Source organism: Gordionus sp. m RMFG-2023, chromosome 1 (assembly GCF_954871325.1).
Source record: "Gordionus sp. m RMFG-2023 chromosome 1, tfGorSpeb1-WG-v2, whole genome shotgun sequence".
NCBI classification, from domain to species: Eukaryota; Metazoa; Nematomorpha; class Gordioida; order Chordodea; family Parachordodidae; genus Gordionus; species Gordionus sp. m RMFG-2023.
The window spans coordinates 10,632,018-10,765,505 of record NC_088775.1 but is presented as its reverse complement, the minus strand read 5'-3'; the positions used below and the strand labels follow the sequence as shown (position 1 = coordinate 10,765,505).

Below are 133,488 nucleotides of genomic sequence, written 5' to 3'. Positions count from 1 at the left end.
TAAAATATTAATTTTTTTGTTCTCTATACTTGTTTCATCACTTTTGAAGGTACATTTTAGCATTTAGAGTGACTGAACTAATTTTTAACGGTCTCATAAAATGTATTAATAATGGAAGTAAAAAAGAAAATCATTTATTATAAAAAACATTAAGGAAAAAAATATAAACAAATTCTTTGATATAATATGAATAACATTAAGTAAAGAAAATTTCTTGCAATTTTTTTTCTTTTTACAAAATAGGTTTTTTTGTTATTTCTTTGATATAAAATTCTCCCTCCGTAAATTCTTTGTCTAAGAATATATTTTTACAGCTGCAGCAAGAGCATCCACAAACTTTATGAGTGTCGATTAAATCTTTAGGGAAATCATAGTCATTATCCTCCGTTATATTCTATATTATTTATATAAATAAATATATATAAATCAACTTTATTTATAATTCTAATTTTATTAAGGATTCCATGAACTGGGTTCGCTATTCGACGATACAATCGAAATATGGTTTATTATTCGTAAGAATACGTAATTTGATTCCTATTTTTGTAGAGTGTAGGTATAGTTAGGTTATGGCTAAATATGGGCTATTCAGCTAAATCTACAATCACGTGTCAGAGAAAATTCGTTAATTGAGCTGCTATATTTTTAAGAAAAACCCCGAGGCTAAAGTGATAGTTTTCATCTAAACAGGCCTATTTTTTTAGCCAACTAAAAATTCGGCTAAAATATAGTAATTACCCAACTATAGGTGTATAAATTCAGCAATAAAAATATCGAATAAATTTGTCATTAACGTGCAATAAAACAGTTAAGTAAAAATCTATATATAAAAAATTAATAATATTATGAATATAAGAAATAAACTTTTTTAAAAAAAGGACCTAATAGTATGCACTAGGTTTGAATTAAATTATTTACTCAACCTTCATACACATTTTTCAATATAAAAGCATATACCGATATAACATCTTTATCCTTTTCCGATTCATTTAATAGCGAGAGAGCTTTTTCCTTTTCTTCGTTCATAATTTCATCATCCAATGCCGTTGTATCTGAAATAGGAAGGAGAGGACCTATAAATGGAGAAAGTGGAATATCCTGCACTGGTTCTGGGGCAGGGGTAACTATTTTATCCTCATCTGTTTCGTACGGAGAAACCTTAACAGTTTTTAAAAAAAGAAGTTTTTCCGGTATAAACAAAAACAAATTTATGTAGCCAATGAATAATATAAACCTCATAATAAAGTTTTGAGCTGTCATAAAAAGAATCTGCGTCTGAATAACTATCCACTAAACTTTCTGATTCGTAGTAGCCTTGAATATATAATAAAATATAAAGCATAATGAAAATGAATGATAAACACCTTAAAGTCCCTATTATAAGTGTTGAATAAATTTAAAATCATTATTGATTTGGATTCGTAAGAGCTATTTGATGGAAAATGCAGATCATGTGATCCATGTATTTTTCCTAAAAATACTTAATCGGAAGATATTTTTTAAAAATTTAACCGATACAGATTTCATGCTAATTTTTATACATATATTTTATTTTTTTTATCACATTTTTTAATTTATTTATTTGTCATCTGCAAGTTTTCAACACAGCTGGTGTTATAGATAGTTTTATTGAACTGCTCGTTTGGAGCCGATTAAAAGAACTGCTAATTTAATATTTTAGTCATAAAAATATCACATTAGCCTCTAGGATTTCGCTAATTGATGTCCAGACTTTTATACCATCTATGACCAAAATCTTAAGTTGCGTAATATTTTCCTGGATGAAATGTTGAATTAGCCGTTTTTAAAAATTTAAGACAAGCCGCTTAACAACATTAGATATAGATAGCCCTCATAGGAGAAACTTATTATCACATAAACTCATGGCTTTTATCTTTATAATGAAAAATATATTATAATTTTACTTTCTTTTACATTTCCTTATATTATTTTTTTAATTGATATTTAATTTGTTTTTACTTTTTAATTAAATAAACATTATTTGTTGTATATAAAATTTAATATGAATTATAGTGTGCTATAGACCTGCCATATCTAAAATTGAGTTCTTGGAGACTTTCATGATTAAAATGATAAAAACAAATTTTAAAAGCGGGATTGCGCGGGACAAACGCAATTACATTTTATTAAATGTTGGTGAATTTATTTTATTAAAAATTTATCAATCATTATTTTAACATTTTTTATTTTTATAAAATCAAAATATAAAAAAATTAATAGAAATTTCTGCATATTTATCGAAAGAATATTAATAATATTCTTATCTTTAGAAATAAATTTTACGAATTCTTCACAATTCATGTGAAAATTTTGCATTATCATAAATTCAGCTTCTAATAAATAAAATGAGAGCGTAGAACAATTTTTCGACATTTATTCATTACACTAAATATTCTCTCCAGCCGTATTTGAATGGGCAATCGAAAATACATAATTACAAAAAACTATCCATTTTTTTGATGAGATAATTCAGATAAATTTTCTTTTTTTACAAATTTTGAAAGTATAACAAACTCTACGAACATATCATCGATATTTATATTTATTTGAAAGTTATCAACAATTCTTTCAAAATAATCGAACTTTAATATATCATTTAATTTCATAACTATATTTATACCTAATATAATTGAAATCATGTCTTTTCTCAATATATTGAATAATTGCTTTTATATATTTTTGAGCTACCTCTTTATATTCTTAAATCTGGTCAATGGAACATTTGATTAACATATATTTTACAATTCGTAAAATCCTTGCTAGTATTGAGCCTATATTATTTTAATCATATCCTCCCTAATTGATAATAAGTTTTTCTACATCATTGGATTCAAGTATTATTTTATCTAAAAGTAACCACATACAGTTAGAATCAAGCCTAAATAGGCCTCTGTTAATTGGTCTATAAAAAATGATTTAAAAACGATTGGTGGATGTTTTAAAGAGAAAGTATGCATTTAAAGGTTCAAAGTGTTTATAAATTTTTTATACTCGAGTGAAAGCCAACTTGCAGAGACATTTTTTATGAGATCTGCCCATTCAATATCATATGCATACATATTTTTTTAAAGTTTCTTCACTTTATTTGTTAATCTATTAAATTTATATCATTATAGCACTCATTGTTATTGATTCATTATCAAATGGTAAAATATTATGCCCTTAGTGCATTATGTATCATAGCTAGAGAAAAAAACGGTTTCCTTCCAAAACTTTTATAATCATTTTTTTTGAATAGTCTTAAAATATTTTTTTGCAATTGCAAGGCTTTTAGTGTTTACAAATGAAATTGTGAAGCAATTTTCGAGTCTGTATATTGATTTGTGGTAGAGCTGCAATCTGCTGATAATTAGCTAAAATGCGTGCCATAGAATGATAAACAAAACTTTATGGAAAAATTGCGCATTTTGCTTTATATATTGAATTATAGTAAGGTTATTAAAAAGCCAGATTCGGGTCAATTTAAAACAACACCTAATTAAAATTTTGACCAATATAACATTATGTAAGCCACAAGATTTTGCAAATAGAAGTTCAATTTCTGTCATCAATAAACTCTTTAGGCTTATATAATATATGGCCAAAATCTTAATAGGGTATTTTTAAAAATCGACCCGAATTGAACTTTTAACAATCCTAGTTATCAGGTTTCAGCCAAGTGTTCCCCTTTTCCCAATCTTTAACATTTTTGCAACTTCGATTAATTTTCTTAGAGATTTGTAGGTTTCTATTTTAGAATAAAAAAAAATTATATTTTTAAAAAAAGAGCAAGTTTTATATTTAAATCAGTCAATCTTAATAAAACTGAGCAATTAAACAATCACATTAACATTTTGGATTTATATAAGTTCTTTAAATTAATTTAAGATTTAAATTATTTCATACATAAATTTAATTTCTTAAAGAATTTTCATATTTATACATAACAATTATATTATTAAAATATGATTTAAATTACATTTATGATAATTACTTATTAGTGCGATTATTGGTTAATGCAATATTAACCTTATATTAAAATATTAAATCTTACCCTTCGCATTCATTACAATTTTTTTTAAATAGGTAATTTTATAATTATTTGAACTTGAAGAGTTTTCATGATCTAAATGTACAATCTTAACATTTTTAAAGTTGTTCATTTCAAGATTTAAGAGGAAAATAAAAAAAACTGATAAAATATGAATGAAATTTACTCTGTTTTTATAGAGATTTTATAAAATTTTAATATGACTATTTAGCGAGAGTTTTTTAATTTTCTTCAATTTACGGGACATTAGGTCGCGTTATTTCATAAATTCATTTGGCGGGACTGCGCAACCTAAAGCGGCAAGTATGGTAGGTCTAGTGCGCTAAAATATAAATTTTTCTTATTTATATTAAGGCTAAAATAGATAATTAAAATTCTGATAATCATTTTAAAAAAAATATGGAAATGTATAATTATTCTCTAAGGAATATAATTTGATAAAATAAAACATTATTTAGTATATATCTTATAAATAAAAACCCCTATACAAATGAAAAGACATATTTTTAGAATTTTAAAGCTTTGAGACTGTAGTAATATTATACTTATTTATATATTAATTGTCTTTTATATATTATCTTTGAGATTATTTGTGGCTAAAATTACTATAATGGAAAATTTTTATATTTAACTTTCTTTTTGTTAAATATTTAAAAAAACATAATATATAAATGATATTATTTTACACCAACATCGTTTTTTGTGCTTTAAAATTATATTATTGGAATTTTATCGTTGTTGTATTTAATAAAGATAATTCTGATCTTAATTCTCAGCTCTGAGCTAACCCTTCAGAGACTTTTTTTGATTTTTAAGAGCCGTAAGTTTATATTATGCTTAAAACGTTTTAAAAAAAATTTATACATAGATTTTTATTATTCCATTATCTTATCTTATATAATATAATGACAAAAGAAATCAATGTAAATATCGGATAAGTATCCGTTTTGCTAGAAAGAAATATCAGACCGTATCGGCGAAAAAATTGTGCTGCAGTCCTAATTATTTATAACGCGCGTTAAAAAAAATTTTTCTAAGTGTACTTTGTTGGAATTGTATTCCAAATATAGACATAACCAGCGCTCAGCTGGAACGGGTTAGCAGTGGGTCGATTCAATTTTCGAGCCGATTGTAAAAAATAAGCGATTATATGCTAATCAAAAAATTTCTATCCCGAACGCATGAACTCAATATATTCATTAAACCCTCGAGTTGCTAAATCAGTAATAAAATATTATTTTTTAAAAATATATATTTAATGTAATACGAGAATTTCTCCATATTATTATTTATATTTGGTATTATTTCACTCAATCATTATTTACAGCTGATTTTATGAAATTCAAACTATAAAATTATAAGCGATTTAGAATTGTAAAAAAATTGGGCAAGTGGATCCAGGCTTGGCTGCATATAGATAAGGAGTATCAAGCTTTTATCAAAAGAATTTGCTAACATTTTTAAAACTTTTTAAGTTATCGCTAGAAAATTAAAACTATTAATTAGACCTAACATTGTCCTAATTTATTCGTTCATAATTATTCCTCTCGAATTTTAGAAAGCCTTAAAAATAGTTCGAGATATCAACCCAACACCCCTGAAAACGGTAATAACCGTTATTATTTATAGAACCCAAATGGTTAAAAAAATTTGTCACCTGAACCAAACTACTAAAATGGTCTGTGAACCTTAAATCTTTTGATATCCTAACTCTTAAATTTTATTAATAATAAATTTTGATTAAAAAGTATCAGTAACTATTTTTCGAGATTTTTGTATATTGCTAATTGAAGCATCAGCTAACCGAGTTAGCGGGAATAGAAATGTTCTAAACCTTAGAAATTATTCTTTTGCTTTTTAGATGGTTTTTTTTAAAGGTTCAAACCTACAATATTATTTTCAAGAAAATAATCTATTCCAAGTAATTAAAAAAAAATATATATAATTCTAAAAAAAACTATTCCATGTTTTTACCATTGTACCGATCGTATTCTGCCCAATAACCTTTTGTAATGTAATCCGAGTAATAAGGTTGAAATTGTCTTTAAAATGAATAATAGAAATATGATATATGTAAAATTTATGCCATTTCCAGACAGAATAATTTTTCAAAGCAATTTTCTAGGCATGTTTTCAGCTAATATTTTCATTTTTTTGCCAATTAAAGGATAATAATTTGTCGAATTAATTTTTTTTGCATAAAAAGATATTTTAAAAAATCCTACCTACTGTCACTCTCAGCACCCTTTGTTCGTTAATAATAAACAAACGAGTTTTATTTTTATTAATGATAAATAGTGGCAATTTCCTTTTTTTTTAGAAATAAATGAAAAATTAGCTGCAAACATGCCTAAAAACTCGCTTTATAAGAAATATTCTGTCTGGAAATGGCTTTGTGTCCAAAACCATATTTTTTTAAAAAAATTAAAAATTTCAAAACCTTAAATTTTAATGAAATCGTTATGATTTTTAGAAATTTATTATTCTACAATTTAATGTTTTGGACATTTTTATTAAATGGCTTCTTAATTTATTTTTTTATTAAAGTTTAAAAAGTTTGTGAATTTAATTTTTGATATTTTGGACACTGCCTTAATTGAATAGGAACAAATTCATTGATGGATATATTGTTTATAAAAGACCTAATTTTTAACCCGTGAATTATCCTTTAAATAAATTCCCTTTCCAAGTTCAGCTCGATATCTGAAATTTTCCCCTAGTATTTTTAGTATCTCCTGGCCTTCATTTTTTAAAAATTATTTTTAGGGGTAGGTCCTGATTTTTTTAAAAATTTTCTTATTTTCTAATAATTTTGCAAAGTATTTTCGAAAAGGGAAATTAAAAATATAAAACAACAAATAAATATGCAGATAATAATTAAAATTGGACACCTAAATAGAAACCGCACCCTGTTCTAGAGCCCAATTTTTAAAACATGTCTAAATGTAAAAAAAAAATTGCAAATGCCAGCATGGCTAAATTTAATTTAAACTTGTTAGGGTCGAATATATATTTAAGTTGCACAAGTTATAGCCCGTCAATACAAATCAACTGGTGGCACGCCATTTTGATTTCCCATATAAATAGTTAGGAAATCTTTCAAATAAATTATATGGAAATCTAAAATGGCGCGATAGCAGCTGATTTGTATTCGAAGACACTTCAAAATGCATTTTTATATGAATGGCCAGTCTATTCTAGGTGAGTAATTTATGTTGTTGCAGGTTAACTCGTTGAAAAATCACGTGATAGAACATTTAAAATATTTTATTATCTCTGATATTTTCTTACTTTTCATTAACTTATAAATGCCTGGTTTCTGATTAAAATGTGTACAGTGTTTATCGTTGTCTTAGTATTATAATGTTCACCTATTTTTTAGTAATTTTCAAAAAGACATTTATTAAAAGAAATGATTTTAATTGAATCTTAAATTAGAGATGAGCACTATAAAATTCAGTTAACTAAAGAATTGATTTATCTTAAAAAATGCATTTGAAAAAAAAATGTAGATATAGAACACTATAATTCTCAGCCGACAATATATTTTTTGAATTGTATAATTATATGCCTATGTTTGTAGCCAATATCTTTATCAGTTCCTTTGTCTATCCTCCGATCAATGAGGTCCTTATATCTTTGGGTAGGTATTTGTTTCAGATCAGCCCCATCTCCTGATTCAATTTTACCATGGCGCGCCAAAAAATCTTTCTTGTCCTTTAACGCTTTTATTAATAACGCTTTATCGTAACATTTAAAAAAAAATATAAAAAATATTTTATATGTATAAATTTGTGCTGTTTTTTTTTAAAAATATGCAAAGCATCATTAAAAAAACTTAGGATGGTTGCATTCAATTCCTTAAAATGCATTTGACATCATCGAATATAAATCAGCATGTGAACACGCCATTTTGGTTTTACGCATATTTTTTAAAAATTATAATTGAAACTCTTGAAATTTTAAAGGAAATTGTTTGTATGTCATACCAAAAATGGCGTCTCATAAGCTAATTTGTACAAGTGTGAAAAAAATTAAATCCCAAAACATTTATTTATTTTTTTAATACACAGCCTCGTCATATTTTGTATGTTATAACGTTTGATGATGAGGACGGCCAAACAGAAAACGCAAGTTATAAGCGCGATTATGAATGCCGATCCGATGAAAGATACCAAGAAGATACCTTATTACGTTTTATAATAAAAATTTTTAATTTTCTTTCAATATTGTTAAAAAAATTATGCCAGTCAATTATTCTATACGACACAGGTTTTGTTAAATGATTCATTTTTTTAAAGGGCTAACTCAATATTTTGGCCAAATAAAATTGCCTAGAGATTTGCTCATAAGAAATATTTGAACATCTTTTAATAAAATCTCAATTGCCTGCGTAATATTTGGCTAAAATCTTAAATTAAATTTGGCTAAATTGAGCCGTTTAACAATACTGTACGACCCAATATACATGGACTTTTCAAAGTGGTTTAAAATTCCTAAATCAAATATTGGTTTTATTATTGGCAGGGATGCAAACCCGGCAAAATTTTTCCCGGGTTCGGTTCGGGTTCGGTTTAAGGTTAAAAAAATAGATGGGTTTGGTTGGGGTTCGGTTTAGGGAAATATTTATGTAATGGGTTTAATTCCGGATATAGCTCGGGTTTGAGAATATTTGAATTGATAAAATAAAATATTCTATATTTAAACTATTTAAAAAACTAGACATAAATTTGGTATAAAAAATAAATTTTTTATTTTATTAATAGGCAAAATATAGTTAAAAATACAAAATATAGTCATGTATAGATTTAAAAAATTTTATTTATAAAATTAACAATATCCAATATAATAATTTTTACTTTGACTTGTTTACTTTCATTTTCCTCTAATTAATAATCTTTGAGAATAAGTTAAAATTTAAAAATAAATGGCGTAAATGAATTTAATTGTTTAAAATTTATTAACAATTCAATAGGAATCTTTGAGAATAAATTTTAAAAAATTTAAAAGGAGTAAATGAATTAAGTTGTTTAAAATTTATTAACTTAATTGGAAATTTAAAAATATTATAAAATGTGAAGTAAATTATTTGTACTTACAATTATACAAATATTTTATATTAATTTAAAAAATACACTGAACCCGGGTTCAAATAAAATTCCCGGGTTCGGTTCGGGGTTATGAAAATTTTATAAACGGGGTTCAGGTTCGGTTCGGGTTCAATTTTTTTTACAAAATCCTGGTTTTCTTCTCCGGGTTCGGGTTTGGTTCCAACCCCTAATTATTGGTAACCAAAAATTTTACGCGATGCGATAATCGAAATATTAAATAAGAAATTAGGAAATTTCAAAATTTATTTATCTCTTTTATAAGTTATATACTTAAAATTTAAAATCGAAGAACATTGTATAATTCGAATAGAAAACTAAATTTAATTCGTTCGCATACGAATTAACAAATCTTGCAATTAATCTAATCCGAATAATAAACTAATCGATTAGTTTTTAAATAAGTAGTGAAAATCGAAACTTTACAAACGTTTATAAAAGATGGAAACGCTTATAAGCTTATAACTTACATTTTTAAAATTTATTTATTCCCAGATATATATAAAAAAATAACAACTTAAATGTCAAAAAAAGGGATATTTAAATCTTTTTAAATAAACAGAGACCTGTTGGCTCGGCCCGGTCTGGCTCGCTACACGGTTTTAATATACTCGGGTTGGGGCCTAAATTTTTTTAAATTAAAATCAAATTTTTTAAATCGTCTTTATTAGATATAAAAATTAAAACTAAATACGAGACGTGCAAATGGTACCACTGCAGGTTTCTGAAATAAACAAAGAAACCTTGATTAGTTATATTAGAATAAATTAATCACTTGTGGTCTTATCATCAGATGAGAACATTGTTACTGTACATTATTAAAAGAATTGTCTTAAAATTGAAAACTGGCTTTCATTTTTTTTTAAAAATATTATATATAACGATTTGAGACCCTTCTAAACTGTTTCTCTACTTTAAAATTCTCGAAATTTAAATCGATAAGGGTGACCATTATAGGCAAATTATATGTTATATATTACTGCCATACTATAGCAATGATTTTTGGTGCCTTCTCCAAAATATCCATCCATGCATCTACAGAAATAACCTCCTATCTTGTTGACGCAATCGCTTTTTATATCGCAATCAAAGGATCGAGGTTCGCTGCATTCATCGAAATCTGAAGAAAAATTTAAAAAAAAAATTAAATCCAGTCTCAAATTTTGTTATAATACAAATATACCCTGGCAGGTTTTGTTGAACCTCTCGTAGCCCTTCAAACACTCGCAAAACCCATTTTTGGCACACACACTATTGGCCAAATTTTGGCAGTCAATTTTGCTAAAGCAAATAATATTTGACTCCATCGAGGAATATCGTTAACAAAAAACTATTAATTCATGATACAACAATCATGTATTATATTATTTTAATTATTATAAATCATATACGAATGGAAATTATGAGTTCTATATCTAACATGACTTTTTAAAATTTGAAATAATTTAATATAATTTAAAAATATTTTTAGTCATTAAACATGTAAATAAATCTCTTAGATATATTATGTGAATGGGATTCTCCCAACAATATGTTAAACTATAATTTAAATAATTTATTGAGCTCGTTATATTTAAATCAATGGCTATACACCAATTCCGCACTAGCAATTTTCATGCCTATCTGGTTTTATATATATTTCTCATCTTGGATATAGAACAAGAGAACTTCCCAAATTAAACTAAGGGATGCCAAGGTTAGTCAGCGCCATTTTTTTCCAAATCACTAAAAGCTCGAAAATAGTTGTATATGGTATCTCCTTTCCTTTTTTCACTAGTCAGAATTGAAACCAGTTTTTGAAATTAAAATGTACACCTAACAAATTATAAATTAATTTATTTAATTATCATGCTTACTTGTTGATATGCTATTATTGGTAATGTTCTTAAATTACTTGTATAAAACATTATTTTTTACGCATAGGTTAATGAATGGTTTCCAGAAAACTCCGGAAAATTGGTCACTCTCTCTTATTTAAGAAAGAAAGAAGAAAAAAAAGAAGAATTTGCACTTCTAAAATTGACCCCTGAGAAAATTAACTATGTAGAAATAGAATATTCTCCCGGAAAATTTGCCCTCAAGGAATTTGAATCCACACCCCCAAATACCCCTCTCTTCCCTCCTTTAAAAAATCTTCATTTTCATATTTTATCAATTTAATGATTAAGAACAATTAAACCAGCAGTGACGAAATATTCATCAATTAACATAAATGTGATTATAAAGAATTATTTTTGACTTGACGAGGTCTTTAAATTTTTAGCCCTAACATAATTTTTTTAGGGTTGGATCAATTAAGATCCAGTATTCTCCTTTTTGATAAACCGATTGCATAATTTTTTTATTAAATTAGTTTGAACATCGTGCTCTTCTATGAACTGCAGTTAACTTCTTTCTTTTTCTTTATATTTAAAAGTTCTAGCAAAATATTTTATTGCTTAGTTAAAATAATTTATATTTTTGTACGAATTTACATTTGAATTTGCTACATGTTGAAATCTTTACTTAATAATAATATCTTTATAAAAAACGTATGAATACCCCTCGAAAATAATTTATAAAATAATTTAATTCGTTTCTCTATATTCCATGTTTTAATTATAATAAAATTTTTTTTCTTGATCGTCAATTTTTGAGGGTTCAATTGTATATGTGCCAATTCTCTTGGATTTCAATTTCCCAAAGAGACAATTTTTCGAGTTGACAATTTCACAGGGGCTTAATTTCCGGACAATTCTTTGATTACTGATAAGAATAAAATATATACGAATTTTTTACTCGTAAAAAGAAAGGTTTGCTGGTTATAAGGTATTCCTGAATTTAAGGATATTTCCATCATAATGCCCCTCCCCCACCCTTACTTTTTATTATAGAAAATAGTTTGTGCTGGTTTGGGCAGCTTTTAGTTCTATTTATAACTAATGTTTTCGAGTAATTCCGATTTAAAAATTTGGTGGGAAAAGATTAAAATATTTATTATTTTAAAAAATATTTTAAACGAAAAGTGACTTTTTCTCAAAATCAATTTGCATTTTTTAGAACAGTCTATCTTAGCCTACGGCTCGAATTTATAAAAAAAAATTTAAAAGAAGAAATCTCCAACTCAAATATTTACTTTGTTCTCAATTTTAATGTTGGGTGCCAAATTTAAATATTCAGAAATGTCTAAATTTTTTAATTTAATTATGGGCAACTATTTTATTCTATTTATAGCAAAATATGATATGAAAAATTAATAACAAAAATTTTCAAATTATTATTCTTTTTTTGTAAAAATAATCGAAGAATAGGAAAAAATATAACATTAAAATGTTTCGGGCCATGGGTCGGACCTCTATTAAATTGATAATCTTACCGACTGTCGGGCCCTGGAAGGCTCTAAGGGAATCATTTCAACGATCTCATATAATTATTCTTAATTTTTGGTATGGAATAACGTAAACTTGACCCCGCCATTTTTATAATTTTATAGAACGAGATTGATTTGTTATCGATTATTGATTTATGCAGTTTTTAGTTCAAATTGTGCTATTAACTTTTTTTTGATTTTTTCCTTCTAATTTAATAAAGTTGGAACAATAAGGTATATAATATTTTTGAATTTTTTTAAACTATGTAGGGAAGATTTATTCCATCTAAAGATGTTTTTAGAATATTTAAATTTGGATTATTATATCAGAAAATTCGTTTAAATTAAAAATTTTATCAAAACAAGAAGTTGACCCCACCATTTTGAATTTTTAAATGTTTATAGTTTTATATGTCTTGGTTTATACAGTTTTCAGTTTTATTTGTGAATACTCGCTTCTAAAAGTATCGTTCTTTTTTAAATCAGTCAAACGTTTTCTAATCCGATATCTGTCCGATTTCTTTTTGCACTTTATTATGTCGGGGAGGAAGGGGTGGGGACATTTAGGACATTTTTGTTTAATTTTCCAAAGGAAAATTTTAAATTCACATAAATATCAAGAGATATTTATATAACATATTGTTTTATAGGCTAATAAAAAATTCGTCTATACACCCCCCCCCCCCAACGTATACAATATATCACTATAAACAAAAGTTTGAAAGAAACAGTAATAAAATTTATAACTTTTAAAAATAACAACTGTAATTCAAACTATTAGGAAAGGAAGAAAGAAAGACAAAGGTCTATAATAAGTGGACCAATAAAATTTATAGAGGGAAACCCCCCCTCCCCTCCCCCCACATTTAGAAATAATCTTGGCTACAATTATTTTGTGACACATCTATATATATTTTAGAAATAATTGATAAAATGTTATAAGTTTTACGACTTTATCATTATTTGAAATCACTGATATTGATACTAGCATGTATGTATTGATTATTGAAACCATTTTTAATATATTTTATTTTTTAAAATAACTTATTCACTATTAGAATTGTCTTTTTTAAATTTAAAAAGGCCGCCAGATAAGGAATAGGGTTGATATATTAAATAATAGGTTAATAACTAGATATTCCTAAAATTGGTGGACAATTCTTCTCATTTTTATTTAACACCTTTAATATTATTCAGTTTGATGGGCATTAAAAAAATCTAGCGTAGCATTTTTCATTTAACAACACAAAGGGTTATAAGAGCTCATAACCGGTAGGCGTGCCCTGGGAAAGGGTGAAGGGTGAGGGTATAAAATTCCCCTCCCCCTTCAGAAATGTTATATTTTGTGAATATCATTTTAGACTAATGAAAAATATCCTCTTTAGCTACCTCCCTACCTCCTCTTCCTCAAAAATATATGCATATATCTCAAACAATTATTTTTGAAAGTAAGAATGTAAAAGTTATTAATTATATAAACTAAAACTATAGAGTATATTTTCATTTAGTCTATTTTTTGTTTTTTGATAACACATTTTGCTAACCAATTTCCTACATTTTAATAATGATAATAAGTTGTTTTTATTAAAATTAACCTCCTATTCTATAAAATATTCTAGCTATCTGGCTAAAGAAACTAGACCGAAGGCAGGGCAAAAGCGGGCAGAAAGCCTTCTAAAAAATCTGTGGGCGAGTCCCATCATAAATTTATTAATTATCTCTTAGAAAAATCCTGGCTAAGCCTCTGTAAGACCTTATAGAACGAAGGATGAAGAAAATCTTTTATTACCAAAAAGTTGGGATTTAGCATAAAACTATTATTTTCATTACGTTCATAAAAAATATGAAAAAGCGACACCATAAGGATAAAGAAAATCAGGAAGAAATCTATTGTATATGTAGATCTAGTGACTCTAGTCGTTTTATGATGTAAATTATATATCTTTTATATTTATTTATCACTAATTTAATTTAAAGCTGTTGTGATAAGTGCAATGAATGGTACCATGGAGACTGTATAAATATAACCCAGAGTGAGGCTAACGAGATTGAACAGTTTTATTGCAGGGCTTGTTTAGGTAAAATAAATTAGCATTTTTGTAATTATATTAATTTAGAAAGCCACCCTACTCTTACTATTATATATAGCAAGAAGAAAATTGAAAAGAAAAAGGATAATGAAAAAGAAAAGAATATTATTGAGGTTTTATAGTTATTTATATATCATCATTTTTAATTGTCATCAGATTGATAAATATCATCTTATATTATTTATATCCTTAACCCTGCATATGCCTAATTTGTCCTAACTGCTAATGCAGGGTTATTTAGTTAAATATAGCTTATATAAATGCTCTATATTTATGAAAAAGAAATATAGAAATCCAAAAACCTTACATAAATGTGGTCAATGCAGAGCATGTCTTTGTTCTACTGATTGTGGGAAATGTGATGTCTGCAAAGTAACAAAAAATTCGAAATATCTTATTATAAGATTTATATATATCTCAGTTATTAAAAGATACTTTTCAAAGATATCTAGGTACACATATATAGTCTAAATATGTATATAGATATACAATTACAAGTGGCATTTTTATTATAATCTTGTGATATGTGCATAAATCCAAAATTAAACAATCGTTAAAACTCAGAGAATTGAATCATACAATATTTTATTATATTTAATATCTTATATATACATAAAATATAATTATAATTTTTAAAAATATTGATTTTTTTTCAACAAAATTTAAATGTTTTATAATTTAAAATGGTATATGTTGATGTGTACTGAATTAAAATTAATTAATTAAAAAGTTGTTTATTTCAGATGAAATTAATTATTAATTTATTACAAAAATTATAGAAGAATTTATAAAATGTTTCTTGTAAAAAATTAAAAAGTACAAATAATACAAGATTTTTTAACTAAAATTTTGATCATTGATATAGATATATAAAATTACAATCATTCACATAAATATATAATACTCATCTATAAATAATATAAAAATAATACTTTATAGGTATGGCTTGAGTATATATATTTTTTTTCATTTTTTTGGCCTGGCCAATATACCCAAGCTGGGCTTAATGCCAGGCCTGCAGACCTCTGGTTTATGTTAATATTTTACAATTCTTGTATATATTTTTTTTATTACTTAATGGTTTATTATTTGTTTATAAATATATAAAACTAAAAACGTTAAAAATGAAAAATGATTAAAAAAATATACTGTGTTTAAAAAAATATATAAGCAAAGCATAATTTTGTTCTTAAAAATGTACCTAATATTATTACTATTAATAAAATTTATATCATCTACTGCACTGTAAACTCTTGTATCTCATATTTTGAAAAATATTCAGGAGAGATTACAAAAATTATGTTAATTGCTATTTATTAGTATCTAGTTGTATGAGTATAAAAAGGAAACTTATAAACTTTCATATAACTCAGAATTATAATCTATTTATTTCTGCTAGTTTTTTTCTCAAAAATATGCTAGTTTTTTTCTCAAAAATATGCTAGTTTTTTTCTCAAAAATATGCTAGTTTTTTTTCCAAGAATATGCTTCCCTAGTCTCAACAAATTTTCTACAGGAGCACTTGATGTAAATATAGAGATAATGAATCATATATATAAATTTTTAACATATCTAAACATTACTCATATTGCTTTTCTCACTTATTTTTGCAAAAATGTAACTAGTCTTATTATAACAACATTGCTATTTATCATATTACTAATTAATTTTTAAAAACACATTTCTCTTGTTATTTAGAATAAGAGCATATGGTATATGATAGCGATATTCCTGAATAACTCATGCAAGGAAACAATTTAAAATATATGTCAGATATAAGGGTTTGCAAAGCAGCTTATATGTGAATTTGGGATGTCTGCATGATTGTCTCGATATATATATGAAAGAAAGAAATATATAAGAGCCCTAAATGACTTCTGATTCCGCTAATCCGATTAAACTCTTAGAAGAAATGGGGTCAGATTCAAAAAGAGAATAATATTACATGTCATAATATTTTGCAGTTCATCATTTTGATAGAACATTGCTTAAAAAAATCTATGAAATTTTTGGAATTTTTTTACACATAAACTCGGATAAGAATGAGCTACGGGGGGGGCACATATGCTATTATATTTGGATCCCAGAAGGATGCCATGACCATTTTGCCTCAAAAGGGGAAAAATTGTCAATTAAGATCATATTTTCTTAAGTAACTCTTGTGTTACTAATCGGTGAAAATGACTTTAAATAAAAATTGGAATATTAGAGTTTCCAAAAATGGTTGTTGAAATTACATCCAAATCCTCTATAATGTGCACAAGAGGATTCATTTTAATTTTACATTATAATAAATCAATTTTCTGAAATCTGTATTTTAAATTTATAAAATTATTTTTATAAAAAAATAAATTGTAACTTTGTTAAACTGATCGATTTAGCCGATTTTAAATTAAGATTGTAGCCAAAATAAAGATTTTGTTAATAAGATATCCAAACCCTATCTGCTATCATTAGCAAAATATCCAGGCTTGCGTAATATTTTTTGGTTAAAATATTAATTAGCCATTTTTAAAAATTGAGCCCTTTAACAATACTAGTTGGTCAATGTTTATTTATTCGAAACTATCTCATTTATTAATAAATAAATATTATTAAATTTATATGACTAAGGTTTGTGTTTTAGATGATGAATATTTAAAAATTAAAAAAAATAATATGATTTATAAATAAATGTAATAGAGTGATAGATTATCGAGCCAGATATTAATTATTATTATAATCTATTGGATATGTAAAATATATTTTTAAAATTCTAATTTATGCTATCTCCTAATTTTTTTTTAAAAAAATAATGTGAAAAGTTTTAAAACTTTAAAAGAAATTTTAAAATTTTAATGAAATCGTATGTTAAATCTTTAAAAAAAATTTAGAAATTATATTTTGGACATGTTTTTATTTTTATATTAACGAAAAAGCTTATCTCTTTTTTTCGATAAATTTTAAAAAGATTATGAATAATTTTTCGATATTTTGGACGCAGTCTTATGAAACAATTTATTCAATAAATGTTTTAAAATTTTTCGTATTTTTTTAAAAAAGGTATTGGAGATAGTCCAAATTAGAATTTAAAAAAAGATATCCCACATATCCAATATAAATTATTATAAGTTTAAAAACTTTGAATGATATTAATTAGAGATTTTCTGTACCTAATTTTTTCATAGCTTCATCTAATACCGTAACTTATAATTAGAAAATATTTTTCTCCTATTATATACTTAGAGTGTAAATTTAATTCAATAAATATATAATTAAGTTTATTAGCTGGGAAGCCTGAACGAGAAAATCGAAATGAAATATTCCTAATCAATTAGTATTCGATTTTTAAAAAACTATTCCTCCCGTCAAAGATGTTTTTCTAAAACGTTTCTTCCTATCGAGACACGCGATTTTTTAGTCATATTTTCTGCTTATAAAAATATACACACCACGAGATGTATTATTATTTCATCTCCATCTGATTAGCATAGTCTTGCAATTTTATTAATTGTTTTTAATTAGTTTTGGGAAAATTTTAAACAAAAGTTATTATCTCAATTAAAATAAAATCAATAACTCAAAACAAAAGTGCCAGGAAATATAAAATATTTTATTACCGGGGGCTCTAATTTTTTAAAAAAATTAATTATTGTTAAAAATCACCTGTAGACGGATCAAATTTAATTAAAATAGTTAATATTAAAATTCAAACTTTATTAATAAATTTCTCAAATATAAATTAATTTAGAAGTTAAATTATATAAAAAAAATAGTGAACTACAATATTCGAATCAATAAAAAAAACCTATTTACATATTAATAAACATAAAATTTTTTAAATTATAATAATTTTACATCAACATAAAAATGTTAATTTACATGTCTACTGCAACTAAAATGATTTTTTTATCAAAATATTAATTTAACAGACAATATCTATTCAAATTTTAATTTTATATAAAAAAACTTTTCATCCATCAAATATTTGCAATTTATACACAAGTTATAATTTCAACTTATAACACTCCTTCCCTTTGAAGGAATGTTCATACGGCCTCGGGCTCGTGGCTGGATTATCTCCCAGATTGTTCCTCAGCATTTCGCAAGTAACAAATTATTGTTCACTGCTTTTGCTGGAAACGTCTTTATGGTCCTCTTGATCCTTGGCATTCGTCTCTTCTGTACGTTCTTTAGTTTACATTCTTACTTCGTTTACAATCTCTTCGTATAATCGGGCTGCTTCTTCTCTCGCCAATTATAACTTATTTTTGGGTTCCCTAGAATCATCTACCTTCTTAATTTTTATCTTCAATATCTTGCCTACTCTTATATATTCGTTAATTTTCGAATCGAATATTAGTTTTTAATGCAAAAAATGAATATGAAATATATGCTACCTCCTGATTTTATATAAACTTTCCCTATTTTTTAAAAAAATTTATTTTGTAATTGTGATTTTTCTATTCGTGCAAAACAAATGGACGAATTGGAAGGAAATACGACATTAATATTATTTAGGACTACATGCTCTGCTTATATATTTTTTTGGCATTTTATGGATCTCGGTTTTGGCTTGTGGGGAGAGCTAACTCATTTTTATTAAAGGAGCTTTAACAACTCGGCTGAGTAATAATATTCTATATCCATTTTTAAATAAAGGATTATATTAATTTATTATTAATTTAGAAGAATACACTAGTTGAAGAATTAATTATTTATAAAAAAAATGTAAACATAGAACATTATAATACTCAGCCGGCGAACTCTAGTAAATATATTTAAAAAACAATTTAAAATTGAATAAAAATTAGCTAATACCTAATTCTTCCAGATGCTAATATCAGCACTATATCCAATGCACCTTTTATTAATATCGGTGCAATCATGTATATATATATATATACTTATTAAACTTATTTTATAAAAAGTTGTTTTCTAGTATCTATATTTTATTACAAATAATTGAAAGGATATGCTAAAAAATGGAGGCCCTAACAAGTTGCGACGCTGTCGGGAAAGACGATGCACAAATATCAAACGAACATCTAAAGAAGTTTTTTTTTATTAATTTTCTGACAATTTAGTTATCATATGTAGAAGTTACCATTTTTTAGGCCCACCCCCATTCCTCACCCGGTTTAAAAATTTTTATTTTAAAAGCCCCATTCGGATTTTTAAAAAGTTTCATAAAGGAAGTCAAAAATATGAGAAACGAATGAATCTTGTAAATTATCCATTATTGTGATTTGTCAACTCGCTTACATAAATTTTTATTTTTAGAACCCAAATATGTATTTTTTTTAAAAAAAATCCATATCATTTACGATTTTGTGTGGACACCATTTTAAATTACCTGTTTATGTTGAAATTGAAATAATAAGGGGGAAATATTTCTAAGATGACCCATCATGCGATGGCGTTTTTAGCATATTTGGTGAGGAGGTCAACATTTTAAATACGATTTTGACAGGGGAGGAGCAATGGTCAAGATAAGGAGGTGTAGTCGTCATTGTAGTGATAGTCACATTTTGGAGGGTCTCAATAATAATATTTTTTTTAAAAAAAATATAAAACATTAAAATGATCATATTTTACAGGATTTACATTCCATTAAAAGAAAATACAAAACGTTCGATTTGCAAAAGTTTTCTCACAACAATCTTTTAAAATCAAGTTACATTTTTTTTATATTTTTCTCTGTGGCATCAAGGGTTTTAAAATAGCTACCCTTAAAATTAAATTACTAGCATCCATTTTTTATATAATTGAGACGGAATGTCCAATCTTTTGATATTTTGCCTTCGGTTCCAGCTCATCTTAATATAGAAAATGATAAAAGTTCGTTTTTCGCATTACTGTGATTTGAGCAAAGCGTTTTTTTTGAGCTCACCTAAATAATTAAGCTTGATGCCGCCACTAGGGTTAAATGATTTCACAAATTTTGGAATTATATATAATCTCTGATATAAATTTTAAGTCTCAAATTCCTCCACCAACTTTCAGACCATCTCTCTTCGAGACAATAAAATCAACGTAACGTCCACGTGTTCCGAAGTTTTAGAAGAGGAAATAATAATCGACCCCGTTCTAGAGAATGCCTCCATCATTCACAACAATAATAATAATCAAACCGCTAATCTGAACAATTCTAGCCTCCGTGCATCAAATTTAATCGAGTCTGAAAATGACAAAAATGACAGTCACGCCTTTAAAACTGTCAGTTCCGAAACATTCTACGAAAGGGACGAACACAATTCCAACAAGTTTCGCCGTTTACTATTTTTTTTATTTCAATAATTGGATGGTTTAAAGAAATAAAGTAATTGTAATGTGTTAGGCAGTAAATCGTCCAAGGTCAGTATCAAATATTATCTAGGAATTTTTTAAAATCCGATCTTTCTTATTTTTAATGTCTTAACATTTTATTTATTTATTATGTTGTGTCTTTAAATTTTGCTCAGGAAGTTTCGAAATGTGAGTATTAGGTATTAATTAAAGCTCTGCCTATCTACAAAAATTTCATTGATCCGATAAAATATTTTTGATATTATACATAACCGATGTTATTATTTAAGCTAATTTTTATATACCTTCTATCTTTGAAATATGCAGAGTTGTTAAAGTATCTAGATATAAAAATTTAGTATCTGTATCTAGATAGATTTTTTAGAAAGGTATCTGTATCTAGATATTTTTTAGAGGTATCTGTATCTGTTTTAGATACTTTTTATGATACATTTTATATACCCCTTTTTTTATTATAAATAAAAATATTTGACTGTAAATTTTATTTTATTTCATATGAGCTTATGAAATAAATAAATATATATATATATATATATATTATATATATATATATTTATTAATACTATAATAAAGAATTATATATACATAAAATATTAAAACTTATATATAAAAAATATATGTAAATATTCATTAATTTAAATATTATGTCCGAGTTTATCAATAAACCATACAAATTTTCAGAGTTGTTAAAAGATACTTTTTAAACGAATCTAGATACAGATACATAGTCTCAAAAGTTATCTAGATACAGATACAGCGTCTAAAAAGTTTTCAAGATACAGATACAATTTTTAAATGTATCTGTATACAGATACATTTTTTATTATGCTCTTATAGGTTTGCATAAACCTAAATTAATATTATATTGTGAAAATTCATGAAATGAGCTAAAAAATTTATTGACGCGATATAACATTTATCAGAATATAACTAAAATAATGATTTTAATATAATATATGGTTAAATAATTATAAATAATTATTAGATTTCAGTAATAAAATATTTTCAAAATTTTGATTATTTAGGCATCCTCGTTTATCTGTAAAGACATTTTTAGCAACACTAAATAATCTTTCCACAGGGGCGCTTGAAGGAATTGTAGTGTTATATTTAATAAATAACAATTTTATATCAGAGTATTCTTTAAAAATGCTAAAATCTCTACATTCATTTTTGAAAAGATTATTTAAAATTTGTTGATTATCAAAATTTAAATCATTATTAGAAATTATATCTGCTGTAGGGTACTGAAAAAAATCTGAAATTAAATTATTTGTTTTTTTTGGCAGGTTATTTGCTTGCAGTCAGTTGATGACTTTGATAATTCACCAGCTAATCTTTGTATCAATTGTTTTTTTTATTAAGATTTTCTTCCATTTGCAACCATGTCCAATCAAGTTTAAAAAAGGGTGGAGCATGGTTGCTATAATATTATCATCTTCAAATAAGGTCACAATAAACCTAGAATTATTAAATATTTTTAATTTATTATATTAATTTACCTATCCTCAATCCCTTTAAGTAAGGCATCTAAGAGTGGTAAACAGAATCTCAGGTTCATTTCTTTAAAATTCTTTAATTTGATAATAAGTTGTGAAATAGTTGCACAGTAATAAGCTGTGTACATATACTTATCTCCCTGCAAAATATCAAGGGAATTAGCTATTGGCTTCATTAGCTAATTTAAAATAATGCTATATATATAAATATTATTTATAACTTACTAAACAATATTCATGAATAAAATCACATTCATTAGGTAAAAACCTAGGTAGTTTTATTCCATCACATATCTTGTCCACTTTGTCAGATTTAGCTTTTATAATTTCTGACATTAATTGTAAGGCATTATAGGTGGAGTTCCATCTTGTTATATTAGGACATATAAAATAACGACCAATATATTCCTTAATAATCTCAGATGAAATAGGAGACTTATTTTGCCTATTCCATATATTTTGGCATTTATGTAGTGTTGTGCTATATATCTAATGAAGAAAATATTACTTATTTAATTAAAATTAGTTTTACCCTCTGTTATTGTTTACACTGCATGGCTCTATTGGCATCCACAGTGGCTATAAGATTCAATGTGTGACTGGCACAACATTGGTGATGAGGTTAACTAAATGATTCTGATAATTCAGAACCTCTGAAGTATTATAAAGATTTGATATAGAAATTGTCACAACTGCTTCATCTTCCAAATCATCAATTGATTGACTTGTAATATTTTCAATTGGCTGGAAAACTCTTTAATAAATTAAGTAATCAATCATATATTATGTTTATATTTATTTATAATAAAATAAACCTAAAACATTTTATAAAATTTTTGGCATTATCTGTAATGGTCTTTGAAATTTTATTTTGAATGCAATAATCCTTAGCTATATCTTGTAAATTTTTTGCTATTTTATCATATGTATGACTACCAGTCATTCTTTTACAAGCCAACACTATATTTTTTCTTTCCAAACTTATTGGATTTATATAGTGAGCGGTTACTCCTATGTATGAACTAAAAATTAAAATTTCTTAATATTGCTGAAATAATTTATTCTTAATTAATTATTATACAAATTTAAATGTTAGCTATACCGGCGATAGGCCCTCCAACAATCTGCTGTTGTGCATATTAATGATGGTTCTATAAGACTTTTAATTATTTCTTTCTTTTCATTTTACCATCTTTCGGAAATTCTACCAACAACTGTCTGTCGGCAAATTATATTTTTGTGTGGAGCCAAAGTGTTGATCATTTTTTTAAAAGAAGGATTTTCAACAATTGAAAATGGCTGCATGCCATCTATAATAAAAGCAATAATTAAATCATCTAAAGTGCCTTGAGTTAAAGTCAAAGGTCTTTTAGCAAAAATATTATTGGAGGATGAGCCTTGTCCAATATTTTCTTTGGTAGTTTTATTTTCCTTCCCCTTTTTTATTTTTGTTAACAAGGTTGGATGTTTTCTCTTAAAATTTAAATTAGAATTTTAAATATATAATATCTATACCCTTATGTGCTTCACGATATTGCACGTTGAAGTCATACTGACGGATATTTTTGTATTTTTAGGTAGACACGGCAAACATTTTACCATCAGAGAATTGTTTTCTTTGTTTTAAGATATTATAATATTCTCTAGGTAGACACGGCAAACATTTTACCATCAGAGAATTGTTTTCTTTGTTTTGAGATATTATTTTAAAATATGCTCTATTAATTGATACAAAAATATCCGTCAGTATGACTTCAACGTGCAATATCGTGAAGCACATAAGGGTATAGATATTATATATTTAAAATTCTAATTTAAATTTTAAGAGAAAACATCCAACCTTGTTAACAAAAATAAAAAAGGGAAAGGAAAATAAAACTACCAAAGAAAATATTGGGCAAGGCTCATTCTCCAATAATATTTTTGCTAAAAGACCTTTGACTTTAACTCAAGGCACTTTAGATGATTTAATTATTGCTTGTATTATAGATGGCATGCAGCCATTTTCAATTGTTGAAAATCCTTCTTTTAAAAAAATGATCAAAACTTTGGCTCCACACAAAAATATAATTTGCCGACAGACAGTTGTTGGTAGAATTTCCCAAAGATGGGAAAATGAAAAGAAAGGAATAATTAAAAGTCTTATAGAACCATCATTAATATGCACAACAGCAGATTGTTGGAGTGCCTATCGCCGGTATAGCTAACATTTAAATTTGTATAATAATTAATTAAGAATAAATTATTTCAGCAATTTTAAGAAATTTTAATTTTTAGTTCATACATAAGAGTAACCGCTCACTATATAAATCCAATAAGTTTGGAAAAAAAAAATATAGCGTTGTCTTGTAAAAGAATGACTGGTAGTCATACATATGATAAAATAGCAAAAAATTTACAAGATATAGCTAAGGATTATTGCATTCAAAATAAAATTTCTAAGACCATTACAGATAATGCCAAAAATTTTATAAAATGTTTTAGGTTTATTTTATAAACATAATATATGATTGATTACTTAATTTATTAAAGAGTTTTCAAGCCAATTGAAAATAATACAAGTGAATCAATTGATGATTTGGAAGATGAAGCAGTTGTGCCAATTTCTATATCAAATCTTTATAATACTGCACAGGATTCTGAATTATCAGAATCATTTAGTTTACCCATCACCAATGTTGTGCCAGTCACACATTGCTTATAGCCACTGTGGATGCCAATAGAGCCATGCAGTGTAAACAATATCAGAGGGTAAAACTAATTTTAATTAAATAAGTAAACAACACTACATAAATGCCAAATATATGGAATAGGCAAAATAAGTCTCCTATTTCATCTGAGATTATTAAGGAATATATTGGTCGCTATTTTATATGTCCTAATATAACTAGATGGAACTCCACCTATAATGCCTGTCAGAAATTATAAAAGCTAAATCTGACAAAGTGGACAAGATATGTGATGGAATAAAACTACCTAGGTTTTTACCTAATGAATGTGATTTTATTCATGAATATTGTTTAGTAAGTTATAAATAATATTTATATATATAGCATTATTTTAAATTAGCTAATGAAGCCAATAGCTAATTCCCTTGATATTTTGCAGGGAGATAAGTATATGTACACAGCTTATTACTGTGCAACTATTTCACAACTTATTATCAAATTAAAGATTTTTAAAGAAATGAACCTGAGATTCTGTTTACCACTCTTAGATGCCTTACTTAAAGGGATTGAGGATAGGTAAATTAATATAATAAATTAAAAATATTTAAAAATTCTAGGTTTATTGTGACCTTATTTGAAGATGATAATATTATAGCAACCATGCTCCACCCTTTTTTTAAACTTGATTGGACATGGTTGCAAATGGAAGAAAATCTTAATAAAAGAAAACAATTGATACAAAGATTAGCTGGTGAATTATCAAAGTCATCAACTGACTGGAAGCAAATAACCTGCAAAAAAAACAAATAATTTAATTTCTGATTTTTTTCAGTACCCTACAGCAGATATAATTTCTAATAATGATTTAAATTTTGATAATCAACAAATTTTAAATAATTTTTTCAAAAATGAATGTAGAGTTTTTAGCATTTTTAAAGAATACCCTGATATAAAATTGTTATTTATTAAATATAACACTACAATTCCTTCAAGCGCCCCTGTGGAAAGACTATTTAGATTGCTAAAAATGTCTTTACAGATAAACGAGGATGCCTAAATGATCAAAATTTTGAAAATATACTGAAATCTAATCATTACTTTAGTTATATTCTGATAAATGTTATATCGCGTCAATAAATTTTTTACCTCATTTCATGAATTTTCACAATATAATATTAATTTAGGTTTATGCAAACCTATAAGAGCATAATAAAAATGTATCTTGATAACTTTCTAGACGCTGTATCTGTATCTAGATAACTTTTGAGACTATGTATCTGTATCTAGATCCATTTAAAAAGTATCTTTTAACAACTCTGAAAATTTGTATGGTTTATTGATAAACTCGGACATAATATTTAAATTAATAAATATTTATATATATATTTTATATAGAGGTTTTAATATTATATGTATATATAATTCTTTATTATAGTATTAATAAATATTAATATATAATATATATTTATTTATTTCATAAGCTCATATGAAATAAATTTTACAAAATATTTTTATTTATAATAAAAAAAGGGGTATATAAAATGTATCTTAAAGGTATCTAAAAACAGATATAATACCTCTAAAAAAATATCTAGATACTGATATAGATATCTTTCTAAAAAATCTATATAGATACAAGTATCTAGATACTTTAACAACTCTGATAATTTGAGCCGATTTTTAAAAACCGCTAACAATATTTTATCCAGAAAAATATTATGCAAGCCTGAAGATTTTGCTCATAGATGGTACAAAGGTTTTCACATTTATTAAGAAAATCTCGAGACATAGTATTTCTCTGGCTAAAATATTGAGTTCGCCATTTTAAAAACTGACTCACATCGAGCCGTTTAGCAACACTACTTGAAATGATATTTTATATATTGTATTTTTTTTTAAAAAAAATGTATTTTTATATTAATATCAAAAATTAAAGTTTTACCACAGATAAAAAAATTAAGCATCTTTCTAAATATCCTTATTTATAAATTACATAACAACGAATTGAAAGTATTTGTGTCTTTTTAAATTTTAGTAAACATACTAACAATTTTAATATTGTTTCTTTAGATACAGATATTCAAAATACTTTTTCAAAAAGGCTGATAAAAAATATTGGCATATAATGCTCAACCCTGAACTGTATAATATTGATACTGAAATGATGCATCCCTCCCAATTTTTCAAATGAGTAATTTAACCATATAAAAGTATTATTGCTCCAAAAAATAAAAGTTTGCCTATCCGATCCCCTTCAGCCGATATCAAAAATTCATCTCGATATTCGAACTCATCGTCTCCATTATCCGATCGAAAGGTTATTGTCAAAAGCCAGTCAAGTCCTGAAGATGATACATCTCAAGATCCAGATTTTGAAAGAGTTGATTTAAAAAAATTTATTTTTAACTTTATTCTAATTAATAAGACAGTGAGTAACAATTATTGCACACTTTAATTAATGATAATAAAAATAAAATATGCCAGAGAAAGGTTCTGAAAGTTATAGTCCGAAGGTTGTTATGTTTTAGATGCCAGCAAGGCATTGAATCAAGATAGTGTTGACCTGACAATGAAAAATTGAGAAATTAAATAATTGTATTCATTAACAGCTAAAATTTAAGGAAATTTAATAGCAGTAAATAAGTCCGTATATTTTTTAGAAGAGGTTTTCTGAAGGCTTAGTTATATATCACTATCATTCGAAGGATCAGAAAATATAATGTACGGAGCTAGCTTTAAATACGTGTATATAAGTACATATTTTTATATCAGTTCTATATATATAAGAATAGCCATCAAATTATTTAACGAATTTGGGATATAAAATTTAGTTGTCACCTTGACCAAGTAATGTTGCTGATATAAATAGTTGAGAATGAATGTTCATTCTTCCAAGTTCTTCCATCCAAACTTCCGAGTATTATATGACTTGAGTTAGATCACCATTAGTTAGTTATTAAGGAGGATTGAATCTTTTTAAAATATTTTTTAAAGAAAACAAGGTTTGTATAATAATCATTACCCTCATTTTAGGCCTTATTCATTCATTCATTAGTCTACTAAGTATTTCCATGAGTCTTAGCATTTAGATTCGAAAAGTGTTTCTTCCCATTATTTGAGCATTGGAAGAGTTTAACCCATCAATGTAGCTTGAGTAAAGCAGTTAAGACCTGCCACGTTTGGGATGACCATGAACATGAGTCGGATTATGGTTATTTGTTCTTTATTATGTGACCAAGAATTCTGAGGATACGCCTTTACTAAGAGACCGTCTATGGGTTCGTTTGCTCACAAAGTATTGATTTGCAATTTGTTATTTCTTTTCCAAGCAGATTGTTTGGTAAGAATGCTCCTGAAATTTTAAAATAATTTGTTAAGTTTAAATGTTGTTAAACGGCGATTTGAGCCCATTTTCAAAAACGGCTAAATCAATATATATCCAAAAAATACTACGCAAGCCTGAAGATTTTGCTCATATATGGCACAAAGGTTTGCACACTATTAGTGAAATTTAGAGGCTTATGAAATATTTATCTGGCTAATATATTGAGTTCGATTTTTTTAAAAATTAGCCCAAATCGAGTCGTTTAACAACACCAGTTAAGATTATAAAAAAATTAGTGCACCAAGATGAAAAGTCGAAAACTAAGTTTTCTATTTGGAATTGTATTCTTGTTTTTTATAGAATAATGATAGTCATTGGAACTATTGTTTATAATATGTTTCTTCCATCTAGCTTATTTCTATGCTCTTTTGTGAGAAGGAAATATCGCCGGTAATAATATTTTCTGTTTCAACTTGATAAATTCTCATTTCTGGTGTCATTTTTTGAAATGTTGTAAAAACTAATTTAATGCACGGACATAATCATTATAAAAGCTCATTGAACTCACTAGCTTCTAAGTATAATAGTTTTTAACAGTAGTAAAAAAACTGTATTTTATGAAATAGTCTTCAAGAAATGTAAAAAATTGGAGTATTATTAACAAAACCAATCATCATTATTCTAAAATTATTTTACGTATTGTAAAAAGGCTTGGAATTAAATTCTCGATTTTATAAAAAAATGACACCAGAAATAAGAATCTATCAAATTGTAACCATAGGATATTATTTCGAATAAATGTCTCCATTTTGTAAAAGGAGCAGAGCATTTCAATACCCAGATGAGTTATTTAAAAACAGCAGTTTGCATGAAACATTTGAATTATATATGTCAAACTGATTACAAAAACTTAGTTTTCGATTTTTCCATTTACTGCACAATTTTTTAAGATCTTGTAGTAGAGTTAATCAAACCTTCCCAGGTGGCGTCCTAGTACTCCAGTTAGACTTGTGGATCAATGAAAAAGTTACCAATAATTTCGGTATATTTCAGGCCTGGCTATACGGGATGGCACTCCTTCCAAGGACACGTTTCTCTTGTCTAATTTATTTATTAACATTTCTAGGGCGATCTTAAAACTTTCAAAAAGGGTGGGTTTTAAAATAGCTTATGTATTTTGATTGACTATTCAAATATTCGCGAAAAAAGAACTAATTTAATTTTTATGAGTACTTTTTGAGATATCACTGATTTTTTCTTTTTTTATAATTTGTATTGATTATTTTTATGTCTAACTAATTTTTTATTGTAGAAGATAAATTTGGATCTCAGGTGGTATTTTTAACGATTTGGCTACTTCTATCATTAACTCCTAAAAACTTTATATTATTGGATCAAATTGAAAAAAAAATAGTTATCATGTTGGATAGATTAATGAGTGTTTATTTAGTAATTTTTTTTATTAAGATAATATTATCTAATTTGGGAAAACAACACATTTTTTCTAGAAGCAAGGATAAGCTAATAATTTCAAAATCTAGCAATTTTCATGAAATATATTATTTATGAAGTGTTTTTGTTGTTGCGCTATTTACTAATCTTAGGAAATTCCCACGAAAAGTCTAAAACAGGAGGTCAAGAAAAAAACGAAATCCAATTTATTTTCGGTAATTAATAATTATCAATTAATATTTAGGCATACCAATTATTTTTTATTGATATTTACGAAATATATAAATTAAAAAAACAATATGTTATTTATTTTAACTCCTTTAAACTACAAATATAGTTTAAAATCTTTTTTTAAATTCACGCCTTAACATTCTTTTAAGAATTTTGTGATTATACTTAATGAAGTAAAATCGCTCAATTTGAACTGATTACGGCTAACTCAATATTTTAACCAGAAAAATATTGCTTAGTCTCGAGATTTAAATAATAGATATCCAGTCAATTGTGCCATCTATGAACAATATATTCAGGATTGCCTAATATTTTTCTAGTATAATACTGATTTGGTCGTTTTTAAAAATCGGCTCAAATCGAGCGATTTTGCATAAATTCTATAATGAGTTTGGTAATAGAGTGATTTTAAAACTTTACATTGAACCAGATCTTACATATTTTTTATTAACTTTAAATTATTTTATGAGAGTCAATTATAGATCATCGGCTTCAAATTTTAGAGATCTGCAATGAGTGTGGTTTAGACTAAGAACTTGCCTTCCAGTGATTTTAAAAGAAATCGCCAACCCCTCCATAATTTTTTTACCGCCCGCCCATTATTTTAAAAAATTTAGCTTGTCCGCCTTTCCATGGTTTAAAAAAAATTAAAGCCATCCAACTTTGATATATTTAATTTATCCCCTCATATTTGTAAAATATAAATTTTAAATAAAAATAAGCCATCACCAACCACTTAAAATATTTCAAACCTGCTCGCCCGTTATTTAATTTTATAGCCATGGGAAAAATGTGGCAAACCCCTGCAAGTTTAAATTTTTGACCTTTAGGTAATCCAATAAATTAAAATGAAATTAAAAGTATTTAATTATGCGAAATTGAGAAAATGATTAACGAATAAAATTAGTTGGTCTAGGGTATATTGGTACATTTTCAAACATGAAGAATGTAAATATTTTTTAGTATCCTTTTTATTTTTTATTCGTAAGAATATTTGAAAAAATAATTAGTATTACAGTGAATTAAGCGTTTGCGATTTGGCATACTTTTTAATTTAAAAAAATATATAACGGATTCCGTGTTTAAATTGAGGTCGCCTTTTTTTTATTAGTATCGTCGTTTCAAAATTAGATAAATTATACCTGATATTAAGCACTTAGCCTTATGATTTATATACATAATAGTTATATATATACAAAAGCTTGGTTCTCTCAGAATAAGCCCATCACACTGGGTTAAAATAAATGACAGGAAATAATTAAGAGAAAAACCATCCAGATTTTTTGGGCAGCCCTCAGTTATCTATGCGCACAAGAGGCAAAGCCTGTTACTAAAACGTCCTGGGAAATGTGAAAAGAGGTTAAAAATACCCTGCCCGATTAAATAAAAATTTTGATTATGGAAAGGTTATGTTGGCTATATTAATCTTAATCTTACTCTTTTTTAGCATTGTAAGAACCTAGAAATAAACAGGATTAATAGAATTAAAAAAATACAAATACAATCATATATTAATAAAACTAGTTCTTATATCCACTCTGAAAATTCAGTAAACCATTTCATATACCCTCCTTGTTTTCCCTGCAGGGGATGAGGGTGGGGGGTTTACTACCAAAAAATGTTATGGCTAATGATATATATATAAATATTTTTTAAAAAGAAGTCACATCACCACGGCAATAATAATTCTCACGAGTCTCATTCCTATAGCGAGAACCCCTTAGTCAATCAAAATAATAGCAATCAAAACATCAACAACAAACAACAAAAGAAGTTTACTAAACGCAAAAACTTCAAAGAAAATAGAACAACTGCTAATATTAATAATCGATCAATGATCGCCGACGATTCTAAAGAAACTCTTGATTTAAAAAACGACCAAATCCTGCCACCTAATAATTATCCTAGCATGCAATGCCACGGCCCCAAGTGCACAAAGTCGAATAGACCCGGTTCTAAGTACTGTTCCGATGATTGTGGTCTGAATTTAGCCACCAAGTGAGGAATTTAAATTTTGACTTTTAAATAAGAATATGGATACATATAATTATTTATTGGTTTTTTTTGGAGTTATGAATTATTTTTTATTTGGAAAATATTTTATATTTACTAACTAATAATAAAAGCAAATTTATGAGCGAAATATTGATTTTTTTTGTACATATATATATTTTATAGGCAGAAGGAACTTAAAACTCAGAGATATACTTATAAAAATTTTAGCAATTTTTAATCTATTGTGGTTTATCAGAAAGACATCGGTTATTCTATAAGACATATTTTTTTAAAATTTAGACAAGATAGTTTAATATCTTTCTATTTCTAGCCTATCTAATCCCATGATGTCCTTTTTCAATATCAAAGTGACTACTGGGGTCTAGACCCAATTAATATTGAAAAATGGCAATATGTGACAAATAAGAAATATAGTTTAATATCATAGATTAAATGGGCAGATAATGATGAACTTCATATCAATCACCTCTAACCATAAATTTCACTATCATTTTCGTGTAAATAAAACTTTCAAGGAATTTAAGTAATAAGACCACAATTTAAGTAAAAATGAAATGTATCAGATTTGCAATGCAAATTTCAAAAAACAAGTAGGTAATTAATTACATAAAAGGAACTAACACACTTGATTTAACGCAGGTATGGCAGAACTCCTCTTGAGCCTTAAACTTTATAAATCAAGTAAATAAGCGAATTTATTGAAAAACGTATTTATATATTTTCATAAAAAATATCTGCTCTACCCATTCTTGGTCAAGTTTTCTTAATTTTGTGCCAAATGCCTTATAAAATATAGGTATTTTGTAAAAATAAATATTTCGTTTTAAATTTATTTCTGAACAATACTAATTGCAACTTCACAACTTTAAAAAAATATATTTATATACTTATAATACTTTAAGACGAATATTCGAATTTTTACCCATGCGTATTCAACAGTGGCAAAATAATCCATCCATAACCGACATTAAAAATAAAGCTCAATGGGAAAAAGTGAGGGCTAAACAAATTCAATCACAAAAGAAATTGGAGCAGCTGAACGAACAAAAGGATAAGCTAGAAGCCATAATATGTTCTAGCAAAGCCTTAACTATAGATTCCGAACAAAATGTATGCTTTTAAATATTAAACTTAAAAATGTGTAAGAGAGGGAGGAAAATGCTTTTTATTAAAAAAAGGCAAGATACAATATAATAAATATTATGGATAGTTTGGTTGTTTTAAAATTTTTAATAAAATAATGAATAAATTTAAAATTAAGATAAGGAGAAAGATGATATACTTAATGGATTCCCAATTTTATAAATGAGAAATTTTTTTATTATAGGAGAACAGAAAGAAAGTGATATATATATAATGAAAAAAACTAGCGCTTTAACAAATTCAATGTAACTACATAGAAAAGAAATACATTTTGAAAGTCAAGATATATTTTTTAATTTTGATGTTTTTTTAAAATAGGTGTATAAAAATTTTTTAGAAGCGAATAAATAAAGCTTTTTGAATTAAAAAATAGAAAGAGTGAATCTTAATATTTGGGTACCATTGATATTGTTATGAGTATCTTGAGAATTAACCATACTCACCTATATTATCAATATCTGCCTATACCCTCTGATATCGGTTATTGGCTAACAAAAGTAGTATTGCGACATCTCTGAAAACCAATATTTTAAACATGCAAATAGTCTCTTTGATTTAAGGATATAAGCCTAATTTTTATAATCGGAATAGGATTAAAATCCTATCCTCAGAAATTTTGTTCTTTAATTTTATACAAATTATATATTATTAGAACCAAGATTCGGAATTGGAAGAGTTAGATGCGAGTATTTTTTGTGTTACCTGCGGTCATCCTATCAACCCTAAGACGGCCCCGAGGCATATGGAAAAATGTTTTTCGAAGGTTAATTTTTTTTGTTAAATCGGTTATTTGCTCGGTATCTATGAGCCTTAAAATCTTAAATAAATACTCTTTTTTTAACCCAGAAGCAAAAATTATTTACCTTTACAAATCAAAAAAAAATAGTCAAATCAAATTTTTATGTTCTTCTTATATTCCAGGGTTTGAAAATTTTAAATTAAAATGAGGTATTTTTTGTAAACGTTTTTATTATAAGTTAATATTTCAGTATGCGAGGATTGTAAAGTACTTAACAGATTTCGTAATAGCTCAACTTAAGAAAATGTTTTATTTGGGTGAAATATATTTAAAATTAAAACTGATAACTGAAGTTAGGATTAAAGGTTAGAGAGATAAAAAATGAATTTTAATAAAATTTAATAATTTTTGAGAAGAATAATCTGACAAATCTGACAAGTTATATGTTTTATTTTGCACCAATGGGCTCCGCGAACTGTAGGGTGGGGGAGAGATCGAACTACATAAGGGGTGAGGGCAAGAGGCTCCGGCTTGGTCGATATTAAATTAATAAAACAAAGTATTCCATGGGCTACATTCTTTAAAAGTCGTGCAATCTTGGGGGTTTGGATTTTGTCTACTTTGTAATTATCCTACTGAGTTTCTATTTTAGTGTACAAATGTTTAAAACACAATTTATTTTTTTATTTGGGTATAATAATTCGTAAAGATAGTATTAATCATAAGTAATAATAATTTTAGTAAATATCCTTAATTATAAATAACGCAACATAATCAAATTTCTAAACCTAAAGTGAGGGAAAATTTTTTTAAGATCAGATGTTATTAACTTGTTACACAACCTCCTATATTAAAAAAAATACTCTATTCCTTATACGACCATTCGATTCACGCCTCGAATTGTGATGATATAAATAGTCCTAACTGGTTTCCAAATCGCACTGTTTGCCCATCCCTGGTTTCACCTTTAGGTTGAATTCGATAATGGAATTTATTGATTGCTAATCCTTTATTATTATTATTAGGGGTTTACAATTGTTTATATATTTACCACTGATAGTTCAGACATCTTTCTAGAGGTAAATGCCATTTTTAGTGTATTATATAAGATAGTTAACATTGCCTCATCATGATTCGCTGTGAATTTTCATAAATGGTTTTTGCCTCCTCTTAGTGGTAGATTATCGGGGTCCCCCTATAAAGACAATTTAACCCCCAGTAATATAAAAAAAAATATTAGCAATTAATAAACACTGCGATCGGATCCACAAAAAAGGTAAAACCATCATGAAACATGGATAGTTTTTTTTAACATTAAGTACACAATGCGATTTTGGAACCAGTTGGCCTATTTCTGACATCACAATTTGTGGTATGGATTTTATCATTTGCACCATGAAATAGACATTAACAGGTTGTGCTACTTTCTAAGAATGTCAGCCTTGGAATGCTCCTTTTCATTTATTTTTTGTGGAATTTAGATTCTTGTTTGACTAAAACGAAACAGGGTCGCCTTGTTCTCTGCCTCAAAATAGCTAGAACATCGACCATACCGATCCTTCTCTCACCCCACCGTTAGTGGAGCCTGCATGATTATAAATTGACTAAAGAAAATTAACAAAATCAGCTGTTGTAATGGCAATTTCTTAAGTTGAAACTGAATCACCAAGGCTATATTGATTAGACAGTGTTTTTAAGGTCTTAAGTAGATCTTTAAAGGTTCAAATCATACAACTAATTATATCACCTGAATAGACAATAAAATAAATAGTTAATGTTGCTAATAATTCTTTTAAGCGTCCTAAAAAAGACAGTTTGCTCGAAAGTAAATGTTTTTAATGACAAATAAAATAAGATTATCGTTTTTTAAAGTATTTTTTTAATCTTCATATTATATTTTTTTTCGAAAATAGATTGAAAGCCAAACCTCGTATGGGTCTATATATCAAACGAACGTTGGTATGGATCTCTTCTGCGATGTTTATAATTCAGAATCACAAACCTATTGCAAAAGATTGAAAGTTTTATGTCCAGAGCACACCAAAGAGCCTAAGGTTCGATAAACCCTTCCTTTTAAGATATAATATGTAATAGGGTCCTTTGTATTTTATACTCGCCTTTTATTTTATAGATAAAATTTTCTCGAAAAAACCATGTAATTAATTAATATTTTTTTTAAATCAAACTATTGATTATTTGTTCTTATAAATAATTTCAAGAGGGTAAAGGGAGTGGGAGGATTCCTACATTTTTTATCGTGAGTAGATTTGAATTGATATTTGTATATAAGTATTTATTCATTTATAACCTTCGTGTTATTATTAAATTCATTTCGGCTTTCGTTTTAAAGTATAATATTAAATTGTTCTCGGAGATAATTCCTAATATATTATGTTTAAATAAGTAAAATAGTTTAAAAGTATTATGCTTAGTTTAAAAATATTATGCTTCATTAGGTAGATGAGTACGAAGTCTGTGGATGTCCTATAATGAAAGACGTTTTCGAGGAAACGGGACAGTTTTGTAGAGCATCCAAGAAAAAATGCATGAAACATTTCAATTGGGAAAAGTTGAGGAGAGCCGAAATCGACATGGAGAAAGTCAGACAGGTATAACTTCCAAATAAAAATTTATTACTTTTTAATATTTTTAAATTTATTTATTTTTGGATGAAAATTTTTTTGTTTTAAAATCTATCAGTTCGGTTAATAATTAGTTCATTAGTTGAATGTTAGTTTGATCTATGATATGTCGATCATAAATTATATAAGATGATATTTGTTATATTATCCCCAAAACTAGGTTAATATGAGTCCGTTAACTGAAAGTCAGTTTGATCTATGATATTTAAATCAGAAATTGTGATTAGAGGTTATTGGCTTTATTTTTTTTATCCGCAAAGCTAGATAATATTAGTCCGTTACCTGAATGTTAGTTTGATCTATAATATGTCAATGAAATAATCCTTTTATTTGTATATTATGTGTAAATAGTATTTTAAAAGATTACAAAATGTAAATTGTATATAATTAGTATAATAATATATATGTTGGGAGAGAGAAGGTCAAAAAAAGGAGCCGTGGATGGCTACAATTAGATCTGCATATATCAATACATACACGCTGTCGAAGATAGAAGCCTTCCTGTGGGTCACCAGTGATGGCGCAATTTTTTTTACCAAGGGATTTGAAGAAGGTTAGAGCATGATTGCCGAAAAACCGGTTGTGTCGGATACAATTGGTATGAGATTGCAATTGGTTAGGGAAATGTATTTGTTAATTTTAGAGTTTTCGCTCGTACGAATGAGTTGTTACTGAACGAAGGAGCGAATCGGTCTATGCAAGTGTAATCCCATGCTAAAGGAGTTCAATTACTCCAATGTATTATATTAAGGTCAGCCCATCTTGCCGGGATACTATTTTCAGCTGAGAGGCCACAGGGTTCGAGGCTGGCTGGGATTTGAGCTGAGCGTTGAGCGCGGAGAATGGTGCTGTTAACTGCACTGTGTCGAGAGTGTCTACGTTTAGAGAATCGACAGAAAGAGGGGATGTCCGAAACAATCAACGGGGTGGGAACATAAAGTGCATGCAGAGTTGGCCAGTATTTTACAACCAAGATGGAGACCAATTGCAATGCGTAATTCTTCGTTTGTTAGGAGGAGCCCTAAGTTTGAGCTGGGCAAAGCTTATAACCATTTGAAACCCGATAAGGAAGGTAAAAGTTGTGGAACTTGCAATTGTTGTGGGAGAGGGATACAGTTAAGGATTCATCAACTAAAATGGGTGATAATAAATGTAAAAGAATTGATGGGGATCTCTTAGACGCAGCACTCGATATTAGATATTCAATGGAGTGGTGTATTAAGGGAAGATCCCAGTCATGTTGCTTTCGTGATGTGGGGTTTCGAGCAGAAAGGGAATTCTCTTTCCAGATTGTTAGGGCTTGGGAGAGGTGGGGGTCGGTGAAGTTATTGTTAAGTGATATAATTAAGCGGAAGCTTGACTTTGAGGCTAAAAAGGCAGCAAGGCTGAGTGGCGCAGGTGATCTTATGCCAAGACCCCCAAATTTCGAAGGCAAGGAAGCCTGCATCCAAGAATTAGGGCTGAATTTTATATTGAGGATGCCATCTAAAGAGTCATTGATTGTTGATTCTATTTGGGTGAGAATTTCCAGGAATAAGAAAAGTGGGGCAGAGTGGAAGGCATGTTGGATTTTGAGAATAAAGAAAAAGTTTTTGAAAAGGAAGAAAGCTTGATGGGAAGGAAGGATTTTATGTAAAAGGTGGAATTTACGGAGAAATTTTGTTTTGAAATATTCGATTGCTTTATTGCCTCCTATTAGGGATCCAAGATGTGTGAACCCGTATAGATTAATGCAGTCCGGACGAAACAGGCCCCTCACATTTGCTCACCATTATCCCTGTCGTTTCTTGATCTTACCAAATTTCTTCTATCATAATTCCATCTCGTATAAACATGGTGGAGTCCGCGGGGGCATCGAGCCTGTAAATGACTCCTTGCTCCGCAGATGAAACACAACCGGATGTTCCGTACGGTACGTAAACCCGATTGGCTGGGCTGGGGTAACTCGGATCCATGACCCATTCCGTTGAACATTTTCATAGTTTGTCTATTTCGCGGGGGTCTGGGATCGGGTCTCGATCCTGGATGTAGATGATTTCTTTCCGTATCAACCCTGCCCCTGAGGATACTAATTCGAACGGTGATATTTTCCCAATAAATACATTCATGGATACCTGCCATTTTTAACTTCATCAAAATAGAAAGGTATAATAAAAAAAATATAATGTACTTTCTTTTCACAATTTCTTAAATACCAAAAAAAATTTTTCTTTACAATTAAAATTTATGAAAAAAAAATTAACAATTTTCTTTATGAGAGAAAGTTAATAAATCATGGGAATGAAAAAAATTGGTACAAGATCGTATCTTGTTGAAGAAAGAATAGAGGGGTGATGACAGTTGGAGAGAAAAACGGATAAACATTTTTTTTGAAGAGTGTTATTGGAAGGGATAAAAGAAGGAGTATCCAAAATTGTTTAATTTTTTAAATTCACTCATAAAGAAAATTGCTAATTTTTTTTTCATAAATTTTAATTGTAAAGAAATTTTTTTTTTGGTATTTAAGAAATTGTGAAAAGAAAAAGTACATTAATGCCCGACCCCTTTTCTTTCGGGCTTGGGTTTTCAAATATTATTTAATGAGCTTGGGCCTAAAATTTTTCCTTTAAATTTGGTATGTTTTAAAGATATTTAACAGGATAAATATAACTAATCATTATGATTTGGAGAATGTTAATTTTATTTTTATTGCTTTTTTTAAAAAATTTAAATTGCAAATTTGTATCTTACTTATATTTTTGACTATAAAATTTTAGGTATATAGCTACTATATTATTTATATTTTGTGAGGGATCATATTTTATTAACAATAACATCTATCTAGTACGTCGGTCATAGACCTGCCCAAAATGAGCGAACGTGAATTATATGAAGGCGGCCTTCATATAATTATGCCATTTTTTTCTAAAGGATACCAACAAACCTTGTACCCAGATGAAACTAAAAAAGTGAGTGTGACTTACCCATACCGTTTTTGTAAATAGTTTGATTTAGTAGAGAGTAAAATAGAAAGAAGCAAAAAGGTAAGATATAAGAAAATAAAAAAAAATAAGAAAAATATTGTTTAATTCCAAATACAACTGTCTTTTATTAAATTAATTTTGTATCTTTAAGGAAAACTTTATCGTTTGATTATTTATCCAATTGAATTTTATGATGCTTAAATTTAAATATTAGGAGGTTTTCTGAATTAACATTACATGATGTAGAACTTTAATATTTTTAATCCAACCAATAGTTGACCTGATACTAATGAAATAGTCAATTTAAGCTTACAACATAGTTCTAATAGTTGTCATCCCCCAGCATCTGAGCTTATATCCAGAACCCAGAGACACAATGGAGGCTAGGCTTACAATTTTTTACGGTGAACCTGGACCAGACATGGTCATATAATAAAAACCCATGAAGGTTCTACTCATCTTCTAGTATAATGTATTGTTGAGCCAATTCCTTAGTGGGAGTATCTTAAAAATATGGAATAAATATTTATTATCCATTTTTTAAAAATTTTTTGTAATTAATTAAAGCCATGTTTTTAATTCAGATTAAAAATTGACCAGTACCTGAATTAAAATTCTGGTGAAGATGAGCTTTTTGGGAAAATAAAGATCATTCCTTTTAATATTATAAATTCCCCCAATTTAAATCTTTATTAAAAATAATATAACCCTTTCATTCACTGCACCAGTTGAACGTTTAAGCACCGCTAAAGCTGTGTTGAGCATTACACGCTTTTGTTTACCTGATCAAAATTTTGAAAATCTTGTTAAAAATAAATAAAATTTATTACATAAAGAGCTTATATATAATATATTATTTTTGTATAATAAAATTTTCTATAATATTAAGTATTTTTTAAATTACGAGTGCAGTAAAGAATTCCTTTTAATAACGAGTAACCCATTTTTTTTATGTAGTACCATATACAGCACTAAAATTATTAGATAATTGGAATTTATTACATTTACAATTATGTGATGATCAATTATCACGTTATAAAATTCTTGAAAAGCCAAAAAGATCTTTAAAAAAATAAATATAACCAGTCATTAAAAATAAGATCATAATCATACTATTTCCTGCATTATCTAAAAATATCGATATTTCGCCTGATAAATACAAAGTTAAACTTATTAGCCAAAAAATATATGCAGGTGATAATGATGGAGCCACACATTTAACTTTTTTAACGGATAGCATTGCCCATATAGACCAACATATTTTTAATTTTTACCCCCTCCCCGCTCCCCTCATTACGAGTTTCTCTGTTCTCGAAAATAATTTAAAATCTTTATAAAAAAAATAGTTGTAAACCCTAAATTATTTTTAGCTCTCCACCCTCCCATTAGTAAAATCCTATTACGCCTAAGCAAATTATAATAAGAAATGGGCAGTTATAAAAGGCCCTTTATCAAAGGGATATGTTATTTATATTTTTTTTATACTTTTTAATATTGATATGTGGGTAAGTTATAAAATAAATATAAAACAAATAATAATGTACCTCTTGAAAATGCATTAACCGATTTTTGTTATTTTATTCCAAATACAAGGTTCACAATATTTATAATAATATCCAAAATTACATGAATTTTAATTTTGTTAAAATCTAAATATTCCATTTACAATAATCTGCTAAAATCGAAAGTAAATTTAAATAAAAAAATATTCAATTTTTCCCTTATTTTTTCATATTTAGAATTAAGGCTAATTTTTATTTTATAACTTTGTCCTTGTACCACAATCAGTGACCTTCATGGGTTTGGCCGATCCATAGGTATAGAGGCCTAATATTATATTTTCTAGCGAGTCTGGGCCAGACTTTTTTTAAAAAAATTAATGGGCCTAAAATTTTTCATCTTAAAAAAGTTGCTAACTTTAAAAAATACTGCAATTTTCTTCTTCTTATAATAATAATATAGGTTATTGCAAACAAAATGATTGCCTAAATACACTGAAATATTGTTTATTTTCATTAAATACAATAAATATTTGGAGGGCTTGAGCAAAATTTTTTAATGGGCTTAGGATAATTTCTAATATTAGATATGGGCCTATAATATTTTTTACTGCGGGTTTGAGCCCGGCTGGATCAAAAAATCTAGACCCATGAAGATCTCTGATCCCAATATGAAAAATGTGATTTTCGGTTTTTTTCCTTATAAAAGAAATTAAAATAGTAGACTATCACTTATTTAGTGCATGTGGACTTAAACCATTTAAAGATATCTTTAATTACGTAAAAATATCGATACATCGCTTATTGCGATAAATTCGTAATATAAGATGATAATGGTCTCTCTCCGTTTATTTTCGATCGAACCAGGACTCAGCTAAAGATTCCGATACTACAATTATTAATAAAATAATAATAAAAATATTTATATTTTAAAAACAAAAACAAAGCTTCTAATACTAGACGATTTGTTCGAGGAAGAAAGACAAATTCGCATTCAACTTTCGAGTAGAGCCGGTGTCTTGGGCCTCATACTGCATCAAACAATTTCGCACAACCCAGGTCTCCCCTTTCCTTCACAGCAACAACAGAAGAAGCTGCAGCCGCAATCCTCTGATTCCATGATGTTGGAATCGGAAACATCTAACAGCTGTTATAATGAAAATAGCAAAATTAGTCCTAATAAGGTTAGTCCCAACCCCAAGAAGGCATACTCGTTTAACGACGAATTCAAAAAATCGCTTATGCAAAGGGATAAACAAACAAGTGTAACCGGATAAAACAAAATTGCTCATAAATATTTACATTTATTTAAAATCAATTCCATAAATTATATAGTTTATTTTTGATATATTATATCTCAAGAAAAAATATTGAGTTAGATTAATAACTATTTTATCCACTATTATATGATTTGCAAAGATTTTAAGACAAAATGATCTTTCATTTTTTTAAAAATTATTTATCTGATAACACAATTGTTATTTTTTTCTCTCGATACTAATAGATTATTTAAAATACAGTTTATGATAAATTTATATCACAGATAATTTCATCAGTTTTATTGTTTCATATATATCAATAAATCGTATGGTTATGATATATTAAAATCATTTGAATCTAATCATTATTTTTTGATATTATATTTTTTACAGAATTATTTGAAATAATAAAAAATATATATACTTGAAACGAATTAAATTAATTAATGCATTTACAGTTCATTTTAACACTAACTTATTTTCTTTATTTTTTAAAAAATGATTATAGTATAATATGAACATATTTTTAAATTTCATGATTTGTCCGATTTTCTTCGTTTTATACGTTTCTTTTATAATATCGACTTGCAGAAAAGGTCGACAGGGGTGTAAAAGAGCTTATCTTGTGCTGGGATTTTCTCATGCTTCCAATTGCTTGATTTGTTTTAAGTTGGATCACTAAGTACTTAAGATTTGACGTGAAAAAAATATATAAATAATATCGCTTTATTTATTTTAAAAAAAATTATGATAGAAAGAGAAAGTTACGGTACTGACCTCAGTCTCCAAGTTTAAAAGACCGGATCGAACCTAATAAAAAATATATAATCGGAAAATAAATCAGCTCAATCGATCATTTCTAAATTTGCACAGGTTGATAATTCATAAAATTTGGTTTTATGAGTGTGCAAGATCAAAGAAGGTTTCTTATAATAATTCTCTAGAACTTACAAAAGATTTTTCTAATAGTAAAATTTTTATATAAAAAAACGATGTATTAACCATTTGCATGAACCGATCTTTTTAAAACGATCGAATCCCGATCACGATCTTTTCAAAAAAAGAGGATCGAAATCCAAGATCGATCTTTTCAAAAAAAGAGGATCGAAATCCAAGATCGATCTTTTTTTCTATTTAAATTACTAAAGGAAATTTCTGACCGATGCAAAATTAACTAATATAAAAATAAATTAAATATGGTAGAAATTTATTGTAATTGAATAATAAATATAACAATTATAATATATTTATTTATATTTAAAATTAGCTTTTAATAATAAAATTTTTTCTAAATTATCATCATTTAAACATCCGCGTCTTTCATTTAGAACATGTTTAGCTTTACTAAACAAGCGCTCCAATGGCAAAGGTGTATTATATTCAATAAATATTTTTTTAAAATTAATATAAGTATTAAAAATATTCATGGAATCATCATTTGAATAAAAAAAATTTTTTAACGGGACAAGCATTTTATACAATATTTTTCCCAAAAAAAGCATCAATGTCATCCATACATTCATTTGAGGTATCCGCATATGGTTGTTCCTGCATATTTTCCAAATGGGCAACTAATCTTTCTTTTACCATCATATTTTGTGGCAGATTAATATGGCCAATTAAGTTTAAATTTAGGGTGAATCATGGCTGCCAAAATGTTACTGTCTTCATACAGTGAAGGAAATCTATATTATGAAATGATAATTAATTTATTATTAAATAAGTGTTTATTTTATTCATATAAATCAAATCAAGTATCGGCAAAACTTAACCCTTTTAAATTTTACAGTCAATTCTGGCACATCATCTGTATGGTATTTATTTATATTTGGTCATATCATAAATATTGATTAAATGTAAACTTAATACTTAATATACAAAGAAATTAACATTGTAATTTATTTACAAAGAATATTAATCAAAATATTAGCTTAAAATTCAAATAATCTAATAAATTTTTAATGTCTTCAAAGGCCCATTAATATTTTACTAGATATCAGAGGTTTAGTAGAACTGGCCTGTTAAAAACATTTTACTAAATTTGCTAGATCTTTGCAATTTTTTAATATATTTTGCAGATATCTGATAATATAAAATAATTGCATAAAAAAATATTACGTTTTATCAATACCTCTAAGAACACTATCTACAAGGGGCTGACAATACGCAGGCAGCTAAATTTCGTTAATTTATCTATCAATATCGATAGAACGGGAGTCAGATATCCCTGCTCCATATTATCCTCCCGTTCCAAGATTTTTAACGAGATCGCCAAAGTTTCCATAACCTATAAAATTTAAATTTATTTAGAGAATATCATTGTAATACTATTGCATACTCTTTAACAAAAAAACATTCCTCTTGCCTAAACATTGCAAATCCAATTTGATCACATACTTGTTCTACTTCTGTTCAGAAAGCATCTTATCTATCAATTTCATGCATTGGTAATAAGAATTCCTTCTTGTCTTGTTGGGAGCTATTAAATATCTTCCCAATTTCTCCAATAAAATATTCGTCATTTTTGACGACATATTTGGTTTATTAACTAAAGCAAAACATTTTGCAAAAGTGGATCTAGATATTCATTTATAATTGAGATCACTTGCCATCTCCGCATCTGTTGTTGCAATAAGGTTAAGATTATGGCAACAACAACGTTGATGTTTTGGTAGGCTGATAGTAGGAATAATTGGGTCATCAACGGATAATATGTCATCCAAATTTATCAATAACATATCCTCACTACTATCTTCTTCATTTTCTCCAAAAACTCTAGAAAAAATAAATTTATTTAAATATTTTTTGTTAAATATAAACAGAAGTAAAACAAGTATGTGATCAAATTGGATTTGCAATGTTTAGGCAAGAGGAATGTTTTTTTGTTAAAGAGTATGCAGCAGTAAAACAATGATATTCTCTAAATAAATTTAAATTTTATAGGTTATGGAACCTTTGGCGATCTCGTTAAAAATCTTGGAACGGGAGGATAATATGGAGCAGGGATATCTAACTCCCGTTCTATCGATATTGATAGATAAATTAACGAAATTTAGCTGCCTGCATATTGTCAGCCCCTTGTAGATAGTGTTCTTAGAGGTATTGATAAAACGTAATATTTTTTTATGCAATTATTTTATATTATCAGATATCTGCAAAATATATTAAAAAATTGCAAAGATCTGGCAAATTTAGTAAAATATTTTTAACAGGCCAGTTCTACTAAACCTCTGATATCTAGTAATATATTAATGGGCCTTTGAAGACATTAAAAATTTATTAGATTATTTGAATTTTAAGCTAATATTTTGATTAATATTCTTTGTAAATAAATTACAATGTTAATTTCTTTGTATATAAAGTATTAAGTTTACATTTAATCAATATTTATGATATGACCCAAATATAAATAAATACCATACAGATGATGTGCCAGACTTGACTGTAAAATTTAAAAGGGTTAAGTTTTGCAGATACCTAATTTGATTTATATGAATAAAATGAACACTTATTTAATAATAAATTAATTATCATTTCATAATATAGATTTCCTTCACTGTATGGAGACAGTAACATTTTGGCAGCCATGATTCACACTAAATTTAAACTTAATTGGCCTTATATTAATTTGCCACAAAATATGATGGTAAAAGAAAGATTAGTTGCCCATTTGGAAAATAAAATATGCAGGAACAACCATATGCGGATACAAATGAATGTATGGATGACATTGATGCTTTTTTTGGGAAAAATACTGTACAAAATGCTTGTTCCGTTAAAGAAAATTTTTTATTCAAATGATGATTCCATGAATATTTTTAATACTTATATTAATTTTAAAAAAATATTTATTGAATATAATACACCTTTGCCATCAAGCGCTCCTGTGGAGCGCTTGTTTAGTAAAGCTAAACATGTTCTAAATGAAAGACGCGGATGTTTAAATGATGATAATTTAGAAAAAAATTTATTATTAAAAGCTAATTTTAATTATAAATAAATATATTATAATTGTTATATTTATTATTCAATTACAATAAATTTCTACCATATTTAATTTATTTTTATATTAGTTAATTTTGCATCGGTTATATTATATTATCATTCAATTACAATAAATTTATAACATATATTAGTTAATTTTGCATCGGTCAGAAATTTCCTTCAGAAATTTAAATAGAAAAAAAGATCGATCCTGGATTTCGATCCTCTTTTTTTGAAAAGATCGTGATCGGGATTCGATCGTTTTAAAAAGATCAGTTAACAAGCCTGCTCACTACTATCTTCTTCATTTTCTCCAAAAACTCTAGAAAAAATAAATTTATTTAAATATTTTTTGCTAAATATAAATATTACTTAAATGCCTTGACAAAGTTGGTTCCATTGTCAGTCACCATCTTCACCACCTTATTGTGAATTTTATAGAACTTGTGGATACCCATGATTTCGTTAGCCAAAACATAATATGTTTGCCTCCAAATTATCCTCCTCAGTGCCAAAGCGGCTGACCTTCTCTTGAGGGTTAACGGATCCAGCCAATGTGCAGTAAGTCCAATAAAAGCCCTAATAAAATAAACATTATAAAATTCATATAAATATAATATACCTTAGATGACCACTCCAACAATCAACAGTGGTGCATACATACGAAACTTCAGACAAATCTCTTATAAGATTTGTCGTCATATAAGAGAAGGAAGTAGATATCCTTGTTGCCCAGTGTTTGGCGACAAATAATTTTTGTCGCAGGAGAAAAAGTTTTAATCATTTTTTCAAATGAAGGATCATCAACCAGAGACAGTGGTTGAAAGGTGTCAATAATAAAATCCATGATAACCTTGTCTGCTGTTTTTTGCGATACAGCTGGAATATTTAGATCTTTATAATTTAATTTAGATTGTCTGGATTTGCAACCAGAACCACTTTGGTTTTGCAGTGATATATTTTTTGTGTAGAGAATTCGTTGAGGTGTTTGGTAATCTCATTTTTAAATTCACTGTGCTTTTTCTTTATAAAAGAAAAAAATAGTATGTATCAAAGTTGGATGAAAATAACTTCTCCTGAATCAAATTTCATTTTTAAAATTTTATATGGAAATTTAAAGTTAAAAAAAACAATGTACAGGCTGAATGTAAAATCTATATAAACAAAAAAATGATAAAGGGTTCAACACAAATTTTGTTAAACATATTAAAGTATGTTATTAGTGGTTAAAGGGGGTAGGTTATCTCAAAAATTTAAGTTTACAATATTGTCTATCATTATTAAAAGTTGCCCAAGATGATATGGGCCAAAGATTTTGATAAAGTATTTTCCTATTATGAATATAATGAGGCTTTTTGGCATTTAAGAACTTATGGATTGAGTCAAATGATACAAAAAATACTTTCAATTCAAAATATATTAATAAAAAAAGCCCTAAAAATGTTGTCAAGAGGATTATATAATCAAGCTCAAACTGAAAATATAATACTAATTGATTAGATTTAACATATTATAATAAAGAAATAATAGAATAGATATTTATTTTTATTTTGGTGAAACATTGCTAAGTTCAATACAAATAACATTGAATTGGATGTTTTAATTATAATAAAGAAAGTCAAAATACATTATAAAGACTTAATTATAAGTTATTACACTTACATTTATTATAAATACTCTTCTTTTGAAAATTAAACTAATATAATAGATATTAAAAAATAAATGCCTAATTATTATATATAAATAACAAAACCAAGATTAACTCTTCATCAAATATTTTATTAATTATACTGTATCTAATAATTCATTTTTTTTATAAAGAATCTGTATCTAGATTCTATTTCTGTAGAACCTGCTCAACTCAGGAATGTAATAAATTAAATTTAAACATGTTGACATTAAGATTATCAAATAAAAAAATTTAAAAGAATTACTTGTAAATGTCTCTTTAAGTTCGAGGATGATATTTTGGAAGATGATATTATCTTCTTACAGAGACGGCATTTGGTGCTGATCATATTATAAGAGTTGCTTTCATCCATTTCACATAAAGTAAAATACTTACGTAATTTCAAAAATGGTAAAAGATTCTCATTCTCACTTATATCTCCTGTTACATCAATAGTAGAAGCAATAGAATCTTCTAAATCTATAATGGACATTTACATTTACCTATTAAAATAAATATTAATATATTATTATAAATTTATATTAAATAACTTGTAAGAGCTCTAAATCTCGTAAAATTTAGGAAATGAATAAATATATCTATAAAATAAATGGTATGGAAGTTGATAAAATATGAAGATAGATAATATTTTAATTTAATTTTCAAAATTTTTATTTTATTTATTGCTTTTTAAGTAAAAAATTAATTTTTAAAAAGATCGGGATCGAATTTTAAACAAAATGATCTCTATCCTCAATTTAAGTCAGAATCATAAATCTCGTAAAATTGACAAATTTGCGATCGAATCCAGGATCGTCGATCTTTTGATTCGATCTTTTAACAACTCTGACCATTTGTAATTTGATTAGCAAGGGATGGTCAGTTCGCCTTTATCTTGAAAATCACAACCATAAGAATTGGATTTAGTAAAAGTTCAGGTTTTACTTTCTTATTTTGGTTTGTTTCGGGGCTAAATTAATAAGATAGTTATTTTTAATTTTTTATAGCGTTAACAGTCGATACGTTCCGTATCCTGTGAGATTTTCCATTTTCTGTCTTAGCGTATACTTTAACAGTATTTTTCGTTATCGCAAGGAGAAACTTTAGATATGTTAAGAGCGATGATTCCTTACTAAAATATTGCTTTGTATCGGTCGCCTTAAAGTATTAATGAAGATGTAATATTATCGTTACTTATGGCGTTACCTTTTCTGAGAAAGAGGAACGCCAATCCTTACTTATTTCAAATGGTAACGAGTAACGTGTTTATTATTTTGAGTAACGGTAACGCAAAATGTTACTTATTACTTAAAAATTTTTCTTAAAATGGAAAGAATATATTTTATGAATAATTTTAGCCAAATTTTAATTCAGATCAACCACGAAAGCTTTTCATATTTTTTATAAAATCAATTTTTTATTAATATAAAAAGATATTTAAATATTTTAAAAAATTTTAATACACGTTATTTATAGACAGTGGTTAACAAAAAACTTCAAATGAGCACGTTGAAAATTCTATTCCCCAAAAATTTAACAACAAATAATTTTTTTCGAATTTGTGATTTCCATCATGCAAAATATTTTGTAAGTAAAAATCACAATACAATAACGATTTGGAATTTTTGGAAAAAATTGATTGATTAAAAATTTTGCTTGAGTCTAAAAAAAATTTACTTTCTTTGAATATTTTATTTTGAACCAGATTTCAAAACTCTGTTTTGAGTTTACAAATATTCGTTAATTTTTTTAGCGTCAAATTATTTGGAAAATAAAAATAATAAAACTTTGTATCCGAAAAAAAAATCCATACCAAGTTGTTTAAATTATTTATTTGACAACATAATTGTTATTTTCTCTCGATACTATAGATACAGATTTTATAAAAATATGATAAATTTATATCACAGATAATTTCGCCGGTTTTATAATTGTATACATCAATAAAAAAAATCGTTACCGATTTATAGTATGATATTTTAAAATAAATTGAATCTAATCATTATTTTTAAATAAATATGTTATTTACAGAATTGTTTGAAATAAAAAATATATATATTTATTAAACCGATGTAAATCAATTAGTGCATTCATTTGAATACTAACTTTTTTGTATTATTTTTCTAAGCAAATGATGATAATATATATATAATCTTCATCTGCCAAAATAAGGAAGGATTTTTTATTTCAATATTATTATTATTTTCTAAAAGTATAGAAATTTTAATCAGTTTTGAATTTCATGATTTTGCCGATTTTCTTCGTCTTATAAGTTCCTTTATAATATCGGGTCGCGGTAAAGGTCGACCGGGGTGTAAAAGAGCATATCTTGTACTAGGATTTTCCCATGCCTCTAATTGCTTGATTTGTTTTAAGCTATTCACACAAATGGGATCACTAAGTACGTTAGATTCGACTTGAAAAAAATTAATATTATTATCATAAATAAATTATTATTTTAAAGTAATCATGATAGGCAGTGAAGGCTATGGTCCCGACCTCAGTCTTCAAATTTAAAAAACCGGAATAAATAAACGGATAATAAAACAGCTCATTAAATTATTTATAAATTCAAACAGGTTGATAAATTAGGTTTTATAAGTGTGTAAGGTTAAAAAATGTTTCTTATATAATTCTCTAGAACTTGTAAAAAAAAAATTAATCTCCAATTTGTTGAATAGTTAATCAAAAAACGATGGATTAACAATTTGGCAAAAATTGTTAACAATCTTAATTGGGGAGGGGGGGGGGGGTGAAAATCTAATTTGACTAGCAAGGGATAGTCAGTTCGCCCTCTCTTGGAAATCACATGTCCATAAAAAATACATATATTTTGATTATTTTATACTGTTGACAGTCAGATACGTTTCGTATTCTCCGAGTAAGATTTTTCCATTCTCTGTCTTATCGTAAACTTTAACGCAGTATTTTCCGTTATCGCAAGGAGAGACTTTTGATATTTTAAGACCAATTATTCCATACTCAAATATTGCTTTGTATCGATCGCCTTAAAGTAATTATTTTTGTTAATGAAGATATAAACTCAATATCAAATCAATTATTTGGGGAAAAAAGAATAATAAATCAAAAAAATAGATAACAAAATGAAATATCTTTATAACTCCAGTTCTAAATTTTATAATTAATAAAGTAGCTTATTAAAAAAAAATTACAAAATGGGACTCCCATTCCTGAGTGTTACTCAACGATATCAAATTATTTCATTTAAAAAATTTCTTTTCTATATTGAATACAAGTTATAAATGAATATAATTCACTTCAACATTGAATTACAACAGATGGAAAGATGAAATTGTGACAGAGGGGAGGCGCTGTGCCCAATCATAACAAAATATAATTTAAAAGTACTGGTTTGATATGAAATGTGTACGCTTAATTTTTAAATAAATTTTTAAATTAAGAAGAATATAGCCATCCCAGCAACCTATTCCTTCAGGCCGAAGTCTTGACATTGCGAATTTCTGGGTCAAAAGAGAACTTGTTTGAATCCAGAGAACATGAATTCATTATTATTCTTATTTTATAAATATAAATATTATCAGGAAGAATTTTAGGGCAGCATTTTTTAAAAGCCATGGGCGCACAATTAATTTTTCCCCCAAAACCATTGGCGGGTTAACGAAAGTCACACAATGGGCGGGCTTGTTAGTTATCCTTTGGGACAGGTTATAGAGGGTGGAGGAGGTTCCCTCCCGTTTTAAACTGTGAACTCCAAATGATAAAATCGATACAAACATTTCCCATTTTATAATTTCATTATCCTTAATGATAATTTCTCAACGAAGGATTGCTCATTAGTAGGGAATTACTAAATAGGGTGAATAAATTAAAAGAGGATTGCTGTGATTATAGATAGACAAATAGAAATTTAAATAAATCAGCTGTGTAAAGACAATATTCTCCAATTGAACCTATATTATTTATAATATAATATCACTGAAAAATTAATTATTATTTAATCAAGGCCACGTCTTAGTAGGCTATTTTTCTTTTTCTTTGTATCTTTTAACGTGGACGCCAATAAATTTTGTTAAAATTAAATTGGCGTCAATTTTAAAAGCTACAGACCCGTTTATCTTTTCCCGGCTACATCTTTTACGATTTTTTTATTAGCGTAGTGATATATACACACTTAAAGCAAAACATTTCTTATCTGTGATATATTAGCTCCACTGATTAGGAGGGGAGGGGGCGGACAGGGCACGAAGCCCCTAAATATTTGCCATCGGAGCCTTCATATATGATTATGAATGATTATCACCCGGTTGTATAAAACAGTTATTTAAATACCATTCAATTAATTTTTAATAATTATGTACCAGATAGTAATGGGGTTCCGTTGTGAAACCATTCGACGTCCCAATTAGCGTTTAGATTTTCGATTGAGACATCTATCGCTAAATCCAGCATTATATTTTCGTTTTCATTCGCCGTGTAATTAGCATCTAAAGGCCGCGTTAAGATGAGATTCGACTCATCAGTAGGTTCTGCCCAAATATAAAATACTTTAGGCGCCCTAATTAGATAAATTTTTAGACGCGCAGAAGCAGGTTTTTATACCCCTTCCCTGCGACTGCAATCTCCTGTTTAACATAACTTGAATTTTTTTTTGTGGAGTCTAGTAGCATTTGCGAGATTTTTATATCTATATTAGACCCGTCCAAGGTAGATTTACCTTTTTTTTCAGCGTATTAATATACAACTATTCAGCAAAATAAACCTTCTAAATATTTTTACCTTGAATAACAATTTAAATTAATGGGAAAAAAATCTTTATGTAAGTTTACAAAATATATGTAAAATCTTTCTAGATGAGATACCGATACAATCTTTTTGTATCTTGATACTTTTAACTATTTCTTTTTTAAAAATCCAAGGTTAGCAAAAATAAATTTAAATTAGTCTTCAAATTAATAAAATTAGTACACAAAGAAGTCCTCAAAATAATAAAATTAGTACCAAAGAATTGATATAGAAAAATAAGAAAACATTGAAGGACAAAAATGTTTTTCTTTCTTGGACTAATTGAAATACAAAAAAAGCAATTTATTGTTTTTTTACATTTTTTTTCTACTTCTACCTTCCTCTAAATCTAAGAAAAGGAAAATAATTCCCCGGAAAAAAAATCCCCGTTTTTTAAGATAATAAAAATTACGAAATTAATAAAATAGGAGAAAGAATTCCCTATAAATATATCCATGGAATAAAAATCCTCAAATAATATATTTAAAATTTTGAGAAATCAATTCCGGAAAATTATTTTCTAAGAATTATTATTGGGGATTTTTTTCCTGGAAAATTATTTTCCGCTTATATTTTTTTGAGGCCGTATATTTTGAAACCAAATATTTTAAATAGGCATTATTAGCTATAAAAATTAAAAATAAATATAATATATTTTAAAAAATCAGGGCCGGGCCATGCAAATGGACTGCAAGTAATCTCTGGAATATATAGCAAAACAAACATTTTAAATATATAAAATCATTTAAGCGGTAAGCGGAAAGTAATTCCCATTAAAAAATTTACCCGCGCCGGGTTTAGGGCCGGACCTACAGGTCTCTAATATATATATATATATATGGTTCTAAAAGAAAATGAAAAAGAAATGATTATCTTCTTTTAAAAAATGTAACCTTAAAAATGCGTAAATGTTATTTAATTTAAATTATGATGATTTTCAACAAATAAACTTGGTTCAAAAATATGGAGGTTTAATTTATTTACTTATATTAAAAAAATGAAATCTTGATAACTAAGATATCTGCAATAAGTTAAATAATTTAATTTATTATTACTGTTAACTGTCAGAAACGTCTCGAATTCTTTGAGTAAGATTTTACCATTTTTTGTCTTGTCGTATACCTTAACAACGTATCGCCCTTTATCGCACGTAGAAACTTTTGATATTTTAAGACCGATTATTCCATATTCGAATATTGGTTTGAATCGGTCACCTTAAAAAAAATATATCGAATTTATTTATTTTGCTAGTGTTTCTAAAAATATTTTGGATAATTAAATTATTTAAATATAATAATACCACTTTACGGGTCCCAAAAAATTTTTAGTTCAGTCGCAAGAGTTTAAAATCTCTGCTTAATCTCAATCAGAAAATGGGATAAGTAATAATATCGAAAAAGTAGCACATCCTAGAAAATTTAAAAAAATTCTGGGAACGTTTTTTGTCGGGACGAGTGGGAATGAGAGAAAGAGCATTGTTCTTCCGAATTCCTGGTTCAAACAAATAGGGTTTTCTTTCCAATTTATTCTCCTCTCTTCATCTTTTTTTCAAATTCCTATAAAGATTTCGCTATTATACAAATAAAAATTTGCGAAAATCTATCATGATTATTAAAATAATAATTTAAAATTTCATTTTGGAAAATTTACAAAATGCAAGCTAAAAAAGTTATTCAAAATAAACGAAATTTAAATTCCTGACTAGGCCGAAAAATGATCAATTATAGTAAAATAAAAAATCCATGCCGGGCCAAAAAGCTCCTGGGTAGTGTTTGTCAAACGGCTCGATTTAGCTTATCTTAAATTAAGATTTTAGCCAAAATAATATTATGCAGTCCTCAAGATTTCGTTAATAGATGTCCAACCAAAAATAATTCTCTAAGATTGCACAATATTTTTAGCTAAGATATTGGGTTATCCGTTTTCAAAATTTGGGCAGTTTAACAACACTAGTCCTGAGCCGGGTTTGAAATTAAGATTTTATCATTTTGACCACCTGTTATAAATTATGAGTACTTCCAAAAGTTTATGTAAAATTAGAATACAAATCTGGCATCAAGACTTACAAAATTTAAAAAACAAACATCGATTTACAAATGATTTAAATTTTTAAAATTTGTTAAAACCCAAGGGGGGGGAGGGGGGTGGGGTGGGGGGGCTGTAAAATATTTATAACATATATTTCCATTTACTTAAGCTTTTACTTCATATTGTTATTATGATTATCATTGATTATGAGACACATATGGTTATTAAAATACTATCCCATTATTTTTTAAAATAAATATACAATATAGCTATATACCTGATAGTAATGGGTTTCCGTTGTGAAACCATTCGACGTTCCAATTGGCGTTCAGGTTTTCGATTGAGACATCTATCACGAAATCTAGGATTATATTTTCGTTTTCGTTAACAGTGTAATTAGGATTTAAAGGTCGCGTTAAGATGAGATCGGGCTCTTTTGTAGGCGCGGATATTAAATCATTATTTTTCCCGGAAACAGGAAATGTATCTATTTCTTGGATACTGGATCGACGAAATGGATGTCTATTGATGGGTTTGCTTTTGTCTAAAAAATTATGTTTTTATATATAATTTGAACCCTGATCATACCTATATACTTTGTGGCGCAACTAAGCGCAGACATGTTAATATATATACAAGCCCAAATATAAAAAATTTTAAGTGCGCTAATAGGAAATTTAGACGCGTCGAGGTAGCATTCGCCCCTCATCACATAGAATCGTCATTTTCCTAACTCTAGCAACCCTAATTTTTTGATTTGTTTTAAATACGCTTGTTATCCTCCCATCAAACGAGAATATGAAATGAAAAGACTTATTTAATTTAAAGTATCCCTATTTTTTATAAAATAATTTCTTAAAAATGTTAATCTATGAAATTGTTATAGTTACAAAGGATGTAAAAAGATACAAAAAAATGTATTTTAAAATTTAAGAAAAATTTGACTCATTATTTATATCATTTTATACCTATGCATGTAAGTGTAGCACTTTGCTTGGCTGAACCATGTTTATTAGTTAAAACGCAAGTATAGTCACCTGAATCTGATTCGTAGACAGGATTGATGCATAAACCCACGACTCCATCTTCCAAAAATGCATCATATCTTGAGCCTAAATTATATATAATTTATTTATTTGCATTTGAGCATGAATTACTCGTGAAGCTATTTACATCTCCTAGCTCACTCTAGCATGATATTTTAAATGAGTTCCTTAAGTCAAGCTAATTATATCTATAGTTAAAATATTGACATTATACTTAATCTTGTAAAGATATTAAGTCTTTATATAAGAAATACAATTAACTCATTCGGAACCATTTTATTCTATTCATTTGGCAATGGCAGTTAAATAAATTAAAACAAAACGTGCTATGGCTGTGTTCTGGTTTGACTTATATCCAAAGGGAATATAGCTTCGACTGAAAAAAAAAATGCCACCAATCACTTATAACAAACCAAAACTATTTCAAAATTCAATAAGTATCAAAGATAAGTCGAAACAGAACATAGCTTATGTACTTTTTTTTAAATAACCTATTTTCAATGGTTTGTCCTTATGAAACCATTCCGATTTGATATTTTCGTCATCGGCAGGCGATATTGGGCTTTGAAAATCTGCGTATTCCTCTTCAATTACGTTGGGGAGCGATTCGAAAGGAGATAAAAACTTTGGTAAATAAAGCGAATTTTCATCTTCCTTCATCTTTTTAAAATATAATTTTAAAAAAAGATTAAATTCAAATTTGAAGAAACGCCGGCAACACGAAAACCACTCAACACTTGAACCCAGCACCTTAGAAATTTAAATAATTAGATTTAAACAGGCTAATTTCTCTCTTTATAGATTATCTCTACAAAAATATTTTAAACTAAAGTTCAGATTCCTTTATATTTGGGGATTTATTAAAATTCCATGTTTAATCAGTTGTTTAATTAAAGTTATGCTTTTTATTTATAATTTAACTCTAAAAAATAAATACCTTTTCGTAGTAAATTACAAATAAAATTTATAATTGAATGATTTTACATATATATATATATTTTAATATTGATATAATGTAAATTAGTGATCTGCATCGGGCCTAATTTTTCAAGCCCGGCCCGGCCCGAAAAATTGATAAATTTAGATATATTTTAAAAAATTTCTAAGGCCTTACCCGCTTAAAAAATATTAGTTCGGGCCGGATTCGGGTCGGAAAGTTATAACGAATTTTAAGCTTCTACATCCCTCTTTTTTCAAAGGATAAAAACCCAATTTATTAAACCTCTACATTTATATAAATCAGGATTTCTTAACATTTCATTATAATATTTTGACTTCGATATCTTAAAACCAGGAAATGATCTCCTCTATTAAAATTGAATCCAATCACAAAAAAATATTTTAGGCTCCATGTTTCACCCCTCCCCCTTAAGAAAATTTCTGGCCCTGGATTCACGTATAGCTCTGCTTTTGACTCATCAATAACATATAAAATAAAAAATTTCATCAACATTAGCTCTAATTTCTTTTAGTTCTAATAAAATGCTCTCCGCTATTCTAATCTTCTTAATCAAGTCAATGTCATGTTTTTGAAAAGTATTACATAAAATAGTTGTATAATTAAATAATACATTCTAATAAAAAAAAAATTTTGGAATAAGTATTGAATCCAATTCTTGCTTCTGAGGAAATATTTCTTTCAAACCATTACGATAATTCAGTAATAGCATTAATAATCGGCTCTTCTAACTCCATAAAAGCTGTTACTGCTTGATGGCGGAGACTCGATTTCGTTGGACAAGCTTGCAATTCCTTTCTCCCTGTCAGATAAGGAGTTTCAGATATAATTATTATTTGACTAGAAATTTAGATAAATATTACGCCACTAATATTTGAATATAATAGGTAAATTACGCCAAGGAAAACTTGAAATCGAAATTAATTGATAAAATAACTTAGTAGATGAATGTGATAAATATATGTAATTAAATATATATATGAGATAGGAATAAATATTAACAAATATTAATTAATATTAACAATAATATTTTTGAAAAATATAATCCGGCATCTTATTTTTTGGCTTTGGGAGGGGGGGGGGTGGAGGGATTTGTTTCCCAGCCTCCCGCTGTGTACGCGCCTGAGGAGGCTTTGGGGTCAAAATAATCTGGATTAGTGTTGTTAAATAATTGGTGAGCCGATTTTTAAAAAACGACTCGATATTTTACCCAGAAAAATAAGCAAATCTAAAGATTTCACTCATAAATGGCACAACGATTTGGATATATTCGCGAAATCTCGAGGCTTGGACAATAACTGTCTGCCATTTTTTTAAATCGGCTCCAATCTAGCCGTTTTACACAGGTCTGAAGGTCTTATTTAACATAAAATTTTTATATTTTACCTGAAACAAACAATTTTTAAGAATTTCAAGATCGCGATATTCAGTAAAATAAATAATAAGAAAACAAGGATTTAACCAAATTCATTTCAATATGTAACAACAATAATTAAATTTTAAAATATACTTTTTTTAAAGTAAAGATTCTTTTTTAAAATTCTTGATTGAGTTTATTTATTTTTACATTTTAGTAACATCTGTTCTGTCTAATATTTAATAATAAATGATAAACTTGAAATTTTATTTTGGAATAATTTAATATTGATTTGATTGATTTCAATTGATTGCACATCTTTATAGTAATATTTTTTTTTATAATTTTCTTTCTAAATATAATTCGCATATAAAAATGCCAAATCATTTCAAATGAGGTTTGCAAGGCCAGGCCCGGATTTGAAGAAAATTTAGGGCTCGGCGGTTTTATATTTCGGGCTCGGCCCAGATTTTCCCTGGATTTCTTTAAATCGGTCAGGCGTCAAATTTTTCTACGGCCTTGGCTTAAAAAAAAATTTTCAACATATATGAAATTCGTATATAATAACTTTTCAAATTATCTTATATCCACATTTGTCGTAAAAAGAGTAAGTTATCAAAACACTTCAATTCGACTGCTCTATGGTAATTCACTTATTTCCTGTTCTTCTTGTAACATAGTCTTTTATATTAGAATTAGTCATTTTGTCCTCTCTCCATGACAACATACATAATTGCCTGAATTTGGGACAGAGAAAAATGGAAATAAAATTATAGTTATCTAAAATAAATTTTTCTCTTAAAAGTGAATTTTATTTTAACTGTGTATCTTTGTTGAATTTGATTGAATACCATATAAAATAATGATTAGTTGAATAACATTTTACTAAATATATTCTCTAAGAATCGAAAAAATGAAAATAGAAAATATGATAGAATGAATGTAATAATTGCTCTATGCTACTTAAATATATTTAAGTTATTTTTAATTTTTATAGATAATAGTGACGATTTAGAATATTCAGCTTTAAATAATTCGGCCGGCCTCCGAACATTTCAAAATAAAAAATTATATTGATGTTTTTTAAGTATCTTATTAATATATAACTGGGTATATTAAATTAATTAAGTTCAAATTTGTTTCATTTCGGCTCTAATTATTTCAATGTTTTTTAAAATCTGTTTAATGTATGAAAAAAATATAAAATCTAATAGGGCAAAATTATGTTTTGATGTGATGTTTAAATTTAATGCCATTTGATTCTATAAACAATAAAGGACTTATTAAAAAAATAAATCGCCTAAAAAATATAAATATGATATTTGATTCCTCGTCAGAATTGTTTGATAGGACAGCCGTTAGTCGGGGTTCATTAGATGATCTTTATTCATCTATAAAGGCGTATTTTTAAATCTGATTCTATAAAGGCGTATTTTTAAATCTGATTTCAGGATCAAAATTTTCTTCTATAATTTTTGATCTATGGACAGATCATTTCAAGCGTCGAAATTATATCACGTTAGTCTTCGTCATTTAAATTAAAATTTTGATTTAAAATATTTAGCAACTAGAAACGTGACGCAAAAGCAAACTGGCGAAACCATATTTTCTGAGATCGATAGTATTATAAGAGGAATTCCATTTAAAAACAAAATAATACAGATGGTAACTGATTCTGGAGCTAATGTCAAAAGAAGCGTCAGATTGATGGATTATGAGTAGTGTTGTAAACGCGTTCGTGAAATGATGAACGGCGTTCCTTTTATTTTTGACAAACTATGGACGTGAACGCGTTCCTTTTTTATGACGAACGCGTTCGAATTTAACGTTCTTTCAATTTTAAAAAACACTTTTTATTTATATTTAATTGAAAAATTTAATATTAATCCGAATTTTTTAAGAAAAAAGTCCTATATTTTATAATCTTCTGTTTTTTCTTTTTCACTTTTCAATTTTTTTAACACGCCATTATTATAGTTTATTAATTTGGATATTATTATTTATATTTTAATTTAATAGATTAAACATAAGCATGGATATTATTATTTCATCATCATCATCTGATTCTGAAAATTTAAAATCAGATGAATTAACACCATAGCCCAAATATGCTAAATATTTTACAGAAGGAACTAATTCAATACTTACCAAATGTAAAATGCAAAAATTATGTTTCAAAATCTTCAAGTTTCAATTTAAAACGACATTTTATACTAATATTAATTATTTTATATAATATAATATAACTAAGTAAAATCATTAAATTTGAAGAAAAAATGCATTTGGGCTATTTGACGCCAGCAATAACGAATGTTAGTTTAAAATTTTTAAAAAAGTGGCCTAAAATATGGTCAACCCTTGATAGACGAAGCATTAAATGGGATTAATAAAAGGCATTAAACCGCTATCAAATTAATTATACATACATTTTATTTTTTAAAAGATTTGAACATATATATAAAGATCAATAAGATTTTTCTGCAATTATGCAACCAGTATTCAAGTTTCAATGGCCGTGGATAAAACTTCCACAGAACGAATCTATGAAAAATAAACTTATAACATTATTGAAAAAATGCACTGAAAACCCTAGAAATGATAATGCAAGAACTGTTAATTTCGAGATATACTTTTTTATGACGAGGAAGTAGAGGATGGATTGGAGGATAACTTATCTCAAGACAAAACAATAAATGTTTTTAATAAATCCCTCACGTTAAAAGAGTTGTTAATTAAGTATAATACAGCAATCCCCTCAACTGCCCCTGTAAAGCGCATTTTTAGTATAGCTAATGTCGTATTAAATGCCAAGGGTTCCTGTCTATCAGATAAAAAATTTTAAAACAATTGTTAATAAAAATTAAGAAAAAATTATAATTATATTATCAAAATAAAACTATATTATTTTTAACATGTCTAATATATTGTGTTATAAAATATATGACATTTATTTATATTAAATTAAATTTTAAAAATAATTTATCATAAAATTTTGAGCGAACATGCAAGCGTTCCTTTTTTTTGAAAGTAAACGTGAACGCATTCTTTTTAGAAATGTTTACAGCACTATTTATATCTGATTTAAATAAGGAAAATATTTGCAATAACTTAACCATCTTACCTACCCATTTTATTTTTGCAAGTCAAGTTCAGGCTCCTTTTCCTTATTCTGAATATTAGCATCTTTATCATTTTCATTCTTCCGTCAAATTAGACACGTATACATTTTCTCCTTCCTCATATCAATATAAAGTGCACCGGCGCAATTAGGTATTTCAGCCAATGACATTAATACTATAGACTGCCGATTAATGTATTTGAAGTGGCAAAAATTGAATTGAGTAGCGGTCATTTTGTGTTTGGAGCTTTTAGGAAAGAAACGTATGATAATTTCATAAATTTTAGATTTATTTTTATTATACATTATATTTATTATCATATTTTTTTACTAGATGAATAAAAAAACATTTTTAGAGCAAGTAATTTATAGTTATTTAAATATTTTCTGGTCTTTATTAACATTTACAGAGAAAGTAAAGGTGATGTTTAATACATAATGAATATTATTAGACTAAGCAAGTTAGAATTTATACCTATTGATGAGAATATAATTAAATATTCCTGCTCTTTATTAACATTTGCAGTTTATTACTTAATGAATATCTTTAATATTTTATATAGACTAATCAATATAAAATAAAATCTCTATACTAATAAGAATAAAGTTTAAAATTTTGTCATTTCTAGAGAAGTAAGGAATTATTGTTTTCTTTAATACTTCATGAATATTTTTAAGATTTTAAAATATATTTAGACTTATCAAGTTAGAATGTTTTTTATAAGAATTAATTTAATATTTTATATTTATATATTCAATAACAAAAATCAAAGTGAGGAAAGATATATTATGATTTGGAATTTATTATAAAATTTAATATATTTTTTATATTTTAAGAAAATGTTAATATATTGTAGTGCATATGGCTGTAACCAAAAATATTGTTCAGGAAGCAAATTATCCTTTCATAAGTATATTATCTCAAATTAAATATTCAGAATTAAATCTAAAGATGCAGCTTATATTAATAACCTATTCTTCCTTGTAAAAATTATTATGTCAGATTTGCTATGAAAATATTTAACATGTGATTTGGAATTTTAGAAATTACCCAAAAACAAAATTGAATATATATGATTTTATTGATAAATATTTTGAATTATATAAAAAAAAAAATTTGATATAATTTCTTTTGTATTTATTTTTTTAGCAAATAAAAAGAGGTTATAATTTATAAGTCTTTTTATATTTTATTATTCCTTTGTTGAATTATGTTATTCCTTAATAATTATAACTATCCATTTCTAAATATATTTATTTAATTTTAATTCACTAAAGTACAAAAATCAATGAATATGTATATTGTGAAAAATAAAATAATCTTATAAATTTTTACAATAATAAGTACAAATAATATATATGTTATATTTACTTCTAATAAAATAAATGTATTATTATAACCAAAAGTATATGGTATAAAGTGTCAAATAATTACCATAATTTTTCCTTGACCTATAAATATTCAAGTTAAATAACATATTTATATGATACTTGATTTATGCCCTTGAAAAATTACAGTTCTGTTAAATTTTTGTCTAAAATCTAATTTTAATTTTTGATTACATTAGGCAATAATCAAAACAGTATACCCATAAATGCTCTAAAAATGTTTTTTATTCATCGTAAAACATATAAGATTATAAATTAATACATTATAAAAATAAATCTGAAATTTATGAAATTATCATACGTTTCTTTCCTAAAAGCTCCAAACACAAAATGGCTGCTACTCAATTCAATTTTTGCCACTTCAAATTTGATTTTAGCATTACGATCGGCAGTCTATAGTATTAATGTCTATGATTTCAGCAGACATAAATAAATAACTTTTTAAATGGGATTTTGAACAACAGTTATTTCTCTCCCATTACATTCTTATCATTAACCAAAAAATTTAAGGAATTTTTTTAGCACTAGAATTGGCCTGGGTAAATCTGAAAAATTATAGGGTGCACGCTGCATTTTCAATGAGAAAATAACAAATTGCAGGCAATCTTAAATTAATACAACATTTTAATATTGGTCTTTCCTATGATTACATAGTAATTATGTAATAAATTTTTTCTATAAATAAGTGAAAAGGCACAATTAATTTTATAAAATGCCCACACCTATTGGTGGACATAATTAATTTAGCCATTTATCAGCCAACAAAAATAATTGAAGTTAGTAGCTGTAGCCAAATAGATTGACTACGACTAACCGTCATTATCATTTAAAATATTTCTGGCTAATGATTTATATATTTTTTTTAAATTTTTGGGCGGAAAATGTAAAATATTTTTTTAAAAAGTAAAATTATTATAAAGACAAATAAGGAATAGGGCTCACTGATTTAAAAATATAATCCAAAAAAAATCGACCAGGGTATTAAAAATTGATTAGGGTTATTCATGTTTTTTTATCATGGTTATAGCAAATAGCTATAGCTATTTTTTTTTATAAGCTGCAGCTTAGTCAAAGTGGCTCTAACTAAGCCATTTTCCATTTATGCCCGCACTGTTCATAGCCAAATTTTGCCTATAAGAATTTTCAAAATATTTTTAATATAAAACAAATCTTTAAAAAATTTGTAATTTAGAGAAAAATACTATTTTTGAGGTTTTAAATAAAGTACAACATGCACTTTAAACTTCGTCAAGTTCAGGGGATCCATGGTGTACAATATGTGGGTATCAGAGACCTGCAAAGGCCACCCCCCCCCCATCCATACAAGTTTCACTGAACGGCGTGTTATTTATTTTTTCTAAATTTGACTAGCTAGTTAAATTTTTTGGTACAAATTTTCCTACCACCACATTCTAATACCTATTTCCAATTATTTACCATCCATAATCAATCAAAGTTCTTTATCTTCCCTATAAGGCTATCTATTAATTTTTAAAAACAATGCTATAAATAAATTGTATTTCATACCTCTAATGTTGATAAATATCATAAATAACTCCTTTAATTTTTTGTAAATTTACAATATTGTTTAGAGATTAGACAGCTCATAAATGCAAAGAAGTAAGCATTGTAAATTATTTCCAAATAATAATTTTTTTTATAAAAAAATTATGAGGCTCTGGCAAAATTTTTGCGCACAAATTGTTCGCCTGTATTTCTTTGCGTACGAATTATCCAGCCTGTTATAATATTTTCCCTGGCTCGGGTAAATTTTTAAAATATTAGCTTGGCCCGTGGGCTGATTGCAGATCTTTATTAGGCATAAATAAAAAAACAAGCGTATAAAATTTAATGTTGATTTATTACATAACTAAAAAGAAATTCATACTAATTTATGCTGTAGATATATTTTTTTATATATTATATGATTTATATTTTGCTAAAATAAAAATATTTTAGCAGTATAATTATTTCGGCAGTATAAATATTTTGATAAATGTCAAAATATAATTAAAGTAAATCATTTCAAGTTCAAAATAGTCATAATATAAATTTAAAATTCTGAATTTTTATTACTTTTTTCCTAAAGCACAATAGATTTTACCATATGATTTAAAAATTTATTAATTGGGGGCAGAAAAAGGAGAATTTTGGTAGAGTTTAATGAATTTCAAAGATAATCATAATTTTAATGTATGGAATGTTAAAGAAGAACATATTAAATTTTATATTAAGCAATTTAAATCACTTCAGCCAAATATAAAAAAATTGATAGCAGGTATTCCATTTGAGAAATAATTAATGTGTAATGTTATAAATACTAGGAGGATGTGCTAAATCGTTTTTTAAGAAATCAGGATTATCAACGGCTGAACTCTCAAAAATATGGTATGCTTTACATCAAAATTAATATAGGCATTTAAATATTAGGTCCTTAGCAGACATAACTAAAGATTGTGCTTTATCGATAAATGAATTTATTATAGCTATGCATTTGATCATTATTTGTAAAAATGGAATCAATTTACCAAATAAATTACCCTCAAATCTTGAACTTGATTTAATTTCCTTTAAAACAGGTTTTTTAAGAAATAAATTTTATTAATATGTGCTAGAGTGAGCATTTTATTTATTTCATATATTTTAAAAATCAAGTTGATTTAAAAATGTCAAATGTTGAGAAATTTGCAATGAAAAAGGATATATATCAAACATTATTTTATTATAAAATATTACTTTATTTCACTATTATTTAATGCACCTAGATTTAAAAACTTAACATTTTCAAGTCTTGCCTAACCTGGATTTTTTTTGGCCCATTTTAAAAATTTGATTTGCTTGTAGTCTTGCCCAGTTTTTAAATAAATTTTGCTATATATTTTTTATAGCTCAGCCTTGATTTTGTAAGAAAATATTTTTTAAGCTTGCTCAAATTTGTGATGTTTATTTTTAAGCCTTGACAAGCCTGATTTTTTAAGAATATATAAATTATTTAGATAGGTCATGGGTTGGGCCTAGGATAATAGTTATAACTTAAAAAATTTGATTAAATATTGATTATTTTTCAATTTAACTGTAAATTCAAATGGATCAGCTTAAAAAAAAATACTAATAATGATTTATTTTAATAACAATTATTAGTATAATCATATTATTAATTGACAAGTTTTATTGTAATATATAATGATGATCAATTTTAGGATATTATATGACTAAATTGCATTTATTTAGTTTTATAAGGCTGTTGTAATTTAATATTTAAAGTGAATCCTTTATTGGAATTATGATTACACATTACAACTTTAAAATCAATTAGCCCCATATAGTGTAAATTATTTTTTAAATTAAAATTATAATTACGAAAGACTAGTATGGAGAGCTATTTTGACACCCTTCCCCATCCCTTTTTTATGAATTATTTGGATATTAATTATTGTTATTTACATACATGTTTTTTTTTAATTTTATGGTTTGCATGTAGTATTATTATATATTTATCTTTTTGTATGTTGTTTTGTGAATTTTCTTTTTGTTAAATAATAATATATACTAAATTGATTTAATATAATTTATTTTCTTGTTGAACTAATATTCAAATGTTTTTTTTATATGCAATTAACTTTTACCAAAATATATATATGGTGAATCCCATATCAAATCAACCAAGGTTAAAACCTGACCCCTTTCAATTTTTCTTAAATTTTGCATACAGGCAGTACATACTATAACTAAGAAAAAAAATGAAATTTTACCTCCCAATATGACTTGCCCGCTAAGATATGGGCGTTTAAAGCTCAGCAAAATGATACATTTTTTGACAAAATGCACCTCATTTATTTTCAAATATCTCGAGAAATAATTATATTAGAGAAATAATATAAATTTTATTATGTAGCTTAATAATAGTTCTTTAATATGACATAAAAATAAATATGATAGGAATCTGATTAATATCGAAAACCGGATGTATAAAGCCGGAAATTGTCACAGAAAAAAAAATTTTTCAAAATTTTATTTTATAGATTTATATATCACACTGCTTTATATTGGTACAAAATCCTAGACTGGGATGAAGGCTCAATGAGTTATACTCTTTTTATAGCTAAAATTGATCCAATTTAACATAAATATCGTCTTATTTAAAAATTATGTCTAAATGATAGGCACTTACTTTTATTTTTATCTTTAACAAAATTTTTGAGAGGTGGCTACGATAATGTGTTTTATTTAACACTTTAGTTAGATTTTGTCTTGAAATTACTTGACAAAATAATTCTAAATATATTATAACATTATTTGTCTCAAATTGCATAATTACATAAATAAATCATCCAAAGAATTTGAATAAATTTTGACTTTCATTTTGTATTCGACTAGGGGAATTAAAGCATGGAACTTTTGTGTTTTAGAAATTCTCTTTGCCCTCAAAAATCTGTTTTCAAGATGATTTTCCATGTTAATATATTCCCTATTGCTCACAAATATATAATTTATCTGATGTATATTATTTCTTGCATAGTTAAATAAATCCATTGTAAGCTTACTTGAGCTGCTAGCCGTTTAGTAGCATCCCCTAAACTGTCGCAGGGACTTTTACCATGTTCGGTTGCAAAAAAATGTCACTCACCCTTTATCTCAAAATTATTTTCATGATTGTAGAGATTAATGAAGTTTTTTTATTTTTATTATATTTTAGCAACTCTATCAAATCTTTCAAGGATAGGATCAATTTTGTTTGAATAAATAAAATGCACATGCTTTGTGCTTTAAACAATCTGATATAACCACAAAATTTAAGTTTTTTATGCTCTCCTCACGGTAAAAAACAAATGGGTGGATATTGGCCTGATTATTTGTCCAATGAACTCCTTTTGCATGATTCCGCACTATAAATGCATAGTTTTCTAAAAAGTCCGTAATAATTAATAATTTGCCAGCATTTAAATTGGATTTTAAAAGTTTTAAATAATAATTACTCTGAAGCTATAAACGAATGAGGATCAAATTGTTTAATTTAAAGAAATAATCAACGAATTCGTCAGCGGATTTTGTCAGCGTTTCGAGGGAGTTCGATCAACTGCTAACCATTGTTTGAATGTTATATAATTTATTGAATTTGCGTCAAATAATATATTAAGCCCTTCTTTTATTTTTGAAAATCCTCGAAATTTATACTTATTTAAATAGCATCCTGGCTGGACTGGATTGCAAAGACTTTTTACAATACAATGTTTATAATCGTTGATAGGAGGATAATTAATGATCAATATTGGTTGTTAGTTGTTTTAATTTACCACCTATTAAAATAAGCTTAAAATTTTGATGAAATGTACAGATACAAATGGTATGTATACCTAGATCACCTGCTAAAACACAGTTTTTAAGTCAGTTGAAAAATATGAATCATATATCAATTGAAAGAAAATTTTTGAAAACTTCTCGCAGTGAATAAATATTAATATAAACAATTTTTCCAAAATCATGGACTGTTAAAAGAATTATAGAAGAATTTTCCACAACAAATTTCATGGCCAGGAATTCCAAGCATTTAGTTTTGGAAAAGGATATTCTCTCGAATCCCAATAAGCCAAGTCATATTATTTCAGAGGATATTATGGAAAAATAATTTTTTTTTATAATTCTGAAGAAAATAGGCAAATAATTCCTGAAAACTGTGTTTTAACAGGTGGTCTAGGTATAAATACCATGTGTATCTGCACAATTCATCAGAATTTTAAGCTTATTTTAATAGGCGATAAATAAAAACAACTAACAACCAATATTTATATTTATAATTATTCTCCTATCAACGATTATAGACAATGTATTGGGCAAAGTTTTTGGATTCCAGCCCAGCCTGGATGTTATTTAAATAAGTGTAAATTTAACCCCGGATCTTCAAAAATAAAAGAAAGACTTACTATATTATTTGATGCGAATTCAATAGATTATATAAGATTCAAACAATGGTTAGCAGTTGATCGTACTAACCTCGAAACGCTGACAAAATCCGCCTCGTAGATTATTTAATTGAAAAATTAAACAATTTGGAGCTTCATAACAATCATTATTTCAAAACTTTTTAAAATTCAATTTAAATGTTGGCTAATTCCTAGTTATTGCGGACTTTTCAGAAAACTAAGCATTTGCAGTGCGCCATGCACAAGGATTTCATTGGACAATAACATAATAAAACATGTAAATTTTATGTTTATATCAGATTGCACAACGCATGTGCATTTTATTTATTTCAAACAATTGATCAATAGAGTCGCTAAAATTTATTATTTTTCTGATGGGGTAACACAATATATAATTTAAAAAAACTTCATTAATCTCTACAATCATGAAAATGATTTGGGGACAAAGGCTGAGTGGCAATTTTATGCAACCCAACATGGTAAAAGTCCTTGCGACAGTTTAGGAGGCGTTACTAAACGTTTAGCAAATCGAGCAAGCTTGCAATGCCCATATGAGAATCTGACAACAATTTATTTAAATGCAAGAAATAATACCCATGTACTAAGCAATAAGGAATATATTAACATGGAAAATCATCTTGAAGGCTGGTTTTATAGAACACAGAGAATTTTTGGAACATCTATGCTTTTATTCCCTTAGGCGAAAACAAAATGAAAGACAAAATTTATTCAAATTCTTTTTAGTTGATATATTTTAAATATAATTATAAATTTTGATTATATTATATGTAATTATGCAATTTGAGATAAATAAAGTTATAAATATATTTAAAATTATTTTGTCTAGGCAAAATTTAACTAAAGTGTTGAATAAAGCACATTATCCAAGCCACCTCTCAAAAATTTAGTTAAAGATAAAAAAAAAAAAGTAAGTGCCTATCATTTAGACATAATTTTTAAATATGATGATATTTATGTTAAATTTAATCAATTTTAGCCATATGAAGAGTCATAACTCCTAGAACCATGTTCATCCCAGTCTATGATTTTGTACAAATATAAAGCAGTGTGATATCTATCTACCGGAAGAAAATTGTAAAAAAAAATACCTTTATACATCCCGTTTTCGATATTGATTAAATTTCTATTATATTTATTTGTAAATCGTATTAAAGAACTATTATTAGGCTACATAATATTATTTAATTTATTTCTCTAGATTAAATGAGTTATATTTTGTCAAAACATACCATTTTCCCGCGGGCAGTGTTGGGAGGTAAAATTTCATCTTTGACAGTATGCAAAATTTAAGAAAAATTGAAGGGTTCGGGTTGAGAATTGACTTTATTTGTTGATTTGATATGGAATTCACCATATAATACTGATAAATTGTGATAAACATTATTATTTCATTACTTAAATAATTATCGTTAATCCTTATCTAACTCGATCCCTATAATCCCTACATTAACTATTCCAGTTTCTAACTTAACTAAATTGGAAATTATAGGGAATTGTGAATAGAGATTTACAGGACCATAGCGCTTGTACAAAAGTAAATTTGCAGATAAATATTCATTAGATTTAAGTCATAAAATTAAATCAGATATGTCAACAGTTTTATTAACTATTCCAATCTATACCTAAAACGAATTGGAAAATATATTTATCATCGATAATTTTTTTTATTCAATATTCTATAGAATTATTCGTTTAAGTTAAAATCTTTCGTATTCAAAATTTATCGTAAATATTCGAAACTTTTGTAAATATTAAAACCTATTCATAAATATTTAAAATTATTTGTAAGTATTCATGACTTCAATTCCTACATCTATAAATCATTTTTAAAATTTTGATGATTTAATTTTTCCAGGTTTCAAAATCAAATTTTCACTAAAATTCCAAATATTTTTAATAAAAATTTATTTTATAATTTTCATTCATAAGAAATATAGTCGTTACTATTTTTGAGCAAATAGAACACCAGTCGTTACTTGTTTCAAAAGTTAACGAGTAGCGCGTTCCGTTTTTTTGAGTAAAGGTAACACAAATACTTAAAAAATTTTCTTATCTTATTTTATTATATTCATTTTTAAATTATATTTTCAATTTCAAATATTCAAAACGTTTAAAAAATATTAAAAAACAGGAGGAGGGGGGATAACAAGCATAGAACCGAGGATGGAGATAAAATTAAGTCTACATATCTCGGGAGATTTTTTTTTTCTAAGATATAAATTTACTTTAGCATCTTCAGTGATTGTTGTTGTTAGCTTTTTTCCTAAGGTTTTTAAAAATTGAATTGTTTCTTCGCCAAAATTCCCTAATGTGGTGGTAACAAAGAGTTAAAAAAAATGTTTTCTAGTTGGAAATATTTGTTAATCTGGATGATTCGGCGGCCTCAATGGATGCGTGTTGTACGTTCTGCAAACGCATCTACACAGGTTTAATCCCATACCAAAAATTGCCCTTTCCACTAAAGAATGACACCGTCTGGTGTTTTATTGTTGGAAATAATTACGACTGGTTCTAAGGTGTAATGATTGGCTGATAATAGCGCCTGGTGTATCAGAGGAATTTGCCAATTTTCTTTTTATCAATAACAACAATGAATAGGAATGGCTCGATCCCTTGTCAAAATGTAGACACATACTTCTCTCCTGAAGAACTCTAGATATCATTAGGGTTCATTCCTAACTGCAATATCGTCATACCATACTCATGCACCCTTTGCAATACTTCGGTTGACAGAAAAGGGCACCTTTCCTCACACTGCAAATTTCCCTCACCAGACAATTAACAACTTAATCTACAAGGCGCTCACCTAACATTCATTTCACCCTAAAACCAGTCGGACTAAATATTTCCGATAATAAAAGACTAGAAGGTGGCACCATTAGGCCTTGGTCGAAAGGACAATCTTTAGTATGGTATTATACCATATAGATACTTTTGCGAAATCGAACGCACAATACGCATTCATTCCATCTGCCGAATCATCTAAACGTAATACCTAACTAGAAAACGTATTTTTTTTACCCTTTGTTACACCATCACATTAGGAAACAACAGAAGAAGCGATTCTATTTTTAAAAAACTTTAGGTAAAAAGCTGACAACAATCACTGGAGATAAAATTTATAACTTAGACAAAGAATATCTCTCGAGATATCTAGATCTAATCCATCCTCGGATTTATACCTTACAATATATCTTTTTAATCCCTCCCCCCTTCCCTTCCCCTCTTTTTAAATATTTTAGTTTATATAATTTTTAAAATATAAAAAAAATTATTACAAAAAATTATCAATAAAAGGAAAATTTATATATAATATTTTTTTATTAAGTAACGAGTAATGTGTTACGTTGTTTGAATAGCGATAACGCGTTCTTTTTTTCACAAAGTAACCGTAACGCAATTCTTTTTTGAAGTTTAAAAAACATATTCAAAGATTTATTCAAAAAAAATTTGAAGATTTTTTTGGGGTTTCAAGAATAATTTTAGAGAAATTTAATTATTAAATCGAACATTCGCAAATTGATATGAATACAAATATTATTTGATTCGTACGAATACGAATAATGCAGATATTTGATTCGTATTTTTGTAGGTATATTCTATATAGTATAAGCGCTCTTATTTAAAGAAAACTGATATAATTAAATTTCAAACCAGAGTTTGAAATAATTTTTTTTTTAAATAAAAAATTTGCGATTTCATTTTTAAAAGATTTTCTTATGCATGAAAATTACAAAAGATTTACCTAAAAACAAAAAATTTTTTTTTTAAGAATTTGGCATTCTTATGTAAACTTTGATCAAAAATCTTCAAAGATTTTTTTTCAATCTCTTGTTCAAAACATCTTGATAAGTTTTAGTAACCATTTTCTTTTAATTTTATTATAATTCTTAAGTTACTGGATTGAATTTGCCCTAACCTAACTCCTAAGGGCTCATTTAAAAAAAAAAATTAAATTCTTATCATTTTATTTTCATTCTTTAAAAAAATTATACATTATATCATTGGAAGGTAAGGTGGTTTTTTTTGTGTTGAAGCAACATATAATTTAATTAAACAATATCGATTTTTTTTTACTCTCAAATTACTTAGTTTTTTTTTTTACCGATTAGTAATATTTATAAATTAACCAGTTTTATTTTTTTAGCGAGGTTATTAATTTATCTTTAAAAAAGTAAATCAGATTAAATTTATTAAGCTGAATAAATAATTTGGCATATCCTCCCATCTGTTTCTAATTTTTTTTTTCTTTAGTCTAATTTAGACCTTTTGATAGTAGGGGTGAGAACCAATAGTAAACCAAAAAAAAATATAATTGAATGCAAAAAAAATACTACGGAAGAGTATCCTAAAAAAGATACTGTAAGCAAAATATATAGATACACCTCTTTAACAGAACAAGTGGCAAAAAAAATAATAATATAAAAGTGGCACTTTTAAAAAAAATAATGATATAAAAAATAGAAAAATCCTATCAATTTTTGCTAAAATCAGAAATAATTCTTTCATTTTTTTTATATATAATTAAATTTTAAAAACACCTTAAAAAAGGATATGTTCAAAAGCCTTTTCCGTGAATACCGAGGTAACGCGTTTCTTTTTTTTGAAGTTAACGTTTACAGCACTAATTATATGCCATTGTTTTTACCTAGGTCTATTTTAATTTGTTCTCTCATTCCTTAATAATTTTTTCAAAAAAAACGTGATTCAATAGAAAAAAAAATAGGGAATGACAATTTTTGGACCAGCGCTATACGATAGTATTGCTGTAAAATATTTACCCAAATAAACGAGTTGAGCTTAAAAAAAGAAATGTATATCAAAAGAGGCTGTATCCAAAAAATTAAATTCACTAACTTTCTGCACTTAGAATGAAAATAAATGAATAAACTATTTTAAATACAAAAATAAAAAATGACCATATAGAAATTTTTTTTATTATGATTTTCAAAAATTTATGATAGATTTCATTAAAATTTTAATATTTGTTAAAGTTTTGAAACTTTTACAATTTTTTTTATTGGACACAGTTTTATTATATACGTTTTATTCTTCTAAGTTGTTTTTAAAATATTGTTCTTAAAAACACTTAAAGAAAATTATTATTAATTAGCAATTGTTAGTTAATTCTTTTCCTCTAGTATTTATAAAAATGCCAATAATGATGTATTATTATTTTTATTATTCATGTTTATATGTGTATTTTTTTATCTAGCCGAATTACTCTCTATCATCGATACCGATCCAAACAATTCTTATGATCATCCTAAATCGAATGTTCTCGCTAAACCTGCTGTCAATAACTCTTCCGCCGCGGTTAAGAGAAGCCAGACCTTACCTTCCTCCGTACTTCTTGAAAAATTGTCTCTCAACGCTGGACGCCAGCGCGCACATAAAAATACAACGCGCGATATAGCCCATACGACCCTCAAAAATAAAGCTACTAACGGTACTCGTCAAACTTCTCGCCACGATTTCGCCCATCATATTAATAACGGCGCCCCGATTACGACAGATATAAGCCGCGATGATACTAATGTTGCGTATACCGCGAACGGTAAGCCTACCCATAAACACCATTGCAAAAGCAGTTATTCTGCGCGTCACGGTAGCGCCACTAATTTTAGTTGTTTCGTTCCCACAACATTGCCCGCCGATGACGGGGAGATTATTACTCCCAACTACGACCATCCAGAATCGCATTCCCATACATTTGACACTCATAAAATCGAAGATAATGATGTAAATATTTTGGCTGATATGCCTTGTTTTTTTTAAAGAAAAGGATTGGTTAGTTTTTTTTATATAAAAAATTTTAAAATATATTTCTTTATTATTATACTTGAAATTCAGAAATAAATTAAGCACATTTGTTCATTAAAATTTAGTAGATTTATATTTTGAAAAAAAATTTTATATTCCGCAGGTTTATTTCCCTAATATTTCGCCTTTTGCTATTCGTTAGTTTAAAAAAACCTCCATGTTAGTTATAAGACGCTTAATAGTACTTACTAATTGAGCAATAGCATGTAGCCCTGTGTTATTATTAAAACCTCATTGTAAATTGGTGATATATGTTTATATTAAGAAATATACACTTTGTATTTTTTTTAACGCAAACGAACGCGTTTACCAATTTGCACGATTTTATTTAAAATCCATTATTTGAAAGAAGAAGAAAAAACGAAAAAATAATGATTGGTTATTATACCTTTGAAGCACGTCTTAAAGTTAAAAAAAAATTGACCCTTTTTTGTTCCTTGTTGATTTTTATAACTTTTAAACTTACAGTATATATATTTTAAAAAAACAGTGAAATCTCTCTAAAAAAGGAGAAACCTCCCACTTTGAGGTAAAAATGAAAGAGGGAGTTTTTTTCTAAAAATGTTTTTGAGAATTTGCCTCATCGTGATAGATTTCAAACCTTGCATTATCATTACTATATACAACTACCGTGATCTTTGTTAGCTTGACTTCATTATAATGGGCCGTTTTAACAATGCTTTGATAATAAATAAGAAATATATATTTTTATATTTATACATTCAAATATTGTGACAGATGAATGTATCGTCGGAACATTTGGACGCCATAGAGGAACAGGAACCTTTGGTGTCGGGTATGTCGGATGATGACGATATCGAAAGTGATACTGACATTTCTTTCGACAACCCCAACGTTCAAAGTACGTTTCCAATAAGAAAAAAAAAGATTGTGGCAACTAAATAAGAGAATTATGAGAATTAATTTTTTCATTTTTAATAAAATATGTTTTTTTTTCTCCTTTTTTATAATAGCTGAGTCGCCAACAAGTATTGTTGTAACGTCCGATGACTTGCACAAGTACATTTTACATATCCCTAATATTGTTGAATATTTTATTTTGCAACTGAATTTAAGTTTTTACTGCGCTCATATTTTGCAAATTTTTTGGATTTGGTGGTCAACTGCAATATGTTCCACTCATCGTCAGTCTGAATGAGATACGAACCCCTCTCGTTGGAGAAATTAAATTTTTTTTTTAAAAAAAGGGTTCCGTTTTTTTTGGATCATTTTTCGTTTTTTTATAAATATTTATTTTTAAATTTTATAACAGCAATCAAACTCTAATCAATAGTTTGCCTCCTCCTTTTCCTCCACCTAGGACAAAACACGGTAGAAGCGCATCTCTTGATCTTAACAAATTATTCGGTTAAAATAATATATTTTTCATGACCCATCTATCGTATAAACTTAAACGCGGCCTATGGCAAAAGCGGATTTTTTTTAAAATAAATGATAATGTATAATCTCTTTAACATAGAAGTAAAAAAAAATTAAGCTTTAGACATAAAAATCGCTATTATTTAATTGTAACTTCTTTCAAAAAATGTATATTTATACATATCTTTTCACCGTCATTACGTGGAGTATGAAAGAATCTTAAGGTGCCTCTCCAAATAAATTTCCCTATTACGGAATTTGTAAAAAAATTTTACGGCGAGGGCGTTAACGTCTCCAGGCGGCTAATGGAGGTTTAATAGGTTCCCGGTGGTCTAGGTTTAGAATTGTTCATCGTCTCAACAGCAGGGAGGGAGGTGTAAAAATCATTTAAAGGGAGTTGATATCACAAATGACGTCCTAAATTCCCTAATGATCACAACTAAATAAATATATAATATTTTCTTCTAACGCACTTTTTAAGTAAATTGTACTTTAAAAATAAAATGAACCAAATACATTTTGTAAACTAGAATACTTCGTTTTAAAAAGTTGTTATGCGAATAATTTTAAGACCATGACTAGGTATACAAATTTCAAACAATTCCCCTATCCCTCCTCACTTCAAAGAAAATATTGTAAGAGGCCGCATATTTTATGGGGGAAATATTTGCATGTCCTATTAATCTAGTATTTCTTTCTTTTTATCAGAATGAATTAATAAACTATTGTAAAATATAATGAAATATAATATTTATAAAATCTCTAGCCAATATTAAAGAAGAAACTAAAGGCTTTAATTTGTTCAAGCCACCCGCCATACCTCCAAGAATGTCCCCGAATGCTCAGGTTTAAAGAAAATTGTTTAAAATATTTTATTTCAATGAAAGGAAGGGAGGGAGAAAGAAAGAAAGAAGACTTTGTCAGATAAGATTATTTTATTACTTTTTAAAAAAAACAAGATTTCTTATAATCATAACCATTTATGGGATATTTAAGCTCAAAAAAAAAGTCGATTTCAATATTCATCCTCCCCTAATCAATAAACGTCAGAATGTTAAACATAAAAATATTAATGATGACAAGTCTACTCTTAATAATTCTAACGATGTCGATCACAACAATAATAATTACGATACAATCACCACTACCGGACAGTTAAAAGATATTTTTGCTCCGGGTTTACGAGGGATCTCAAATAACGTTAATGCTGATCGCAATCAATGTCATAACCAATACCAAAAGAAAATCAACCAAAAAACATATTCGTTGGATCGAAACTGCCCAGTAAATGATAATCAAAATTTTTTTTAAATATCAGTTTATATAAAACTCTAAAAGAGAGAGAATAAGCATGTTATTGGGAAAAAAAATTGCTTGGCTTAGGCTATAAACTGATTTTTTAATAGTGTTGTTAAACGGCTCTATTTTGCCGATTTTAAATTAAGATTTTCGTGAAAATGATAGTGTTGTTAAATGGCTAGTTTTAAGCCGATTTTTAAAAACGGCTAACTCAATATTTCGTCCAGAAAAATATTACTTAAGCCTCAAGATTTTGCTCATAGAAGGAACAAAGGTCTAGGCATATATTATCGAAATCTCGAGACTTAGACAATATTTTTCTGGCTAAAATATTGAGTTAGCCGTTTTAAAAAATCGGCTCAAAATGAACCGTTTAACAACACTAGAAAATGATATTAGATGAGCCTCGAGATTTCGTTAATCGATATCCAAACCTTTCTTCCATCCAATGGCAAAATCTTCAGGCTTCCATAATATTTTTGGCTAAAATATTGGGTTAGCCATTTTTAAAAATCAAGCCGTTTAAGAACACTACATAGCATACTCTTCCCAGAATTAACTTGTTACAAAAAATAAATAAAATACAAGTATTGTTGACGGAAAGTTTTTTAATCAATTTTAAAAAAAAATGAAATCGGTTGTTTATATAAGATATAGTTAAATAAAACCCCTATTTGATTATATTATGGTTTAACTTCAGTAATACCATATATTGTCTAAATTAAAAATATAGGAATATATAACTTAACTGAAATAAGCAGTTCTTTATAAGTACTTTATACGAGTTTTGTAAAGAAAAAAATTCATAAATATTTTGGGCTTAAATTAGAACTTCAAATTCTGAAATATAATTTTGACCCGAAATAGTACGACATCGCACTCTGTCGCGACGCGTAAAATACGAAATCAAGTTAATTAATTGAATGCATTTATAGTTCGCTCTAAATTAGCTGTGATATCGTTTAGTACTCGTTTATAGTAAGCGTGTATTGCTGTGTATTTTTTAAAAAGCAAGCAAATAATAAATAAAATTTTTAATAACTGCGCAATGCGATGAAATGAATTAAACCAAGAATAAATAAATAAATGATTTCGAAATAGATTATAAATTTTACCTATTACTAGCTTTTTTGAAATATGCCCAGCAATACGTGTCCCACCGCTTGGGTGATAAACGCTTACTATAAAAGAGGCTTACCTTCCTTACAACTTAATTTTATTAGAGCATTGTTTTTTTCCTATCTTACAGGACTGTTAGATAAAAAGTAGAATAGAGCTAAGGCTAACGAAAGCTAAAAGTTAAAAATAAAGTTTTCGATGTAGGGTTATAAAAAAAAGAGTATATATCAATTATGATTAATGTACGAATCAGAGATCTTCGCAACATTAAAAATTCCCTTTATTTTTGGTTTTTTTTCTAATATTTTTATTATGCGTGCACCCTACCAGAAGTTCTTTAACCAACACATATGATATGTGAATCCGCTAGCTATTGTATTAATTTATCTAACTCGTCAATCAAATCAAAATGATTGATGGACATCTTTAAAACAATTAAGATATATACAAACGCGTACGCACCAGGGCCAATGCCAAAAAACTCAGATGCTGGCTAAAATATTTTTTAAAAAATATTACTATTTTTATTTTATAATCGATGTAAAAATGAGAATGGGTTGAATATCTTGTTCGTTGCATTGTTAAGGCAAGACAATTTTATTCAAATATTATAAATGCAAATTATATTATATTATTACATTTTTAGATCGTATATTTTCTTTATTTAAAATTGTTATCAAAAAAATAAATTACAAAAAATACAACAAAATAATTCTTTATATTTATATATATCATATAAAATTCCATAAGTTCAGGCGCGTACGCAGCGGGGGGGGGGGGGGGGGGGGGATATGCAGATGCCGGATTATATTTTTCAAAAATTGTTAATATTAATTTATATTTGTTAATATTTATTCCTATCTCATATATATTTAATTACATTTATTTATCACATTCATCTACTAAATTATTTTATCAATTAATTTCGATTTCAAGTTTTCCTTGGCGTAATTTACCTATAATTTTCAAATATTAGTGGCGTAATATTTATCTAAATTTCTAGTCAAATAATAATTATCTCTGAAACTCCTTGTCTGACAGGGAGAAAGAAATTGCAAGCTTGTCCAATGAGATCGAGTCTCCATCAAGCAGTAACTGCTTTTATGGAGTTAGAAGAGCCGATTATTAATGTTGTTATGAAATATCACAATGGCCTGAAAGAAATATTTCCTCAGAAGCAAGAAAATTATTGAATTCAATACTTATTATTTTTTTCTCATTGGAATGTATTATTTAATTATACAACTATTTTATGTAATACTTTTCAAAAACATGGCATTGACTTGATTAAGTAGATGAGAATAGCGGAGAGCATTTTATTAGAACTCAAGGAAATTAGGGCTAATGTTGATGAAGAATTTCAATTTTATATGTTATTGTTGAGTCAAAAGGAGAGCTATACGTGTTTAATATTTGTCTCACTCAATTTGCAGCAAGGCAAGCTCATCGTCAAAACATTAGTATAAGATCAGTAGAAAAGTATTATAAAACTATAATCCAAATAAATGAATGGTTTTTAATTCATCATGCAGCACTTACCAATCTGCAAATATTACTTCCACAAAAGCCTTCCCAATCTTTTTCAGATGGTGATAGAAAAAGAAAATATTTACGTTTGATGCCTTATTAGCTGAATTACTATGATTAAAAGATTAACTATACTTGATATAGTCCCAAAGAGCTATGGAAGCTTTGCATTATAACACATTTAAGATTATATTCCCAATGTATTAAAATGGTTATAAATATATTAGCAACTCTACCCATTAGTAAACTAATGAGAGAACATTCTCTTTTTAAGAAGAATAAAAGAGCTCTGCCATTTGCAGAGCACGGCCCGGATTTTTTTTTCAAAATTTTTTATTTTCAGGCCCCGGCCCGGCTTTTTTAAATTCAGACCCGGCCCTAATTTTTTTTTAAATAAATTATATTTATTTTTGATTTTTATAGCTAATAATGGCAATTTCAAATGTTTGGTTTTAAAATATATAGCCCAATTTTGGGCCAGGCCCTGGTATATTTAAAAAAATTAAAATACGGTCCGACCCGGGGGCCGAGCTTGCAAGTCTCTGAAAAACATACCTATGATGTAAAACTTCTGAAAGTAGATTGAATGGTTTGGATCTTTTGAATATTCATAGTCATTTAACGCCAAGCAAGGATGAGATAATTGAAAAATTAGCTTAAAACATACAAAATACAATTATTCCTATGAAACATTTTGTGTATTAATTTTTATTTCCAACAATTAAATTTTTTATACTTTATATATAAATTTTAAAGGCTCAAAAAATTCAAATTTCTATTTTGGGTCATTTAAGTGATTCATATGGTGGTTATATTCACTTTATATTTTATAATTCACATTTATTTTATAGTTTTTCAATGCCGCCATTTATATCCGTTTAATATTTTTTAATTCACATTTATTTTATAGTTTTTTATATGCCGGTTTATATATATAATTTTTTTATAATTTACATTAATTTAAAATTGTGTATTAGAAATAGTTATTAGTCCTAATAAATTTATGCTCAATGATATTTCTTAAAAAATTTTATTATCTCCCACCTTCCCTTCCCCGACTAAATTCCTGCATACGCGCCTGCATAAGTTAATCTATAAAGTACATTTAACAAAAAAAGATAAAAGATATTTTTAAGTTAATAAATTATTCTGCTAAAATAAAAGTAATGTTAATATCTTTTTAAATGTTTAATAAATAATAGAAAATAAATCATTTAAGTTAATAGATACTTGATGAAAATAAAAGAGATTTTAACACTTTAGGATATGAAAGAAATACCAAAACAAGATAAAACGATTGTAAATCATTTCAACATTCCACCCTCATATTAAAATCGTTATCTGCACTGCCTTAGTAAACATCGCAATGAAGGTAGTTGGCTATATAAGAATTTTTACCATTAGGCTATATAAAGAAATCATCAATTATATCTAGAGATATTCAAAATTAAAGGGAGAGTATTTTGCCCGTCTCATTTTTTAGACATTTAGAGCCCCATATCTCGGCCGCTGTTTGGAGTTGGAAGCTAAATTTTATTTTATTTTTTCTTCTTAGTTATAACATATGCAACCTCAAGTAAAAATTTTAAAAAAATCTGAGAGGATCGGGTTGGAACTCATGTTGATTTGTCATGGAATTCACCATATATATTAATTCGCAATAATTTATATAATGCTGATACTATAGCCTCTCCATTTAAAATAATAAGATTCAAGTCGGTTTCCAAATTTTTTAAAATAGGCCTGCGGGTAAAAATTTGAACAATTGGGTTGGGTAAAAAAATTAACAGTTAATACTGGCTTATCTGGTTAAGTTAAAACTTCAATTTTATAATTTTAATTTACTTTGGCGTTTAATCTAATGAACACTCATCAAAAATTTTATAGTTCCCATATTGTCAAATTATACCTTCATTTTATAGAAATTTTTTTATGTTCTTTAGATTAATCTTGCTATATTTGAACACGAGGAATCTGAGAAAACGAATGGTAAGATAACATATATAATATTACAATCTAATTAATAAAAATTTAACATTTGAAAAAAATTAATTTTTTTCCAGATTCATGCCATAATCATCTCCCATTACAGGTATATAATACTTTTTAATATTATGGATGGTATGATTGAACGCAAATGTTTTTTGTCAATATAAACAGTTTGACCCCTATACTCAGTGGCAACCCATATATTTAAGGGGATGGGGTACAAATTTTATGGGTATCCCCCCCCCCAACTTCCATTTTGCCAGACCTTTGGCCATGCTCCGTCTATGGTAAATTCTAATTACAGATTTTTGTTTACATTATATTTATCCTTTTTTATATCTTTATTTTTACAAAACATGCATATTCGTGAAGTTGGTCAAAAGATATGCTAGTATTTAGTACTTTATTTTACCTATGATTGCTTTAACCAATGTAGTAGCCAGTATAAAGAAATAAAATTTATTAACAACAAAATTTTGTCCCGCCTTATAATTAAAAATCGACTGAAAGTGTTTATTTTGAAAATTTTATCAAGGTTAGTGCTTAATAATTATATTAATTTAATCCGTTAACTATTAAATGTACCACATTCCAATTTTAAACTGTGTTAGTTGGTTCAGTGGAATAGAACTTCAAGTATTACTCACCCAGAAGGGAATTTATAGTATTGCTACAGCGAAAGCTAATAAAATTTATAATTGCCAGTTTCCAACTGAAAAAGAATTCAAAAAGACGGGTCGTGGATCATTTATCGAGAAGAAGGCAACAATAAATGGTGTAGAATTACATGCCACTAAATGGCATGATAAATATGTAATTATTCTAAGTACGTATAGAGTAGTTATCCTGTTGAAGATTGTGAACGGCTTGATAGAAAGGAACGACGGAAAATTAAAATTCCATGTCCAGTAGCTAAAAGTTTGCAATAAAAATATGGGAGGTGTAGATTTTAATCGATTTATTGATTGCTTTAATATCGAATATAAGATACTATAAATGGTATTATAGTATTCCATAAACTTGATATGATGCACATAAATTTTTGGTTAATGTAGACGAGATTTTGTATCTTTAAGGTTACCAGTAAAGGAACAAATGTCATTACTTATAAATTTAAATAGCAGAGGTACTCTGTAAGCATAATAAAAATATGACCTCTAGCCTAAAAAAACGAATATTAATTGATGCCAAACATAGAAATGTCGCAAGGGACCTACAAATCTAATTCCGCAGAAAGAAATAAGACATGATTTAATAGCTCATTGGCCAAAATATAGTACAAATACAAAGGCGCTGTGCAAGAACCCTAGGTGTAAATTGGTTACTAAAGTGATATGTACCAAAGTTGTGTTTCATTATATTTTACTTCTATAAACGATTGTTTTAAATCACATGAAAATTAATATAAATTTGTTTTATTATATTATTTATCAAATAATAAAGTTTTATGTCTTTATTTTGATAAATTTGAAATTTAAAGAACATAATACCTTTACACGCATTGTATATATTAAATATACAATCTCTGAAATTTTATTTTTTTTGTTTATGTAGGGTTATTTATAGACAAATATAGGTTTTTTAAAAAAAATTATATCATTTATTGATATGTTGCGTTTGCGTAATAGGGTTAAAATGAATCCGTGTAGTGTAGGGGTCACTAAAACTGAACAAAAATAGTATCATATAGAACATTATTAATAGGATTTTGGTTGGGAAGGATCGATTTAAAGGGATCAAGATAAGAAGGTTCGTCACATTTTGTGGTGCCTTATGGATTTTATAACATAATAGTTTTTTGTCTTTAATAAAATTAGAATAACGATGTTTCTCAAGACCTCAAATGTTCCGCAGAGTAAATATATTATTATTCTTTTTTTACAGAAATACATATTTAATCGAATCTTTACTTTAACATTGCTCAGTGTTGTTTTTTTTAGAAAAAACTTTACTCTTGGTAAGGCAAACCTGATAGACTAAAAAGAGTTTCAGTTCCATAAAAATATGTAAAAGGGGTTGTTTCCGGATCTTAAATCTGACGTGGTTCCAGATTCCAGTTCCAACCAATTAAAGTAACGATTTCGACTTTATCAAGTCTTTAAAAAATAAAACTCATACCATAAATGATTTGAATTTTAGTTGATTTGCTAAAAAAAAATCATATTCGCTATACTCCTAACAACATATATGTAAAAATTAATATGCATTTTTAAAACCTGATGCTGAAATCCTTTAAATGAGTACTACTTTCAGTTCCTAAAAATTTTTTAAAAGGGTTACTGGGTTCTTGTTCCAAAACTGTTTTTGACATTATAATTAAGATAATAATTACTAATTTTTTGAAATATTTTGCAGTAATATTTATTTGAGTGACATTTATTATTTATTTGGATGATGAACTATCTAAACATTGGAATTTTTAAACATTATTTCTTACCAAAAGTAAAGTTTTAAAGAGAAAAAACAGTTTTGAACATAGCGTAAAAATTTTTTGTTTAAAGGTGTATGTTTCAAATGCCCTCCTATAAAATTTTTAAAAAAAGATGGATATAAAACATAATATTTAGCCGACTATATAACTATTTATCTGATGAAGTATCATTTAAAACTCGTAAAATATTATTCTAAACATACTTTTTAAAAAAAATGATATACTTTAAAATTAGTAAAATGATAGCCTTACAGGTATTAAATAAAATGATATACTTTAAGCTTGAAATAATATTTCATACAAGTTACTTTAATAGCTATTTAATTTTTATTAAGCGACATTTCTATTTATTACGTCTTGTTTAAAAAAATCTCCCTTGGAATATTATTTTCTGGACATGGTACTACGACATTAAATCCGCTAATAAATATATTATATGAAATAAAATCTATACATGTTTTTCTACTTTAGAACTATTGATGCTCTATTGCATTACAAGAAACAAAATGAAATGCTCATTCAGCAAAACTCGGGATTGTACGAAGAAAATAAATTATTGAAGGAAAAGGTCGAACGTCTGAAGAAAGTCATGAATACAATTAATATATTATAAGTGTAAAATGGCATAGATTATATATATTTTAAAATACTTTTGTTATATTATAATTTCTCTCCTTTTTTATATTTTTTTTTTAAAAAAGAGAATTACATGGTATAATAATCAACTAACTTATAATGTATGTTAATTCGTATATTGTAGTTGAAAGTAATTACCAATAGCCCAAATAAGCTCAAAATGTTTAAAGCTAATTCTTGTAAAAACATTCGCACAATTATATTTATATTTAATTCCAAAATATCTCAGTATTTTTACAGATATTATTGATAAACTTCTGCCAACCAAAATGATACATTTTTTTTACAATATATTTTCAAATATGGTTTTAGAATTACATTTTTGTATTTGATTTTATGAATAAACAAAAGTATTTTTTTAAATTATGTTTATTATTAAATTTATGATGGCTATCCTTACTGCTTACCCAATTTAGGCATTTATTTAAATAAGGGTAGAGTTGGGCAGGTCATCCAAAAAAAGAATCTAGATACAGATGCAGATTCTTTGTGATAAAATGAATCTTAGATACAGATACTACTATCTTTTTCAAAGATTCATGATAAAAGATACTTGTATCTTTTGCCTAATCAGAGTATGTTAAATACAAGATACTAGTTTTTATTATTTATTTGTGAAGAACATAGCATATGCATATAATAAGAATGAATATATACAATAATTAATAAAATATTTAATGATGAGTTAATTATAATAATCAGGCATTTTAATATTAGTAGTAGCCCAATAGCATAGATAGGGAAGGGAGACTAGAATTTTTAATGGGAGTTGAAATATGAATTTGCAAAAGAGTATTTAAAATAGATTTATTATTTTATAAGATAATCAAATTTTTCAAATAATTTATCATTAGACCGACCTTTGTCGTTTCAGCCTACTTAACATTGTGCCAAAACAAAAAACCTTTCAATTGGAGCTGATGAAGGTATTGCAGTATTATATTTAAAAAAATTTCCTTAATGAAAGGATAATAAAGAATTCTCAATGTATTTTGACTTTCTTTAATATAATTTAAAACTCCCAGTTCAATGTTATTTGTATTATTGAACTCAGCAACTGTTTCACCAAAAGAAAAATAATCATTATTTTCTTTATTAGATGTTAAATCTATTGGTGTTATAGTTTGAACTTGATTTTATACTCTAGTACTACATTTAGAGCTTCTTTTATTAATATATTTTGAAAGTATTTTTTTTATCATCTGGCTCATTCCATAAGTTCTTATAATATGGATGTAATATTGATGTCAAAAAAGCCTCATTATATTCAAATCATAGGAAAATATTTTCTTAAAATCTATTGCCCATACCACCTTAGGCAGCTTTTAATAATGGTAGACAATATTGTAAACTTGAATTTTAAGATAACATGCCCCTTTTAACCACACATAAATAATATAATTTAATATGTCTAACAAAATTTTTCTTTAACCATTTATCATTTTTTTGTTTATATAGGTTTTACATCTAGCCTGTACATTGTCTTTTTTAACTTTTATTTTTAAAACATTTCCGTACAAAATTTTAAGATTTGATTCACGGGAACTTATTTCTAATTTAAATTTCACTACCATGAGTGTTAATCATCCTACAAATTTAAAAAATATTACATAAAATCAAGTTAATAAAATATAATCTTTATTTATTTCGTTTTGGTGTTATTTTTTATCTATATACCTTAATATGAGTTATAAATTTTCCAACTAAATTTGATTGTCATTATATTTAAAATATGGTGGAAAAAAATAAGAAAATTAATACAAGATTCTAGAAGAAAATAAGCTGTGATATGTTAAATTTTAAACATGAATATTAAAAAGAATCTGTATCTTATGTCAAGAAAATGAAAAAGATTCTTTTCAGAATAAAGGATCTTAAATACAGATACTAGTATCTTATTAAAAAAATCAAAAAGATACTGAGTACAAGATACAAAAGGATCTTGTATCTAAATACAACTATTCGCAGTACTGTCTAACTGAATAAGGGCATATTGAAATAATTAGTGAGATTCTTGCTTAATATAGACAATTAAAATAATCTTTTTATAGTGGTTAAATTAGAAAAATTTATTTCAGGATTAATATTATTTCGCAATTACAAACTTTTATACGCCAAAAATGGTATAAATGTTTTTACTAAATAAAAATTACAAGTAAAAAAAAAAAATTGATATAAATCATGATTTAAACTACGATTTATATCAATTTGATTTAATCGTGTCACCCTGAGCCATGAGAGAACAGTAAATTCCCATAAATATAATTTAAAATCTTTTTTATAAAAAATGGTACCCATCCAAAAAAGAACTATTCCCGATGACTGGCGAAGAAGTATAATTATCCCAGTATACAAGGGAAAAGGTGATCCTTTAGATTGCGGGTCTTACAGAGCTATTAAACTCTTGAAACATGCAATGAAGGTATTTGAGAGTGTGTTAGAGAAGCAGATAAGGGAACAAACTAAAATTGATGAAATGCAGTTTGGTTTTACATTGGGGAAGGGCACAACAGGCCAATTTTATGGTGAGACAGATACAGGTGAAGTATCTTGCGAAGGGAAAGAAACTGTATTATGCGTTTGTTGATTTGGTGAAAGCATTTGACAGGGTGCCGCGTGAGGAGACTAGGTCTTGAGAAAATCAGGCGTGGAGGAATGGTTGGTTATCGCAGTGATGGCAATGTATGTGGGAGCACAAACAGCAGTACAGACGGATTATGGTGATAGTGAAAGCTTTGAAGGGAAGGTAGGACTTCATAGGATCCGTCTGAGTCCATTATTATTTATCTTGGTAAAGGATGTGGTGGCTAAAGAAATACGTGAAGGACTTCCATGGGAGCTATTATAGATGACCTTGTATTAATGGGAGGAAGAATTGAGGGATAAAATATGGCTATGGAAGCAAAGGGCATGAAAATGAATATAGCAAAGACAAAGGTGATGATTGGTGGGGAAAATCTAAAGATGGAGGAATCCAGTAAGTGGCCTTGTAGTGTATGTGGGAAAGGAGTTGCTAGAAATTCAATCCAATGCACCAGATGCCATAAATGGGTACATAATAGATGTAGCGGGAAAAAAGAAAGTTTCATAAAAATTAGCAAATTTCCTTATACTTCAAATGACAATGTAAATATTGATTTTCTCCTTCATATACTTAATCAAGAGGCTATTGATAACATTAATATATCCCTACAATCAATTGGGGAATCTCTCATTAAAAGAAAACGCTTATGTAAAAAGAAATATTCGAAGAAAAAAATATCTAGAGTTAAAAAAGTTTTTACGACAAAAATTATACCATTATCTTTCAAATGATGGAAAATTCGATGAAATTCTAGATACATTAAAAATTAAAAAATTATATAAAAGATATTTATTATTGGAAATTTGTTACATTATTTAAACTCTAATGGGTATTTGCCAACTCTGCTCCTCAGTTTAATTAGTAAATTTAATAGAAATTTAAAATTTTTTAGTATAAAAAGTAGTATAGTAAACGAACGCGTTCAAAATGAATACGTTCGTGAACGAAGTTCGATTTTTTGAAAAAAATAATGTAAGGCGTTCCTTTTATTTTTGACGAACTTTGAACGTAAACGCGTTCTTTTTTTATGACGAACGCGTTCTAATTTAACGTTCGTTCAATTTTAAAAATACTTTTTATTTTTATTTATTTAAAAAATTTAATATTTCCGAATTTTTTTAAATAAAGTATTATTTATATTTTTTTAATCGGCTGTGTATTTCCTTTCCACATTTCAATTTTTTTAACACGCCATTATTATAATTTATATTGTTTATATTTTAATTTAATAGATTAGCATAAGCATGTATATTATTATTTAAGCCTCATCTATTTCTGAAAATCCAAAATCAGATCAATTATCATCACCATGGCCAAATATGATAAATGTTTTACAGTAACATCCTATATTGAAGGAACTAATTCAATGCTTAGCAAATGTAAAATGTGCCCAAAATGTATTATATCAGTGTCAAAATCTTCAGGTTCCAATTTAAAACGACATTTGATTGTAATATTAGTTATTTTATATAATATAACTAAGTAAAATCATTACATTTTAAGAAAAAATGCATTTTGGATATTTGACCCCAACAATAAATATAGTTATTTTAAAATTAAAAAAAATTAGTGGCCTTAAATATGATCAACCATTAATAGACGTTGTATTAAATGGGATTAATAAAAGGTATTAAACCTATCACTCTCAATTAATTACATATATTTTATTTTTTTTTAAGATTTGAACATATATTTTAAGATCCTTTCTGCAATTATACATCCAGTATTCAAGCTTTAATGACCATGGATAAAACTTCCACAGAACGAACCTATTAAAAATAAACTTATAGCGTTATTGAAAAAAATGCTTTGAAAACACTAGAAATGATAATGCAGGAACTGTTAATTTTGAGATATCCTTTTTTTGTCGAGGAAGTAGAGAATGGATTGGAGGGATACTTATCACAATTTTTTTAAGCAAATAACAAAACAATAAATGTTTTTAATAAATTTCACACGTTAAAAGAGTTATTTATTAAGTATAAAACCGCAATCCCCTCATCTACCCTTGAGCGCGTTTAGTATAGCTAATGCCGTTTTAACTGCCAATCGTTCCTATCTATCAGATGAAAATTTTAAAAAATATTGTTATCAAAAATTAATAAGAAAAGTTTTATATAAATAAAAACAGGGATCCAAACCGAACCTGAACCGAACCGTTAAACCGCTAAAATAGGTATTTTTTATCGAACCTGAACCGAACCTAAACCGCTAAAAAAATTCTAGCCGAACCTGAACCGAACCGTTAACCCGCTAAAATCGGTATTTTTTATCGAACCTGAACCGAACCTAAACCGCTAAAAAAATTCTAGCCGAACCTGAACCGAACCGCTAAAATGTCTCTGAACCGGTTCGAGCATCATGATTTCATTCTTATAATACATTCAAATTATTTTAAAGATTATCATCAATCACATTTGATTGATAAGTGTCGGTCATAATTTTTATAAACTTTAGTATATTGTCATTTTAAAATATTTAAAGCTTATAAATTATAATGCTTAGAGAAAAATTAAATCCAAAATATTATTATAAATGACACATCAAATCAGATATCATATTGGCAGTACCGGCTACCCAAGTTAGTATGGAAAGATATTTTTCAGCAATTAAATTTATATTATCTCCTTATAGATGTAATTTGAGTGAGACGAATTTCGAAAATATATTAATTGTGCGGCTAAATAAAAAAAATTTAAGAAAAAAAAGTAAAATATTGTTCATATTAAAATTAATCATTGATATATATTTTTATATTTATAAATTAAATAAATGAAGGTTTTATACATGTGTTTTTAAAATTAATGATAAAATAAAAAAAATACATATACATAATTCGAATATAGGTTTGGATACAAAAGTTTTCAAACCGGTTCGAACCAACCCGATATTTTAATTTTTTACGAACCGAACCTGAACCTTGAACCGTTATTTTTATCTGAACCTGAACCGAACCGATATTCGTTTCGGTTTGGATCCCTGAATAAAAATATTATTTGATATATAATATTGAATTTATAATTATATTATTAAAATAAAACTATATTATTTTTTAAATGGCTAATATTGTGTTAATAAATATAAGGCATTTATTTATATCAGAGACCTGCAGGCCCGGCCCTAAGCCCGGTCAGGGTACCAGGGCCGGGCCGTATTTTAAATTTTTAAATATACCCGGGCCGGGCCTGAAAAATTTTTTTTAAGAATTCCCGGGCAGGGCCGGGCTGTATTTTTTTAAAAAATATATACAACATGGATTATTATATTCGTCAATTAGATATGGTTATTGTTATAATTGTTGAAAAAAAGAAGAAATAAATGTAATTCAATACAGAAAATGTCAGTCATTTTCTGACAGGAGAATTAGTTTTTTCCTTGTGGATAGGAAAAAAACGGGATCATCAGATGTTCGGGTTTTAAAAGGATTCCTTTGTTGGCTATTTTTATTGGATTTAGTGGAGAAGATGTCAGCCGGAGGTTTAGAAGAATGGACCTGTGGGAGTGAAGAACTTGTGAAGCGGGATAAATATGATTTGATTTATAATACTTTTTAATGGATAGATAAATATAATTATGATATACTTAATTATGAATAAAGTTGGATTTGTTTTATGGATTTGTTTAGTTGTTAAATATGGGTCTAAATAGTTATGATTATATATAGTTATGATTAATATAATGTTTGGTGAAAGTTAACACTAGCTAACACTCATAGTATCTATTACTAATAAAATTATAGTTTTCCTGCCATGGAATAAATACGGAAAGGATTAAATACATTATTATATAATATATGTTATATTTTTTAGTAAAAATATCAATTTTATTTATTTTATAAATACATAATATTTTTAATATACTAAATGTCTGTTTAGAATAAAAAAAAAAAAATTAGTATTGTTAAACTGTTCGTTTTGAGCCGATTTTTAAAAACGGCTAACTAAGTTGTTTTTTATCCAGAAAAATATCATGCAAGCCTGAAAATTTTGCTCATAGAAGGAGCAAACTAGACATATAGTATCGAAATTTCGAGGCTTAGTCAATATTTTTTAAAAATCGACTCAAAACGAGCCGTTTAAGAACATTAGTTAATATACTTGCTTATTAAATGATAATACTCGCCGAAAAATATGTTAAAATACGAAATAATGAATTTTTTGAATATACCAGGTCGAATTTAATTTTTAAAAATTCCGATTGGAGCCTAAAAAAATTTTTTTTTAATCTGGGTCGGGCCGTACAAATGGTACCTCTGCTCTCTGATTTATATAACGGGCTTGTGAAAGTGTTCTTTTTTTTGAAAGCGAACTAGAACGTGAACGCGTTCGATTTTTTTAGAAATGTTTACAGCACTAATAAAAAGTGAAAATACCCGGTTATTGATAAGTTAGCAGCAAAATTTCAACCATAATCCGTAATTTCATAAAGCGCCATCTATTTTTTCATCAATTTTTGGAGTCGATGGCGTCGCCAAGGTTTTGATAAGATATATTTATTTAACAAAGGTGTCTAAATAAAAAGCAATAAAAAATCGAAACTCCCTTTTTTGTTTAAAAACACATGCAAAGCAAAATAGGTAAACCGGAAATTAACGGGTTAAATTGGCGCCAATTTTTATTGTTTTTGATAGCTCTTTAGAGTTTTTTTACCCACAATTTGCTATATTATTTCACTATAAATAGTTTTTGATATATAAGCATTTTACAGATTCCAAAATGGCTCTTTTTGCACCTTTATCTCGGGAACCAGGTGTGCTAGCGAGCTAAAATAAACGGCCTTCTCATTTTCTTAATTATCTAAATAATTCCAGAAATTTTTAACAATTTTAAGAGGTCGCCCGAATCGTGATCGATTTGACGTGGAATGAATACCCATATAAATATCTTGATAAAGGTTAATTAATCAGACCCGATACTGGCAGCATAAAAAATTTTTTAAAATGGAATTTGCCAAAAAAATAATTTTATGTATCAGTTGAAGATGTAGTGGGCATATAATATTCATTTACTGCTCTTAATTTCCCTTTGAAAAAATTTACAAAATATATCCAAATTTTTAAAAATTTCTAACAGGCTTAATTTATTTTTTTAATACGTGCCTAAAATTTGACCTCTGATAATAAAAATTTTCAAAAAATAATAAAATATCTCCAGGTATCAAATGAAAGCTAAAATGATATTTTTAGTGTTATTAACATGGGGTCCAAACCATAGCTTTGTATAAAATTGCTTAAATTTTCCATGAATCTATCAATACCAACACTTTTTTGATATATCAGAAATAATTTATTAGTAATACTCAAATAATCGATATCAAAAATAAATACATATTAAATGCAAAATCAACATAACACTTTTCATCAAGGAGACACCACTTCTATCAGTAAAAGCATTTTAAACAATACCAGATAAACATTTTGGGCCAACAGTAAATTAAAATTTTAAAAATATAATCATTACCATTGATATATAAGTTTATTTGATATAGTTTTACAATGCTTTAACTCTGATCTTTAAAATGATTTAATAAGCTTATAATCCTAAAAATCAATATTAGCCATACCTGTCAACAGATCGTAAAATATGCCAATACTTTTTTGTAAGCTAGAAATATCCTTTACTATTTCTTAGATGGATGTTTTCTTAGTCAGATATTCATTAAACAATTTAATATAAATTTCTTCAAATAAGAATAAGGATGATCATTCAAAAAGTAATATAAGTGATGATTTGTATAAAAGTTTCAAATTATTGATGAATATGGTTTACTTAAATTTTAATATAGCACAAATAATATATTATATATTGGCCTAAAAATTAAATAAAATGTCAGCTAGTAAATTAAGTTCTTTCGTAAAAAATATTAGTTTTTTCTATTTTAAATATAATCAGATTATATTTAAAATCAAATTATTGAAAATAAATATTTTATTTTGGTTTTACATCCATTTTTCTAAATCATAATATTGTAACAAAAGGTACAAAAAATCAATTCCACCCTCCTTCACTAGCCCAGTCAGATACTGATGGGGACCAATTTGTTGATTTGACAGAATTCCCTATATTATGAGGTGGTGGTTGCTGATGTAGAGGTGGCTGTTGTTGATGTTGAGGAGGTGCTGGCTGTTGCATTATCACTTGCTGCATTGAGTCATCTTGCCTAGGAGGAACTCCACTACCAACATTCGCTCGGTAATGAGATGGTGGCCCTTCCATAGATTGCTGCTGATGCATATATTGTTGAGGTGGACCACCCCTTATGCCCATCATTTGTTGAGGCATTTGCATAGCCCCACCATGCAAATATTGAGCAGGAACATTTCCTGCCCCTGGGCCTCCCATATAATGTTGTGGAGGTTGGGATTGTTGATGAAGATGAATTGGAGAGGGGGGTCGATGCCAATCATCGGTATCCTGAATTGGTTGCCCATGCTGCTGTTTGATTGGAGACATCATATGAGGTGGGATATTGGGGATGTTCATATCAGGTGGTATCTGAGGACCACCAAAGTCTTTTTCTCCCATAAATGAAGCTGTAGTTGACCACTGAGGTGCCAAAAGAGAAGTTTGATCAGATATTTTTGAAGCCATTAATCCAGCATTTGCTATCTGTTCATCTTGAGGCTTTTCTGTATCAAGAATAGCTTCCTTTTCAGCCTAATTTAAAAATATTGAGATATAATATTGATATATAGATGTATTTATTTACAACCTCTTCAGGTTCTCTATAAAAGTACAAATCAGGCATAACTTCCCATGATTGATTCCGTGGGATCGTTCCTCTAAACCTTAATATCTCTCTAGCTAACATCCAAAACATTAAACCAATACAGAAGGAACCCTTATAATAAATATTTATTTAGTTTATCAAAAAGAACAATACTTTATTATTGCATGGAATTGCAATGTCTACATATTTCATAGGTGTTTCTGAATTACAAAATCCTATTACTGGGATATTAACACATGCTGCCTCCATAATAGGCTGGTGATCTACATATGGATCCGAAACTATTAAAAGAAGGGGTTCCTTAAAATTTTTTTGTATTTGATTTGTGAAGGTTCCTTAATATTCATAATACAATGTCATGAAACTTTTTTTTAAACCTGGCGTAAATCTTCCAGCTATTGGCGTGGCGCCAGTATGGGATGCAAATTTTAATATAGCTCTTTGACTTTTAACATAAGATGAAATAACATAAACATCAGCTGGGTTTTTGATGGATACAATTGCTCTTGCAGCTAACAATAATTTTTCCCAAGTTTTTCTTAAATTTATAAGATGTGTTCCAGCTATTTACATCGAGTTAATAGACATTAAAATATTGTTAAGATTACATGATGACCTTTTGAATACATATTGCTCCATCTGATAATCCAAATTTTCAGCTCCAGTATGAGCACTTACTCCAAGTAACTTCAACATATCATCTGATTTTAAAGATAATGCTTCTAATCCGCCTGACATCTTTCTATTATATATAAAATTTAAATGATCATATGCGAAATTCACCTTGTTAAATTTTTGATAAGAATATAAAAATGATCCAATTTGTTAAAAAGCTTCTCATAAATTCGATTAATTAATTAAATTAAAATTTATAATAATTTTATATTAAATAATAAAATATGTAGCATATAATTTAAAAGAAATATTTAAATATTTTTGAGAGCATTACGTGTTTTTATAATTTCTAAAGTGGATATGAAAATAAAAGTATAATTATTATATATCAATTATATTTTAAAAAAAATGACAACTAAAATATCTAGCATTAAGAATATTTAAAAAAAACATGTCTAAAACAATGAGTTAAAACTATAATGCAGCTAGTATGTTTTTATTTAAAGATAAAAAAAACTAGTATGTAGCACAAGCAATTAAATAAAATATACATTTTATTTGAACATAAAAAAGCATACTTATTCAGAGTTGAACAGGTCTAATGGTTTAGTACTAAAAACATTGTGGGGGGGGGCTACTGTTTTTTATAAATTATATAAAAATATAATGTATATAAAATTAATCTTTTTTTATTTAAAATATGAATAAACACTTTATGTTTTAAGAAGAATATAATTTAATATCACCGAATCTTACAAATTAAAATACATATATGAATTTAAAAATTTCCCATAAATCTGTCATTTCTACGTTTTCTTAGGGTTGTATTTTTTTTTAAAAAGATTTCATTCGCCCGTGATGATTCCTTTCCATATTTTGACACATGGGTATATTCCGATATCCAAGGTCAAATTTATTAACTAAAAAATTATTTATTCATAAACTCATTCGTTTACCTGCCATAAACAAAATCATATGATAAAAGTCCTTTTCACGACAGTCGGAAAAAATATCCACACAGTTTAGGAACTTTCTATATTTTTCATTACGAATTTATTCATCGATATATTGTCGAAGCCCATTAGCATTTAATTTAAATCTTTTTATTTGTTTTTTACCCAATCAAATAAAGGTTCTTAGGCAAATTCCTTTTTGAATATATCAGATAGAGTTTCTAAAAAAAGTATCTTTTTAAAATTTATTCAAGTAATTTTCTCGTTTTAAAAACTATCCATCATACAGGACTGTATTTACTAGTTTTGGATTTATTTATTGTGTTGTTAAAGTAGTTCTAAATTGAGGAACATTGATATTTATCTTCAAACAGACAATTTGAAGTTATATGTCGTGTCTAATATTTAGATTACTGTTAGTAACATCTAGATAATTATCACCAACTAAGGATTATTTGTTATTTCTGGCTTAAATAATCAAATAGCCAAGAATTTAACTAGAATATTTTAGGAGTAAAGGAATTTTTGGAGGTGGTTTGCCTACAATGAATCTCTGTCATGTAGTCCTTTTTTTTATATAAATGTTAGTCCATAAATAAAAAAAATAGTTAATTGGCAAAAGGACACTGAAGAACCTGATAAAAAAATATACCAATATTATTTCTTTTAAGTAAATTAATTTATCCTACCATCTAACAACTTACCTATTTGAAAATTTTATTTAAACTTTTAAAAGATTTTGTTAAAATTGGACTATTTCTTGCCTGTAATGTTGTTTAATCGACGAAATCCTAAAATAATCTATAAAATTTGAACAACCTTGAGGCATGAATATGTTTTATTTCAGATTGAGCCATCCTATAAGTTTAAACCTCGGTCGGGGCCGAGAGTTTTGGCTTAAAATTCCATTTAGCCTTTTTAGAGTTGAATCAAAACCTGTTAAAAATGCAACTTTTCATCATAATTACTAGTTGGTGGTGAACCACTCTATAATAAAATTCTTAAAGAAATATTGGAAAATAAAACATTTTGCTTCTCTATCTTTTATGTGGTTGTAAAAAAAAATAAAAAAAATTTTAATTTAATTTTTATAACAATAATAAGGAGAGAGGGATTTAAATTTTTGAACAAATATGAAAACATTGAAAGGGGTTTAGCCCCTCACAACACACCCCTGGACAAATCCATAAGATAAGGAAACTAGATACATATTCTTAATTTAAAATAGGAAAGATAAAAAACAACAAAATTAATATGGGAATCCACAGTAAGGTGTTATAAAGCCTGATTTGAGTCTATTTTTTAAAAACGGCCTGATTAAGATTTTAGGCAATATTATGCAAGCCTCGAGATTTGGTAAATAGAGGTTCAAACCTTCCTGCCATCTATGAGCAAAATCTTCAGGCTTGCATAATATTATCTAAAATGTTAATAGAGCCGTTTTTAGAAGACCCAAATCAGACTCTTGCACTCCACGGAAATTTTTTTAAAAGGGAAAATTGAACTTTATTGAGCAAAATATAATAAAATATCTGTATCTCAGAAAATGAAAGATACAATATTCTATATGAATCTTATTTAAATTAAAATATATAGAATACAAAATAATTATTTTTGTCGCACATATAATAATAAGTTTCGTAAATAAACGAGCAGATTTTTAAATTCAATTTAGATTCATAGTTTAAATTCCATTCATAATTGGGCAGTAACGCATGTACTTGTATTTTAAATACAAATACTTTTTTTATTTTATAAAGTATATAGCATTTGTTTAAATCCTAAAAATAAAAAATATTTTGTATTTATTACGATTTCACGATTTTCAGGTGAATACAAATACTTTTTTTTTATTATAAATTGAATTATAAAATGTAGATCCACATTTATTTAAATATAAAATTTATGACCTGAATTAGAAAAAAAATTAACATCTTTTATTTTTAATCCTATTTTATATTATTTTATTTTTAAAATGTTATCGAAAGTGAAAATACAAGTTTTTTTTGAAGAATAATACTTTATATATAGTAGTTGAAGAAAAGGAGTTTCTATATTAATCTATTATGTTAATAAGATATTTTTGCGTGGAATCTGTGACTAAATAATTAATAAAAGCCAGTAATCCTTTCAATTTACTAAACAAGCCTCAAATTTTAAATAAAAATTTCCTTATACATAATTTTTAATGATAACCGATCTAAACCCTATAAAAAAAATGCTATGAGTTTAATTTAACTGGAGTTTCAATAAATAAAAAATTTAAGAGTGCCCCTATAAAGGGTGGACAATCGGCCTCCAAAATTTTTATTTTGTGCCGGCCTAGCGGATACTTTGCCCACTTGCCCTGTCGTATCAATTCTTTATCATGCATACACTAGCAATCTTATCTTTCACTGATCGAACGCTAACTTGATTTCTGCGAAATTGAGAGCCATAGTTCACAAATTATTCTTTCAGATTTGTCTAAAGATCTAAAAGTTTGTAGCCTATTTTTATGCCAACTACGAAATTAAGGGCCATATTTCATGACTTTTTCTCACACGTTTTTCTAAAAATTCAAACAAAAGTTTTCAATTCATTCCATACTTGATAATACGGTAGACTTAGAACAGGGGCCTTTTTTGGAAAACAAATTATGTAGTTGGAAGTGGTTTTAAAGTTTGTTATACAACATGCGTCAAATTTTTTATAGGAAATTTAGGAATGAAATTTGGTGCCTTTCAATTTTCATTCGTTATATAATTTTATCAGTATAAGATGCTCTTTTGACAACATTTTTAATTTTACAAAATTATAGTTTGATTTAGGAGGGTAGTAAATAAAAGGTGTTTAATAATAAAAAATTTCTAATATTTTTAATGGAACCCATCTACCACGTTTTTGAAAGAATAAATAATTGAAAGACTTGAATTATTTTTTTTGTCAAATTTTAGTATTTATTATCTCATAAATTTTGTGGATATTAAATTCCATAAATTCTTTAAAAACAATATTATATTTTCTATTAATTTGTCTAGTGTTTGCAACGGTCCGATCCGGTCTTTTTTTCTAAAATGGGACCGGACCGATGGACCGTTAAGTCAAATGAGACCGGACGGTGGGACCGTCGGTCTGGTCCAGGCGGTCCGGTCCCACCTAAAAAAAATTTTTTATAAAGCTACAAAAGTTTTATTCTGCATTTAAATTTATTAAAAATGAATAGTTAAACTACCCTATTAATATTTCAATTATATCATCAATTCATTTTTATTATATTATACACAAATGCCTAATCAAAAGAATATTAAAATACAAATTTATTTAATATAAATTATATCAATATGAATATGATTTACATAATTAATTAATTTTTTTGATATATATTTGGTTATAAAATAAATTGTATATAAATAATTTAATTATCTTCTAAAAAATTAAAAATGATTCCATTTTTTATCCATGATTCAAGTGCCATCATAGATTGAACCATCTTTGGATTCATTCTATTGCGTTTTTTAGTTATTTTATCATTAGCTTTAGAAAATATCCTTTCACATGCTACTGATGTAGCCTGCTGGGGGAGATAGTCCATTGCTATTTTTGATAGAACTGGAAATCGATATTGATTCCCTTCCCACCAATCTAGTATATTGGAATTAACAGGACATAAAATATCAGATAAATAACATTGAATTTCAGTTATATCCTCTATCTGAGCTATCTCCTCTGATGACCCAGTTCCCATGAGCCTATCCCTGGCTATTCTCTTCTTTCACCCCTTGAAGAGTGTGGCATTTCAATAGTACTAGTAGTATCAACTTCTATGATTTCAATATCCATTTCTAAAAATAAAATATAATACTACCTACCCTACTAAATTAAAATACTTGAAGGCGATTAAATTTAATTGAATGAAACGGAAGAATATAAAAAGATTTAATGAAACGGAAGAATATAAAAAGTAAACGATGAATTAGATATTATAAAGTGTTAGGCAATATTTTATATGTTCATGTACATACACATTAACTATAAAGCAATTTATAGTAAACTTTTATATTCTTTAATCGGTCTTCGGTCGGACCGGACCGTGGGACCTTGTTGTTGGACGGGACCGTCCCATAGAAAAGTCTGATAAGACCGAACCGAACCGGACCGTTGCAAACACTACTTTGTCTTTTCATTACCGTCTCGATATAATTTTAACAAATTTTTATAAAATCTTTTAAATAAAACCTTCAAAAATTACAAAAGGGCTAGTTGTATTCTTTTAGACCCCACTATTCATGGGCAGAAATGTCTTGAACAAGAAAACCCGAACAAAGGTAATTCGGACAAAAAGACACTGAAAAAAATTTATATATACTGATTAGATGACAAAAATATCCCAATTTTAGAAATTTGTATAAATATATACTTATAAAAGAGGTAATTTTAAAAATATTCACACCCTTTTATAATCGTTTCATTTTTTTTCAAAATTGGTATATTATGGTCCGGTGTCTTTTTGAACCAGGTATATTTGTCCAGGGTCTTTCTGCCTGTGATTCATAATTTAAAATTTATAATAGGTAAGGGTGATTACATGAAGCACACTTAGAATATAAATTAGAATTTTCTTTGAATTAATGAATAACGAACAACAGCCTAACATCATTAATATTAATTTTTTTTTATCTGATAAAATTTAAAAATTCATTTTATTCATTATCTTATACAATATATAATTATATTATAAATATAAATGTTATTTTATATAGTATAAAATTATAGTATATAGATCATTTTGAAAAACACGAAACCAAACAATGGCTCACAATAATTTCAGTTTGTCGCCATGAACAGCTGATTTTATGCATGAGATGTATTTAGAATAATTTGGATCCTTCGTCACGTATAAGCATTTATTGCTCAACGATTTTGTTAAATTGATATCGCCAAATTTATAGTTAGAATTAAAACATTTCTTCTTTGAGTGTCTGAGCAAGATGTTTCGATACGGCTTATTGTGTCTAAAAAGTTTATGTGTGTCAGGGATGCCCGATTTCCGGTTAGATTTATGATCAGCTATGAGTTTAAATATGTTGATCTGGCTTGATTTAAAGAACTTTTTGGTTTGATTCGATTTGTCGTTAAAACGTGATCTCCCGGCAAATAATCTAGCACACAAATTATTATTAAATACCTTTACCGGTTGAAACGAATCAGAATTTTTCTTTGTAGTCATAATTTTATCGCTTTCCATTTGCGACAAGTAATAAGGGTTTACCAAATTTCTATCAATTTCTCCGTTTCCCATCAAACTATTATAGGACACCGCTTCTAGGCGTGGGGATTTGAGTGGATAGGTCTGGTATATAATATTATCTTTTTGAAACTTTGGTGCTCCTTCTACGTCGCTATTTATTTCGTTAAAATGAGAAGAACCCTTTTCGTGTATAGTATTGCATCTTTGATGCATTTCACCACATCTCATAGGTTTCACGCTTAGCATAGAGCTTTCCCTATTAACCATCATACTACAATTGTGAATGTTATAGGGTCGATTATATTTTTCATTGGTGTAAAGGTTCAAGCGATCACCGTGATTATATTTTTCCGCCCCTTTTCCGGTCTTCTTTTTACTTCTTTTCAGCGTTATAAATACGAATCGTCCATAGATTAGCGGATTAATGCAGCTATTCGATACGGCGAATAGAAAAAGGGCTTCTTGGATATAGATATTCGTTTTCGATGCTTTCTCTGGATCGAACCTATATAATAGTGATACATCTTGTTATCAGTCAAATAATAATATTTTATTAACTATATTTATTTTAATCAGAAATACAAATAAGCTAAAATGGCAAACAAAATAAATTCCAATGTGTGATATCATGAATTTAACTAGCTCTAAATTTTCGTCCAAAAAAATAAAATTATTTAAGCGTTAAGATTTTGCCAAACTAGGGTCGAACTTTTTTGCCATCCTTTAGAAAAAATCTCATACCTTAAGTTAATTTTTTTGTTAAATAATCTTGATTTAATCCTTTTAACAACACACGTAATAAATCTAACATATAATGCTGCATTCACAGTTACGCGAATTTGCGGTGAAGTTATACAAAATATGTGAGAATTCGCAATTAAGTATGCAAAATTTACTATATTTTTGTATAATTCGTAGAGAATTCGCACTAATTGTGAATGCAGGATAAGGGAATAACTATATTTATACATTTTCATATAGCAGAAATTTCAATTACGACAAAACACCTAATTCAAACATTAATTTGGCAAAATATTATAAGTTATAAATAATACCAAAAAAGCATGGCCATAGTGTAAAATGGTGTCCAGCAAAACACGAAGGCTATAATAATGTAAATTGTCAATTTTAAGTTTTTGTTTTGAGCCCGTTTTATGATGCTAAAATCGAAATGGCGCGTCATAGTTGAAGCGGGAGAATTGCTTTGTGAAGATTTATTATTCGAGTGGTCCATGTATTTTTTTGTCAATTTTCTAAATCTACCATTAAAATTTTGAGTTTGTACATTGCCACAATTCATATCCTTATTTATGACTTTAATATTTTTTCCGTTCTTTAGAGTAGAATGTTCAATTTTTATCAATATTTTGGATTCGCGTCGAGGCATAGAATGAGGTAATGTTTTTATTTTCATACTAATCGATGAATTTTTATCTATTTTTTTTTTATATATACAAAAAAAAATTAATTGATAAATGCTTTATTAAATTGCAGTTTTTTCATATTGACGATTTAATTTAAACACATGCATATATAATTATAATCTTTACAAATGTACTACAAAAGAAAATAATTATATATGCATGTGTTTAAATTAAATCGTCAATATGTTACATTAAATCATCACAACACTGTATATACCTGGTCCGGGCAGGGCCTAAAATTTTTTTAAAAAATAATATTATCCTGACCCTGTATATTTTAAAACCTAATATTTTAAATCGCCATTATTAGCTAAAAAAAATTAAAAATAATATATATATATAACCTTTTGTTCCCAACGCGCGAGTAGATTGATGCATCCTATATAACACACGCATGTACAGCACGAAAATGATAAGTAGCGGACCTCCGTACATGGCCACCATACAAAATATATTGTAAGTCAACTCCCGCGTTTTGTTCGCGAAGAAATAAAAAGTTACGCATTGCGTGAAGTCCGGTTTATCAGGATGTCTTGTTACGTGGAAAATTATACTCTGATAAAAAATAAAATGAAAAAAGAATATAAGTATTAATTTATTGAAGGGGGGGAAATAGTAGATTCTAGAAGTCTGCTATTAATTTGTAGATAATTGGCAGATGGATAAATTTAAAGGAAAACAAGGACGGGCGAGCAGGTTAAATTTATTTTAGGTTAATGGGCAGGCGTTTGATAAAATCCGTCCAATTCAGACCTCTATTAGATTCAAAATAATTATTATCGAAAAATTGATCTTAATACGCAGGCGCAAGGTTATTTCGTTATTTTTTTTTTATTTATCATTATATATTTTATTTCAATAAAATCGGGGACCTGCCGAGTTCCCATTTTGCCTTCCCCTTCGGGGTTTTAATCTAAGAAAATATTCCAGCTCCCAACTCGGCTCGATCTTAATTTTATTTAAATGTATTCTTTTTAGTTAGGTTTTTTTTTTCACTTAGTTGTTTTTATGGATCAGGATTTCGGGGTTTTTAAATATTTTTGGTTGAATCATTTTTTTTTAAAACAATTGAAATTGAAATTAATATATAAAGGGAATGAAGGTTAAAATTCGAAAATATAATTTGATTTTTTAGGCTTCCCTTTATTTCATTTCTTTAGAATCCTACCAGCCTGGCCTGCAGATCTCTGATTGAAATATATTATAGTAACTTTTATTACGTATACGTTTACATGTAATCTCGATCGTATTATTTTGATCAAGAGATTATGAAATAAAATTCTATATAAATAGTAGATATTTCTAATTTAACAAGTGTATATATATCTGTTTTTTTTTTATTATAATGTTGTGATGTAACAATATCCTAATTTTTTTTTTCTCAAACTTAAATATTTTATATAAAGAAGTGTATCGGTTCAGTCTTATCGGTCTTAGACTAAAAATAGACGACCAGGACACGGATGACCAACCTGTCATTTTAAGGATTGCTGTTTAGTTCAATCTTTAGATTTCTGTCCGAAACAAAAATAGGATGGTGACCTATAAATATAAGGAGATAATAAAACAAACTTTTACAAATATACTTTCTCATCTAGGCTCTAGGGAGAAAGAAATTAAAATAATTTTCAATTTAATCAAAATTTTTGTGTGCTACGGAATATTATGGCAATTGATAATTATAATATATTTTGCCAATTTAAATAAAGTAATAATTCACATTAAAAATATCGATTTTTTTGTTCAAAAATAGTGTGGTATTTTATTCGAAGAGTCCGTCCTTATTATATTGTATTATATAAATGTATATTATAATTTAAATATGAATATGGAATTACTGTATTTAGTTTTTTTTTTAGCCATAAACATAGATTACTTCCATTTTTTACAATAGTTGATGTAATTTCGGCAAATGATTATATAATTAATGGATATTATATTAACCTATAGAAGAAGAGCAAAAAAAAATGTTTTTATAACTAATCCTTATATTCTATTCAATTTATCATAATGACTTTTATTATCTAAAAAAGCTTTATTTAAAAAAAAAACATCACGTCCTATCAAATTAAAAATTTATGAACAAATTATATATAAAAAGTTGTTATCCAAAGTTTTATAATTTTTTAAAAAAATAACTAATAAATTTATAGAATTGCTACAATAACAATTTGATAAGAAAAAATTGTATTTTTACCTAGCTATATGTGGACGGTCCTGTCCGATGCCCGACGCGATGTGGTAAATTTTATCCGTTCAGGTGGATAAAATAATTTTAGACAAGTTGTCAAGTTCGGCCCATAATGATTTTTTATGAAGAAAAACGACATATTATTGTTTAATTATAAGCCTTAAGAACATTTCAAATTCGACCGGCCTGAAAATCATTTTGCCCTGGGCCGAGCTAGGCCGACCTTAAGAAAGTACAATGTAGCATTATTACATGGCTCAGCTTTCTAAAGACGGTTTAGTCGTCATTGAGTAATTAATATGATAAAATTTAAATAAATTATATTTTGGGATTTAATTTGTTTTTCCCAGTTCTAATTATTATGGATTTTATAAATTGGTTTATTATTTTTAATAATTTTTTAAGATAAATAAAATGAATTTGATTTAAAATTTATTTTTTATAATATTATACAAATTGATAATTTTATCAGATAAATATGCTTAATCGGGTTATGAGTGTTGCCAAGTCTAAATTTTAAATGTGCTGAAAATTTATTATTAATTTTAAATAGGGCTCCAATTCGACGTTTCCTTTGTTATTTTTACATTTCTTTAAGGTATTTTTGTTATGTTATACCTCGCCACTAATTCGCGTTAACTGTGATTTTAAATTGAAATCCGAACCGCAATGCATATTGGTTCAGGTATAAGTTCAGATAAAAATAATGATTCATTTTATTGTAAAAAATAATAAAAACGTTTGGTTAGAACTATACCTGTTAGAACCTTTTAGCAAAACTTATTACAATTAGGGATAGTAAGAAGTATATTTTTTTAAATTTTATAATTAAAACCCTATACATAAAATTTACTTTTTTTATTATTATTATTGCAAGATAATGGTTTGCAAAGTTATTTTTTCGCAACCCGAGCCCGACTAGAGCCCGAGCTCGAAATTTAAAAATTTTTTTTGTCCAAGTCCAACTCGAGAACACATTTTTAGATCCAACACGACCCAAACCCGATTAAAAAAAATTTATAATTTGAGTTTAAATATTAATTATCATTTTTTTTGTTTTAAAAAAATATATATTAAAAATTTACATATAAATCATATTAAAATAAAACATGAAAAATATTTCAAAAAAAGAACATAAATATTAAATTTAAAAAAGCAGCTTGCCCAAAGTAGCAAGATGATGTAGCTACGATGAGGACAAAGTGGTTATCACCAGAATATTTTTGGTATTTTAATAACTCAGACCTAAGAAGAGTCATGTATATTAGAAGGGACAAGGAGGTCTATCTGAGAAACAATTAAAATTAATTAGCGCAATTTTTTTCAAAATCTTCATAGTCCAAATTTTAAGTTAAAATACAATCGAATTTAAAAATTATTGTGATTATATAAAAAATTATTTGCATGATATAATTGTTTGTATAGAGTAGAGGTCCCGCCCAAAAAATTTTTCGAAAAGGGGTAGGCGGGCGGGCGGGTTAAAAAATTTGAAACTATGGGCGGGCTGGGCGGGCGGATTAAGTAATTTGAACAATGGGCGGGCGGGTTAAGGAAATTTAAAATTTTTGTTCAAAAACAAACTAAAAAAATAATTGTTTAAATGAACTATAATAACTATATTTCTTTTTTTATTGTACCTATCCATTTTTTAAGTGGTGAACATTTACCTAACTATATTATGTAATAAACACAAACAATAAAACTTTTTTCTTAGAATAAATAAACATTTTTGTCTATTAAAAATTTCCTTTTATGGGAATGTAACAAAACTTTTCTCTTAAAATTTCCTTTTTTTGGGTTTGCAATCTGCATTGTATTATTTTATTTTAGTAATTATTATTTTTGCATTATAATTACATATAATATTAATTTTACATTTATATTTTTTTCATAAATATTCAATTTGATCAAATAAATTGTCCATAATTTACATTGATTATTTTTATACTTATATTAATTTCCTAAATTATAAACTTTTTGTAGAGGAGTAATGAAATATTTTTATTAGTAAAAAAATGAAAGAATGATGATAATTAAATTTTATAAGCGGGCTTGGGTTAAAATTTTTTATAAATAATGGGAAGGCAGGTAAAAAATTTTAGACTAATGGGCCGGCGGGCAGGTAAGGAGTTAGACAAATGGGCAGGCAGGCGGGTTAAATTTTTTAAAACATTGGATGGGCGGGCTTTTGGTCCAAAAACCCGCCTAATGCAGACCTCTAGTATAGAGTCTAAAAAATATAATAATGAACATATTAATAATACATATCAATATCAGTTATTCTTCTAATTGACATTTTTGTTAAACAAAAAATATTAGTATTATTAAGGATATTTGTATATTTAATATTTATTTTTTGGGTCGGGTCAGGCTTTGGGTGGAACACATCTTACAACCCGTTCAAAGAACCCGGGGGAAAATTTTTCAATGAGCCGCCTCGGGTTGGCTTTGGCCAACCCCGTGCAGACCTCTAATTACACGTACAAATATATTATACTTTGCTAATTCTAACAAATAAATAGTATTTATCAATCTATAATATATTTTCCCTAAAAATTTATACTATTGAGACATATACATTTAAAATATTTATCAAGAATATCCTCTGTTAAATAATACATTATATAAGGAGAAAGAATAAATTTAATGGTTAAGAACATATCTATTGGGTAACTGGCGACGTCAACTAGCAATACACCAAAATATCATTTAAAATAATTAGGATATCAGAAAGTCCTAACAGGTTCACACTGACAAATTTTTAAGTGGTTTTGGTTTCGTTTTAGATACCTGGTTATAATCAATAAATTTAATTTTTTCTATGAATTTAAAGAAGTTAATTAAAAAAAATTTTTTAATTAGTCGATAAAAATTAACGAATTTTTTAATTTTTTAAAAATTTAATTTTTATATTAATAAATTAGAGATTAGTGTACGGCACTGGTTTAATATTTCTATACCAGATTTCTGACCTGGAACGTCCATAATGTTCTGTCCAGCTTGCTCCATGAAGACATTTTGCGCGAGTAAACCCCAAACCGGCCTTTGAATCGAGTAAAATAATATATATTTTACTATTCGTACGACTACGATTAGCGAACTATTTGACTTGTTCAAAATAATAGAATACGAATAATTTATTATTCGATTCATATTTGTTTTTGAATAAGCCTAGCTTGACTCATGAAAAATTTGCGAAAGAAAAATCATAGGATCGTGTTCTGGCTCATCCTATTTCTAAAGAGTATATCTTAGTTTAAAATCGGCTAAACAGAAATAAGTTTCAAAAATAAGTGCAACCATTTTATAATCAATAAGTTTATGTATACTTAATAAAAAATAAAAAATTATTTGAAATGGTTCAACATCTCACTTTTTGATAAACTATGAATATAACAGATAGTAAAATGTGTTTATTTTTTTAAAAAAAAGTAAAAAGTTTTGATAAATTGGGAACTGCCTAGGTCGAGCAAAAATCTTGATTTCAACTGTGCCCAAATTAGACTTGATTTGACTGTATTTTAAAATTTTTACCAAAAACAAGGCGCCAATATATTTTCATTTGTTTGTAAAACATCAAAACTCAATTAGATCGAAATTTGTAAAAGAATATTTTTAAAAAAATTAATTTATGTTTAAATAAATCTTAGGGGGGGCAAATAATTTTTTCAGGTTGGATTTTGGGGATAAATAAACGGACAAGTTTTTTCAGTAAAAAATTTTGGACTGGGTTATGGCTTCAAAAATTAGGCCCGATGCAGATCATTAATGATTTTTTTTAAACATATATATTATTTAATATTTTTTTTAATTGCAGGAGATTTACTAATTTAAATTTCATTTAATTAATTTGAACAAATTGGGATTTTTTGGTATAATAATATATAAAAAAATATTTTGATTTTTGAAATATTATGAATTAGTGGAGTTGGTTCAATGTGGGATATTTTCATATTTAAAAGTAGAATATGATGTAACCTTTTAGAAATTTTTTTTACAAACTCTCTAGCTTGCGATCATGGACAATTATAAGAAAATTGAATGGTAAATGAGAGTGAAGTTTGACCTCAGATTTTATATGATCAATCAAGAATTATTATTTTTTTTAATTCCTTATTCTCAATTTTTTTTAAATTATATTTTTTTAATTTCTCTAATTTCACGATTTTTTTATTATTATTATTCACATCACGATTTATAATCAATTTAATTTATAATTAATAATATATATTCTTTTTTTTTGGCTAACAATCAAAAATATTTTTTAGATTGACCGCAAAAAAAGTGAAGAAATTAACGCGATTTATGAGGATATTCTAGTTAAATTATGTTATTTGTCCCTCCTCCCTGACTGATATTGTACTTTTTATTGCCCGGTTTAATTCGAGGAAATTTATAAAACCAGAAATCCCTTTTATAAATCAATGAATTCTGAAATTAAAAGTCGCACATTTTGCTTTCTTCTTAGCATAAAGTCTCGTGAGCTTATTTAAGATATGCGAATCCGGCAAAATTTTTACCTGGGTTCGGGTTCGGTTTAAGATAAAAAAATAGGTAGGTTCGGCTCGGGTTCGGTTCAGGGAAATATTGAACCCAGTTTGGTTCTGGGTTCATCTCGGGTTTAAGAATTTTTGAGTTGATATAAAAAAAATATTCTATATTTAAATCATAATTAAAAAAAACTAGACATAAATTTTGTATAAAAAATAAATTTTTTATTTTATTTATTGGCAAAATATAGTTAAAAATACACATAGTCATGTTTAAATTTTAAAAAATTTATTTAGACGTATTTCTTTAAATTAACAATATCCAATATAATAATTTTTACTTTGACTTGTTCACTTTCAATTTCCTCTAATTAATAATTTTTGAGAATAAGTTAAAAATTAAAAATAAATGGCGTAAATGAATTTAACTGTTTAAAATTTATTAACAATCCAATAGGAATCTTTGAGAATAAATTTTAAAATGGAGTAAAAGAATTAAGTTGTTTAAAATTTATTCACTTCACTTAATTGGGAATAAAATGTGTAAATTATTAATATTTGTATTTACAATTATACAAATATCTTATATTAATTTAAACAATATACTGAACCCGGTTGAACCCAGGTTCAAATAAAATTCTCGGATTCGGTTTGGGGGGTTTTGAAAATTTTATAAACGGGGTTCAGGTTCTGGTTCAGATTTTTTTCCCAAAAACCCGGGTTTTCTTCTTCGGGTTATTTGATATTTATAAATATCGAAGACCTGCAGAGGTACCAATTGCATGGCCCGGCCCGTATTTGTAAAAAAAAATTGGCCTTGGCCTGGATTTTTTATAGATAAAATTTTCGGCTCGGCCTGAGTGTATAAATAATTTTTCGATAAAATGGTTTTGAAATTATATAGAAAATATTAGAAGTAAATGAATATGATATTTTTTTCTTCTCTAATATGAATTATATTATATATAATTTTAAATATTATAATATTCTTCCCTACTATATTTGTTTTAAATAAATTTTATCTGTATAATTGATATGTAATCAATTTTATTTGCTAAAAGTTGTTTGAAATAAATTATATTTTTTTTAGTGGTCATACAAAAAAATAATTAAGTTAAGAATATTTAAAGTGCCGCAGCGCCACTGTCGATATATACGGCTACGCGAAAATCGGTACGCTAGCGATCGCATATAGTTTTAAAGTCACAACTCTGCCACTGTCCATTTTTTTTATCGGCACACAAGGTATTCGTATAAGGGGATAGTTTTTATTAGCAATGATGTTTACAAACACTTCCAAATTTGTCAGGGTGAGAATTTTCCAGCTCTTCTCTTGACAGGTTCTATAAATGTTAGTAACAAAACTGTTGCATTTACTTTACATACTTATATTTTTATTTATTCATGCTTATTTTGTGTTCCTTCTTCTGTTTTTCTTAGCATAAATAATTTTAGCAGAGGTAAATATAATTAATATATTTTTCTTTTTATGTATACATTATTTTTTGTGAAGTGTTTTTCATTTAATTTTTTATGTGAAGCTAATAAAAAAGAGAGATGTACACTATACCCGGGCCCTTATTTTAATTTTTTTTTATATTTTAGACCTGGCCCGGCCCGGGTACATTTAGAAAAATTATCCAGGTCTCTGATATACATTAAATTAATTAACACCTTTTAAATATTTAGGCTATGTATTTGATATTATTTTTTAACAATTGTCTGTTTAGCCGTCTATATAGCTTCCTCTAAACAACCTAAAAAAGACAGATTTATATATAAGTAACAACGTATCTTTGTTTTATTTGTATATATGTTAGCGTCAATGTGTTTTTTCCGACAACGTGTTATTTTTACAACTTTAGATAATTTTTTGAGCGCGTTTTATTATATTTAAAAATTGGATTTTACCGGAAATATATTCTATCATGTTTGGAATACCTATCTTATGAATTGTAGACAATTTTGCTGTTAACCTTTGAGTCATTTATTTATATAAAAAATATTTGGAAAATTTAATATAAATTATATTAATTAGAACTTCATGGAAAATTGTCTGAAATTCATCGGGTAAGCTTTCCAAACATGACGACATATAGGGTAAAATCAGACTTTTAAATTTTAAAAAGGTGCTCAAAAAATGATTTAAGGTTAAAAAAATAACATATTGCCGTATGCCGGAAAAACATATTGACGTGTTAAGATATACACAATAAATAAATTAATAAATAACAAATAATATATATTTAGGCAGTGTCCGAAACATCAAAAAGTTGAATCCACAAACATTCGAAATTTTAATGAAAATAAGCTATTTTAAATATAAAAAAATAGAAACGTGTCCAAAACATAATTATTGAAAATTTCAAATATTTAACATACAATTTCATTAAATTTTAAAATTTTTGCCAAAGTTTTGAAACTTTTCAAATTCTTTTAAAATGGTTTCTGACACATCCTTATGTGTACAAACTTAAAACAACCCAAGATGGGGTGTCCTAGTTCAAAATTGCTATAGCCACTAAACAGAAAAATTTCAAAAATAAGACTAACCAGTGACATGGCCTTTAAACTTTATACTTTTCGTTTTATTATTTCTATTTGTATAATGTAAAAATTATTTTCTTTCTGTTAACAAATTATAACCGTTAATTAAATTATTAAATATTCTGCATAAGAGATTGGTAGTCTGACTGACGACCTTATTAAAATGGATCCGGTAGCAATGATAATAAATAAGTATAAAAATATTTCTCTTTAAATTGATTTTAAAAACTTTGTGGAAGTTAATTCCTAATTGCCATAACGTAAAATGCATTATTATTTCAAAGAAAAACACATATAAAACCTAAAATTGAGCCACATCTGTGGTAATAGTTCTTACTAATATGATATAATTTTGCTCATTTTTGTGCAATGAACCAAAAAACATTTTTAAATTTGCCATTCACAGCTGTGGTGAACTTTGCACACGCCCAAATCAATTATTTTTCTTATTATCAGTCATATAATATTTCAAATTAACTATTTTATATAATAATAATAAAACACAAAAACCGATAGTAATATAATAGTGATATCAAATTGCGTGATTTTGATGCTGCTTTGAATCGTAAATAATAAATTTTAAATGATATCGTTCAAATTTGGCGCAATGATATCGTTGTTGCAAAGAGCATATTTAAAAAAATCATAAATAAGTTTGTGATTCATTTTTATTCTCAGTATCGCCTCAATTTAAACAAGGTTACGTTAGTACGTTTTTTAACGCTTAATTTGTAATTATTGTAAGAGAGGGTAGTGAGAACTAACCAATAGCATTTATCTATTAAATCATAAGTGTGGTCAGGTTTCTGAGGAGGGTGCCTTCCCTCATATTATAATAGCGGGCCTTATATCCACCTTGGCTAGGGCACTATTCTTGATATAATATTAGTGCTATAAAATAAAAATTTTAAGTTGTTTCAATATATAATATCTATATTATAATATTTTTATCTGAAAACTTGGCTAAAACTAATTCAGAGACCTACAGGCCAGGCCCAAAGCCCCGTGAATTTTTTTTTAAAATAAACTCGGGCCTGGGCTAAACATTTTTAGATACTCGACCTGGGCTGTGCCGGGCCGAAAATTATAAAATCAGGGTCGGGTCTGGGTCAGGCCAATAAATATTTTTTCCAAATCCGGGACAGACAGTGCAATCGATACCTCTGCAGGTCTCTGATTTAATTAAATTTTAAAAAAATCTTCACTTGGTTCTTTTATATTCTAACGTTTACTCAAAAAATGAAACAGTTACTTTACTCGTTACTAATCAGCAATATTAATGAATGACGTTACTTTTCCCCCTAAAATATAACCAGTTATTTTTTATCACCTACAATATTGGTTTCTTCCGTCACTATTATAGTTTTCTTATGTTTTTTTTTTCCTAAAACAAAAATTTTAATTTTAATTTTAATTTTAATGATATTTAAGAAACTTTGCAATTTATCAGGGGGATCACCTTTCTACTCCCTTATGTTTCATATTATATTTTTTTTGTAAAAAAGATATTTTATAACTTTCATTGTATCCTAAATGAAATAGATTTCCCTAAGGTTTAATTACTTTGCTAATTATTAAGGGATACACAGTACACAAATTCTATGTCTATAATAAAGTCCTTAAAAGAATCACCGAAAAAATTACCAGAAAAAAAACTGTTTTTTGTGTTTATGTGTTAGTTAATTTTTCTTTTTTAATTAAAAATTAAAAAATATTATATGACAACAGGACACCGACTTTTTCGCACATCATTGCTGATCAATTGCTAAAGAATAAATTAAGAAAATTTATGTAATTAACTTTCATAAAATCCTCCTTAGGCATAAAAATATATTATGCTAGATTAAAACGAATGGATAGAAAATATTATCAATTTTCTCTTGCTAAATATAACGATTCTAGGAAATATTGAATAGGAAAAATCATATTACAATTAACTTATCAAAACTATAAAGGAAAGAAGTTTGCTAGATTAAATGCATTTACCATTTTAAAAAGTATATATATGATTCATGAAAAATATATATTAAAACCTATTAGTGGAATGGTTTCGGGTTTTCTTAATAGTTTGTAAAGTATAAATTGCCAAAGCCAAATGTATATATTTTTGTTTTTTTAAATATAAAGGAAGTCAGTATTATTGGCAAATATTAAAATGTTTTATTTTAATAGTATTTTTCAAATAAATGGATTTATTAAACATTTTTAGAAAACTCAACCCATAAACTCGGTCCTAAATCCGGTGGGAACAATCAGTAAACCCGACCCGGATATAGCCATTAAACCCGCCACGGATATGACTATAGGATAAAATTTTAAAAACAGGATCGGGTAGGTTTAAAAATAAATTTAAAATACATGGGCCGGAGAAAAAATAATTTTTTTAAAATTATGACCGCCTAGGTCTTTGATTATTATATACTTTAAAAAAATCCGATTTTGCCTGAATGTATTAAAGTATTATATCTACTTTTAAATTAAAGTTATAGTCTTATTTTATATTGATTTTTCATATATAAAGTATATACACAAAAGTTTATGGCAATAATTGTCTGAAATTCATAAGGTAGGTAACTCTACATATGCTGCAATACAGTTCCGCTTAAATAGAATTTCAAAATAAGGGAGAGATTTCGAATCCCCATGGATTCCATATCCCAATCAATTATGTATATATACTACTAGATTGGTAATTAATTAATGATGACTATATATAGGAGTTAGCGGTGGACCATTGTGTGATTTGCACCTCGACTAATTGTCTTATTTATCATATGAATGCATATTAATGACATTTAATCGGCGTACAAACCCCAAAATGGTGTTATAGCTTACTCCTTTTGACACTTTTAAATGCATTTAATGAATGAATCACCCAGCTAGTAATACATCATTAAACACAATGCGACATATTTATACTTAGTTTTTTATTGAATGATTGAGACTGAATATGTGATTAAAACAATAAAAATGATTTTTTTATTTTTAACAATTATCTCAGAAATAATGATCCATTGATTGTATAAGTATAATATGTGGTCGTTAAGAAATATTATTTTGGGAGTTGGTATTTAAAAAATGACAAACTGATTATATATCTTAAATTAAACATGATAGTTATGGGCTAGTTATTTTTTTTTCTTCTTTCAACCAAAAAAATGATTAGAATATGATACGATTAAAAGTAAAATATAAATAAGGAAGACTGGGGTTTAATGTTGTTAAAATGCAATGCACGATTTAGGTCAATTTTTGTAAACTGCCCGATTAAGATTTTGACCAAAATAATATTATGTAGCCTCAAAATTTGGCAAATAGAGGTCAAAACCTTTCTACCATCTATGATCAAAATCTCCAGGCTTACAATAATATTATTTTGGCTAAAAATCGTCCCGTTTTTATAATCGACCAAAATCGGACTTTTTAACAACATTCCCCTTTGTGGGGTGATCAAATTTAACTACTCGCAAACACACAAAATTTTTAATTTTATTGTTAATAATTAATACATAATTAAAACAAATTATGAATATTCTTTAAAAAAAAAAATTAGTCTTCACAATAAAAGCGCACATAAAATAAATTTCTGGCACAAATTGAATTTATATATTCAGGACTATTAGTGCACTATATCAAATTTTCACTATTTTTTATGTTATTCTAACATTTGAAAAAAAATAAATATATGGAGATGCGGCAATTATTCTCTACGATATTTTTCCCCTTTTTTTGCCTGTTAAAAATTTTTTTGATCAATATCTTCTGAATGCGGTGCTTCCACTACTACATGATTATAAGGTTGATAGTATGAGTAGAAATACAATGAGCAGAGAATTGTAGAAAATGCGCAATTAACAGAGATTTTAATAAAGCGAATTAAAATTCGTAAATAAATCTAATATAGCGGTATATATGATATAGATCTAAATGGTTAATTTTCTATTGATATTATATAAGTAGAATACAAAATAAAATATGCTTTAAGTTAGGCTGGGATTATTGAATAAAATTTTATTCATTTTTTTTTTTGTCAGGGGCCATTGACATTTTTTTATTATTATACAAAATTCAAAATGAAAAATTCATAATTTTTATTAATAAAATGAAGGGTCCTTATAATAACTGTCCCCGCAAAATAAAATAGAGAGTTTTACGTTTTGTCGTGAATTATCATGATATTAAAATTATTTATGATCACTATTTGACAATTAAAATTGTCGTATATACGTAATTATAAATAAAATATAAATTATATAATTACAAAAAAAAATAAATTAATCTTATGATATTAAAGCAAAATTTTATTTGCTATGAGGATTAAATTTCGTGACTTTCTAAACTATCAAGTTTTAAAAGATAGTTTAATAAATAGGTAAATTCTATAAAAATATCAATGTATAAATGAAAGATTGGCAACAATATTTTTATAGGCCTGATATGAGCAAGGGCCTACAAGGTTTAGATTATAAATTAGTCGCCATTTTCAATGATAGAATTAACCAAAAGATTTATAAATATGAAGAAAGTTGCTTAGAATAGAAATATGTATGCATAACTTTCCTCTATCATATAAGGTATTTTTTTTGAAATGTATGTAATCACATACAATGCTCTACCTATACTGAAGAATAATTCTAATATATTATGAAGCATCATTAGATAAAAATCAGCGGATGACACGCTTATTTAAATAAAATTTTACATGAGAAATCAAACTGGCGTGTAAGTGATTTGTATTAATGCACAGAGGCGACTAAATCAACATTCTAAGTAATTATTATAAATGTCATATAATGACATAAATAAATCGATTGCCCCCTATTTTATTAATATAGTCAAGAATGCATGAATTAAAGTTATTTTTTTGAAGTTATAATGGATTAAAAATATTTTATTTTATAACTCTAGATGGAGTTTAATTTGCTGTTCACATAATTAATTAAATTATCTTTCAACAAAATTTAAAATTTTTGTAACACTTAATAAAAAAAAATATCATTTTTTATTTTTAATAATTTATAATGATTATTCCTTGTAAAAGACTATATATATTTTTTTAGAAAAGCCCAAACACAGACGTCTCCTGAAGATACACAGCGACCAGATATAGCGTCGTCTTTGCGTTCAAGCACTTTGTTTATAGAAGAAAATTAATGAGAACAAACGATCTTACAGAAATAGTTAAGAAAAAGTTTGCCTTTTACCCCGAATTAAAAATAATTTCCAAACCAAGAAGGTCCTTTCAGGCTATCGTGAACTTGGATGGGGCTAAAAAATGGTTTAGCACTGAATATGATATAAAAAATAATCGATTCTGAAAAAAATAAATTATTTGTTATATATATAATATACTATAATAAATTTATTATAATGTTATAAATCCATCTAGAGAGAGTATATATATTATGGATTTAATTTTTTTAAATTTCATTTATTACAAAATTATCTGGACAAAAAAAGTTAGGATAGGGATTGACGTGCTCTATCATGGATATAGTTTTCTTTGGGAGATGCCCCGTTTTAAAGATGTAGAGTAAAAATATTAAGTGTGTGATATTATATAATATTGTAATATTGTTCTTTAGAAGTCGATTTATGTATATTAGAGATCTAAACACCAAAGCTCATAAGCAATTGCAATACAATTTTACAATATTTACATATATTTTTAATTAGCAAATAATGGTGATTTAAAATATTTGGTTTTAAAATATATGACCCGACCCGGGTATTTTTTTAAAGGGAAAATTTTAGGCCTAGCCCGTATATATTTAAAAAAAGTAAAACATGATGCCGAGCTTGCAGGTCTCTGATATTTATGGAATAATTATTATAATAAAAAAAAGATTAGTGAAGAGACTGATCAGCCCAAGAAATCTCCTTTTCTTATGGCAATGCTTCTGCGATTATTTGTTCTAAGTATAAATAAGTTTTATTTTATACATCGAATAATTTCCCACACATCCATGTATTTTATTTCCTTCTCCTTATTAGTTTTTTCTTTACTATCTTCCTTTTTTTAAATACTCCAGGACACCGTATTTTGGGTTGTTTTAAGTATTTGGTGGTATAATTATTTTTCGTACTTTTTTGCTTTTTAGTTTTGTTTTCTTTTACTTTAGGCTGTTTAGTAATAAATTGAACCAGGACACAGCCTATATATACTCTTCCTTTTTCATAACACTATATTTGTATTATTAAGACACAGTTGAAAGGAGAAAAAAAATTATTTTAATTGAATTTTGCGATCAAGATAATTTATTCAATATTTTTCATATGTTTTTTAATGTGATAACGTTATTATTATTGTGGCTTTTGTGATTAACCTCAAACAGCTCTACTTTAAACAGCATTATAAGAAGAATGAGGAAATTATCTACAGAATTGCACACCTTAAGATTAACGAAAAGGTTGAATCTAAAATTTTTAGAAAGTTGTCAAATTTTCCATCCCATGACTATTGATTAATTTTGAGGATATTTTTAAATTTTTTTAAAGGGTCTACATCATTAAGTTTTGTAGATTTCTCAGGAATGCCCACCATCTCCTAAGGCAAATATAGATGAATTAACATTAAGGTTAAGTTTAAGTTTGATTTGGTTATAAAAAATATATTGTTTAAAATCATTATTTTATTTATAATAAAATAACTGTATATATATTTCAAAAGGCCATTTAAAATATTATTGAACGTATATATTTCAGAGACCTGCAGACCCTGCTCATAAAGCCGGCTCTAAATGAAAAATGGTATAATTTTAAAAATCCGAGCTAGTTTTAAAAATTTAAATCTCTGCCTGGAATGGTAGAAAAATTTTTTTTTATTATAAACAATTTATTTTTTTTCAGATCAAACCATTTTGACTTCTGCAAGTCCATATATTTTCATCTAGATTATCAAAGAACCCCATCCCTTTCCCAACCAAAGTGAATATGTTGAAACTCCCTTCCCTCTTTGAGATTACCTTATACTTGATTCATTCATCCACCTTGGGTTAAGATCAGTTCTGTGGAGAACTTACCTTTTTTTATTGGCAAGGAAGCTGATGAAACCTTATACATCATAATGTTGTTAAACAGCTCGATTTTTAAAAACTGCCAACTCAGTTATATTACGCAAGCCTGAATATTTTTCTCATAGATGGTATAAAGGTGTGAACATCTAAGGTCTATGCGATGTTATTCTGGCTAGAGATAATCAAAAATCGATTTCATTTTTTCAGGTTAAGGGATACATCAATAAATAGACAATCCCCCTCTGTTAATTTCGCGATTATAACTGATCATTAAAATACATTCTCTAGTCTCAATATACCCTATTTTTTAAATCGTCTCAAATCGAGAATTTTAGTGATGAGGCAGTTATGCACTCTTGAGGGTTATTCCCTCATCCAAACAATCATTTCCTACATTTCGGTATCAAAAGCTTAAAACGTTTGGTCTCATGAAAATATAATTTTACAATATTGATGTAATAACAACACGATTGATGATATATCCTTTATTTCACAGAATTATTATGTATAAAAAAAATATACTATATATAAAAAAGTAATTTCAAAAAATGATACAATTTGGTAAACACCGAAAATTCATTTTTTTAAAAAGGATAAGGCTACAAAAACAAGGTTATCTTAAAAAAATAGGAAAAATACTTAATATGATTAAAAAAAATAGATTTTGGGTTAAATATTATTTAAAAAAAATTAATTAAGTTAAAATAATATTGAAAGACATCATCCTACTATGACCATGCCAATAATTATTGCATCAAAGCCCCCTACCCATTGAATAAAAACATAAATAAGCAAGTCATTTCAATTAATTTTATTTTAATAAGCATGTTTTTTTCTTCAAAATATATTATATAAATTAAATTTTAATATTCGTAAAAGCAATTTGTCTAGCCCTCTCCTAATTTGCTTTTTTTTAAAGATTTGTTTTCGCAGTCTAAACAAGCCAATATTAATTTAAAAATTATATACATCATATACAAGTTATTATATAATTAGAATTTGAGCAGTGGCGTAACCAACATTCCATAAGGTGGGGAGGGTTACCTCTAAACTTTTTTGATCCGGCTATTCCCAGATTCTTCTAAGGTAAATTTAATTAGGATATTGGTTTATTTCTTTTCTGATTTTTTAAAATATGAATATCTATTATCTGTTTCTTAAAGTTGGCCAAACTATTAAAAGCACGTTAGTGCTTTATTAAAGAAGCTTTTATCAATGTTAAGTGGCAATTAATATATTTTAAAGTTATTTAACAAAAATAAAAAAAATGCCCAAATTTGTATTAGGAAATTATGGAAACACAAATTATCTAGTTTGCGTCATTAGTACTCTCAACTTCGCCAGCCTGAACAGAAATGAGTTATAAGATAAATAACAACTATGACATCACATCTTAGGCATGGAGTTGGCCAGCTTTTGAAAGCACTAATTCGAATTCTTAAGCCAATGTAGTGCAGTGCTGCAATCCATTTGGTAGTAAACATATATAAACATAATTGAAAAATATTCACTAGAAAAATAAGAAAATTGACATCATGATCGATAGAAAAATATATAAGCACTAAAATCAATTTTAAATAATTTTAAATATTGTTACTTTTTTTATTCTAAGTAATTAAATCTTATATATTTAACTATTTTATTTATTAAAATATATCATAAACGCGTTGTCTTAAATATCATTTTAAGTTTATAACCCCCCCCCCCCCCAATGTATACAATACGTCACTATAAAACAAAATTCAAAATAATGAATTTACTAAAATTAATAAGATAACGACAATTTCAAAATTTTCATAAAATAAATTTTTTTTATAACCCAAGATTATTTAACCCGATAAAGGCTTGCAATAAGTTGGCCTAAACCCCTCCGACAAAATTTAAGCCCTCTCACCTTTTAGCTAAATCCTTAACACGCTTATGAAATATAATATATATATTATTCAAATGTCATTTATATGTAAAGCAAAGTTTGATTTTAAAAATTGTGATTTCATCTGAAAGATTTATTATACATGAATATTACAAAATATTTACTTATAAAATATTAATAAAAATAAGATTTGCATCAGAGAATTTTCTAAGAATTCTTTTCAAAATATTTTATAAAGTAATCAATGCATTTTTTTACTACATTTGAAGGGAATTTCGTAATTTATTAAATATTAAACAAATTACTTTTTATAATAATCTTTGAAATATTCTACTCACATATTGATATGTGCAGCGCCGTGCCGAGACTTTTGGTGGCCCAGGCCAAAAAATAATTTGGAGGCCCCAAAAACAGAATTTGCCTAAGCCTAATTGATAGCCTTTCTTAATGAAAATTAAAAGAATAATATTACTTTTATTAAATTTTAATCATAAATGAGTAATAGTGAAACAAATCCCTCCATTTAAGCCGATTTTTAAAAACGCTAACTTAGTATTTTATCCAGAAAAATATTATGCAAGCTTAAAGATTTTGCTCATAGATGTCCAAAATATAGTCATAGACTCAAATATTGTTATTTTATTTATCCTCATCGCCTTTTTATTTGCAAAAGATGTCAGTATAATCTAAATATCATTTTCTATTGATATTAAAGAGAGATTAATAAGTCGGTCCTGTGGCATACAGGATCGTAGATAAGTTTTAATTAAATTGAGCTTTGAGAAGTTCCGGTCTGCGGATGCCACGGTAAAAAAGGAATGATTAATGATTCTACAATGGATATATTTGGTAAAGCTTCATTTAACCTATTAGTGTTAATATAGCTTAAATTCCCAATGGAATTTTTTAGATCTTGCGGAATAATATTGCATTCTACCGTATGCTGATCTATTAAATATTTAATTGGCAACATTCTTTTATCTCTCTTTCAGGCACATTTATCAATTCTGGTATATTGAATATCGATCCGAAATGATCTTTGAAGAGCTTTAACTGTTGGAAACGTTCCTCCACTAGCTTAATCCAGTAATACATTGAAAAATTTAATCTCATATTTTTTGAAGATAATGTATAAACATGTCATTTCCATCGTAAGAAAATTGTTTTTGAACTTACCGTCTACGAATTAATGTTATTGAAGAAAAGCACTGCTCCTCTAAACTCATTTCTAATTGGGATCAAAGGGTCTAAAACTAGCATACTATATAATACAATATATATCAAGCTAAACATTAAATAGTCGAATCTAAATTTTAATTAAAATAACTCAATAAAATTAAAGTAATTTAAAGTGTACCCACCTGAAAGGTATATATATTAAACGAAGACTATATTGCAAACTTTTTTATTTTAAAATAGACTAATCAGAATATTCAATGCCTCATAGCTATTACAACTACAAAAAAACAAGGCCATATTTATATATTCTTAACAATTTTTACAATTTAAATAATTTTATTTACAAACGAATTAAAAAATATGGAAATGTTTTGGTATAAATCTGCACAACGTATATTATAGTGATAGCCAAATAAATAAAGAATTGATGATCATATGTTCTTTTGCTTGTGCTTGTCTAATTATAGCTCAAGAGTTGACAATTACATCGAATTCTAGATTATTATCAATACATTATTATATTTTAATTGTTTTTAAAATAAACTACTTTGAAAAAAAAAATTTCTTTGAACTATTATTGTTCGAAAGATAATTAAGAATTTCTCTGTTATTAGGGACAAAACAATTATAGCGATTTTTATTTAACTTTGTTAAAAAAATATGTTTAAATTTATATATATTTTTTCCCCAATTAAAAAAAAATAAACTTTAATTATAAACGAAACATTATTAAATGTGTACAATTGTAAATGAAAATTAACTCTAACAGGATTTTATTATATCTATATCAGATATTTATTCACTTACATAATATATTTTAATATTATTTGAAATTGTAATTCTTGAGGAATATGACTTTTGGCAGAACTTTAAATTGGTTCATACCAGGTGGCTCGTAGAAAATATTTCTCGTTTTGAAATCTTTATAACTCTAAACTGCGTCACTAGTTTTATTGAAATTTCATAACTTACAATGTTGTTGTTTTTTATTTTAAATTATTTTATTCACACATTGTAGTCTAGTGGATTTAAATGAGAGAAGTTAGGGAGGTCTTCGAGCAGATTTTATAAATAGTGGGTAGTAAGGAGATAAAATTTTATATTTGGACCGAGTGTTATACGAGGGAACGTTGTCTTGGATAAAGATTTAATTGTTTAATAAGGCTTTAACATCATGATAAAGGATCCAAACCTTAAAGAATATCGGTTCAGGTTCGGATACAACTACCGGTTGAGGTTCAGTTCTCCAATAATAATATCGGTTTTGAACCTATAAAACCCGGTTCAAACCTTATCACTACACGCTTATTAGAAAGAAAATAATATTTTTCAAAATTTTATCATTATTTTTTAAAAAATAATTTTCAGTCGTATACAATTAAAATATTTTCAAGATCCTCTTATGTCAAATTTTATCTATAAGGAGGAAGAATAAGATTTAGGGCTGGAAACACATATATATAATCTAACTTTGGTAGCGGCACCGTCAAATAACAATATAGAAATATATCTGAAATTAATTATTGATACTTATCACGTCAAAACTGATTATTAATCATCTGTTAAATTATTAAAAGGTGCACACAGGTTCACCGGCATTTTAAGAGGTACGGTTCAGGTTCGGGTGACAAATTTTTCAACAATTTAGTAAATAAATAACGGTTAATACAGGTTTAACGGTTAGATTTAGGTTTGGTTTGGATCCCTGATTAAAAATTCTTTTAGAATTTGATATAAATACAAAAATTACCGTCTAATTTTATTGGGCGTCAATTATTGAACGGCCTTTTATAATCAGGTATTTATGATGTAAATATTTCGTGTTAATAAATATAATGATTTATGATGTAAATATTTGGTGTTAATAAATATAATAATTTATGATTAAAACAGCCATATCCGCATCAACCGGAATCCGGATATGAATAAAAAATTGGATTGATTTGGGCTGGAGCTTAAAATTTATAAATATTTTGATAAAATTGAACTATCAGATTTCTACTTATGGTTCCAACAACAGCAAGCGCAGGGAGGGATTTACATCTTTAAAAAGAATTAAAGATTCGTAGAAATATATCAATTGAAAAAAAAAACAGAGTTTGAAAGAGAGTTTTCAAAGATTTTCTACCCAAAATTTTAAGCAAAAAATTTTTGAAGATCAGCAATTAAGAAGGTCAAAATCAATTTGTGATTTCATTATGAAAGTTTTTTTTGCATAAAAATCACAAAAGATTTACTTATAAAAAATTTTCTTTAAAATAAATTTGGAATTTTATGAATTAGACCAAAAAAAACTTGATCAAAATCTCAAGATTTTTAATTTTAAGAGCATTCCAAACATTGGGTAAAAAATATTATATTAAAATCTTACAATACAATAGTATTTGTAAGTATCTCAACATTTTACTCAAAGATAAATTCTGCTTATTTTTCTAATCTTTAAATTTTGTAGTGGTTTTGCAAAATTTAAAAAAAAAGGATTTTATTTGCTTTCCTAGTAGTAAACTTCACGCTTCGTGAATTTATTTTATTATCATAATTCCAGATGTTACGTTGTAGTATAAGGTATTGGCAGCCAAATTCTAGGCATAATCAATCTCTAGTTTAAATATAACTGATAAATATTATGATAAGAATAATCCTTTATCTCAAATCCATGAATGTATATACTTCACAAAACTATTTTTCATATATTTATATAAAAAATTCTATTTAATTTGAAAATGTTGGAAATCATGCGATTATAATATAATATAAACTTGTTTTTGTTTAAATTATTACATTTGCCATGAAATAAGATAAACAACGGAAAGAAAAATAAATTAAGGCTTAAAAACTCTGGCTCTTTCCTCTTTGATACCTAATGATTGCATTCACTAATCCTAACATATCCAATTGTCATTAGATATTAGAAGACTCCTATATGAATAAATCACTTTTCGTATTACCAAATAGAGATTGACGTTACCCTGATGCCCTATTAACTTTGTTGAGCCAAACCAGACAACTTGTGAAAAATATATTTAAAGGCCAGACCATAAAAATTTTTATAGCTTTAATTAAACAATTTTGCCTTATTTTCCTTGAGAAAATTATTACAGGCCGGACAATTTCTACAAAAATATTTTGCATACCGGGTAAAAATTTATGATCCTGGCCTTTTAAATATTTCACTGGCTGGGCTACGCTGACCTCTATCACCAAGTATGTGCCCCCCCCCATAAAAATATGGGTAGGATCATCTTACAAATTTAAACAAAAATTACTAATATACATTGTCCTAATCTCAGTTAAATTTTAATTATTTTATTTGAATCGAGGCGAAAACATCATTTATATATTATATACCGTTTTTAAAAACAAAATAAAAAACTTTTAAGCCTGGCCCGAATTTTTAAAATTTTTCAGGCCTGCATCTTTCTTTCTTTCTTTCTTTAAATTTCGGCCGACTTTCAGAGATCTCTGACGATTCTATTTTATTTATGGAAACAGCCCATAATTCCCAAAATAGGATCAGAGTAATTTCCACTCATGACACATAAATGATGGCCTCAAAGGTGATCTCCTTCCTGGGATAACAAAACCAATGCACATCTCATAGAATGGAGGAGGGGGGGGGGGTATCCATTGCCTCAAAACTTAACGTTTGTAAAATAGAGTTGTCTTTATGAAGTTAATTCGGTTTCAACAATGTGGCGGCAGACGTCTTGGTTCACCAGTTGGTGGCAACAAAGCTGTCATCAGTAATATCTCAAGTTTCTCTACCATAATAAAAAACGCTCAACAGACTACTAAAAAATTTATTTTAGAGATGTCCTGAAAAAAATATTATTTTTTTTCTTCTATTTTATTCATTAATCTTTATACGTCCAAGCATTACTACTCTAAAGAGTAATATTTATATATGTCGTATTGGGATATGAAATCCATAACTATTTGAAATCTCTTAATTTAAAATAATTTAATGCTTTTTAAATTTGAACATTTTATTTGACCGGAAATGTGAGCAGGTATGAAGTACTAACGTACTAACACTGTGAATTTCAGACAATTTTACTGAAAACTTTTGAACCCCACTTAACTATTCTTACATCGATTTTGCATATAACTTTATTATTTCCATGGGATGTTAATCTAATTAATAAAGAGATACCAGTTAGTTGATATATCGTTTTATTTATTTGTAGGGTAGATTTTGATTACAATATTAGTCCTATTTTTTTTAAAAATTAATGATTTTTTTTACTAATTTTTAATTTTATTAAATTATACCAAAATATATTTCGCAATATAAAATCAACATATTTTTTTTAGTTAAAAAAATAATTAACTAATTTGACTTTTATAAAAAAAATTTAATTAAAAGTATTCAATTTTTTAAAAATTTTTATTTTTACAAAAATTTAATGGCAATAATGGCAAATGATGTTTATTTTTTTACTGTATAAACAAAAATATCGAAATCGTAAATAAACAACATTTAATTCAAATATAAATATCAAAAACTGCAGGCCCGGACAAAAGCCCGATTAGGCCACTCTTTTTAAAATTAACACGGCCACCGGCCGAATATTATAAAAATCGACTATCCATATATATATATATTATATATAAAAATAATAAAGTTGTGTCATAAAATGATTTATCACATTCATTCACATCTCATATTTTTAGCTAATTAATTTGAGAGACCAATTTATAATTTTTATATTCCCTTTAAATCCAAACTTTTTTCTAATTAGTAAAAAAGAAATATTTTTAATAAATTCTTTATTTATATAAGCCTTAGATGCAAAATTTCTTAAATTTTATTTTACAACATATTTAAGAAAAATAATAAAAATGATTCCATATTTGCTGAAAAACGAACGGAAAAATGAATTGGTAGATTTTTCAAGTCTAAAATTTTTTTTTTAAATAATATTGGCAGCCTGAATATAAAAACCTGGGTCGAAATTTCTTTTACAATCCCAGTATGGGCCGGATCGTGCAATAGGTACCTTTACGGGTCTCTGATATTAAAATTTATATATCTTGATTGGGTAATTCCGAAAGAGCTTCTAGCGCTTACTATAAATCAAATAAAATTTGGCCTTCAAACAAAAAATTAATATATTTTATGTTTGTGGAGTAGAAGGGGGGGGGGGGGGTGGCATTTTAAAGTGAATTGAATTAGTAGATATCGAAGATGTAAAAGATTTTAGCCAAAAAATATTACTTAAGCCTCGTGATGCGCAAATGGAAAGCAGAGAGGATTGACCCTCTTTTGACCAAATCTCGAGACTTAGATAAAAATAGAAGCCCCTAAATCGAGGTACTTTTAAAAATAAAGCATAAATATTAAATTATGATTATAATTATTCTAGGGGTGGTTCTCCCGGGAAAGATTCATAGTTAAGGTAAGGCTATTGTCATAAGTTTATAAGCTTATGGACCTCCATTTTTTAAAATAACCCCCCCCCATAAAAAAATTAATATTAAAAACATCCACCCTCGAACCAGTGAGCCTTTCAAATGAAAACGCCATTCGCTCCGATGATATCTCTCATTCTCTGGAAACAGTATCCCTTTGACTTGAGACTATACTTGTCTTGATTTTTCAGCAAAGTCCAACCTCTCATTTACTGCAATCGAAAAGGCAAAAATCCTTAAAAAATAAATATGCTGGTCTAACCAACACTGTGCTCATACCAACCGTTTCTAATATATGCATGTTGGGAAGTAAGGCCCTCAATTTCATTAAAAACATAGGGGAAAAAAATGAGACATATCTCTGGGATCCCAATGAAGAATTTTACCTTCGTCATCAGATTTCTCTCTCGAAATCTGCCGGTCCAATTTTTTAAGCACTCACTCTTTTCTAGGTGATATGTACCTTTTTTAATATTTATTAATTATTTTTTTAGTTCTTTTTAATGTTTATCTTTATAAAATATATATTTTTATGGTATCGCGTCATTACAGAGAAACCATTACAGAGAAAACATTTACAGAGAAACTTTTACAGAGAAAATAATTAAAGAGAATGTCGTTTAAAGAGAATTTTTTTATAAGAGAATTATTTAATAGAGAATGTATTTTACAGAGAAACTTTTACAGAGAAAACAATTAAAGAGAATGTTGCTTAAAGAGAATTTTTTTATAGAGAATTATTTTATAGAGAATTATTTTATAGAGAATGTATTTTACAGAGAAACTTTTACAGAGAAACTTTTACAGAGAAAACAATTAAAGAGAATGTCGTTTAAAGAGAATTATTTTATAGAGAAAACTATTATAGAGAATTTTTTATGTTTAAAGAGAATTATTTTATAGAGAAAACTATTATAGAGAATTTTTTATAAAGAATATGATTATTTTATAAAAAATTTGTGTAATTATTACAAGGAAAAAAATTTACAATATTTGAAATAATATTAAATATTATAATTACCTTTATAATGTTGTTAAAAGTTACTTTGGAAATGTAACTGTAATAAGTTAAGTTAGTAGCTAAATTTGGAGAAATATAACTAGTTACAGTTACTAGTTTTCTTTTTTTAAATATAACTAGTCACTACTATTTTTCATAAATAACTAGCGAAATTTTTATAGAGAAAACTATTAGAATTTCTCATATGATATTATAAAATTTGGTTAAAAAATTTATAACGCTCTCAAAAATAATTATTGAGCTTTTGGTGTAATTTATCCGTGATTTAATATCATAAACCTTAGATAATCTTAAAATGATGATAAATAAGAAATAAATGTTATATAGAGCGCTTTCTTATATTTTGTGAATGCCAAATTAGAGAATAGAATACCATTTGTATATGAAGTTATTATAAGATAAACCTAGATAAAATACCAAATAAGAGGTTAGCAATGTTCATTTCGAAATATCAAATAAATTTTTATTCATAATAAATCCAAATAAACATAGTATAAATAATATACCAATATAAAAAAATACAATTATATTATTAAATTAAACATTTAAATTTAAATTGTGGGATAAAGCCCTTAAATAATCCATCATGGTTCTTGAATGGAAATCTTCAACAATTAGAAGAATCCTTTTGGATCTTTCTCGATATTCTTTCTTTGACACTGGAGCTAATAGTCCTAAAGAATATTGTTCCAATTTGTAACTATTAAGGCTATCTTCGTCTTTGAGAGCTATAAATGAAAAGATTTTTAAAATTTAAAATACAATATAATTACTAACTCTTTATAAATTTCCAGATCGTTGGATGATGGGAACTTATATGAGACGAAAAACTCCGATGCCAGCCCTCTACAGAATTATTTGTATTCGGTTCACTAGCTAGTGTCGATTCATAACAATTCCATAGGGAAATACCAAATATTGGAGATCTCCTCTCCATCGCTATCATTTTCCCAATCCATGTCTCTTCAAAATATTCTATCAAGGGGGCAAGAATAGCCCTATTTTCCTGATAGAATATGGAGGCACATAATTCCTCAAATCCGTGAATTACGTCCTCAACTGGGACATATGCCAGTGACATTAGCATCTTTATATACATAGCAAAATTAGTTTCGCTTTTGTATGCATTGCAAATGCGGGGATTTTTCTGGACCGTGCGCCATATGCATTGCGACATATGAAACAGACACCCGCGCATTGCAGTCATTGGAAATGACTGTTTAAAAGCAGATAAGGCTGCTAATTCAAAATCAATCATAATAACTTTTGGATTTAAAAAAATTTGGAAATTTTTAATTTGATTGAAAATATTAAGGTAATCTTGTTGGCGACGTGATGCCATCAGAACATAAATAGCGGGAATAATGGTTTTATGTTTCATCCCGTGGATGGTGTATATTTGTTGGAAGAGAGGGAGGCATGTTTTGAATGTGCCATCTGCATACCATTTATCGCATGTTGATAAAATTGTAAATTTTAATGGTAGAAAATATTATGCATCGGTGATCATGATGACCACTATCATAAAGTAAAAATTGTTCATTATTATTGGATAATTGATATTCGATTTTAAACATGATATAAGATTATAAAACTTTCTGAAATTCAAAAATAGAGTTTTACATTGTGTCAATTTTACTCTATTTTAATGCTACCAAATATAATGATATAAAAAAATTAAATTTTATCTATTGGACCGATTTCTTTCAAAATTAGTACCTCTTTCTAAAAAACTCACTTTATTTCAAATGATGAACAAATTTAAGAAAGTTTAGCAAAAAGATAATTAAGATATTAATGTATTAAATAAATGATGGTAAATTGAGATGTAAGATTGGTCTTTTGTAAGTATTTCATACATATCGTTAACACATAGTATATGGCCAGTCAATACATACTATGTTTTGACTGGCCAAAAAAACATTATGCACACCCTAAGTAATAATTACACAAATTTATACAAAAATGTTATATATTATATAGATTAACATTTTTTATAATATAATCATATTCTTTAAATAAAATTTTATAAAAAATTCTCTATAAAATCATTCTCTGTAAAAATATTCTCTATAAAATCATCTCTGTAAAAACATTCTCTATAAAATAATTCTCTATAAAAAAATTCTCTTTAAACGACATTCTCTGTAATTGTTTTCTCTGTAAAAGTTTCTCTGTAAAATACATTCTCTATAAAATAATTCTCTATAAAAAAATTCTCTTTAAACGACATTCTCTTTAATTGTTTTCCCTTTAAACGACATTCTCTTTAATTGTTTTCTCTGTAAAAGTTTCTCTGTAATTGTTTTCTCTGTAATGGTTTCTCTGTAATGACGTGGAACCATTTTTTATATATATAATTTTTACTATATTCTAATTTGTTTTTTTTAAATATATTTTTAAATTAAATTTAATATTGTTCATATTTGTTATAATTTTTTACATTTTTTTTTAAAAGTTTTTTATGAATAAAAGTATATAAGTTAAAAAAAATTATATAAATCCCACCATCGTCAATTTATATTTTTACAATTTTTTAAGTTTAATTTATTTTTTTTCAAGTTTGGACCGCCGTATAATTCTTGTTAAAAAGATCAATTTATTAAAACGGGTGACCCAATATTTTAACCAAATAATAAAACGCGAGTTTGGAGATATTGCTCATAGATGGCAGAAAGATTTGGGCATCTATCAACGAAATGGCGAGGCTTGCGTAATATTAGTTTGGCTAAAATCATAAATTAAAACCAATTAAACAAGCCGTTTAACAAAACTCCCTCTCGCCCATAACATCCACTCAAATTGATTTAAAAATTTAGATTTTTACTTGTGGTCTCGACAAATTACCCAAGACTTTTATAAAAGCAAACGACCGAGAAAAGGGTTTCGAATAGTGTTATTAAACGGCTCTTTAAGCCGATTTTTAAAAACGGTTAGCTAAATATTTTAACCAGGAGGATATGCACGCCTGAAGATTTTGCATCTTTATAGGCCTAAAAGTAACATCTAATGAAATCTCGAGGTTTAGACAATACTTTTTTCTGGCTAAAATATTTAGTTTTTCTTTAAAAATTCGACTCAAATGGAGCCGTTTAACAACACTAGTCAAAATCTAAAAGGGTAAAAGCCATAGAGAAGGTTGATAAAAAATAATCGTTCGTTATATACCTTTTATTAATACTTAATACACGTTGACGTAATTCTCTGCTTCACACATAAAATAATACCAGAAAATATGAATAATAAAATATTATCTAAAATGGCAACAACAAAGAAAAATTTTCCAATATAATTACAAATATTAAAAATTAATTATTTTTTAAAATATTTAACTTTTAGACCCTATATACAAAACAAAAATTATTCAATTTATTTATATGAATCTTTGATGTGGCATAATTATATGTAAAAAATATAAAGAGAAGAATGAAAAGGTCTGAGAATAAAAATGCCAATCTAAAAGAGAATATTAAATTTATGAATAAATTATTTCTCAATTCATTAAATATAAATGAAGGGGGCTTAAAAAAAATTTGATTTATATATATAACAAATATATGAGATAAATCGATTTGATTAATCTTTAAGTTTGTCAAAAATTATGGGATACTAAATCAATTCTTAACCAGTTTTATATATTGAGGGGATTACAAATTACATTGATAATTTTATAGAATATAATTAAAAAGAAAATATATTTATATCCTCCAATTAATACGTTTTAAGAATATAAAGTATTTTCTTAAAAAACCTTAAAAAAATCTAAAAACGAATGGCAAAAAAACTAATTTTCGAAATCGCGAGAAGGAAATGAGTGTAATATTTTTTTTTTAAAACCAACTTAAAATAAAAAATAAAGGTATCAAAACCTGGGGTAAACTGCAAAGAAAGCTTGCGACCCAACATGCTATCATCATTCCCTTTTGCCTTCTTTCGGCATAGCGAACCGATAATGGATGCAAAATTGACATATATCTATCGATCGCTATGCACACCAAAACAAAGGACGAAAGGTAAAGACCGAATATACGCACGAACATCAACAAACGACAGGCGATATCCCCGGCCATCCATTTGACAGTTATTCTCCAAGATATTTCTAAAGGGATCAATAAAAACGCCACGAATAAATCGGCTATGCACAAGTTGAGTAGGAGAGTTCTCATCCGGAAATAGGATGTGGAGGACGCGAATATGAGAGTCTTTTTCTTGAACGTGTCCTTCAGGCTGGCAAAACTTCGTTTGGAAAAGGTGACGGGGCTAGTCAGAAACACGGAACGATTCAATTTAGAATACTGGTAGGAATCGTTATAAAAGTTTTCCGATTGAACCGATAATCCATCAGGCATCAGCGATTTTGCACTCGAAATTAGCCCTCCTCCCGTTTTAGCATAGCTATTATTATTATTATAACGAGGCAAGCGCGGATGATGATAAAAAGATCTATAAGTAGCGGCCGAGTTAAGACTGACTATGAAAATTATGTTGGCTAAATTGGCCAAGGCCGCTATGATAAATAATATGGAATACATTATGATCGCGAATAGGTTAATATTTGTGAAAATAAGTTCGGGATCGTGTTTAGTAGAATTTGCTGAGAAATGATCATAAATCCATAATAAATCGGATATATTACTACTTCCCATTAGGTATTGGAGCGTAAGGTTCAAATTCATCTTCTTTTTTTTAAACGAAGATCGTGCTAACGATTTTGAACAATTTCAAGTTATTGCAATATACCATAAATTATATGTGATGTATTTTCGTGTGGAATTCTGAGATATCTAACAAATTAAAAGATGGAAATATGACGAATTTTCTTTTTCTATGCTATTTTTTACGCGTTATGTTTATGATAAGTATTTCCTAATTCCCCTCTTATTGAATTATAAATTCGGATATAAATTTTAATTTAAAATAAAATTAAACATTTTTAAATTTTGTTGAGCTAATAATTTTATTAATAAAGAATAAAACTTGCACAACTTTAAGTAGAATTCAAAAAAAAATAAAATAAATATAAAATTATGGCAAAATGCACAAATAAATGCATAATATTTTTTTTTTAAATTAACCAATAAAAAAAAATAGGTATTAAATTTCGGAACCCTGTTTAAATATAATAAATATTTTTCTTTATATTATTTTTTAGAAAAAAATAAATTGATAGAATTATCAAAATATTTTTCATCTTTATTTTTGAAAAAATAAATTATATTATTTAAAATTTTGGAATAAAAATAACTTTTAAAATATTATCTAATTAATTATTTTATACTGACATACAAAGTAATCTCTCTATCCAGGGCACATTTTAGATTATTAGATGGGGACTCGATATCAAAATGAATAGAAGCGGCTGGAAAAACTTCTAATTCTTAAACTGAAATTTTATGAGAGAGTTGTGAACTTAAATTATGTTTTTGCAAATAATAATTATAT

At 27.0% G+C, this 133,488-nt stretch overlaps 5 protein-coding genes across 8 annotated transcripts; 2 read left to right on the top strand and 3 right to left on the bottom strand.

Annotated features, from left to right (window-relative positions):
- Nucleotides 1–14,308: 14,308 nt before the first annotated feature.
- Nucleotides 14,309–42,599, top strand: LOC135922877 (CXXC-type zinc finger protein 1-like). Of its 2 annotated transcripts, none has more exons than XM_065457381.1 (15): nt 14,309–14,437; nt 14,486–14,586; nt 14,626–14,711; nt 14,881–14,970; nt 19,550–19,633; nt 20,178–20,253; nt 20,558–20,843; nt 27,290–27,434; nt 29,984–30,046; nt 31,726–32,060; nt 32,981–33,188; nt 33,874–33,984; nt 35,874–36,014; nt 36,417–36,569; nt 42,012–42,599. In XM_065457381.1, the coding sequence occupies exons 1-15, from the start codon at nt 14,352–14,354 to the stop codon at nt 42,339–42,341; spliced, it is 2,295 nt and encodes a 764-aa protein (XP_065313453.1). In that variant the 5' UTR covers nt 14,309–14,351; the 3' UTR covers nt 42,342–42,599. The 2 variants fall into 2 exon arrangements, with proteins under 2 accessions (XP_065313453.1, XP_065313452.1); XM_065457380.1 differs by having other exon boundaries at nt 31,723–32,060; nt 42,012–42,598.
- A 7,288-nt stretch (nt 42,600–49,887) lies between these two features.
- Nucleotides 49,888–58,301, bottom strand: LOC135931443 (kettin homolog). 3 transcript variants are annotated; one of them, XM_065468555.1, is made up of 9 exons: nt 58,159–58,301; nt 57,386–57,574; nt 56,306–56,474; nt 55,737–55,880; nt 55,046–55,312; nt 53,796–53,954; nt 52,317–52,502; nt 50,825–50,983; nt 49,888–50,392 (listed from the first exon to the last, which is right to left on the bottom strand). In XM_065468555.1, exons 3-9 carry the CDS (start codon nt 56,472–56,474, stop codon nt 50,217–50,219), a joined length of 1,260 nt encoding a protein of 419 aa, XP_065324627.1. In that variant the 5' UTR covers nt 57,386–57,574; nt 58,159–58,301; the 3' UTR covers nt 49,888–50,216. The 3 variants fall into 3 exon arrangements, with proteins under 3 accessions (XP_065324627.1, XP_065324628.1, XP_065324629.1); XM_065468557.1 differs by having other exon boundaries at nt 49,891–50,392; nt 52,317–52,484; XM_065468556.1 differs by lacking the exon at nt 57,386–57,574.
- Nucleotides 58,302–64,775: 6,474 nt separating this feature from the next.
- Nucleotides 64,776–85,075, top strand: LOC135931468 (ralBP1-associated Eps domain-containing protein 1-like). The gene is made up of 13 exons (XM_065468599.1): nt 64,776–64,914; nt 64,961–65,024; nt 65,067–65,215; nt 73,794–74,320; nt 75,140–75,263; nt 75,376–75,421; nt 75,675–75,769; nt 76,548–76,627; nt 76,778–77,065; nt 81,670–81,715; nt 81,790–81,818; nt 83,533–83,570; nt 84,618–85,075. Exons 1-13 carry the CDS (start codon nt 64,800–64,802, stop codon nt 84,757–84,759), a joined length of 1,743 nt encoding a protein of 580 aa, XP_065324671.1. The 5' UTR covers nt 64,776–64,799; the 3' UTR covers nt 84,760–85,075.
- Nucleotides 85,076–93,275: 8,200 nt separating this feature from the next.
- LOC135929246 (small ribosomal subunit protein uS2-like) lies at nt 93,276–94,833 on the bottom strand. The gene is made up of 5 exons (XM_065465754.1): nt 94,704–94,833; nt 94,473–94,658; nt 94,249–94,430; nt 94,078–94,206; nt 93,276–94,022 (listed from the first exon to the last, which is right to left on the bottom strand). Exons 1-5 carry the CDS (start codon nt 94,831–94,833, stop codon nt 93,354–93,356), a joined length of 1,296 nt encoding a protein of 431 aa, XP_065321826.1. The 3' UTR covers nt 93,276–93,353.
- A 5,568-nt stretch (nt 94,834–100,401) lies between these two features.
- On the bottom strand, nt 100,402–133,059 carry LOC135931065 (uncharacterized). Its single transcript, XM_065467929.1, has 4 exons — nt 131,916–133,059; nt 102,662–102,872; nt 101,949–102,327; nt 100,402–101,398 (listed from the first exon to the last, which is right to left on the bottom strand). Exons 1-4 carry the CDS (start codon nt 132,720–132,722, stop codon nt 100,459–100,461), a joined length of 2,337 nt encoding a protein of 778 aa, XP_065324001.1. The 5' UTR covers nt 132,723–133,059; the 3' UTR covers nt 100,402–100,458.
- Between the last annotated feature and the right edge of the window lie 429 nt (nt 133,060–133,488).

Excerpts from the sequence above, each read along its gene's own strand:
- LOC135922877 (XM_065457380.1), top strand. The coding sequence starts at position 14,352 with ATGAAAAAGCGACACCATAAGGATAAAGAAAATCAGGAAGAAATCTAT. Across the intron at positions 33,189-33,873 it reads CTATAGATTCCGAACAAAAT|AACCAAGATTCGGAATTGGA; the intron begins GTATGCTTTTAA and ends ATATATTATTAG. Across the intron at positions 33,985-35,873 it reads TGGAAAAATGTTTTTCGAAG|ATTGAAAGCCAAACCTCGTA; the intron begins GTTAATTTTTTT and ends TTTCGAAAATAG.
- LOC135931443 (XM_065468555.1), bottom strand. The coding sequence starts at position 56,474 with ATGAAGGAAGATGAAAATTCGCTTTATTTACCAAAGTTTTTATCTCCT. Across the intron at positions 55,881-56,305 it reads GGACAAACCATTGAAAATAG|GCTCAAGATATGATGCATTT; the intron begins GTTATTTAAAAA and ends TATATAATTTAG. Across the intron at positions 53,955-55,045 it reads CGGAAACCCATTACTATCAG|GTGACCGATTCAAACCAATA; the intron begins GTATATAGCTAT and ends ATTTTTTTTAAG.
- LOC135931468 (XM_065468599.1), top strand. The coding sequence starts at position 64,800 with ATGAATTTCAAAGATAATCATAATTTTAATGTATGGAATGTTAAAGAA. Across the intron at positions 77,066-81,669 it reads CGTTGGATCGAAACTGCCCA|ATTAATCTTGCTATATTTGA; the intron begins GTAAATGATAAT and ends TATGTTCTTTAG. Across the intron at positions 81,819-83,532 it reads ATAATCATCTCCCATTACAG|AATAACGATGTTTCTCAAGA; the intron begins GTATATAATACT and ends TAATAAAATTAG.
- LOC135929246 (XM_065465754.1), bottom strand. The coding sequence starts at position 94,833 with ATGTCAGGCGGATTAGAAGCATTATCTTTAAAATCAGATGATATGTTG. Across the intron at positions 94,431-94,472 it reads AGCTGGAAGATTTACGCCAG|GAACCTTCACAAATCAAATA; the intron begins GTTTAAAAAAAA and ends ATGAATATTAAG. Across the intron at positions 94,207-94,248 it reads CAATTCCATGCAATAATAAA|GGTTCCTTCTGTATTGGTTT; the intron begins GTATTGTTCTTT and ends ATTTATTATAAG.
- LOC135931065 (XM_065467929.1), bottom strand. The coding sequence starts at position 132,722 with ATGAATTTGAACCTTACGCTCCAATACCTAATGGGAAGTAGTAATATA. Across the intron at positions 102,328-102,661 it reads TCGCGCGTTGGGAACAAAAG|ATAAAAATTCATCGATTAGT; the intron begins GTTATATATATA and ends AAAAAAAAATAG. Across the intron at positions 101,399-101,948 it reads ACTATGGCCATGCTTTTTTG|GTTCGATCCAGAGAAAGCAT; the intron begins GTATTATTTATA and ends ACTATTATATAG.